The sequence below is a fragment of the Ylistrum balloti genome, unplaced genomic scaffold, assembly GCF_031769215.1.
Source record: "Ylistrum balloti isolate Yb309-2 unplaced genomic scaffold, AGI_CSIRO_Ybal_v1 Utg369624, whole genome shotgun sequence".
Classification (NCBI taxonomy): Eukaryota; Metazoa; Mollusca; class Bivalvia; order Pectinida; family Pectinidae; genus Ylistrum; species Ylistrum balloti.
In genome coordinates this window covers 101,423-243,071 of record NW_026781893.1, presented here as the reverse complement: position 1 = coordinate 243,071, position 141,649 = coordinate 101,423, and the positions used below count along the sequence as shown (strand labels likewise).

The following is a 141,649-nucleotide window of genomic DNA, read 5'->3' as shown; positions in this document are numbered from 1 at the left end:
ATAGAATGAAACGATATCTCAAATTTCGGGTGTAACTTTTATTTCTTGGCTTGACCTATTCGGTTTCTTGTTCAGCTGCTAGTTTACACTTTCAACAAGTACTCTCTGCTAGCGTGCACGTTGTGAGATTCTCACTGGACGTGTGACACGTCTTTGTCATAAGGCTACAACTGATACAATAACAACAATAGTTACAACCGAAAGCGGAAATCACACAGGCAATAGGATCTTTGGAAACCTGTACCACATAATAGCATTAAGTATTATTACGTAAGTCAAGAAAACTAATATCCGAGACGTCTGGAATCATCAAAACTAAGACTTACCTGGAGTCACCAAAACTGAGACATATCGGGGATCGCTTAAAACGGAGAAATACCAGAAGTCAACAAAATTGAGACATACCCAGAAATGCCGAAATCTGGAATATACTTGGAGTCGCAAAAACTGAGACATACGTGGAGTCAGGAAACCCGAGTCACAAAAACCGAGATCCTGAATAACCAAAACCGTAGACATACCTGGAATAAACAAAACTGATATATATCCGGAATCGTCAAAAAATTGAAACAAGCTTAAAAATCACGTCCTGTTCAGCCTGTTTTATCTGGCCGTGCATGTAAATGCATTCTTTCTTTATTTTGTTACTTATAAGCCCACCCACCTTCGTATACATTCTTGTTAAACACGATAGGCACTCCGTCTTACATATTTTCGATATAAAACAGGATGCTTACCAACTAATAAATTAAAATTATGCATCATTCTTTCTGTTACGAAGCATACACCACCTAAACATGTTATATGCAAATGAATATAGCATAGTCATTAATTCTTATGTAGATAACGTTACTTTTCTGCTACAAACAACATGTCGACATCAACTTAACACAAAATACTTTTTTCGTTTTTCATAAACGACCTGTCATTGGTTTGTTACAAAAGATGTATTGTCATAAGGTTTTTACTTAAAATACATTCTCATTAATTTGTTACTAATATACATCGTCATTAATTTGTTACTAATATACATTCTCATTAATTTGTTACTAATATACATCGTCATTAATTTGTTACTAATATACATCGTCATTAATTTGTTACTAATATACATTCTCATTAATTTGTTACTAATATACATCGTCATTAATTTGTTACTACTATACATTCTCATTAATTTGTTACTAATATACATTCTCATTAATTTGTTACTAATATACATCGTCATTAATTTGTTACTAATATACATCGTCATTACATCGTCATTAATTTGTTACAAACGACGTATTGTCATTAACTTATTATCAATAACACACTGTCATTAAGTTGTTACACATTCGGTTTCTCCATTTATTAGTTACGAACAACCTGTAAAAATAACATAACATTTTTGCGAAGTACAAAACGTCACTTTTAATCAGAAATGATATGTTTACAAATTATATTTCGGTAGTTCTATCTAAACTTATATTGCCTAATATGATTTAACAAGCTATCGCCTTTGACAGATTTGAGAACACCATGTTTTCACGGGTGACTGCAGGCCAACTAATCCGTCTCAGCAATGGCGTAACATGAACATGGTCGCTGTACCGACTCCGGGCCAATTGTTATACACGCCATGCAGGTGGGGTGTCAATTTATTCATCGATTTAAAACCATTAAAACGAAAAGTAAGGCAAATCCCACTTAAGCGTCCTCCATATTGAATTACTTTGCGTATTTTGTTTGTCTCTTCCTATGTGTAAATGGAACTGTAAAAGCGATTTGTGTCGGGTCGTTTCCTCCAATCCTCGAGGAACACACCTGGACAGGTAGGTATAAATCCTACATATCACCATTTACTGTATACAGTAATTAAAATGCCTTGTTTGCTTTAATACTTATGATATAATTAGTTCGTGTATTGCTTTCTTGCATGTTACAAGATCGAGAATCTTGCATATAACAAGCAATTAGTCTCATTTGACGCTCGTTTAGATATTGATGTAAAAGACGTGTTCAGTCCTGCGTGACAGGGAGCATTCCCGACTTCCGCAACAGCAAGAGTTTGCGTCATTTAAACATCCTTAACAAAGAACAATTAATTCCTTTGAATCACCATCCAACATCCAAATATAAGAAAGTTTGCTATATTTCTTCAGTGACGAGTAGTCTTTAATTCGTCATGTCCATTACTCCATCATGTGACATGGTCAATCAATGGGGTAATATCATCATCAACACCAGATGAAGTCTTATCGACCCTTTCAAATGTATATCGTTTTGCAGGGGATGTTCAGTACACCGAAACAAGAAGCACCAACAGCCAGTACTTAGTCCTTTAAAACAAACGCCACCACCACGTTGTGTTTAGTCCTTGAAAACAAACGCCACCACCACGTTGTGTTTAGGCCTTCAAAACAAACGCCACCACGACGTTGTGTTTAGGCCTTCAAAACAAAAAGCACCACAAAGCGGTGTTAAGTCCTCCAAAAAAGCACCACAAAGCGGTGTTTAGTCCTCCAAAACAAAAAAAGCACCAAAAAGCGGTGTTTAGTCCTCCAAAAAAAAACACCACAAAACGGTGTTTAAGCCTCCGAAACAAAAAATTACCACAAAGCGGATTTAAGTCCTCCGAAACAAAAACCACCACCACGTTGTGTTTAGGCCTTCAAAACAAAAAGCACTATAAAGAGGAGCTAAGTCTTCCGAAACAAAGAGCACCACAAAGCGGTGTTTAATCCTCCGAAACAAAGAGCACCACAAAGCGGTGTTTAATCCTCCGAAACAAAGAGCACCACAAAGCGGTGTTTAATCCTCCAAAAAAACCAAACACCACCACCACGTTGTGTTTAGGCCTTCAAGACAAAAAGCACCACAAAGCCATGTTTAGTCCTCCGAAACAAAGAGCACCACAAAGCCATGTTTAGTCCTCCGAAACAAAGAGCACCTCAAAGCCATGTTTAGTCCTCCGAAACAAAGAGCACCACAAAGCGGTGTTTAGTCCTCCGAAACAAAGAGCACCACAAAGCCATGTTTAGTCCTCCGAAACAAAGAGCACCACAAAGCCATGTTTAGTCCTCCGAAACAAAGAGCACCATAAAGCCATGTTTAGTCCTCCGAAACAAAGAGCACCACAAAGCCATGTTTAGTCCTCCGGAACAAAGAGCACCACAAAATGATGTTTAGTCCTCCGAAACAAAAGCACCACAAAGCGGCGTTTTAGTCGTTTGTTACAGGGAGCACTGCCAGACGTTAATTCGCGCTCTGCTATAAACTTTACAGATATTTAATCAATATTTAACAACTTATAAACATATAACTACGGCTACAAGTGCATCATCAATTAACAATTCAATACTAGTACTCCATTATCAGTGAATTCGTGATAAATTCATTTTTGTACGTGTAAAGGAACACACTAAATAAATATTGTCTATGCTCTTGGGCATTTTACATGCATCACTAATAGGTACATCTAGCCGACAGTGTTTCTGTTTCTGGTCTTTCCCGATTGTACCCGACATGTCTAGTGTACCTAGCTGTAGTTTGATTTGATTAGATGTATCAGCGTTTATGTCCTTCCTGACGTGTTTATGATATTAATGTAAGTATGGTATCGTGTCTTAAATCTGCACCGCCTCAAATTGCACTGTTTATAAAGGAGTTATCATAACACGACTCTGATGAGTTGCGCACTCTAAATTTAACTCATTAATATATGTATGTAAAATAAATTCAGGTTCTCTTCAAAAGTGTTTTTTATATTCTGTTCTTAATTATCAGTACCATTTTTCAAGACGAATATAACACACTGTTGTTGAAGTACTTAGGATAGTGTGTGTACATCAACAAATAGTTTTAAAGGAATATAATGTGTTTTTTCAGGACATCGGCTGCTTTGGAATTTCTGTAATACATATTGTTTTAACTTTATCTATCGTCATTCGTACCTGAATAATTCCTTGTCACTTATACATGGAATGTGTATATTTTAGAAGTACCTAATACATGAAACAATCCTCAGTTTTATTTTGATAGTCATTAATTCATATGTCTGAGAATATAATCATACAGTTGTTCCCTACAAGTTTGTCGTGTAGTTCAGGTCTTATCTTTCAGTGTGTGTATGGTAACATTCATTGATATAGAAACAGCTTCAATACCAGACGGTGGGTTGTTTGTTTTAACAAAGATGAATTAAAAAAACGAAAATAAGTAAAACACTTTACATCCTGAAATGCAATATTTTCGAGTAAGAAATGAAAACAAAATTTAATGAGAAATTTCTCTGATGTATGTTGTGGCCTCTGGCACAAGGCATCCTAATATACGGGGCCATATTGTATTCTGACAGATTTTTTTAAAGATGTGTTCCGAGTCTCCGCGGACGACGTGGGAGAAACATGGTCCGGAATTAAGGGACGGTTTGTTGTAGCAGGTGTACACTCCGGTTCTGCAACATTTTTTTCTTATATCATATATCCATTTGGATTTACATTTTCTTCTAGCTGTTCACGTGATACCTCATTAGTCTAGATATAAATCATCCTGATATCCACAACACCCCTGAACAAACAGAAGGAACCACGACGCACCTGTCAAAATATGCGCCGTGGTTTTCTTTGAAACTAATATACAATGAAATTAAAGTGTTCCAAGCTGACAGCATTGTCTACGCTCAAGGCATCTGACATCATATGTACTTTGGCACTTCTTCCTTCTTTTGCTCCAATTCAAACCAGCTGACCCGTGTTTACTTGCCAAATTGTGAGGACTTATATAATATATGATATAATTACAATTTGAGTGTTCTTATGCGATGATCTGCAGATGTTGGACACTTGAAACAAAGAAAAATAAACACTGCACGCAGTTCTCGCCGCCTTTTCACTAACTGTTTACTCCGCGTACAAAATGGCGTCGCAGATCCACCTTCACTCCAGTTCCGTTTTCTGTGAATACTTCCAGATTGTAAAATGGTGAATTATAATCCCTTTAACATTTTCTTTTGCCTGTCAGAGAGTGAGATATCCATGCTTGTTAAAATACCGGAGAGTAGGTTGATAGCTATCACGGGGGTAGGTGAGACCCCGGAAACACGTGACATAACAACGCGTCCTGAGTGTGAAACTCACTTGTGTCACGTCCACATATATACTTCTTATCTATTTTCATCGTTTACAAATTTTGAGAAAGAACTTGTAAAAGATTTTTAGTTAGCCTTATTTTGAATGTTGCTTCATCTATAGGTCTTTGAATAATGCGGGTTCTTACTTCTACGTTCAAAACGTCGCCGGAATGCCATATTAACTTGGTGTTTTTATTGAGTTGGAAAAATGCGCACCATAAAGCTTATATTGGTATATTTCATAAAGATATTTGTTAAATATCGATGTTTACACAATATACAGTGAACACGGGTTAGTCGAAGTCGACGTGATCATATCATACTTTTTTTTCGCTCTTTAAAATGAGAAAATGAAATCTTAAAATTCATTTTTGTCGGTTTCATTGGTTCAAAACATAACCGGTCTGTTTCAGCTTTTTTTTATTTGTTGATAGGATGTTTATTATAAGTCTCATCATTAGATTAAGATGTCGGATTTGTATGGTTTGGTAAGAGGACGATTTTAAGCGAGGTATCTGTTACTTGGAAAGCGTGTTTGGATGTTTTTAATTTATCTACTGGGTTGCGATTTTTTATTTATCGACTTGAATGTTTATCGGGGTCAAGTGTTTAATTTATCTATCGTGTTTCGATGTTTAATTTATCGGCTTAGATGTTTATCGTGTTTCGTTGTTTAATTTATAGCCTTGGATGTTTATCGGGTTTCAATGTTTAATTTATCAGCTTGGATGTTTATCGTGTTTCGATGTTTAATTTATCTATCGTGTTTCGATGTTTAGTATAGTATTGCCTTGGATGTTTATCGGGTATCGATGTTTAATTTATCAGCTTGGATTTGATTTATCTATTAGTTTTGGTTTTTTAATGTATCTCTCGGATGTTTCAGTAAAATCTATGTGTTGAATGTCACTCAATATGCTGAATTTGTAAAGTTAAATGACTTGTTGACTTTTTTCCTATTTAGAGTTTAAGTAAGTTGGAGATCTGATGATTACAAGTTTACTTTTACTATGAACAACCAGACAAGAGGAAAACGTCCCCATTAAAATGTAATCCTTTGATGTACAAAAACATATCATTGATATAAAGAACGAAAGAGAAATTGGCGAAAGAACAAGAGTGGGAAGGAAATGAGAGAATTATTAATAGGCACCGAATGAAATGTCGATTTAAATGAAGAGATGGAAAGGACAAAAATATTTCTTCTCGCAAAAAGGTAGAAATCACTGCTAAAAATTATTCTGAAAATGTGACTAAATACCACAGAAAGCATTATCATATTGAAAACGAATCAACAGAACTAGTTATTGTTATACTTCCATTCAGATGTAAGTCTAGTTGTTTGTTTGGACGGTCACAACTGCACATGCCATAATGAGCAAACATGTTGATTCCAGTTTCATGCATAAAATTAAATTGAAATTTCTGTTGTGCGTGGTAGAGCGATCTCCGAACTCTCGCTGACGAGAGCCATATGCCGGAGGTTCTGTCAGTCTCCCAAGAAACATCGAGATTCCGGTAAAAGTCGGTTCCTAAACGATTAATCCAGACGCCAACCGTTGGATACTACACAAACACAGAGAAAAGTATGTTGACATATGGAAAAAAAAATACTTAAAATATAGATATATTATAATATTTATCTAGCGTGGTGGTCAGCCGGTAGTGACCAGTGCAACAGCCGTTCTAGAATTTCTCTCCCTTCAAATCTCGTTTCCCATAGGAATAGCTGTATTTAGACGGTAACTATATGATTCTATATTTGTTAAACGGTGAGAAATCTGCTCCACGATCTGGTAAAATATATCAGTTATTCATACATGACATACCACTTAGATGTGAAACATTGGAGTACTCAGAGACTTCTGACAACTCCAATGAAATATCTCTTGAAGCGATGTCCTAGCTACGTATTCGGTATACGTTGAACGAAAATATAATTTTAGATAAGATATTTATCAACGTGAATCCATTTTTCAATTTTCCCGAATATATCACTTATATTTGTTCAGAACATTTCAATATTTGCTGTTCATTGTAAACCGTTAATACTAAAACATGTCGAACACCGATTTTCATTTCGGAGATTGGTCTTTTGTATATGCTTATTTTTTTTAGAAAGCCTATATAGTTTGTAACGACCTGTGCAGAGAGCACCTGTTTCAGTGTGCATGTGTACACGTGACGTGTCATGTGACGTCAATCAGTTTGTCATTAAACAGCTATAACATCCATTTGACCAGAAATTTATTTTCATTAATTATCCGGCTTCCCCGCCGGTATTCCAAACATAGGTTCCTGTCCCCCATGTGGTTCTCTAAAAAGTTTCGAATAAATTGGGATGTTTTTCATCAGTTTTTCAGAAAACACAGATGTCGTGTACATGTGATTTCCAGTTTATTTTGACGTCTTTATACACTAACGATTTCTTGATTTCTGTGAGAAAAAACAGACGACTAGGCGAATCACTTATAAGTTGTGAAATGATCCGGCCACAAGTATCAAGTAATTGTCTGATGTTTCTGTTTACACAGGCATCAAAAAGAATTGAAGGAATTAATTTTGGTAAAGTAAAGTATCTCTCGCGCAAGTACATCTATAAAAAAAGCCTATTCATATACCATTTTTTATGTCAGTTGTCACAAACAACCAGGTAAATATAAGCAAGTTAGCCAGTCAAACTCAGCCATATCAGTCAGAATACTATTGGATGACAAGAGGGTATTCCACAACAAATTAGCCAATCAAGCGGAAGGATATTCCTAAGTACCATAAGTATTGATGCATAGAGGGTATTCCCCAACAGATTAGCCAATCAAGCTGTCAGCGAAGGGAAATCCCTCGAACTCATCAGCCTGTCAGCGAAGGGAAATCCCTCGAACTCATCAGCCTGTTAGCGAAGAGAAATCCCATTGCTACCTCGATTTCGGGTATACTTTAGCGCGCTACCGGCGGAAGATGGCCCCGTTACTAGGATTCCTGGTAGCACAGGAGCCTACCCCTAACGAGCTTTGCTTGTGCTAGCGAAGAAAAAATCAGTTACGCCAGCAGTCTGTCAGTAAATGACATTTTCATAGATGTCTGTCAGCGAAAGAAGTTTCTTTTTACATCAAAACAGAAGAGTTTATTCGAATAGCTGAAGCAGATTTTCTAATCTTCTGGTGACTTCCATTTCAAACACAAAGGTTGGGCATTTCATGACTTTCACTGCATAACTTACTTGCGCCACGAGGAAACCAATAACATGAGAGCGACCGATTTAAAAAATATGATGTTCTAGTGTGTTTCTGAAATGGAACGACCATCAAAGGAGTGGATATAATGGGGAAATGTTTATCATTGAGATTAGTAACAAAATTAAAACACTTCTCATAAAAAAATCACTGATTTGTTTCTAAATAGACAGCAAAAATTGTATATCTCTATGAAATATAAGACAAAAGAAAAATTTGTATGAACAACAAAATAACATAAAGTAAGAATATCAACATTTTGGCGTGGACGAATACTTGTCCATTAGTATTAGAACGATGTACCAGAGTCATGTGTACTGTTACACTATGTACCGTCACACATACCTGACTGTAATCAACTACAGGTGTGCATCACACTAACTAGCCCCTTCTGTCGACATTCGTCATATGTTTTATCCATCTTCAAACAACTTGACTGTCAACACTTGACATTTACGATACATTTTGACTGTAATTCACATGTTTGTGTAATTTTTGCCATCTCATCGTACTTACAGAACACAACACATGGCCGTAGTACAAATACTAGTAGTTATTCACATCTTTTCGCATTTTAACAGATATTTGTATTGCTGGTTTTCAGTTCTATTCACATAAAATACATTATTTCCATGAATAACTTTCTTACATAAATTTTTCTTAAGTAGCATTGAATCATGTGATAACTTATACTTTTGTTGAAAGAGATTTGGCTGTTGGCCTGATACCAAAACCTGACATTACAATTTGGCATTAAAGCTAACAAAAATATTATGTTTTTTGTGATAACTACAAATAGGGCCCCTACGTTCTGTGTATAGAACTGCTGTTTGGAAATGTACTTGTTGAAAAGAAAAACAATAAATTAGATTGAAGTGTTGAGATAAATGTCTGAAAACTCTTTCATCGCGGAAGAACACAGCTAGTTTGACGTAATTAGCCCCGAAATATATCAAACGCCGTGTCCCTTTCAAACACCAAGACGACGTAGAGTTGACGGGGCGCGTTCGTCCGACATCCCGATTAACGCTCCTCGTGCATAGCGCGAGAAAGCGTGAGGCATGAATTGGAAAATACAATGGAGAAAACAGAATGAACATGAACGAAGTCTACGATTCTGTGTAGCGATGTTTCGAAATCTGTGTTGGATATCAGCGATCCACGATGATGGCCAATACGTTTGGAGAGTATTAACTATCATGTACCGGCTTTTCTCGCGGTACCCTATCCCAGTATCGTATGGTATTCGCATCTCGGGGCTGGGACACCATGCGTACCGGACGTTTCAAGTAGAGGAACTGCCAATGTCTTATAGAGTTTTGAGTGTGAGAAAGCAATTCGATGTGGCTACCTGGCGAAATCGTTTGGTAAACTTGTCTGCAATCTAAACATCTCGCGCACGTAAGACACCTGCAAAATGGATTCGGTGGGCACGTAACAACACCGAGTGTGCAACGAGGCGTGGCGAGTTAGTAAGTGGAATGACAGAGAAGTAGTTTTTTCCATGTGTAGGTAAAAAAGAACGAAGCTGTGTTAGTTTGGCTTGTTACCACCTCACACAAAGTGCCCTTTGATAACACGGACGTGTAACGTTTCCTGAAGAGGGCGTTGGAATTTGTTTTCACAATACGTCAAATCGATTGCGTGTATTGCTTACCTTTGGCCTTTAGCAATCAGCAGCACGCAGCAGAGGTACAGGTCAACCTGCATTTCCACTGATATGATTTTTTTAAAATTATCACCAAGATGCTATTTATCAAGTTCGATAAGTTACTCATCTTAGACTTTGTGCCAGAATACCGTACTGCGTTGGCACACACTACTTTCTCTGCATACTTCTTATGACAACAAAAACTAAAGTAGAGAACATTATTGCAGACAGATATGATGTGCCATCCTCCCCTCCTACCAGATATTCCTTTAACTATATGATTTGATATACTGTTCCAATAATACCCGTGAATTTCCGCATCAAAATGACGAACCGTATCCAATAGAACATGAATGTATATTTTCATAGCGACAGAAACACAGCATGGAAGGCTGAAATTATATCACTGATAAAGTACTCGAGTAGTGTATATCGTATTGTGTATACTGTGTGTATATAGTGTATGTTGTCAATGTAGAGTGTATGTTACTAGGTGTATGTTGTGTGTATGTTGTGTATTCTGTGTGAATGAAGTGTATATTGTGTGAATGAAGTGTATATTGTGTGAATGAAGTGTATATTGTGTGTATGAAGCGTATATTGTGTGAATGAAGTGTGTGTTGTGTGAATGAAGTGTATATTGTGTGAATGAAGTGTATGTTGTGTGAATGAAGTGTATATTGTATGAATGAAGTGTATGTTGTATGAATGAAGTGTATAATGTATGAATATAACGTATATAGTGTATGTTGTGTAATTAGGTGTAAACTGTGTGTATATAGTGTATACTGTGTGTATGTAGAACATATCGTGTGAAAGTGTACATTGTGTGAATGAAATGTATATTGTACGTATAAAGTGGATATTGTAGATTTTGGAGTGTATATATGCTGTGTATAATGACGATTTCAAATTTAAGTGCGTAATCATATTCAGGTAAATAAGAATATGTAGTGGGTTTGCTTTAGTGTTTTGCCAATAATGAAGATTTGAAGTACACAATCATACGTGTAACAAAACGTACCCAAAAGTTGGAATCAGAACATTGTTATTTAATTCTTTATTTTTTTATTTATTTTTCAAATATTTTTTCATATTTATAGCACAATGCAATTTACAAACAATTACTTATTGAAAAGTGAAAGATATTTCCCCTTAGTTAGTCGGTATGGAACTGCCATTCTACTTATTTTCTCCGCATCTTTTTTATCAGAAAATGAGTTATACATCTTTGACACGTTCATCAGCGACATCTGGTGGACTCGTTTGGTCGACTGACATGTGATCTGGCGGGATTTCCCAACACCCAATGTATGTGTACCGCTCGCCTGACATCCGTATTGAATGATGGATTGCCCTGAACGATGCTGCCATTTTTCTGATTGATATTGTTCGTTTTCTCGTACATTTTGATTTCCATACTCTACATGTGCTATTGTATTTTGCCTGCACTAATGTCAAAGAAGAACTTTTAGAAAAATGACCTATGCCTATCAGCCTATAAATCAATAAAAAAAAATCGGACACATTAAATTTCAGAATTTCAGAAAGTCGGTGAGTTTTATACCCAGTGGAATATTTCTGGCAAATTGACGTCCGATAGAAAGTATCTTTCTAAACGTGAGTTACAAGACATGATGTATCGGGTTTAATCGGATGTTTAGTTTGCTGAAAGACAATGTATAAATATATAACGCATAGTACAATGAAGATATAATCCATTATTTCCTAATAACATATGAAGAAATTTAGTTGTGCATGTCGCATGTCCATTGAATTTGGCGGGGGTGGGGGTTCCAGAATACCATGTTGAGAAATATCAATTAGGTTAATTAGAAATGTTTCCTCGATGAAAATAACCATTTTGAAACTCAGTTAAATTCTTTTTAAAAATGCTTTTGGTTGATATTCTATTGATTTATCTGCCAGGATAAACATTAATTGATAAGGGAAAGAATAAAGAATCACAAAGATCCAGCGATGTGGGTACCAGGATCCCTCTTGGTTCTCTCCATTATCTCTTGATCTGTTTAATTTTCCGTCCAATCATAAATTCGTTCCAAGATACATGAAACGTTTAGTTCAGTTTCAACATAAAAGTTAAGTCTGTATTTTAATTTCGAACTAACGGCAAAATGGACGAGGCAGCCGAAAGTTACACTGCAAAGAAAACATCTCCGTATATAACCGAATTTTATCAAAAACACAAGGTTGTATTTTTTTAGTTATCGTTATGTACATGTATGTATTTGTGAGATACGTCCTCTCGTGCGACAAGGTCGTGATACTTTGGTCTGCCATTCCTTATACGGACATGTACCTCGTACCGTTGGGCGACAGCGACCGTTGGTAATATATCTGTTTCCAGTTTGAAGTAAAAAGGAACCTAACCGAGGCCGAGACGTATTAGGATGAATAAGATGTACTGAATTGACTAATTTAAAATTCACCTGGTCCAAATCTGATCAACAATGGCGCAGGTGCGAAAAGGGTGTTACCAATTAATGGAGAGTTGTATCACCAAGCCAAATAGTGGAGAAGAGGATTCTCCTGTCTGAGTTAGAAAATTAACCCAAAAATTGGACTTAACAAATGTTTACATGTAATTCAAATGATAATGATAAGCAAAGCTTGTTATGTATCAAATCTCGGTTTAAATTGGGATGAATGGATGGTCGTTCTAACTGGAATGTTAACGGTTTTAGCAAGAGGACTGTCCGCGGCCACTTAACCATGTATCCAAGCTGCCCTTACAGTACTAGCCAGGAAGTCCTCCACAAGTCTCAATATCCACTAGTTTGCTATGTAAACATATCCTCCCTTCGTTTCCAGTCCCCTATAGACATACCGTCAATGCTAGTAACACACTGCCATTATTCGCCAATGAATCTAATTGTAAAATTTTGTTTACATATCGTTTGCTGACTGAAACTTGTTAAGGGTTTAAAAATTGTATCATTGAGTAAATAAGCGGTCTCCTTTAGAAATGAAAACCTTCTTAAGAAATGTGTTGAAGACGTTGTCGATTTCAAAATTGCCATTTAATACGAGACGAATGGAATTGAGTGAAATACACATTTATATGTACATATATTAGTATGTGTAAACTGTCTTGATTTCATCTACCGACTGAAGGACAAACGTGAATGGTACAGCACCAAACCCTTGATTTCGATAGGATATCAAATGTATACTTTATCTAAACTTATAATACAATTATGTCAATTTGTCAAATTTAAACACGTGAAGTTTCTGTATGATAGTGTGGAAGAGTGTGCCTTCTGTCCAATCATCCGTATATCAGTATAAAATATATTCCAGTGATGCTATTTGAAGTGTGTTTAGTCAAGCTATCCATACTGTAGTGTAACGTGTTCTGTCCAGTTACTTGTATTGTAGTATGGTGAGTGGTCTGTCCAGTTATCCGTATTGTAGTATGGTGTGTGTTCTCTCCAGTGATCCATATTGTAGTATGGCGTGAGTTCTGTCCAGTTATCCATATTGTAGTATGGCGTGTGTTCTGTCCAGTTATCCATATTGTAGTATGGTGAGTGTACTGTCCAGTTATCCGTATTGTAGTATGGTGTATTTTCTGTCCAGTTATCCGTATTGTAGTATGGTGTGTTCTGTCCAGTTATCCGTATTGTAGTATGATGGGTGTTCCAGTTATCCGTATTGTAGTATGGTGTGTTTTCTGTCCAGTTATCCATATTGTAGTATGGTGTGTGTTCTGTCCAGTTATCCATATTGTAGTATGGTGAGTGTACTGTCCAGTTATCCGTATTGTAGTATGGTGTGTTCTGTCCAGTTATCCGTATTGTAGTATGGTGTGTGTTCTGTCCAGTTATCCATATTGTAGTATGGTGTGTTTTCTGTCCAGTTATCAATATTATAGTATGGTGTGAGTTCTGTCCAGTTATCCATATTGTAGTATGGTGTGTTCTGTCCAGTTATCCATATTGTAGTATGGTGTGTGTACTGTTCAGTTATCCGTATTGTAGTATGGTGTGTTTTCTGTCCAGTTATCCATATTGTAGTATGGTGTGTTTTCTGTCCAGTTATCCATATTGTAGTATGGTGTGTGTTCTGTCCAGTTATCCATATTGTAGTATGGTGTATTTTCTGTCCAGTTATCCATATTGTAGTATGGTGTGTGTTCTGTCCAGTTATCCGTATTGTAGTATGGTGTGTGTTCTGTCCAGTTATCCATATTGTAATATGGTGTGTGTCCTGTCCAGTTATCCACGTTGTAGCATGAAATGTGGCGTCTAAGATACATGTATGCGTATAATAGTTGATGCGTTTTATGTGCAGTTTTTCCTTAATATCAGAATAACTTATAAAGCCAAAATTTATTCTAATTGTTAGATCATCTTGAATTATCACCCAACATTCAAGCGAAATGGAAGCGACGCAAAGTGGTTGTGAATTTCCTCTCTGTATCGTTTTTCAGAGTGGTAATGTCAAAGCATGATTTAGAATTACAAACATCTTTATATGTGTAGTTCAAAATTACGCAATGCTTTCTAATCCCATGGAATACCCTTTGCTACTCCTCGCCCTTGTCTCTTATCTAACAGGAAGTCTTTGTCGAGCGACCCGGAAGTCGCTTTGTCGTTTTTAAACCACGAAAATATTGGCACACTGGAATATAATTTGCTCTAGTTCTTTGCCGCTTTCTCTTATCCTGTTAAAACAGCCTACTAACCACACCATGGAAATAAAGATTTCTGTCATGTAATAACTTGAATGGACTAGAAATACCGTCCAACCATTGGCACCCGTTTTATGTCGCACGAGTTCATTATTAGAGAAAAACGAAAATTAATTATGGCTATCTGTCGATACCAACATGGCTGTCGAGGAGCCATGTGTACCGTAAAGTCAACTGCAGTACCTGACCGGTATTTGAATACGAAATTTGCTATCTTCTACTATCTCTTAATCTATGTATTTCTGATGGCTGTTGAGCAGAAACACCGTCTGAGACCCAGACCTGCCATTGGAACACGAATGAGGTTACTCGGAAATACATTCACTCGAAATATTTTTAATTGAAATAATACTGAATAAATCGTTTGTTGTCCTTGAAGCTGACACTGAAGAAAGAGATGTCATTTCATGTCAATACACTATACATGTATTCCGGCTATGGTGTTTAATAAACAGAAGCGTTACACGTTTGTGTGAATTCGTTCCATGAAGGTCTTCTATCACAACAACAATGTAACTTTTTTGGATCGTTTGCTAGCTGAAACCGGTTGTACCCCTGACATAAAACTATAATGCTCTATGTACGGAACGTGTATTTCTTCAGGTATGGAGAGTTGATCTTACATACGGTAATAACAACGACGAGTATGACCTATGATCGCTCGCTCCTTATCATTGTTTATAAAAATCGAAAAATTCTGGAAGGATATGTGCAGTCCGCTACCAACCCCTCCAAAACTGGCAGTTCCAGCGAAAAAACCCACGTGGTCGGGCTGCTGGCTCCATACCTTTTCACGTCCGATTTGGGAATCGAACCACGTTCACCAAAAGTTATCTACCGATATGACAATGATCTATGTTAACGAATGGCGAGCAATCGGTCGAAATTACCCAATTTTCGACAGAGAATTAATAGTTTATGAGTATATGAGTATGATGCTGTTGTTTTAACTCATTTTCACTGCTAACATGATATACATGCTTCTTGTGTCTAGCTTTGTGTCGGGCGCAATGCACCTGCCACATGTATATTTTTGCTGTATTCCGGCAGTAACGGAAAACAGATGTACTTTAACACGTGCATCATTTCAGCAATTCGTTACTTAAACTGAAATTTTAAAATGAGTTATTTTGGCTATTGTATTTATCAAGTTTACATTTTTAAAATGTAACAAAATTGTCAATTCAGTATAATTTTAGAACTAGATTTACGTACGAAGCAATTAATAAATATGGCCATGTTTGTCTTCCCATAGCTTTGCCGACGCCTACAAGGACACTAAATCATTGTATTTCTTTATAATGCACTCCATCGAAAACCTGGCATTCCGTCGATTTCCGAAAGTATTCCATTTGTCATTTGACTTATCTCTCGGTGCCTTCGATTGCTCCTTGAATTCTGAAGTCATGTCCGGTTTTCAGCATTAGTCTAAAATCTACAACTCGTAACATTTCAATACAATATTTCAACGTGTTATTTCATAAAATCCGTCCGTTGATAAATAAACTGTATTAAATTGTTCTCGGATGTTGCCAATTCACACTTTCTCTGGAAGACTCTTTTGCACCAGAAGAAATATGTCGCTTGAATAGCGATTTCGCCGCCATTACCAGAGGTTGGCATCGAAAGGAATTTGCCCACAATGAAACAAAACTACCACAGTTATAATGGTTAAGATTTATGATAATGGGTTTCAAAAATAACTTAATCCATTTATACTTGGCAATGAATCCGAACAGGTGCCATTCCAAACAACATTATACAGCTTGTTGGAAAAGGGTAATATTTGTACAAGGTACTTCACTGACAAAATCCGTCTATGGTTCATGTTTAAGTATCGCTCGGTTCCTAGCTACCCAGGCCGTGCTCGGCTCGAGAGATTTGACCAGGTGTCTAAATTAGCTTTCTTATCTACTAAAAGTACGGGGGAAACAGGTAGATGTGCACGTTTTGTGGGGGCAAAATAAGTTTTACAGTATGTTTTGATTTATCGCTTATTTCTTAACCACGACAAGCGATTGGTCAAGATGACATCACGTGACGTTAAATCTGACTGGAGAGCATTTGTTTAGTTTTGTGATTAATTTCCTCAATCGAGATACATGGATATATATGTGATGCTCACTACCACATGTCAGGACCAAGTTCAGCATAACACCAAGACTATCAAACAAATTCACAGGTCACTGTGCTCATACGTTATACATCAGAACGAGTCCAAATCACCGATTCTGAAACAAATTCGCAGGTCCCTGTGACCTTACGTATATCTCAATATTTCCTTGCTTTCACTATATTTTCTTTTTCTTTCAGTCACGTGACGCTGATAACACACTGATGAAAAACCATTTAATATCTTGGGGATCTCCACATGACGTAACATCTGACCACGATCTGCTCATGACCTGTGATTATGTGCTGTTACATGCCAATATGGTACAACGCTGTCAACCGATTAAGCTCAAACGTTAAATTCTTGTCAGTTTTGTTTAATATGTATTTGTAACATCACATGGACCACTGACATGAAAGGGACAAATAAGTGCATTAGAGCATATAATTTGTCCCTTGCCGTTTACCCTCATTCCTTCCAATATCATTTACAATTTGCCCTTGTAAAGCGTTTTATTTAACTATTATTGGCAACTGACGTTGTGGAAACTGGTCATTCAGTTTTGGTCATGTTTGTTCTCGCTTGAAATTTTAGAATTTATCCTCTAAAGACTTCCAAATTACTTCGAGGAGTGGGTCGTTCAGGCTAGTGTCTTGTGACAATTATGTTTCCCTTGCCGCGATATAGAGTTCAATCTCCAGGTTCCCTAAGGAATAGTCGTTTCATGTATCACACATTTTTACTTGGTATTCTGTTAAATCAGTGAAGAAAATTTAAGTCACTGACATTGTACGAAATAGAACGATTACATTTGTTACTAATATATAAACTAGAGCTTTACATGTAGAAATGACATACCTCTTCAAGGTAAACTAAAAATATATCGGTAATCGAGTAGAGAGCTCAGATTGTGTTGTTTACCGGTCATCACGTAGAGAGCTCAGACTGTGTTATTTACCGGTCATCCTGTAGAGAGCTCAGATTGTGTCGTTTACCAGTCATCACGTAGAGAGCTCAGACTGTGCCGTTTACCGCACATCCCGTAGAGAGCTCAGATTGTGTCGTTTATCGGTCATCCCGTAGAGAGCTCAGATTGTGTCGTTTACCGGTCATCACGTAGAGAGCTCAGATTGTGTCGTTTACCGGTCATCACGTAGAGAGCTCAGATTGTGTCGTTTACCGGTCATCCCGTAGGGAGTTCAGATTGTATCGTTTACCGGTCATCATGTAGAGAGCTCCTATTGTGTCGTTTACCGGTCATCCCGTAAACAGCTGTGATACCAAAACGTTATCGTTAATATCATATGATTTAAAGAAAAGGGTCAGTCTAGAGAAAAACAAGGTAAAAGCAATTATATCAAAATGGAGCTGGTTGCATGTAACAAGTGTACAAGATACGTAATGACATAATTAAATGTTCAGGAACACACAGCTCTTATACCTGTACCTGAAGTGCGATATGATTTACATGTTTTAACGATTTAGTCACACTCGGTATGTCAACGCCGGTGCGGCCGGACTGCATACCATTCCACCACAAAGACAAATTTTACAAAGAGTAATTTTTCATCCAAACCAAATCGAACTTAAAACGATTTCTGATGATCAACACAATGGAGGAATGATGCTATTTAAAAATACATCTTTATTTTTATTCCGCATACAGATAAATTTCTGTTTACTTTTCCCAAATGATCATCCTTTCAGTATTCAGTTACTCCGTTTGAAGCGCATTCCGTGTGTATCAGCATATTGTTTGAAAACTTGGTGCTCTGAGGGTCAAAGTTTGTGACACGGACTCAATGTAACAACCCCACCTGGTCGATCTGGACCCTCACACAAAGGTTGGGATATGAAGGGGTCGAGAATGTCCCCTTACACGGATGTCGGACTTTAAGTAATGCATAAGCACGTTCCTACATCTGACCCGCAGGACTGCCATGAAAAAGGCTTCAAATAAACGAATGCCAACTGATTACCTGGTGTTGAGCATGTCATGGGATTTTAAACACCAGGTGTGTCTGTGTTAGCTGTGGGAGAAACACTTGTGTCATATCAATTAACTTCATACATTTTCTCAGAAGACATCCGTTTCTTTAATTATTCAAATTTCGTGGCATTTTATAACCATTTCGCTCATATTAGCGTTATATTTATACTACAAAGTGTAAAAAAAATGTAATAATTTCAAATTTCTCTTTGACAAATTTAGTTAGATTTTCGTATGACAATGAGCTGTTGGCTTTCCACCAAAGCTGTTGCACTGACACATGTCTGGATTAGATTTTTTTTAAAAGTTCACTAACATTGGTTTCCTCACAGATTTCTTTCTGGCAGTTTTATCCCCGGGGAATTACTTCTGCACAAATTTATTTTGAATTCTATCAGCGCGGATCAGACACGTCTCTGAAATAGGTTTAGTTAATATCTGTACATGGACGTAGCTTTCTTATTTCTTACTAAAGTGGTCCTACTGTCCTCATCAGATGTCCTCAATTCTATATTTTACTGTTAAAATTCATTTGATACTTGGTATGGAATTGTTTGAGATCTTGTCCGAATTTCCGCCCTGACTTCGGCTTATCTATACTTAATACTAACAATCATGATGTCCATGGACTCGTCAAAATTAAAAAGTTTTACTCTCCTTTTCCTGTCCCATCTGATCCTGGTGAATTTTTACACGTTCAAGCAGTCATCTTGCCCTCTAAGTTGGTTCAACGCTTGGTACATTCGACCTCCTTACCACTCAGTAATATTGTTGTGTCCCGACTACACGCCCAGATTTACACAACATCCTTTCTTCTGGTGAGAAATATGATTATATATCTTAATTAAACTTTTCACCAACAACCTATGAAAAATGTAATAAAACATATTGAGATTTACTCATTAAATTATACAAATAAATACATTAATTGAGTAGCTGTTTATTCCATTTAATGTCTAGATGCTTGAGAAAGTCATCGTTACGATTTCTGGTGAAAGTAGTTATTTATAAAGAAAGACGAAAATTATGAGACCTTCTTAAGTCTGTGTCATCCGTCGGTCATTACGGTGAGGGCAGACTTCCCTCTGTACAGGTATAACGCTATTCTAATTTTTAAAGATTTTCTTTAATTTAATTTCGATGATATGTATGCTTAGTACATTAACTAGTTCTCAGCATTAACACTGTTATCATGGTCACAGTAATGCTTGTCTTGGTCACACTGATGCTTTAAACATTACAGTGATTGGCATAACGGTCGAAACTGACGTGAAACCATTGTTTAAAATAATCAAGATAGTTTTTTTTTCACATTTACGATGTTTAACGTTAAGTAATGTAATAAACCCCGGCACCAGGAATGTTCTGTTATGATTCTAAATTACATTGTCAGTTTTTTTACACGGTCCCTAATGCTATTTTCTCTCGCGCGTTTTTTTTTTAACTATTCTAGCGATAAAGCCTTAATACAGCCAGACTGTTTTTTGTTTTAACTATTAGATATTAAACGTCTCGGGTGTCTGTGATATCTGGAAGGGCTTATGACAAACAGCTCGTATGTCACGTCTTTACATTATAAATGACATCTCCTGTAATACGTTGGGTCGATACGATGTTTGTCGACACCGTTACCTGTCGAGAGCACAGGTAAGGGCAAGGGTGGTGGGTCAGGGCTCAACACCCGGGTATTGATTGCCCGATAAGGCATGTTAAGGTTCAATACAGGTGAGAGATAAACCAAACTCTCACACATTTACACCATACATCGCCGTTCTACAGGATAGTATGACGTGTAAATGTCAATAAAACATATCCTCTCGTCCTGTCAAATGTTTAAAGTGATATGTTCCCGGATACACATACTTCTGATCAATTTATTCACGAGAAACCTATTTTCACGTAAGGCATTGATATATTCGCAAATTTAGACACCCCGAGAATAAAACACTACAGGGTATTTATAAACCACTTACCATCACATTATATTCTATTTATTCTGCAACTGACGCTAGCTTTGTCGGAATACACCTGTCACATTTTTCGTTGTTTTTGGAAGTGTCCCTTTTTTTTTAATTTTAAAGCACGTGCATCGGTTCGCCGGAATTGCTGTCCGATTTACTTCAATATTTTGGTTAATATCTCAATACCAATTTAAATGAACAATTATTATTGTTTTGAACAGGTTTGTTTAGGGACAGTCCTGTGTAACTATATTTCCACGCGGAGCCATTATTGGGGTAATGTAATCCAGTCTTGACGCAAATTGTCAAAGTTTCGATGTAGCCTTAATTTTCCATAAATGTTTCAACAGAACAATGGAAAACATGGCCAGTGTCTTATAAGCTAAATTTAGGCCCTAGACAGATGGCAAAAGAAATATATACGGAGATCTTGGTCAATCAGAGTAAGTTAAATAACATTCTCAAATGAGAACATTGTATACAATAACGGAACAAACAAGCAAACTAACATATCGCACAAAGAAAGCATTTCTCACTAAGACAACCGTAAAACTTCAACATATTTCTCACTAAGACAACCGTAAAACTTCAACACATTTCTCACTAAGACAACCGTAAAACTTCAACACATTTCTCACTAAGACAACCGTAAAACTTCAACATATTTTTCATCAACCTGTATCTTTTGAAACCCCGTGTCATGTTTCTGTCCGTCAGTTGACATATATTATTCGAAAAAAAAAAACAAAAACAAAACAAAAAAAAAACAAAAAAAAGGAAAAAAACCGCCTGACAAATAGAAACTGTAAAGTACAGCCTTATGCAGTTATTAATGAACTGAATTATAAGGTAAATGCGAAGTAACGTCCAATAGGTATCTCTTACAAAACTTTGAAAACGAAAACGATGATCTAATCTTTAACAAGACATCAAAAACTACGTTTTGGTATGTAGCGTTTGGGAATTTGTTTCTTTACAATTAGATAATGTCAATAATTCGTCACCGCTGTATGATACTGGTACTTATAGAAAAACTATTAAGACATTCCTCAGTGGGAGACATGCTGGTTATTCCGTGAAAAAAATTGTCAGGAGCGGCGGACAAACGACACCGCATCTTCTATCTGATTGAATTAGCTTCAAAATATCGGAATTAAATCGCGTAGCCATTGTCAAATCCGGTTTATCGTAATTACATTAGACACGTAACACTCCAGACTGATGATTCTACAACGCCGTCCGTCCCGTCCCCCGGGACCGCCACTCCTGGTAATCGCCCCTGTGCGATGTCAGTAGCAATTTTATCAAATTAAAACCACCCGTCACCAAAGTGAACCATTTTTTGACATTGTAGAAAAAAAAATTAACGGAGATTTTCTTTTATAATCGGACATTTTTATACCATTAGTTTTTTTTTGAAGGGTCATTAGTGTTAGGGTCACGTGCGCGGAGGGATATTTATGAGCGAGTGGTGAACTCGCCGGCTGGGACCTGTGAGTCAGTCCAGCGTGATAGGGGGGTTAACGTAGGGATACAGAACCCGTGAAAAAGTTAATGAGGTGATTAGGACCTGTCATCTCCCCAAATCGGGGCACTCCATCTGGCAGTTTTGTCAAATGCAATAACACACTTAGTTCTACTTTAAGCAGAAAATATAAAATTGAAACCGATGAGAGGAATACGGAAAATAACAGGATAAGCGTCCATCAAAGAGATGATACCGTTCGATAAGAAATAACCATTAAAATGATACCTATAGACATATTATGATTTTTTTTCACTGTAACTAGCTACTCTGAAGGGTTTCCTGAGTCACTTTACAAGCTTTAATTAACTTACATAGTGTCCAGTATACGAGATGATTAGTTAAGGCACTTGTCCAGACACGTGAAAACCTTAACCATGCAGCAATATATTAACTCAGGGCCGGAACAACGTCAAAGAAATTGTACATAAATAAACATGATGTGTTTACGAAACACTATGCCCCCGGTTGCAACAAAAATTCTGAATGGGACATTAAAACTGTACTGTGTACGGCACATGCTAATTGCGTGCATACATTGTGAAACACTTATGTCTTCATTGTGGTGGTGATTTTTACAAAGTCACATGGTCAAACTTATGTTTCCACCAAAAAGGTCTTGTCACAAGAAACACACAACCCAGATATGAAAGCATTTTATCTTGCGGTGCAATAGTTATGGACATGGTTAACGTAGTCAACAGACAAACAAACGAACAGACAGACAAAAAGACAACCCCCGATATTTCTATCCTGGGGCATAAAAGCAAAAGAACTTTCAATTTAACGAGAAGGATTTACTGTCACGGGCAGATTAAAGTGTTCGGCGGATTTGAGGGCTATTCTGCATCATGATGAATCTCTTGGGAGCTATGGAAAAATTAGATTATCGATAAATAACGCAATTAAGCAACAGGACTCATTAGTTTTGGTTTTATATATATTACAAGCTACAAAAGACGAAAAAATATAGCAATAGTGTTCCTTTTCCTCAACTTTATATTTGTTATTTGTAACCAAGAAATATTAAGTAGAATTACAAGTCATTAGGAGATTTATTAAGAAGCAATGCTCCTTTTTCGAGAAAGGTTTGAAAGAAGTTACTAAGTGTGTATAAAGCAGTTATGCACCATTTTTAATGTTATAAGTTATTAAGAGACTAAAAGACGCATGGCAGTTTTCTGTTGAAGTAAGTGAAAGACGTAGAATTAAATAGTTTCTTACACGTAATTCTACCAACGCCATAATGATATCACGTGTCCGCAACCGGAAGTTGATGTTCAAATGGCATAAAAAGTTTACACGTGCAATAGCTACAGATGTAATTCATCGTTTGAAACTTGGCTTGAAAAACTTACAAAGAAATGTGTTTGGTATTAATTTGGGGCAGTATGCACACTCGTTTTTCCCAAAGAGCAATGTTTCAGTTGTTCGTGAGGTGTTTTAGCACATGGCTCCGCTCAGCACTGCACACGTGCGCTTATCATCAAAGGCGGTGGTAGCCACTGGCCCCTCCCGATAAAGCCGGTACGTAAACCTGACCCCACATGCCGACTGTACCTGAGGCTTGAAATGCACACCAAGTTTCTGTTACTAAATCTTGTGCACCCTGATAAAGCCCGGTAGAGACTACAATGATACTTATGTAACGGTACTTAAAATAACTAGACCTAACACTGCCGGAATGACGTCATTGAACTAGAGAATTGTCTGACATTGTCTCTCTTGTTACATTAATGGAACAGTCTACATGTAACTTAAAGCACTTGTTACGGCACTGAGCTCGAAGTCGAAACGTTACTGAAAACACTCCCATCCATCTGAAAGCTAAATAACAAACTGAAACGGCTCCATTCATCAAATGAAATCAAATTTTGCCATTTATTGTGGCATTTGTAGATAGGGATATGCCTTATTAATCTGACGCTAGAAAGGGTCACATCTTACTAACCGCCTTCGGTGACGTGACTATTAACAGGTGACGGTAAGTAGAAATTGTCACATCTTACTAACCGCCTTCGTGACGTGACTATTAACAGGTTACGGTAAGTAGAAAGGGCACATCTTACTAACCGCCTTCGTGACGTGACTATTAACAGGTGACGGTAAGTAGAAATGGTCACATCTTACTAACCGCCTTCGTGACGTGATTATAAACAGGTGACGGTAAGTAGAAATGGTCACATCTTACTAACCGCCTTCGTGACGTGATTATAAACAGGTGACGGTAAGTAGAAAGGGTCACATCTTACTAACCGCCTTCGTGACGTGACTATAAACAGGTGACGGTAAGTAGAAAGGGTCACATCTTACTAACCGCCTTCGTGACGTGACTATAAACAGGTGACGGTAGGTAGAAATGGCTACATTTTACTTATCATCCTGGTGACGTCACTGGAGATAGGTACCATTAAGGGCTACATTTTACTTACCGTCCTCATGACGTCACTAAATACGGTTTGATTAACGTCCTGATGGCTTTACCAGAAACGGACGACGGTACTAGCAAAGTCTATATTTTACTAAACGCCCTCATGACGACGCTATAGATAGGATACGGTACTAGAAAGGGCTACATTATACTTCCATCGTCGTTACGTTATCGGAAAGATGCTAAAATGTGAAACATTTTTAAAATGTCTTCATGACGTCACCGGAAACAGGTGACGGTACTAGAAAGGGCTGCATTTTACTAACTCACCAAACGGAAATATTATAGAGATTTGAAGTGTCCTTATGTGGAAAATTGGTAGTATCTGAGTTATATATGTGAACTGTAATGTGCGAAACACGTGGTAATATTTCAGTTGCGAACACATGGTAATATTTGAGAAGTTAATATGTGTATCTATTTGAAACATATGATAATGATAGGGCGCAAGTACATTTATGCGTTGTTACTAAATAGAAGGTAGTACTACATGTCGGCTGTGTAGACACGGTAAACAGGCGTGTATATTACACAATGTTTGACAAGCGTAAACTACTTCAGGTGTGGAGGCAATGTTCATTCCTTTCTTTAAAATAAAAAAAAACAAATCTGAGAAAGGGATTGGTATGTGTGCCTATGTTTATTTCTTAGCGCTGTAATACGATCGGATACATAACCTCGGTACGAAAATATACTTTTATCAAATCGTGCAGGTGTCCACACAGCAAGGAAGGCGGGCGGACGTTCAACAAGTCAGACAGGCACGCAAAATCAGCGCACACTTCAACCAACCAAACAGCCACACACAACCGGCACACACGGTAACCAACAACACGGACACGGCGCATACTTCAACCACAGACGGACGCAACCAGTACGCACTTCAACCAACCAAACAGCCACACACAACCGGCACACACGGTAACCAGCAACACGGACACGGCGCATACTTCAACCACAGACAGACGCAACCAGTACACACTTCAACCAACCAAACAGCCACACACAATCGGCACACACGGTAAACAACAACATGGACAGGGCGCATACTTCAACCACAGACAGACGCAACCAGTACACACTTCAACAAAAAAATGCACTCTTCAACCATCCAGTTAGCCACACAAACAATGCACATTACAACTAACAAGACAGCCAAACACGACCAATACATATTCCAACCAACCAGATGGACACACAAAGCAGTGCACAATTCAGTGCAATATTCTACCAACCAGACTGCCACACAATGAGCATACACTTCAACCAACAAGACAGTCACAAAAAGCAGTGCACACTTCAACCAACCAGACAGTCAGACACAACCGGTACACATTCCAACCAACAAAGACTGCCACACAATGAGCACACACTTCAACCAACAAGACAGCCACACAAAGCAGTGCACACTTCAACCAACCAGACAGTCACACCACCAGTACACAACCAGTGTACACCTCACGACCAGACCAGAATTATTTGTACTTGTACAATGCCGGTAAATATGTATCTACTTATATAAAACAGTGTGATTTTGATCCAAGGAGCGGTAAATAGAATTATCAGTACCTAGATTTCACTTTTTTTTAACTGGAATTGTAAATAATATGGTGACCCTCGCGTGACACGTTCGATGGGACGTATGTTTGTGAGGATTAGAGTAGTGTGAGGGAGATGGACGACAGTGAATTCGAGATTGAAATCTTCAAGTAGTCAATTTTTAATTCGAATTCGAACGTATATTTCTACAAAACAAGTTTGATTTTATGGTACAATTACTAAATTGTTGAATTCGGCAAATAAACATATTTTTTTATTGAAAATAAAAGTATATATTATCATCAGCAAACAGTTTTATCAAACAGATTTTATTTCGTTGTCCGAGCCTAAAAATGGTATAACTGGCCATACTAGTATTTAAGCATATGCAGGTAGATAAGTATACCAAATTAGAAATATATAGTCTAAAATTCTGAACAGTGTCCAATTTGATTGTTGAAAATCTGTAGGACGTTTAACAATATCATGTATTGATGGACTTGGATCTAATTCCGTAAATGATGATAAAAGAACAAAGAAAAATATATGAGGAAATATTAAAACATGTATTCATAAAAATGATCAAAATTAATTTGCATCACATTAAATGTTCCGTATCAGTTTTTTTTTTATTTCTGCGGAAATCCGGGCCGAATATGGGTCCCATTCCCTATGTCAAAATCTCTTTATTTTCATAAACGCAATTTATTTTTTCCGAAATAATGAGCTATAGATATAGCTAGCTGTCCAATACTGCAGATGGTTGTTAGCTAGCTTCATAATAAACCTATAAATCATGATTAAATTTGAATATGTTTTGCTATTTTTTTCCAGTTTGGAAGATTTTGTCACACTTAGTTTCTAAGTTCAAAGCCATTCCCCGTGTATCGAGAAAGTCATGTGTTTTCAGTGAAGTGTTTGATCTAATGTACTGTACTGATGACTGAGATATAAGTAAACGTTTAAATGGTGTAAACACCTGTTTATCTATCGAAAATGTGTTTGTTACCTCTAGGAGTGAGATTAATCTTCGTCACAGGTATATTTCAAAAGAACCAGACTCGTATGATTTTTGTCAGAAAAGGGGAAGATAACCCAATACAAAAGAAAATGTCCATCTGTGGCTGCTTCAAATTTCTCTCTGCATAAAACAGCAGGTCAACAGACTGACGCGAAGACTGACAAAAATGTCGCCCGACCGTTCCGTCCCAAAGCGGTTATAAACAAAGATATTATCCAAAACAGATGGTTGTAGCTGTAGCCGCGAGATCGGCATCAAGACAAGTTTGTGTCTACGAGAGATAAGGCAATGTACCTGGAATAACGTACAGTGTCTGGAGGTCAAAACAAAAAAGTCACCAACATCCACAGCGAGGCTCTGACCATACATGTTATCTAACGTATCCCTTCTGTTACATCGTCAAATAGGTCACTGGTACCCTGATTGGAGTTTTCTCTTCCCACTATATAAAGTACATTGTTTAGGGTTTAGGTTCACAAATAGTTCAGCGACATTCAGATTTCACAACTCACTTAACATAGTTCATTGATAGCCAGTATAAGACTTTCGCGTCCAACTTTATGCACTGTGAAACCCCTCCACGCGACCGCCTTAACATTGCGACCACCCTGTGCCATCGTCCTCAATATTCCAAGGGATACGCTATCACTCTATTCATTTCTGTGGCAAAATTGAAGGTTCCGTGTGCGACACTTTGTGAACAAATTGAAAGGACTAGTTTGATCCTTTGATACAAATCAAACAAATCTTGAGGTCGCATAATGGTATATTGTAATGACTTTGAAGTTGTAATCTTCAAAAGCAACGTATCCTGAAACCAACCAAATTACTTCGTCTGTGCCTTCAATTTTGTCATGACATGTTCTTGGGATGCAGAGAGAGAACGTGATCGCAATCTCTGAAGTATCGAGGATGCCTCGCCATTGAGACAATCATTTTCATTCCAGTTTTGTTCTAATGTATATCTTTGTATTTGTCGTTTTAGTTGTACGGCAATTCCACTTTCCCGTATAACGACCATTTATTGACTCTGCTATTGCGACCTAGCTTTGACCAGTGGTCGATTCAAGTTTACCTTGTGTCCGTTAAACTGCGAACGACCAGTCTCGCCGAGACCACATCAAACTTTTACTGCCAACTACGACCTTTGTCACCTCAGGCCGAAAAAAATAAGTCACAGACACCCAGAATAGTCCCCCATGAACAGCTTTTAACACTCCGTACTCTTCATGATATTTTCTTTCTACACATTTCCCTATAGTTTCTCGTCCGCTGAAAAGCCGAAAGGTCGTAATTTTTCATGTTAAAATGTAAAATAAATAAAGCAGGAAAGAAGCATAAAAAATAATGACAAAAAAAAATAATGAAATAAAACTACAGTTAAGTTGTACATTTTGACGACACTTTTACACTCTATGAGATGTCTCTACAATTGTTATCAGGCTCGCTCTTGCCAAGCTTTTAAGTTCCGTCATTCTCATGAGCTTGGAAAGTACGATTGTACCGATGGAGTGAAAATCTTCTCAAGTCACAATCACATCATTGACCAGATATATGCGGTACTATTTTACGACGAGTTAGATGTTCTATTTATCATATATTTACAAAGGGAGCCGTCTAGTGGAAATAATAGCCAGGAAGCGTTGTCAGGGAGGGACAATTTGTTCTACCCCATCACGCCGATTGTCATGGCACTAGAAATTAAAAGGATCCGGATCAACTGACACCGCTAGAAGACAGACGATCTGCCTCCCGAGGGTAAGCGTGGTCATAAATCCATACCCATCCGTGTAAAAATCACCAGCATCACTTGGTCGGGTAGCTATCATTATGCATGAGAGAAACATTGGTGTACGAGGTAGCAGGGTATAGAATTCGTCTTGTTTCTATACAAAAGTATCCGATAACCAGTAAGGTACACCTGGATGTGAAGGTAATTACAGGTGTGCACGCAATACCTGTGTCCTACCTAACTTCATCTTCAGGACCCATTATCTCAGAGTTTAATATCACATTGATATCACAACCAACCTTACTATCAGACAACATTACTCAAGATTTAAAAAAAATCCTACTGACGTCTTGTTATCGTTGTTAACCACGAATAAAGCGACCGAACATTAACCGGGACTATCTGCCTTGTCCTGATGCACACATCGTTTACATCCCCCTTTGTACAACCTCTAAAGCTCACAATCGGAGCTGTTCATGTCTTTCCATCAAACTTGTGTTCACATTTTAACAGAAATATTCCTGAATATTTCCAAATTTTGCTTTCATTCTCTCCGGGTGGAAAACGATCCCGATCGTACCCGAGAAAAAAATGCCGTCGTTTTGTAATGATATAGACTTATATCGGATATGTAAGGAAAGCGTGTCCTAACCTTCACGACAGCAGGAAGTCCATGGGTCTCGATAGGTCAGTTTGACAACAGACTGTCTGTCTTTCCTTCTTTCTCGTTAGCAAGATTAGTTGTCTATTGTGTGAGCAGATTTTACAGATGCAGATATATGCAGATAAAATGTAAACACGCGAGCTTGCCAGGATTCGAACCTGGAATCTTCTGATCCGTAGTCAGACGCGTTATCCATTGCGCCACAAGCCCCCTACATGTACTCCTTAAAAAGACAATGAATTTATCATGTAATGATAGTATATATCAATACAATTTAGATACAATAGGACCAAATATTGCACTTTGCTATCTCCGGTGAACCGGCATGTGAAAAAAACCTGCACGTTTAAAGAGTATCAAGTTAAGATTTTTTTAAACTAACCAGGCGCGGGTACAGGATTTCGGGTCAGAGAGGGGCGCACAATTTAACTTAAAAAATAATTTCTTTTGTATTGTCGGGCTAATCCTTTAAAACCAACTAAAATATAAGGTATAGTAATATTAAGGTAAATTTATTAATAAGTTTCAATATTAAGGGGTCTGCGCTGCATATGAATAATACGGTACCTCTTACCCTCGGGACCCGTTCTTACCGTACTAGATGGCATGCTTAATTATTACAAGTCAACGATAGAATGAAAACTAAGTAAACGATGTTAGATCAAGGTAATATACTGGTCAATGGAATAAATTTGTCATCGTCTGACTTGGGGCGTAGACCCGATATTTTTTTTTATTCATAAGTGATATGAAGTGCCGTATTCGGTAGGCCTATACATGGTGTTATGATGAAATTTAATAGTTTGATATGCTTTCAAATAATGGTCACTTGCGCCCCGCTCCTCACCATTCTGGAACCGCCTATAGATGCTTTTAAGTTCACCAGCCCATCATGCCTCTAAGTAATGGTAACATACAATATACTGATTTCAGAATGGAATGTAACGTTCTGAGTATAGGGATTTAAAAAATTGGCTTGAACAACCATTTAAAACATTTTGTTTCAGGGTTTATACAAGTTTTTTTTTTTTTAAATAATATGCAAATAGGTGTCAGCTATCATTCTTTAAATATTTTGAATTTATGAAAATAGGAGTCAACGTTAACATTCTTTAGATATTTTGAGTTTCCGTTCAAATGTCCCTTCTATTAAAAATCACTTTAAATCAAGAACCATAATATCGATTTCTATTGAATAGATATTTTGCTAAATATATCTAGCATTGGATGGCCACGCCGTAGTAACACATTAACTTTTTACCTAGACGTCCGGGGTTCGATCCCCTCAGGACGGACGTGAAAAGGTGTGGGGTCACCTACCCAACTACGTGGGTCCCCGCGTAGTCCGGCCAGACCTCTCTAGCGCTCCTATCCAGACTGACAAGAGTGAATAATAAGAAATTGGAATAGCTTCTTTCTGAATTTTTTCAACTTCTTAATCCATTCGAAATATGGCACACTTCAGAATATACACATCTACTTGACATAGTTCTAAAATTAACAGAATGTGAAAATTAGGAAATTTATTGAATTTTTGGGCTTGTTCACCTTGACTTTCACTTACATAACGATGATATTACATTGTCCTTAGTCGCCTTGGCTTCAACATTTAGACCCTTAGCATCACTGACGAGTTCTAGAAGAACGAAACAGCTTTATGATGCGGTTTAATTCCATTGTTTAGCTCCACTGTATCTAACTTTCAACTTGTATTGAAAGTCGCCATGCACTTGTGTGACTTTCGTACAATCTTTGTATTCAAAGGTGTCATTCACTGGTGTGTCTTTTGTACAATCTTTGTATTGAAAGGTGTCATTCACTTGTGTGTCTTTTGTACAATCTATGTATTGAAAGGTGTCATTCACTGGTGTGTCTGTTGTACAATCTATGTATTGAAAGGTGTCATTCACTTGTGTGTCTTTTGTACAATCTGTGTATTCAAAGGTGTCATTCACTGGTGTGTCTTTTGTACAATCTGTGTATTCAAAGGTGTCATCTACTGGTGTGTCTTTTGTACAATCTGTGTATTGAAAGGTGACATTCACTGGTGTGTCTTTTGTACAATCTGTGTATTCAAAGGTGTCATTCACTTGTGTGACTGTCGTACAATCTATGTATTGAAAGGTGTCATTCACTGGTGTGTCTTTTGTACAATCTGTGTATTCAAAGGTGTCATTCACTTCTGTGTCTGTTGTACAATCTGTGTATTCAAAGGTGTCATTCACTGGTGTGTCTTTTGTACAATCTGTGTATTCAAAGGTGGCATTCACTTCTGTGTCTGTTGTACAATCTATGTATTCAAGGGTGTCATTTAATTGTGTGAGTTTTGTACAATCTTTGTATTGTTAAGATGCAGTTGTTAGTATGATATGTGTACAACACAGGCACAAGAAAGCAAGCAGAAAATGGAAATCATCAGCATCCAATCCGTTTCCAATTTACTATCACCAGTTTCGAATTGATATTTAACCAGCTTCGATGTTCATTTTAATTTTACATAGATGAACTTCGACATTTCTATCATGTCACTCATATATGGGATTATCAGCATTGGGCCGGAATGTCAGTTCTACCGTACACAATGTACATTGTCGTCGCCATCTTGACATGTCCCCTCCGGACCACGAACATGACAGTAATAATATATATGAAGTAGTGTGATGAACATTTGTTTACTACTTCCGATGATCTGTGACATGTAAATAAGGATTATAGCAAAGCAAATATTCTTGCATGAGTCGGTGACTTTTGTGGATGTTTTCTCAAATTATTATGATTGATAATTTTATTGTTTTATCAAGATTGACAGAGCCTTTGTTGATTGGCTGCTCTAGATGAAGATTTATGGTAATTTTGGGCAGATAGCTTCCAATGTAGTAGTCTTTCTCTACACAATATATTCATACGCTTTCAAACGTTAACAAATCATGATAGATTCCGACTCTTCCAAGCGAACACAAATCATAACGAATTTAGACACTTTCGGTAGTGTATATCCAGATGTACACGTCAACATCAATTTACTTGTAGTTGTCATTTAAAATGAGATTTTATGAAATAAGTCGTGGATGTTTTTTTTTTTAAGAGACTTGGCGAACAAAAATATAAACTTCGAGACGAGCTTCATATGATCTCATATAAAATGAAAACAAACGTAAAATTATTTTTATCTCATAATTCAGAAACGTTACATTTTAACATGTTTTAATATAAGTTTTTGGAGAAGAAAATCAAACAGGGGCAGCCGTTTTCATACGCCATTGTCATTCATGACGTAACGTCATTGTACATATTCTAACACCACAGTCGATTCTGTCAATGAAAAACACCTAAGGACATATTACACTAGTGATATATGCAAATTAGATGACATGGGCATTTTCAGTGGATAACAGGTCGATTATGAGACAAACAATGTACCGGACTGAAAAATGTCAACGTATGTCTCGTTTCACCAGGAATATAACGATGACGTCAACATCATATGCTTTATTTCGTATGTGATATCATTTTGTTCTTATCACTTATCCAAACAAGCGGTTTCGATAATGTCAATCTTTAAAGGCATCACTTATCTAAACTATCGTGATAATTTCACTAATTTGACACATAGCATCAATATTTCATTTAAAGGTCAAAGGGTTATAATATTAGTTTTATCAATATATGAAATACAAAATAAATTAATTCCTGATATTGTGATCGAACGTGTGATAAAATATTCAATGTTTCCACCTACATTAGCAACAATATTTATTTATTTATTTATTTATTTGTCTCATTTTATCTTTGTATTCATTTTATCTATTTTTATTTAATTCAACTTGATTTCATTTCATTATATATATCATATGAATGTGGAATTTCAGATAGCTAGAAATTTTATCTCTTATTTATTTTCGTATCTTTTATTGACTGACTCATTTTGAAAGATATATTTTATTTTTCCTAAGAAATCTCAAGATAGCTGGCCAATATAATGGGCGTGCCTTAACTCCAACACCAGTAAACGAGTCTTGTTAAAAACATCTTACATTCAACGACCCAATATTGACTTAAAACGTTTGGTTTGTAAGGGAGTCGTGAGGTAATTAATTCAGGCTTTGTGTGTCAATGTTTGCTAATGTTTGCAGATAGTTCTTCTCATGCACCTTTACAAATTACCTGCCTCTGTAAGGCTTGTTGGTCTAAGAGAATAGGGGCGACATCAAATTCTTACTCTTCGTGTTACCGGTTCCCATGGAAACCTTTTCAAAATGTGAATGAGAACAAAGAATACCTTAACCTCAATGCTCTGTACAGAGAGAGGGGATGTTTTAATGGACGTTGTGTAGTGTCTTTTTATCTCCCTTCCATAGCTGTGAAAAGAACACGGAAACACACGCGGAATAAATTAGCAATGTTTGACGAACAGCGCGGAGTTCGGATTCTGTGTTTCTGTATCACATGTCTTCTACTTCCAAATGTACTGGCGCCACACTACACTATATTTCTGGTCAGTAATAGTTACAAAGTTTATTTGGTTAAGAATATGTAACGTTATGATGTCAGTGTCACCAAAAGTCAAACAAAACGAATTAATTTATTCTCTTAATGCAACTTTGATTAGTGGGTGTTCCGTGACAAATTTGAATATTATTTTTAAAAATACTGTATAATGAAGACATTTCTTTGTAAACAAACTTTGTAACATGTCGTTGTGAAAGAGTTTCTATTGAAAAACTTGCACCCAGATCCTACTTTGTTGTCCGTGATTAAAGATAAATCAACAGTCACTAGTATAATATACCCTTGGGTGTATTTTATTGGTTGCCCAAATCAAAAATCGATTGTGATGTCATATCACGGACATGACATTACGTCATGAATTATAGATGACACAACAAATTGACTGCCTCCGTTTGATTTTGTCCTCCACATTTTTACTTTAAACTTTTTAATCTAGAACAAAGCCTAGATACAAGATATAAAAAATTATCTTAATTTGTTTTTATTTCATACGAGATTTGATGAAACTCGTCTCAAAGTTTAAATTTTGCTCGCCAATGTTGGCAATAAAGAAAACTTCGAAGACTCATTCCATAAAATATCTTATGAAATATAAACTCGATTAATATCTTATATATATAAATGTATATCTGCTTATATATATTTACAAATTGATTTCAATTAGAACTTTTGTCACCAGTAGAACAAGGATGAGGTACGAGTTATTGCCACTTAATTACGTCTTCTCCCAATATACGTTTACATGGAAAACATTTACTATCAACGAACATGTATAAATTATCTACAATAAGTATTGCTATTCGAATATCTATAACTAGACTAAATGAAGGATTGCATGTCTGAAGATATCTGAATTAAGGTGTACGTTAGGAAGGGGATATATTTACTAATGGGTTACATGGCGAATATGTGTGATTTAAGAATATTTATTGTAAAAATCTACAAAACAGATTTGATAACACAATAGAAAATTTTTTGGACATATTTTAAATAACATCAATATTACATATATTATATGCTAGAAAAATAACGAAAACAAATAAGTAAGTAAATTCGTTAATTAAAAATGATCGTAAATTTCTATTAAGATTTGATAAGGTGAAAAAACCGAGAAATACAGCATTAGTTCACCAATTGTTATATATTTATATAATGTATAATTTTCATACAACACATGCGTATATAAAACACATTACAGACAAAACAGATTCACATTGAAATGATAAAAACTAACAGTTCTTATATTTGAAAAAATAGTATGAAAATTACTCATTCAGACAAACTCGGCACCAGAGCGATTTTTCACACCATATTTTTTATGTTTTCGTCATTATAAAATGTTGTAGATAACTGGACATGTATCTCTAGGCTGGACAACAGTGGTCATAAAATCAATCTAACATTCCCTAAGAAAATTGAAGAGATGGTAAAAATTGAGTGATACATGCGCTAGAAGATGTTCGATTGAGATAAATTGATTTGGTTATCAAAAGGATGATAGTAAAATTTGTATTTTCAATTTAGCCTGCTTATTCATTCACAAGAATAAGTTGATTTGCTCAATGCTGCAAGAATTATTTGTCATCCTTTTTCTCAAACTCCGTTCATTCAAGCATGTCTTATCGCTAATACATCAGAGGAATTGGGAAAAGTCCATTAAGGAAATCACGTGAAAATCAAAGTTACCACGTGTATATAGATTTGGGACTATATATAGAATGTTTGAGTCTATAATTTATCCAAGGAGTTATTATTAATGTATGGAAAACAAACCTGATGTAATGTTGTCACCTGTTACAACTTTTCATACACATAACCACGCTGTCCGTGTCCGGTGACAATGGCTAAAAAAGTGTTTGTATGTCACCTGTCTGTCACTCAGTACTCAGGCTGTCATCAAGTCACATTAGTGAAGAGTAACTTAGACTCTGTCAAATCACTGTCCTAGACACCAACATATTTGTGTGAACAAAAGTTTAATATTGATCAAGACTTTAAAACAATCGATTTTTGAAGTGATACACACTGCAGTTTATTCAACATACACGTTTATGGACTACATGTTATGGCTAATATGCTATATGTGGGTTAATATAATTTATTAGCGTTAAGCCTAATTAATGCATGTCACGCGCAACATGAATGCAAAATGTTATTTACACTAGAAACTTAACGGAACTGCAGTGTGTATGACATAAAAAAATATTGCAAATATATTATATATTTCATTGCATCACAAAATTCAGATTCATTTTAAATACCTTTAAGATATCGATTCCAGTTTTACCACTAACTCGCTATCGATACCGAGTCGAGTTGAATTTTGATACATAGGAGTTGTAAATTTTGTGCCAAAGCATTGGTGTCAAAATGTATTAGGCACATGACACCGATTGACCAATCAACGGCGGGCTTTTCTTTCGGGAATGTATTAGCTCTCGAAACGTGGGAGGCGAGTTTATATTACACTGTAGTAAGAAAGCGGGTGTATGGCCCGCAAGAAAATTACAAGTTTATGTGGTGAATTCGCAAAGTTTACAGCTATGTAGCAAAGGATTACATGAACGAAGATGTCGATATTTCATCCATGTGAACCTGTGGACCGGTGACCTCCTCAAATCGGCTGCAAAAGGCAGATTTTTTGTGTGTTGGGCTTATGCCCAAAACCAATATGGCGGCCGTGTTGTTGTATTTTGCCTTCACAGCGTTTGTTTTGGAAGGTCTACTCCTTCACAATGTGTCAGGGGAAAATCACATGTGTGCTTCGGCATGTTCATGTCTTCTTAATCTTGTTGATTGTTCTAAGTTGGGACTGATCGAAGTTCCCCGGGATCTACCCGTCTTCGTCACTCGATTGTAAGTATAACAACTCCTTTTCAATAACTTTTCCTAAAGCCAACAACACTGACAAACCATCCGTATGACTATTGTTATACTCTTGTATCATCACCATCATCGTCTTTATATCTCAAATGATGTTTGATATAGATTTACATTGTCTGTTGAGCTATTTGTTTCTTTGGGTATCCATAAGGTAGGTAGAAGCATACCTGTTATTTGTGTATTTGAGTTACGGGCCCTGTCGAATTCGAAATCCTACCTCGACCGTGGTATGTACACAAACTGACTACTGTTTACTTATGCCAACACAAAGTAACCGCCTCAAAAGAACTCTTTTATGTATTTTGAGTAGAAATTTTACCTGAAATTAATGTTTGTTTGGTATTGAATTACGATTTTCGTTTTGTTGAATCAAATTCCGCGTCAGATGAAGCCATGAAATCAGAAATATCGGCCTTCCTTATAGTTAACCCTATTACTGGTGGAAATGAACTTGATGTTGGCAATGGGATTGTTTCTCGTTTATTTCTTCATTTGATTATACTGTGCTTATGATCAGTGTCATATCGATTCACATTTTTCAGATGGCACTTTCATTGAAGTTTACAAATAAAATGTTAAAGCAAATTTTTGCAGCACTTGTTACAAGGAAAAGTTTGAAACATGAAAGTCTGTTATAATTTATGTGCTATTAAATTTCATTTCAAATAGACAAGGGAAAATGTTCTGCCAGTAATATAGTTAGCTATTTAGTTATATTAATGATAATGATTAACTATGTCTTTCTTGTGTGATCAGTTTTTCAATAAATTTTGACAAACTAATGGCAGCTCATTAAAGTAAATCAACTTTATTCGCTGGTTTATTTATCCTGGTTTGTTCTTGCAGAGAACTTCAGTTTAATGGAATTTCATCAATATCAACTGAAGACTTCAGAGGATTGAACAATCTGACACAACTGTAAGTTCTGAAGTTATTTTGATTCAAGAAATCACATTTATATAATTATAAGTACCATGAAAAAAATCATAATTCATCATTCCTTGTCTATTCAATTTATTTTTTTCACAAACAGCTAAAAATTGGAATAATTCATAGGTAGCATTTATGTTTATTCCAGAGTAATTTGCATGCAACTTCAATGTGCATATTTTTCTTGTTACAGAATTTGTATTTACCTGTATGTCAAATCTCAATTTATTTATTAATTACATATTGTGTTGTATTGTTTTACACCCTGCCCTATTCCTACTGTGCTCCTATCCAATGAAAGAACAAATTAAATCGGGTATCATTGTCTTAGATGACATCTTGTATCATGATTTGTTTTAACTTTGGTATGAGCAACACTAAATGATTATGTATGTTTATGTACTATAAGAGACATGTCTTTTAGATAAATTAAAATTTCAACACATGAAGTCACCTATTCAAGAGGGATGGGTGGGGGAATCATTACAGGATTATGCCACATGCTTGATGCAAAGATTTCTCTAATAAAAGTGTGAAATTTTCCTTTACTGGTTGCTAAAATATGAGACAATATTTTAAACAAATCAGAATAAAACTGAATGCATTTCCTCTAAAGAATTGTATTATACATATTTGTAAGAATCTTCTGAGGTCCTGTGTGCGTTGCAGAACGATGGATAGTTTATGTTGTTTGAACATTTTAACAATTTTATGTATTCATACACTCCACATTCATGTGGCAACTGATCATGTGGTGATTCTTAACTGGACTTGCTTTACATACCTGGAAAGAAGACAAGACAGATGGATCTGGAGATGTAACATTAGCCACGTGGTTATAACCAGCATCTCGGAGGAAATGGAGTGATGTAAAGGGAAAAAAAGTCAAGTGGAAATGTTTGGCTATTGATTCTAGTCATTGGCTGCTGGTTTATATAATGAGTGTGACAGAGGGTTTTGATAAGTGTTGTAAATGCTGTAGGAATGTAGGTACATGTATTTATACATGATACAGCTGTCAAGTTAGTTGTTAGAGAGAGAGATGAACTCTGTGATAACAGAGAGATGGTGTTTAGGAGGGGGATGAGACACACACAGGAGGGGGAGTAAACATATAGGCCACCCCACTCTGAAGAATAAACCTTCAGCTGTTTACATGCAGTCAAGAAAGATTCTTATCAAATTATTGCGAATCATAACAGTTATTGTGATGACATCCTGCGATTGTGTTACCATCTTTGTAATACAGATATTAATCAGCTGATGTTATATGTAGTACATGGTTTTTTTTTTACCCACTGTCTACTTTCTGTAGTAGTACACTACTAGATTTTTTTATTTTCGTTGTTATTTGAACTTGTTTTTTCGTCTCTGTATACTTTCATTGGGTGCTCTTTTTGTTGCCCTATTGAAACACCCATAAACATATTTGCTACAGTAAAAAGGAAAAATGATAATCGCCTAGCATAAAAGATTTCGCCTATAAACTGTCACCCAGTGCTTTTGTAGAATGAAGCGAGCTTTATGTGTGTATGTCTGTGGAGGCAGCTACAGGTTATGGTCGTAAATAACACATGCATGACTTAAAACTCCACCAAAATACCACTTGGTAGCCATTTACAGTAACATATAAAGCAGAACTAACTGGAGCAAGTGAACCTGATGAATCTATTAGAAGCACATGTAGAATCTCTCTATACCACATAGACCTGTCTGATTACTCTTGTCATATTTAATGGAAAGGTTATATATATATCAGAAACATTACCTTTTGAGTATTCATGTGTTCCAATTAAGTTGTAGTTTGTTCAGGATTTATTTTTTTTTTGTAATTGACAATCATTAACATCTGATTTTTGCTTTACACTGAGAAAATGAAATTGCAAAACGTGCAATGAAAGATTATCAGATTTATTAGCATAAAGTTACTATTAAAATAGATGGGCATTTGTGATAATTTACTGTGTTTAAATCACTGTCATACACATTGAATTGGCAGTTTGTGAAGTTTATCATTGCACGTGTGCATACATTATCTTGACTTTTTGTTAAACCATTAATATGATAAAATTACAAAGGATAAGTCGTAGATCAAACTAAATTGCCAATTATCAGAGAGCCGTATTCTGTTACTGTAAAAATATATAATGTTTGTGTCAGTTGTGAGCTATTTTACATTTTCTGTGTTATTGGAGATAGCACAGCCTTTGCCCTTTTACTACCATTTTGGGCTGGTGTTGTCAGTGCACTTTTTGTGCCCTTATATATATTCATTTGTGAGTAACAGAACTGGGAGTTATCATATTGCCACATTTTACAGAGTCAAGATATACCATATTGTGATATTGTTATTTATGTCTTGGTTTCTGTGTGTGCTTCCACCATATATTAACTTTTGAGAAGTATTCACATGCAAACACGTGAAATAATTTATGTTTATCTTCTGCATATTAATGTATATGTCCTTTCTTCCTTCTCATTTGTGCATGACTTTCTTTTAGCCATGCCATCAGTGACATATTGCACACCTGTGCTGTGACAGGGTATATAAAGCCCATTTAATAAAATCTAGGTTATCATACATTATGTAGTACATAATAATACATAGAACTACATTTCTTTCTTAGTTAATGACAATCTCTTCCGAAAAAGAAATGTTTATTTTAATATTTATTTTTAATATGCAGCGTCATGGAGCATAAAGAAATTTGTTCATTTATATATTATTAGACTCAAGATTTCATAGATTTAACGAATGCATGAGAATACTGAAAGTTTTTGATATTTTAAGTCTTTTGAGTTTCCAACATCTCATTTTTTTCACATTTTCATTTAAGGCAACAGCCTTCTTGCTAAGGAAATTAATTTTGGATAGGATAATCTTTAACTGACATCAAATGTTTGAAAATGGAAAGCATATATGTAATAACATTATGGTGACAAAATTAGAGAAAGAATTAATTAAGATAGAACCTCCAAGATTTGTCTACATAAAAAATATGAATGCTTCAGAGGTCCATGATTTTGATGGCAATTGAAGTATTTCAACTCAAGTTCTTTGGATCATCTTAAGTTTGTGGCCAGACTCTGTTACATTAATTTAGAAAAAAAACCCATGTCAAATTGAATAGTTACAAACAGTGTAAAGTTCTCAAAAACAGTTGATTCCTAATAATTGTGTCAATATTCGTAAACATTTTCATGAGATCGGTACAACATGAAGTTCAATATTCAAAATGAAAAAAAAAGAAATAGATTTCCATTGGCCAACTATACCAGAGCATAATTGGGGATCATGGTATTATACAACAGAAAAAATGTTAAATTCCTCGCTGTTGATGACCGTCCTTCCTTATCACAGTCTGTCAACTGCCTGTTAACAAGTTACATTCTTGTAAAAATACAAGTAAAAACTCATGTCAGATCTAAATTAAAATCTAGTAAATATTCTGTTAAATTCTACCCATGACTTTTGTTTGTTGATACAGGAAAATAATGATACAAGAAGTCTGATCTGTACACTATAATGTAATAAATGCTTTCATCATGATTATGTCTCAAGAATTCTGCTTCATGGTTTCATTATTTCTTCGTTTTAACAAGAAAGGAGTCATGATTTTTTTTGGTAAGTTCATAGGTGTATGGTTCAAGTAAATTGTATTTGTTAAGGTCTGTGAGATGACTCAAAAACATTAAACTTATTTGTGATTGAATACTTAATTACTTCACTTTCATGTTTATAATTTACCATTAGTATGATAAAACTTAGCATATAGATTTTGAAGGACATTGCTGTTAGCGTGTGTGAAATGCAAATATTTTGAAGATTATTTTTCAAAGTATAGATTTAAGTTGGGACTAGATGTGTGTAAGCTGGTAGCATGTGGTGTTGGGAGGTATATATATGTATACAATGTAGGTAGATTTATATAGGTCACACTATCCATATCACCAGGTGCGCGTTATCAGCCCTACAACTCACACCAAATCTTGTTTCATCTGTTTCCTTTTCCCAACAGGAAACGTGTAGAAACTGCTGTAAACTGGAATCATGTTCAACTTTCAAATTTTGATATACTGCTGTGTTATATACGCCCAAAAAGAACTTATTTACGTCAATGTTAAAAAAATTATAGTCATTTTTTTTTATATAGTACACATGTATAATAATGTAGAAAATTAAATTTGATGTGTTAAGCTGCCACAAAAAGTGGATGAAAATTTATTTGATCTGTAACATAATTATGTTATGTGCTAATTGAATTGATGTATGCATGTTAAATATGATAAATTTACAAGTGTACTGTGTTCAAATTAAACTACATCATGTTAATGTTTTTATAAAACACATTTTAACACGTTCACAGAAATGAAGCTTACATGTACACCATACTTAATTATCTAATCATTTACTTGGCTATAAAGCAGATTTTGAAAAATTTTACCGTCCCGGTCTTTGTTTTCATATTTTAAACTAGGTTTTCTTGAGCTCTCACAAAAATGTACGTGTTATTTAGTTCTTTTAGCTTTCTAGATTTATGTGCACTCTTGTTGTATATGGTCACAGAAGTATAGTATCTAATTATTGTAAGAAAATTGAGTGACACTGTCAGATTTTATTATTGGCGTACCTGGTTAACACCTGTGAAGTTTTTTGTCACTTTTTAGGTTGAGTGTGTTTCAAGACCTTGGCGTCACACCAACAGATCTCCTAATGATAACTGTTTTTATGATTACTATCAATTTTGGATACTTATCTATGTGTGAGATAATCATGGGACAAAGCCTTGTGGCCCTCCTAGGCCTGTCATGGCGTGATTAGGACACCAGTCGTGAGGTGACAACTAGATACAAAAATATCAATTGTAATTTATTTCATTTATAGAATTAATAACTGTAGTAACCTTGTAAAGAAATCCAAAATAGAAATTCCTAAATCAGTACTCACTGTATTCAGAAGCGTTGTTTATTGTTTATATGAAATTATTGGTGTGGTCAGCAAGTTGATGAAAAATCAGTTAAATTTGATAACAAAAAATTTTCGTCATACCACCAAAGTTATTCGACTTCTTACCAAACCATTCTATAATTATATAATCTTTTAATTTGTTATTTTGATTATTTCATGAATCATTCAACCATTGATGAATGGATAATCATACATTCCTAGGTTACAATGAAGGAGAACGTTAATTAACAATAGGCTGCTATTTTGGTGTTTTGCATTAGATTTTTGGAAAGATTTTCAGGCAGACAGATTAGTTTTGATAATGTGAACTGATTCTACCAAGTACTCATTGTTACAGTGTGTGTGTATATATATACTGGCACAAGCATAAAAAATGGGAGAAAAAAGTGGTAGTCTTATTGGTGTAAATACATGTTTAACACACATGTTGCATAACAGAAATGGCACAGCATACCAAGGGAATGATGCTGAGGAGGGAGCAGACTGGATCTGGTATAGCAGGGAAAGCCTACTCAGGCCAAGTCCCTACAACACATGGGCTACACATGGTGTTGGACCTAGGCCCTCTATGGTAGCTATCCTGGCAATTTTATGGTACAAATTGTATAAGAGACACTGGTGTCCTGTTGTAGATATTATTTTGCAATTTTAGTTGAAAAAGTTCTCGAAAATGTTATTCAACTTCTCAGACTGAGTCAAAAAGTATTTTTATAGGAATCCTAAACATAATTCTGTGTATAGTGACTGCTTATTGAAGGTATATTTTACCCTGTATACCCTGTATGCTGTCAATGAGCTACTAGATATCAAAAGCTGTTAATAGTACCAAACAGGTATTTTGGACTTATTAATACAGAATAAATGATATCAAGATTTCTAAGTACATACCAGGAACAGAATAGCTGTTCAATGTCACTACAGCTCGGTGGTCAAGGGTAGTTATATCTGATTCAGGTTTTCATTGATAGTGTGATGGTTATGTTGGGATGGACATTAAAAAAAAGAAATTCTTTCCATGACTTTCAACATTTATTTCAGTTTTTAATGATCTTAACCTTCATACCTGTTAAAATACATGTTATCTGTGAACAGTATTCTCATACTTTTGATACAACTAAACTTGTTGGTGTATTTTGTTTTCAAGTTCTAAGAATGTTTACCATAGATCCAGTACTTCACTGGTATTGAAAACCTTACAAGTCGAAGCCACCACATTTTGAATACAATGTGTACAGAAAATCAATACAGAGATGGGGAGGCTCAGTGAAATAACTATGCATGCTTAGCTATCGTATGGAAAACTGAGGCACACATTACCAGGCAAAATCACATTTCCCAATATGTATGCTGTGAAATAAATAATTGTTAAAAATTAAGTGACTTGTAGAAATTTCTATGTAATGGCAAATTATTTTGGCTGAAAAATGGATGAAAAAATTTCCTTATTGTTTTGTAGTAAAAACAAGGTTTTGAGTTATGTTCTGTTTAAATTAATGAGAGGTAATAAAAATTTCTGTGGTGAAATGTGATTCGTCATTTGTGTGTAAATAAGTAAAACTATCTTGGTACCAGCTGCAAATTTACATACCTATGTTAGTTTAAATGTTTATTGTACAAAAATGTAGCTTAAATTGCCTGTTTTTTTGTTATTGAAGGCCTTTTCAGTGTTGTATTAGGTAAAATTTTCCACCATCACCTGTGAAATTTTGAATTAAAGATTTTGAGTTTGCTTCTCATGATGTTGGTTGGGCTTTGTCCATAATGATATAGGTTAAGATATATGAAACAGACTATACTGGCCCAGGCCAGGTGTTGTCGACAATCCCTGGTCATTCAACATGCCAATATCAGATTACTTCTTCCTCTCACCTTCAATTATGACCCAACAGTTCTAGTTCACTACGGAACAAAGCCCCAATACTGATATTTTCTTTAAGGTTTTAATTGTAAAATTTGTGTATTGCTAAATTTAATCCAAATATATCCACTTCACACCTTGAGTATTGTGTTGGGAGATTTGGTATAGCCACATAATAACCCCACATTTAGTACCAGACAAAAGTAGTTTTCTTTCTTCACCTATTTAAACACAGTATTGTTTACTGCTACTCACCTACTAATAACTAGAAACGGAGAAAAATCCTTTCGGAAAGGAAGATTTTCACAGCTGTGCTAGTTCATGAACACTCAGGAGAGGGGTTTACCTTGTCAGTTGCTATAGTAACCCCTAGTGCTAGGAGGCTATTTCAAACCTTTTCTTTGGCAGAACTAGTTACATAGAAAAGAATGGAAGTAAAATAAATACAAGTGTGTGTGCAAGATTTAAGTTCGGCCAACTGGGTTTACTTGAGGGAAAGTCAACATGCCATATTGGCAGTTTAATTTAAGAGGACTTATTTGAACACTTGAATGTCATTGTACGTATATAGGGGTATTTTAACTAGAGGTCAACATCGCATCTGACCTGTAAGGCTGGTGAACAAACTTACCTAGATATGTACAACAAAGTTTGGCATTAATGTTTTTATTTTAAAGGTTTCATCAGGATGTGAAGTTCTTAATAAATTCCATTGTTATGATACACCTGATGTAATTTGTGATGAAATGTTTTAAACACATGTGTGGGTACATGTGTCCAATAGTAGCAGAGTAGTATTATAGAAGACTGGTAAGATAAGATCTATGTCAGTAAAGTAAAACAAATAGAAATACATAAACATACCGAGTTAAATTTTAGAAATTTTAATTAATATTTGTCTTAAGATGTTTAAAAATATTTCCACAACTTGTGTTTAAGCTTCTGGTTTAAAGATTAAAAACCTTTTTTTTTTAGTATAATGTATATTGTGGTAGTTGATTGATATTGTAATACATAAATTAGACAAAAATTATTGACACCATGACCTCCATTATATATCCCGGCATTGTGAGTCTTTGATCCTGGCCAGCGTAAGGTGTTGTAGTGGTGGAAAGCGTTAATAATACTGATTATGGTCCTTTGATCCCAACACGTCCTTTGTAAACAACCCTGACACCTGGGTCATTCAGGTGTACATTGACATATATTGTGATTTTCAAAAATAAATTTTGAAAACATTTTAATGAAAAAAAAATTGTTTATGTAGCTTAGTAAAGCATGAAATGCTCCACTGGATCCAAATGTTTTATTCATTTTTCATTTGTACAATTGACGGTTTTCTACAGATATGGCCATTTTAAACTTGTGCGAGATTGACGGGACTACAACTTGTGTATAACCAGCTCTGTGTTGAACATGAGATGAAGTGAACGATACATTCTATTTGATGTACATTGCAAGATATATATGAAAGGGCTCAAAGTCTGCTACTGCCTCGATGGAGGCACAATCCCAGTGTAATGAAAAACCAATCGACTGCACATGACTAAGACCCTTATTGATACCGAGATTGAGATTTAATGAAATTCCAAAGATTCATCGTGATGCCGTTTCTGTTGTCATGGTTACTGAGATATATATTTCCCAGATGAGCAGTAGAGTTTCATGCTAATTTAAGTGTTTATATGTCGTTTGAAAATTCATACCAATGTTTGTCTTTTATTGTTATCTGGTCTGTAGTTATTTATTTATTGCATGTATTTTTTTCTGCTAATGCGAGCATCATTTTATCATTTAGGAAGGGAAATGTATATGCATTGGTAGTGGTTTAAGATTGATATATGATTGTATATCGTTTGATAATATTGTTAATATTTTATAAAGGTATATATTCTGCGTTATGTTTGGAGTCTTAAGTGAGACCACAGATAGTCTATATGATCGTATTTTAGATAACTGATGTGTACAATTGTTCATGTATACTTTTTGTGTAACTCGGTAAATTAACCATTTAAAATTAGGGTTTGTTTCCATCATAATCTCAATATCACAGCAAAATAATCTATCAATGTCAAAAATATTTTCTCCTTTTTGTCATTGTTTCAATAGAAACAAGATGATTGCATCATCATTGTACTGTATGTACATGTAACAAGATATCGCCAAGTGCTTTTGTTATATCCATTGAAAATATATTTATTAAAAAAATATATAAATGAAATCTTTTAAGAACCAAAATGAGAGTCCTGGTAAGCTGACAATGATACATACCTGTTTGTATGTGGTAGCCAAGCAGACATGAGTTTGGGTACAAACACATACTGGAGACTTAATGTCACCTGTCTATCTATTAGAACAATGACACTAGTACATACTTTCTTTCTTTTGTTCTTTATGTTTTGTTGGAAGCCAAGAAAATGTTGATCTGATCCAGATCTAGACATCACTGTAGTTCTGTGTGTGGCTTGGATAGCAACATACCAATATATATATGTATCACAAACTACTTTAGGCTTGTAGATGAGAGAAGGGTAATGTAGGGTGTGATTTGCTTTACAAAAATAGATGATTTCAATGAAGTTTTCCTTTTTTTAGAAAAAAAACTTGGCAAATTTACCATTGTTTAAAGATATTGAAAGAGATCAATTTTTTACTCTGTATTTTATAACTGTTCTTAAAATTTTATTTGACTGGTGGTTGTAATTGTTGATAATGAAGTTTTATCAAAATTGTAACGATTTATCTCATTGTACAAACCTTATTTCTCACTCTTGGCTCTTGTCATTTTATGCTGCGGCAAGTTGAATTGATGAGGTTGCTATAGTTGATCAGCATCAAGATGCATCAAGACGTTTTGCCTTAAAGGATTACAGGACATATTCTGGCTTTTCAACCTTAAGATAAATTACGAAATGAATTTAAAAGTAATTAAGTTATCAGTGATCAATCTACAAGTAATCTGGAGTCCTGTGCTCATGGAAGTTTGATGGAACTCATAGAATTGTTGAAAATATTAAATTATACATTGTAGGACCCATTTTTTTAGCAATAAAGTTGAAAAAGACCCATGAAAATAAGTTATAGTTTGATTGTTTTATTATTGAAATGAGTGGTTTTGTCATCTGTGTGAATTTCAGGCCAAGGGAGCCTTTGGGGTGGGGTATTGATGTTAGGTTCAGATCAAAGGCTAAGGGTGTATGAAATGTGCAGGATGGTCAAGTCTAAGCCTAGTCACAGGTTGTACATGGACTTTAGTTATAAAGAGTGCTTAACAGAGCGGCTCCTGTCGGTAGTGGGCTGTTACTACATATTATGTATGGTCAGTGACTACCTTAGCATTGATGGTTGTTTAAAAACCTTCAGTTGCAAGCAAATGTTGATAAATTTTTTTAATTCTAGATTACGATGTTGATCGAATTACAATTTCTCTGTACCCGAGAGGCTACAAAAAAAGCTATTACAAGGCAGGGCTTTGTAAATGTTACCAGTAGAATAGTTAGTAGGTAACCTTACCCATGTAACAGCCCAGTACTGGCATCTGTGGGACAGGGCTTACCTTGTCCTCAGTCTGGTTAACTTTGGGTCAGGTGTTCACCTGTTTTTTACTTGTAGTTTTTTTCTAAATGTGTAATGAATTCTGAATTTTCCTCATTTTGAATTTGAATGTTAATATTATATTTATGTATGTTTTGTAAATAGAGGTTTTCTGTTTTAAATTTCTTCCTAACAATTTCTGAGTGTATGCTTTTGTGGAATTTTACAAGCTGCTAGGGCATTGCCTGCTCTAGGTAAGGAGGTTTTACCTGGGACACAGGTGATTGTTACCTCTTCAATTTATGGCCCTCACAGCTTAATGTTAGCTTTTATGTACTTTAATCCAACATGGCGTCGAAGCCCAATACCTACCTGATCCTCACGATTCATTTCAAATTGTAGGGTGTTGTATGGGCCAGTGTCCTGGATGAAAGAGTGCTGTAGATTTATGGATAAATCTGATATCTCTACTAAAGGGAATTAATCTTTTTAACTTTCTGAAGAAAAAAAAAGTACACTGGTTAGAATGATCCATTGGATAAGTTCTCATATCCATGCAAGATGGAAAATTTTTGATGTAGAAACCAGAGAGGTACTACATGAATGAGAATTAAAGATGACATTGTTGCTACAGCACAGCAACTCATGCTAATGTGATATATTATAGAAAATTCTATTGAAATTTATGTCTATTACTTAATAAGTTAGTTTTGTGTTGGCATGTATTGTGCGAGTTTATAGCTTTTTGTCACAATTTTTGATACGTTGGCACCTGTAGTGACTTATAAATGCCATTGATACAACCTAAATTAAATAATTTTGCATAAAATGGCAGAACCAAATTGAATTGTGGTTCTAATTGTTTTATTAAATGTAATAAAACAATTCCACCGAATAACAATAAACTTAGATGAGAATACATTTATGAATGTATTGAACAAACATGTTTTTTGTAGTTTTTAAAATACTTTGACTAGAGCTATTCTCATCAATTCAAAACTTTAGTTTGTAATAAGTTTTGAAAAAAAATGATAGTAACAAAGAAATTGTATGTATGGCATATTAACAGATGTTGTCATGCTTTTTTAGTGTGTCTGGAATATATGTACATTGAAGGATGAAGCTGTTTTTAATAAAAAATTGGTTTACAACATGTTTGAGGTAATTTTTTTACATACATGTGCAAATTGGTAGTTATCACTGATATCTAAACTAATATGAATATTTTAAGTTTTCCCTCACAGAAGAACATCAAAGTTTTAAAATTTAAACTTCTGTGTCATCACAGCCAACGTAATTGCATTCTTGTTCATAATATGTACAGCTGGCATCAACTGGTGAATGGGATTAGACGTGTGGAAATGACACTCATCCTGTTACACTGATAGCCTTAACTTACAGCAAAAAATTACCTGTATAATATATTAACACATTTTTTAAACCTAATTTTGATAAGGAGCAATGTTTAGAAAAAAATAGAAAGTCGGCAACCAAGAGAAGACCGTAGAATACATTATTGGCTTACCTGGCTTCAGCAGTTTGTGATCTTCTATTATTTTTTAGCTATTTATTGAATATGTTGGTAAATCTATAACAACTTGAAATACAGATTATTTTGTTCGAAATTTAGACACGGTAGATAAAAGATTGTGAAATATCTTGACATTGATACTTCTTGATTTATTTTGTTCAAATTGGCATATATGAGCACAACCCTTTCATTATTGTTATACCAAAAATCTGCAATTTGTAATCTTAAACACATTTAGAAGTATTATTTAATAGCTTATTGATTTAAAATTATTTTTAACATATTGTATGTGCTATGTTAATAAATTCATGTTTTTATCTTTTCAGAGACTTGAGTAACAACGAAATACGATTTTTAAATGAATCAGTTTTTCTACACCTTCCGGCTTTAAAACAACTGTAAGTTATATAAATGGTTGAATGCTATTGAGATCAGTTGAATTATGGGCATGTAGAAGAATAGCCTTCATACAGACTGTGTACAAAAAAGTTTATAAATATAGATTCTTTTGTTACTGTGTTGAAACTTGGAAGGTTTGTGAAAGGAGGTATTCAGTGTTTTTGATTGATCCCATGACAAGAACATGCAGTTGGTTTGAATGCTATGTAATATTAGATATTGTTTGCCCATATGTCCATATCACAGTGGTAGTTAACTGCTAATTGAAGTGTCAGAATGTCCCACCTGGTATGTGCTGTACAGTAAACAGGTAGATACTGGTGGTGACAAGCTTGTTGCGCCAAGATGACAGATTTATGTTTATCTAGATAAAAGCATCATGTATATATATATATATGCACCGTCCTGTAAATATTTCTGTACAGTTGCAAATATTGAGACAAATTTTATGTTGATAGAAATAAGATATTCAACTTTGTAAACAATTGTTAAGTCTCCATGGATTTAATATGATCCTTTTATGGTAAAATTTTTGAACATGATTAGCAATTAATATGTTCCTAAAATTTTGATGTGGTTTGCTTGTGTTCTCTTCTGTTTATTTATCCAGTTAAAGCACAATTACAATTGAAAATATAATTTCTTCTTTTGCAGAAAAATTAACCACAACAAACTGACAGAAGTCCCCATGTTGAAAGGCCTTTATTCCTTAACCACTCTGGAACTGTAAGTAGAAGTCCTTTGGTTTGAAATGATGAAATGCATATTTTTGCAGAATTTCTATGCTAATTAAGTTGTACTTCTTTGACTCTTGAATTTAAAATGTGTGCACAGCAGGGTTTGAATGTCTCTGAGTCTTGTTTGAAATGTATGAGTTTAATGATTAACATCAAAATGCAGGATTACTTGGATGGTAGTCGCAATCCATCAATTTCAAGTTTTCACTCTCTTCCCCAGAGGGTCAGGACAAGTTATAATAACCTTCTTACCATATTACTAGGGGAGATAACCACATGCCGACGGTTTAGTATAGGCTATGGCTGTCCTACATTGGATATGCTCTCAGTAAAACCTGCACTTAGATTAAAAATGAAATATTTAATTTGTGATATTCAAAGATTACCTGGTAATTTGAAATTGCTGAAAGGTTATCTTGTTATGTATGACTATGTTAAAAATAATGGTTTTAACCTGACTGATATATCAAGACTTCATGTGTGCATTTCATTCACTTTTCAAGAAAGGCTTGATTACAGTTATTTGTGTCTGATATCATGCTAAGATATTGTATTGTAAGAAGGAAGGATTTTTGTATACATATTTATATATATATTTTGTGTTCTTATTGACAGAAATCATAACCGTATTCATACTCTGGCCATGGAGTTTACCACTCATATGTCTCAGCTCAAAGTTCTGGAGCTTAGCCACAATCAGATCATGGACATTGTTCCGGGCGTTTTCCCTGTCAATAACACCTTACAAAAACTGTAAGTATCACCCACAAAAATGAAAATAAGATGAATGTTTATATATTTGTTATTGTTTCGAAAAGACTGAAGAAAAGCATTTAGCATTGAAGTTGTCTGAGCAGTAAGGAATGACATTAGATGTAGTACTTAGAACATTGGAGCACAAGGATGGATTTTAGCACCAGGAGTGGGTGGGGCATTGGGATGGATGGAGCACAAGGATGGATTTTAGCACCAGGATTGGGTGGGGCATAGGGATGGATGGAGCACAAGGTTGGATTTTAGCACCGGGATTTGGTGGGGCATTGGATAGATGAGGCAGTAAATAACAAACAGCATAATAGGTGCACTAGATAACCGATTCTAATTAAAATGCATTTGTCCCAATGAACTCCACATCATAAGTGAAAGTGCATGTTGTCATCGGCTTCATTTGTCACTGGATTAAAATATCATTTAATTTGTGTTGCACCATGAAGAAAACAACATAATTTGTTGTTAGTACCCCTAGCAAAACCATCCATCACACTGTAAACGAAAATATAGACCAGTCCAAGTGGAGCCATGGACCACCTAAAATTAATTGCCGACCTCTACATTAACTTTTTCTTGATTTGAAAAAAGTACAGTGATTATCATCACGTAAAACTTATGTTAGGGAAAGATGTGCCATATAAATATTCATTATTCATTCGATTTGCATGAAAGAGGTTCCCTGTATTCAAATTTTGTGTAATAATTGTTTCTGGTGTCATCCTGATAATATGGAACAAGTTATCACTTGAACTAGTCCATCACAGGACTCAGTATTGGAACATTTATGTTTCCGGTGGTGAGGTGATTGCCTCTTACACTTAAAATGTTGACATTGACTTCAGAATTTGATGTTGCTTTTAATTGTCTCGCCACTGAAATGTTGACAATAATATTAATGAAAGAGATCTGGTTTCAGAATTTTGTATACTGTTTACAAAATTTAAAGATCATATGTTAAAAAAAAGGCCTGGATTGTAATGAATGTTGTGACTTAACGGGTAGGGTACTATCGTGGCTTTGTAATACATATGTACAAAACAGGTCTCATTAGTTTGTGTTAACAAAGGCAACCATGTGCCAGCCGCGGCCAAAGTTGCACATTTTTGGAACAATTACAAGTACTCCACGACCAGGTGCATGTGTTTTTGTTACCATCCTTTAATGATACATACACACTGGAAATGATACTTACGGAAGGTACAACTAGCTAGGAGTGTTTCAACACTGGGGGGATAATAGAGGAATAATGTGTTCCGCCCAGGACTCGAACAGGTGTACACATGTAGTTGTGTTTTAGCTGGATGCTTTGAATCTCTAATCAGATCCTTGATGACTCTGATATCCTGGCTTATCCAACAGAACACAGTGGTCTCATTAAGATGTACCAAACCTGTACATTTTCATTTTCTGTCTTATTTGGTATTATGTTTTAGTGTTCCATATGGCACGTGATAAATGTATACATTTGATAAAAAATAACATCCTTTTAATATGATAGAGATTTTGAAATGTAGTTTACAATATCTTGACATGTATGGCTTCTTTATTTTGGTTTTGAGGTAGAGGAGTGGAGGTTGTCTTTTATTGAGCCTGAACACATACGTTTATGTTTTTTTGTAGACCAGAGCCCACCACAAATCTGTTAACAATTATATAGATCCTTTCGCCATATTTTATCAATTATTCACATATAGCCCTTTTCCCATTCCCTGCAGTCCTGTCTAAAATAATGCTCAAATAAACAATAGTCTCCTAACTCTTCAACTTTGTATTAACTTCTGCTGGAATAAAATTTAATTTCTGCTGAAATGTTTTTTTTTCCTAGAATTAATCATTTTTTTCAACGTATGATGCCCTATATCTGATCTTGTCCTATGGACCTGTTTCTGCTGTAAGAGTTTGTGATTTCCCACCAAATAGTAATGTGCATACATCTATTTGTAAACTTAGTACTTTATAGTTGAAAAATACACAATATGCTATCGCTACCTCAGCTGGTTAGGGTCGATATGAGAACAGATTTTAAATGCCTTTTGACATGGATGGATGGTTTTGATATGAAAAGTTAAACGATTGTTCAAAATCTTTTTTAAAAAGAAATGTTATCTGTAGTTTGATCCCTGAAATTTGTGGGGTCGCAGCTTTCCTTGTATTCCATTCGTGTCAGAACAATACAGAAGCATGTATCCAGAAAATCATGGCTTATTGTGTAGTGAGGTATCTGGTAGGACAGCTTGGTAGAGAGACACCAGGTAGGCACTTTAGTGCGTGTCTCACATATAGGTAACAGGATCACTCGGGACACAACTGTTTTGCCAGGCCATGGAGTCAAACGCTAGCTCAAATTAAGAAACCTGATATACACTATCTGCTAAAAGAAACATTTTCTTTCTCCACCGGTCCTGCCTGACTGCACGCGGCCCCCAGATACATAACAGTATCTTGTTCTTGAGAGTCAAAAGTTGCAAACCTCGTCTGAAAACAATTATTAAATGTGTTGCCAATATGTTGTTTTTGGTATCGAGGCCCGATAAAGTACCAAGTCATTGTGGGATCACTTTTAGCTTAAGTGAAAAAATGCAGAAATTTCCGCCTGTTCTAAAAAAATGAGGCTTGAATTGCCCATCGCTTTTATATCAGGGTAATAATAGACTTCTAGTATAGAACTTATATATGTAGGTCTTGATTCAGCAAAAAACAAAACAACTCATTTCTCTATTAATTGAAATATTTTAGATATGTCATTTAAGATAGAATTAACTTGTACCATGTTTTGAAATTGACTTAGTTGTATCAATTTTCCGACACTCAGCATACCTTTTTATGGGATATTAGACTGGCTGTGTGTTATAGGAGGGAGCTGATTGCTAAGAGTTAACCATTATCTTTTAGATAGAAGTAATTTTATCTTATAGTGGCCCAAGATGTTTGAAGAAGGAGCTTTATGTTTCATATAGCCATAGAAAATGATGGAGCTGTGTGTGTTGGTTGTGTATGGAGGGAACTTTAAATATTTTTGTTCTATGTATAGGAAGGGACTTTGGTATTTTGATTGTCCTGTAATTATTATTATTATGTAAAGAGCTGGCTGTGGACGTTAAGTGGTAACAACATGCACATGGTACAATTTCCCAAGTTGATGAGGATAGATGTAGGTGATGTAATGGTGGTGATTCGTGTTAGTGTGTGATGTTCCGTGCTAGCATTCCCAATAAAATGCACATAATGAAATTAACAAGATCAATTGTTGTATTTGGCAGTTTGAGATGTCTAGGAATGGGCACATTTTTCTCAATTTGGGTACTACATTAACTAGTTTCTATACCAAACTTCATCGTACAGAATTTTCTGCATGTAGTTATAATGATATGCTAGTATGAATTATGATATATTAAGAATTTGTGGGGAAAAAAATTGGGGCATTTGTAATAATCTTGGTGTGAGATGTAAGTTATCATGTAACATGCATATTTTCTTTTGTAAATGCCGCCAACACTTTGTGGCGCGTGTCTGAGGCTGGGAGCCTTATGTAATAAATTAGCCCGGGTTCTATGGAATGATTGTTAGATAATTATGCTTGTTTGATGTAGGTGTTTTTGATGGGTGTATATGTAACACATTTATGTTTTTGTGTTTTACAGAACACTCAATGGAAACGGTCTGGAAACATTTGAACCAGGATGTTTTGACAACTTAACATCATTAGAAGTGCTGAAGATGAATAAAAATAGAATCCGCATCCTGCCCAAGAATTTATTCAGTAAAATGATTAAACTGAAAACATTGTAAGTATTACCTTAAGAGCAAAAGATAAAGACAGATTTTAAGCTCATTTTAGAATTTAATCTAATTTTCAGTTTTGATAATTTATTTAGGAGAGGATGAAGGTGCTGATTTTAATCACTTGAATTTACAATTACTTAATTAATCAGTGGAATTGATTGATAGAAATTTTAAAGCTAGTTTTTTAAAATTTGTATAAATAAATAAAAAAAAAAAGTTCTGAACAGGAAAAATCTTGTTGGATATAACATACAGTACCTTATATCTGGTTATTTTTCTGTAAACCATTATTTTAACATGACTGAACAGTTGTGGCAAAATGTCCTAGCAGTTTAAAGTATATAGGACTGAACAGTTGTAGCAAAATATCCTAGCAGTTTAAAGTATATAGGACTGAACAGTTGTAGCAAAATGTCCTAGCAGTTTAAAGTATATAGGACTGAACAGTTGTAGCAAAATGTCCTAGCAGTGTCAAGTATATAGGACTGAACAGTTGTAGCAAAATGTCCTAGCGGTGTAAAGTATAGGACTGAACAGTTGTAGCAAAATATCCTAGCAGTGTAAAGTATATAGGACTGAACAGTTGTAGCAAAATGTCCTAGCGGTGTAAAGTATATAGGACTGAACAGTTGTAGCAAAATATCCTAGCAGTGTCAAGTATATAGGACTGAACAGTTGTAGCAAAATGTCCTAGCGGTGTAAAGTATATAGGACTGAACAGTTGTGGCAAAATATGCTAGCAGTTTATAGATTTCTACCAATTTGCCTGTGATTGTCTAATAAGAAATTATCGGTGTTCTAATAAGAAATTATCGGTGTCTCTAGAACCAGATTTGTAGATGTTAGAAATGCTCATGTTAGCAGTTATCATAAAACAAGAAAAAATCTTGTAAAAAATTTTACAGATGTGATCTCCATTAAAATTTTATTTATGGCTATTATGCTTTTGCATTTACATATGATATGAGTTAGAAGAAAAAGCACTAGGCGTATGACTGTCGCCAGCCATGAAGATATAATAGCTGTATGAAATAAGATTTCCGTTGGTCGTTTGATATAAAATATGTAAAGAAAGTTTCATATTTTGACACGCTGTTGCCTTGTTAGTATTCATTTGTATGAATATTTAAAACTTTTTGAAAATTCAAGCACTCTTCTTGTATATGTTTACTATTTAACAAATGGAACACTTATTCAAGTAATTTTCTTAAGTAGAATAATTGTTTGCAAATTTAATGTGTCTGTCAAACCAACTGTGGGTGATGAAAAGACTTGCTCATTCTAAAATGGTTTTAATATAGATTTTTGAAAATTTACATTTTATCTTATGTTAATTGGCTGCATTGTTTGTTGAAATTTATTAAGTACATGAGTGAAATCTTTAAAAAATGGTATCAAACCTGGTATAGGATAGATATTGCTGAAGTTGATAATATTTGATAAAAGAGTCTTAAAGTTTTAGTGTTTGTCGTATTGCAGGCCTTTGAGAATGACTCAAATTTATAATGACACAACTGGTAACAGATCATAAGGAGATTAATGTGAAATTCTTCATGTAACTTTAATCATCATAATTGAAATTATACAGATGCCTTGAGAAGCTGTAGCTGCAGCACATCTGACATAAAGCACATGTTGCTTAAGTTGGTAGTATAATTAGTACCTTGCCAGCACAGTCCCCCATGCATCATAAACACATTTCTATGAAATGAAATGTTTGTGCTAGCCCAAGATGGAAGGCCTAGATGGTGGGAGAAGTGGGCTATAGACAATGCTGATAAATCACAAGTAGTGGCTTGTCTGGCAAGCTCACTTTATTCCTATCTCTAGCTTTTCTTGGAAAATAGGTTTCACACAACAAATATCAGTCTTTAAACAACCATCTCACACAAAGTTCTGGTGATTTCTGCCTTTTTTCTGTGTAATTGCTGTAAGAAATATTCAATCCTGATACATACACCATGTCAGAATGTGGAGTCTGCAGATTCTGTGACAGTGTTTCTTCGATGGCGATCGAGCTAACCAGACTAGTGGCTCCCTCTGTTGCTGCAGCTTCCTATGCTGCACGATTGTCATTACAGCATTGTTACAAGACTGGAGAGGCTACCGGTTTTTTCTCCACAGCATTTTATTTAAACTTGTACCATGGAAAACACATTTAACTTAGATGACAGATAGCAATCAGTTCGGGATTTATGGCCCAGAGTTGTGTTTTTACATGCGATTAGGTTTTGAGATGCACAGGATTTTTCGATGATTTGAGGGAAATGACACATTTTGTTTGGATAATTATGAGTCTGGTGTATCGATTGCTTGCTCTGTGCCAACTGTAAATCGTTTTTTGAATGTGCACCAAATATCTTCATGGGAATATTATTTTCATATAATAGAGTTAATAAAAAGAAAGGATTTGTCGCTATGACTTATCTACACTTCATCTTTATGGAGAAATAACATACTAGTGTTGATGATTAATCACATCTCATTACTTTAAAACCATTTATACTTTGGTTAGGACATAGCCATCAGGATGAAGGGAAATCGCTGGGGAAAAATGTAGGGAATCGTTTTGGTCAGGAATGACAAGAGATTGTCATGGGATCATGTGATCATAAAAACATACAAGCACTTGTTGCATGGTCATGAGTACAAATTTGAGGGTTTGTTACATGATCTTGAGATCAAATTTAATGGCTTGTCCATGATTATGTTATGAAACAAATACAAGAGCTTGCCACATGAATATGTTATCATGAAACAAATACATGGACTTGTCACATGATTATGTTATCATGAAACAAATACAAGAGCTTGCCACATGATTATGTTATCATGAAACAAATACATGGACTTGTCACATGATTATGTTATCATGAAACAAATACAAGGACTTGTCACATGATTATGTTATCATGAAACAAATACAAGGACTTGTCACATGATTATGTTATCATGAAACAAATACATGGACTTGTCACATGATTATGTTATCATGAAACAAATACAAGGACTTGTCACATGATTATGTTATGAAACAAATACAAGGACTTGTCACATGATTATGTTATCATGAAACAAATACAAAGACTTGTCACATGATTATGTTATCATGAAACAAATACAAGGACTTGTCACATGAATATGTTATGAAACAAATACAAGGGCTTGTCACATGAATATGTTATGAAACAAATACAAGGGCTTGTCACATGAATATGTTATGAAACAAATACAAGGGCTTGTCACATGAATATGTTATGAAACAAATACAAGGACTTGTCACATGATTATGTTATCATGAAACAAATACAAGGACTTGTCACATGATTATGTTATCATGAAACAAATACAAAGACTTGTCACATGATGTCACAAATACAAGGACTTGTCACATGAATATGTTATGAAACAAATACAAGGGCTTGTCACATGAATATGTTATGAAACAAATACAAGGGCTTGTCACATGAATATGTTTTCATGAAACAAATACAAGGGCTTGTCACATTGTCATTGGTTCCATTGTAACATACAGTTGTATTAACCAAAATGTTTGATGTTTGGAGATATATAAAGATATTAATATTCTATTACGAATCTAAGTGGTAATTTTTTAATTGTATTTTTATCTTGTTTCACAGAGAAATTACCAAGAACCAGCTGCGGCAAATTGAAGGTCTTTTATTCCAACAGTTATCCAATTTACAAATTTTGAAGCTTCGAAAAAATCAGATATCTGTATTGATGGATGGAGCGTTTTATGGTCTTAAAAAGATACAGAGCTTGTAAGTATATCAACTCTTGTCAGCTTTTTTAGGTCATTCTTTTATATACAGTAATGAATATGTAATTAGCACAGTACATACTCATTTATTATTGTAAACATGTTCATTTGAGAAGCGAGAGAGTCCCTGAAAAAAAAAAAAGCGTTATAGTATTGATGTTGTGTATCAGATATGTTTTGATTTTAAAATCAGCAGCTGAAAAAATTCCAAAATCTTTTTACAGACAACTGGATCACAACAACATTTCTAATGTGACACAGAGCTGGCTTTATAGAATGGTATCTCTCAAACAACTGTAAGTATCTCTCACTGTATTGTTTTCCTTACTCTTCAGGCATGCCTTGATATTTTGGACCTTTAGTATCCTAGGTATAATACTCTGAGCAGACTTACAGAATTTACAGAACAGACTTATTTGGAACAGTAAATGCCCTTAGATATTAACAAGTTGTCATGATTACCCAAAACTGCACGAAAGTGTTAGGCTAGATAGAAATCTAGGTTGGAAAATGTGTACCCGGGTACCATCAATTCAGGTAAGCTGATGTTCATGCATTTTTCTCAGGTTTGATATTTCAATTACAACCAAAAGACAACAAATACTATACCCATACCCAACATTTCAAATTCAAACACGACTACACGAATGATTACATATTATATGGAAATATTTTCCGGAGCATTTTTACTCTTGTGAAGCTTGCAAATTTGTCATGGGTAGTGGCTTCTGGTTTCATGGAGACATTGAATGTAAAGAAAAGTATATAATATTGTCATTGGCAAAGCATAGCTCAATCTTGGATAATTTTACACCTCTCTTCTAATAAATTTTCCTCATTGTTTCAAGCCCTGTGTATTTTGAAATGTATTTGGAGTACTTAAGTACAGATTGAGTTTGAAATTTTGAGTACCAAGCACAGAAGTTGTGTAAAAATAGTAACTCTATTACATTTGATGTATATATAAAAAAGTGAAGATGTATGTCAACATTTCACCTAGACATTTCTTTGAATTCACTAGATATTTCCTCTCTTTGTACTTTTGGTTATATAAATGTTCTGGATTTGCATCAAATGAATTTTATAGAAAAAAGTCAGGATAGAAAAGAAATGCTGTGTAATGTGTGTTTTGTTAACGAAATTACATTAGAATCTTTTGCTTCTCTGTGGAGTCTGCAACCATCCACTAGGAAGAAATTCATAAACAGATAGAGTTTTCCTCTAGGCAGGTGTCCCTGTGATTCATGCTCATACATACATAATTTATTAAGTAATGCTTGTATGTAATTTATGGGCAAGTAAAAGACTGCGATACGCATTAAATTTCTTGAAAGAAAAAAAAATGTAAATGAGAAGGGAAATAATTAGTATTTACATGATACATTACAGGAGCAGTATCGCTGTTTTTGTGTCTGTTTAAATTGCTCAGCCTTAGAAAAATAAATTAACAATTGCAGTTCATTTGTTATAAGAGATTTTACGGCAGGTAAAAAAGGAAATGAAATGGTACTTTATATGTCTTATAAAGTAAGATCACCAGGCTCCCCACATGCATATACATGAATCGTCTACCCGGTGTAGGCTCCTTAGAAAACATTGGTGTTGTATTGTTGGGTAATAAGTAGATAGCCAAGTAGGTAATCTGGGAGACAGCAGGAGGCCCATCTGACCTAAACAGGGCAAGTAGAACTGACTCCACGGGACCTGGCATAAGTGTTTCCTACTTCTCGCCTCCGCTGATACTGGCATACTCCACAGAATTAATTTCTCGGCTCAAGTGTTATGCTGCAGAATTTTGTGTGAATAACTAGACTTAACACGTTATATAGATGGTTCTTATAGATTAAAAACTGGTGAGAAGAGTTCATTTCCAAACTACATGTATTTGAATTCAAGTTCTTTTTTATTTGGCCTTGAGGTGATGATGTTATATAACTATTTAGCCTCATGTCTTAGAAATTGATTTGAGAAATTGTTTGCGTTTTATTTTTGAAATACTTGTCAGTTATGAGATGTTGTGATATTATAAGTGTAAACACCTTTTACGAAAGGTATGGTGATTACTTTTTTTCAACACCGAGGAAATTAAGAAGAAAAAAAATCTTCTCATCTCGTTAAGATAATGCAGTGGGATAATTAATTTATGTCTAATGTCATGTTTAATTACATTTGGTTGCATCACATCCTGATAGGTTCAGTTCAAATATATATTTCATGAATAATTTTCAAATATTGGAAAGATCAATGTGGCTGCTGGTAAGGTTGAGTTCTTGACTTCCATTGAAAAGTAGTGATTGGTGATCATGTTAACTAAAATATGGTGATATCAGTTAAAAATCATAAATGAAGTTTGTCAAAGAGAAGGATCGCTTCTTTAAGGAATGAGATAGATGTAATAATGGAAACGATTCTTGGGAATCAAGGACAGTTTGGTCCAGTTTGCTAAGTTGTAATAAATCAAATAAATCTCAAGAAGATGGAATGTGTACTTGTAGGGCTAACAAGAGAATTGGAATATGATGAATGAGTGTAATCACTCATGTATAAACCCTTCAGTGATTCTCTCCTCCTCCTGATCGTGTTTTTGTACCATTTGATTGGCTACCAGTTGATACAATAGCTAGGATAGCCATGTTTACCAAGAATCTCCACAAAGTGGCATGTCATATATCTCAATCTGTCTCTCTACATCAGTTGCAGGCAGTCTTATTTGATTGGTGAAAATATCATTATTTCTTAGGGTCAAAACAGATGGATGAAAAAATGCAACTGTTCAAGATTCTGTTGAATATAGAAAAGCAACTCCAACCCCCTCTACCCCCCTATCTCCACCCCCACCCACACCCACCCACACCCACCCTCACCCCTTTTAAAAAAGAAAGATGAAATTAGAGAACAACTTTTCTGAAGAAACTTTTCCTCAAGCTTATGTTTATACAGGTTTTTTTTTGCTTTTTTTGTATGGTCTTCGTTACACATACATTTAATTTTATAAACTGGGCCAGGTATCTTATATATAGATTCTAATTATAGATAGATAAATAGATAACATGCAAACACCCTTTCTTATTCACATTTTAAAGGAGCAGTGTTTTTTCATTATTGGTCAGAGGTCTTTGTGGAAATACTGACACCAACGAACCAAAACAACTAACACCAGGAGTCCACCAAAACTTTAAATTTTCGATCAATATTTCATAAATATTCGTGTGAGCACTTGCTAATGATTTGCTGTCTAATAGGCTGTCCCAGCATGCAAACACTCTTCTTCATGAAGTCATGCGAGTGTAGAGAGAGAGTTTTCCATGTGCGGGTGAGGTAGCAAGCATGTATTTACCAAGCTGAAGCCTGTCTGTAAGCTGGCCTGTAGTCTGATGTATAAACACCACATACATCTCTCCATCCTATAGCTTTATGGCTCATTGTTGTCACAAGGAAAATACCATGTAGCTCACACCTCATGATCATGCACTGTTTCAAACAGCCGATTTTATTTTTTGTCAAACCAGTAAGAAGATTCATTGAATACAAATCAGTTGTACAAATTACCTTTTTAGAGGTACTACATTAAAACAGCTTCCTTTTTTGACAACCAACTTTCACTTGAATTTCAATTTTATTTTTAATAAATCCCATGAATTTCTCTCCACATATTGATTTGAAACAACATTAAGATATATGTGTTAGGAACAACATGTATGTGCATACAGAATTGACACTGCAACTGCCAAGTAATTCATATTCCACCTTATAACCCAGACTGGCTACAGTTCTAATGCTCAAGCCATTGATTATCTCCCCTGATAATAAAACATCTCTACTCTGCCCACTTGAGAGACTATTTAGCTTTACAACAGAATGATATAAAATCAAATTAATGAATGTTACAACTAATAAATTTATATTTCACCATATATTGCCACTTATTTTACAAATTCATTACTTCTTGCGCCAAGGTAAAAGTCCATTCCATCATGTATTATTTGATTACAAACCAAAAAGCACACAGAAATTCTATTCCATGTACAGATAACATGTAACAACATACAACATACTTATCAAAATGATTTCTCAGAAAATATGTTCCACTTCATAGGTTTAGAAAATGGAGTAGTAATTAGTACATTTCAATCCAAAGTACACAGAAAATTTATTCCACGGGGTAAGTCTAGAAAACAGAAATCCCATTACAAGCAACAGTAAACATCCTGCAGATATAGAAAATGAAAAATACATCCTATTTCACTCTATGTAAGAAAATGTTGTAACATACTATGTCTTGTAAGAGAACAGAAATATTATGCTATCTTACACATACTCGATCATTCCTTACATGTCTAGAAAAACACCAATTTTATTCAACAGTTCCTCCCTCCATAATATTGAAAATGTATTCCATTTTGCATCATATTGAGAAGTTCTATTCCACCCTGAAAATCTGAACAAGAAGTTATGTTCTACTAGTCAATATATATACTTAATATGATATTCACAAAGTTTTTAAATGTGTTCTGAACAGGGCTTGCTATACATTACCTATAAATAAGACAAATATGCATTCGAAATTTGATCTAGTCTTTTAAGTACATTCTAAATGTCAGCAGAATAGAGTTACATTTAAATGTAAATTGTAGGAAAGTTGAGAAGAATTTGTTTAGCTGTAAAGGTCTCTGGAACAGAGTAACATTAGAATTGCTGACATTTTTACAGGTCAGAGAGTCAGCCCATCTGCATTGCCTTGTGTACAGATTTAGTACCAAATTATAATATTATTGTTAGCTATTAAGTGAAGTTGTTAGCCAAAACAAGTTGTTCCGTCTTATTTTTCACCAACAGGAATTTAGACTTCTGTTAAAGTAAACAGTTTACTAAATAGGCTCTTGCTGTATGCTAAGGTGAGGGAAATATGTGTTCAAGTAAGGAATGATTGAATTTTTTTGTAGAAAAAACATCAATTTCATATAAAATATAATCAGATCAGTTTGTTTTCCCAGTCTGAAAGTTGATAAAATCTGGCTTGTAACTATCTGCATTGAATTTCACTTAATATTGTGATTTTTTTATCTAGAACATTCCAATTGTTTATAATATGGTATAGATGCATACCATAAATTGCTGATTTGGCAAAATTGGACTCTCTAAAATGCCATCTGTATATCACATTGGCTTGTGTCCTGATAAGTCCATCATCACAATCACATATAGTCTTCAAATAGTTTTAGCATCTGCCTTTTCAATTTTGTAAAATGGTGTTGGACATGATTGGAATCAACTTTGTTATGATAATGGAAATATCAATGTGAAAAAAGTTTGAAAAGTTGTTACCTGGAGAAAAGAGTTGGAATTGATAAGGAAAAAGGGTTGGAATTGAAAGGAAAATGAGTTTGAATTGATAAGGAAAATGTGATTATTACAACACAATAGTTTCAATATTTCAGCAATTGTTTTCCCACTCTACGCATTTTAGAATTACTTAAACCAGGAAATTGTGTTTAGATTTTAATAATGGGTTCTCTTTCTACCTATCGGTAAATGAAATCATACACAATGTACATGAATGTGTTGCAATTATTTTTGGTGTTTTCTCAGTTTTCTTCTATGAAATACTTGCTGAAAAACATCTGGTAGTGAAAGTAGAACAAGCGGCCATTAATTGTTGAAGCTTTCAGTGACAGCTGTATCAGAGTAGTACAAATGCTTATAATTGGCCAAAGTGTGAGTCAGAATTCTTGTATGACTATCCAAGAAAGTTGGTGGTGGGGCTGGGGATGGGGGCGAGGTGGAGGGAGGGGGACTCTAATTGTCTTCAACTTTATGTAAAATGTGATGTAAAACCACTCTATAGCACAATTGGTGTGTTTTTGAAATATATTGTGTAATTATTTTACCTGAAGCAGCTTCACACCTACTCAACAATATTAATCATATTATAATTCAGGAGTGGGGAGAAGTTTGAAAATCCTTTAGTGTCTGATACATTAGTTTGATCTTATTGTTTCTCTTTTTATTTCAGGTCCTTGACTAACAACAGAATTCAGACCATTGATCCAGAGAGTTTGGAGGTCTGCAAAAATTTACAGCTTCTGTAAGTATTAACTCCTATTGTACAAGATAACTTTCATTCCTGGTCATCCTGGGTAGATATGTTCGTTTTCATCTTGCTAATATTCCAAATTATATATATTTAAGTATTTAACAAACTCAGAAAGAGAAAAGTGGACCTCTAGAAAGTTGGTTTTCAGAGAATTGCCCCGAACTGGATTTTTTTTCTCATCTTGATTTACATATACAACCACTGATATGCTTTCAGCTGGCATTTACGGGGATATGAATGCCAGCAGGATATGCCAACTAAAAACAGTTTAATTCTTGGATTTATCTTTTTTTAATAATGATCTCATTATATGGGCAGCCAACCTCAATTTGTTTACATTACTTACAATATTCCTATGCCATTGGCAGTTCATTAAATGGTAATACTTACTCGACATAGGTCATGTTAGACTGTAGAAGTGCTGATGGAATTTGACTAGAACTGCTTATGCTACATGTTGATCAAATGTAGCGAGCTTATAACTTAGAAAGAGATGTCAGTAATTGCTTTCAAATTAGAATTTTCACAATGTCATATTTTGAAAAGAAGAGTTTTAATAAAAAAAAATGTGTTAGGCAGTGATTGTGTTAGAAGTGTTAACAATAGCCTGTGTTTGTCATGTTAATTTGGACAGAGAAAGGCCGTTCATGTTTGTATGTGTGAATGGTGAGGAATCTGTGCTTTAAGGCTAGTGGACCACACTGGCACCAGCTTGGGTAGAAGTGATCCAAGCCACTTCATACTCGCATATAAGACGTCCTGCCCTTTCTCACCTCTCCATAACGAGCTCATCTTTTCACTGCTGTAGAGCCCTATTCAGTGGCCCTGATATCTCCCAACCACATAGCCCAGCTCTATTCAAAGGGAAAATATTGGCAAGTGATCATCCGCCTTCAATTATACAGCAGAAATAGAGATTTGAATTGTAAAGCTTCTCGCTAGTTCTTTTCACCTGTACAGTTTTGTTCTGATACAAGAAATCTTGTATTCACATGCTGTATCTGTCATATCCTCAGTGAACAGTGTAAAAGTTGACAGACAATGTCAATACATAGAAAAATGTCCGAATATTGAACTTTTAGTATTACTAAGTCAGTTGTTCCCCATTAGAATGAGGATACATAACTTCACAAACTGGTGAATTCAAGACTAAGGCCATCCCCGTACACAGTTTCAAAATAAAAGGATGCACTGTTTTCATTTATCAAACATTTCCTAGTGAAGATAGTTCTTTAAAAAACTCCAATGAGAATAACTTTAATTGATCAATGAGATCAGCAAGAGGAGTTAGGTATAAATTCATCATTTTTTCCAATTCACTTTGATACCTTGTTTTTTTTTGTTTTTTGTTTTAGATAAGAGATGGCTTTTTTAACTGTCTATAGATACCCTATCCTCAATTCATTTATTATAGTTACTGCTTAGTATAATGAGTAGGATTAACATATTAGATAGCTGTCAACATTACTTTTTTTAAAACCTTTTTTCCCCCTCCCCCTCCTCCTGGTAATATATTTCCTGAATTTATTTCACTTCATTGAAGTGGACAGGATTACAAATTATTTTTAATGATCGGATGTCATTATTATTATGTGTTTGTGATGTAAAGAACCAGATAAAGTATTGAAGTTTTATAAAATATTGTAGAGTGTAAATTCTAATTTGATTCTAGAGTGAATGGCACCATCAGTTTCTGATAGAGGACAGGTGTAAGTTTTGGGGCTCACCAGAGGAGTGGGGCAATATATAGGCCAAGGAGGTTTCCAAAGTGTAGACAGGAAGGGATTTTATGATGGAATTTTTAAAAATGGTCCAATGACAGTGAAAGACTTCTTAAGGGTTGAGAAAAAAGTTTTAGGAAACATGGATTGGGACGGGGATGGGAATTAAATGAAATCACTATAACATGTTGTCAGCGATCCCTTCTTGCCTGTCTATGATTCCTAAACCATTAGAAATCGTAAGCAGGTGTGGTGGTGTAACCAGGCTCATGCCACAATTAGGAGAATCCAAGCTTTTACAGGTTTTATGTGTATTTGGAAGGAAAAAAAAGCTCTCTCCATCTTTCTACTGTGGTAATAAAATTCAGAAATTCTGCATGAATTTTGGCAGTAAGGAAATGGTACATGTGTATGCAGTCTGGATGGACGAGAGGAGGCATGCTGTAAGCTAGGAGCACATGTTTATTTGTGCTGTTTGCTACAGATGAGATTGGCATTATGGCAAGATAGAACTAGATTTGGATACTAAATGAATTGGGGATTTTAAACTGACAAATTTGTTTTCTTTGCCCCCCCCCCCCCTCCCCACTGGAGCTACTGGGGAGGGTTTCACTGCAGTCTGGTGGTTTAGTAGCAAACAGCTATCTAATTTTCCTATGTACCAAATGAATTGGGGATTTTTAACTGACAAATTTGTTTTCTTACTGGAGCAGGGTTTCACTTGTGTGAGGTTTTATATAGTACAAGGCTATCTTATGTAGTTGGCAGTGACTTGACTTTCTACAGCTGTGTGTCCATAGCCTACAAGACCTGATAAACTACACATTACTGTTTTTCTTCTTTATCATTACACATGACAAATTGTTGAACATAAAAATTCATTAAGAACTTTAAATGTCACAATAAAGACAATAATTACATGGAAGAATTTTTTTTGTAATTTATTGTTTAATTTACAAAAATTATTAAAATGAACCTGAATTCCTTGGAAATTTAGTGATAAGTCATCATATATACTTAACATTCATATGGCTTACATGGCAGAGCCGTGTACAGGATCCTACATTTACATAAACAAGCCATATAGAGTTGTCTTATAGAACACCTCTTCATCACTATCTCCTAACAATACTCATAAAACAGCTCTGTTAATTTTAATATACAATACCATCCTCATAAGCTTTCTCAGCAGTATTCCCTAGTACACAATATCACATTGATAGTGAGTGCCATCTAATTATAGTGGAACAATGCATAAATGCCTCTTTCTATGCAAGACACAATTTGAATGAAAAGGGCAAATGCGTTGTTAATCGGGTAAGAGTATGGGGCTAGTTGATAGAAGATGGGTTAAACAACTTGATGTATTATTCTAACACTAACGCTGTACCTGAGGTCTCAGGTCTTCAGTTATATCATGTAATGCCGTAATCCCGATGGAAATGGAAAACTGCAAATCAATACATTCACAACACAGATCAGAAATGGTATTCTGCAGACTGTAAAACGTTAACCACTACGCTGGCTGTAGTTATTTCAGCTCAAACTCGGTTAGCTTAACTGTGCCTCTGATTTCGCTACAAATGTATTTTGTTCTTTGCTGAAATTCATCGTATTAATTGTTAACATTTCCTTGATAGAAAAATAATGAATGAAAACATAAAACTACGTAAAATATCATAAATCGCAAGATCATCTAGATTATTTAAAACATGAAACTATCACTGCGTATTTTAACCTAATGGTTGTTGAAGGAGACTAGCATAGGCTACTATGTTGTCCTGTACCAGGGAGGGAAGGGAATTTGCCCAGGATTGATGGGCTCACGGGCGGGCAAGCGGGATCGGGATAAAGAGAGAGGCACACAAGTTTAGGGACACTCGGGATGATGTATATGTTGCGGTAACACATTACATACAGTAGGGAGGCCTAAGCACTTCTCCTAACTATGTATTACTCAATCTTATATAGCATTTTAACGTGTATGGATGTAATCTGGTCGATCATAAATACTTTGTCTGCTTATTGCATGGATGAAATTGCATCGACCACTGCTGTTGGATTTGGTTGTAAGGCTAGATATAAGAGATGATACACAAGCTAATTGGCTGGTGCTACAAAACACAACTATCTGCCTGGCTTCTCAAGTATGTGTGAATGTTATGTACACTACTGCACCATGTTTATGTCTATCTGGCGCTCTTTGTAAGAAGCAGACAATGGTATTCATTAATATAAAAGGCATAGGTTTTGTCTGATAAGCGGTACTTAGGCCAAGGTGTTTTGTAATAGGGCATCAAACACCTTATTTTCTCTCCTATAGGAAAATTAATAAATTATTTGCTGTCATTAATTAATCTAAGATAAATCATTCAGTGTTTGTGACTAATGGAAAATAAAATTTCAGTAAAGTGAAGTAGAAAATCTGCAGCAGTGTATATCTCAAGTTGGTATAAAACTTAAAATTTAGTTGGAATGTAGTAACTTTATTGATGAAATTGAAAAAAAAAATCAAAATTTGTAAGAAATGTTACATGTGGAAAAAAATACAAGAGAAATGTATCTAAACAGCAGGAAACAATTAAAATAAGGTAAGTTTTAAAGTTTTAATCTTAGCCAACAGCTACACCAATGGAGAGGTGATCTGTGGAGATATATATATACACATAGAAAAAGGGAGGAATGAAAATGATGGGTTAAATTATACTGTATAAAAACATTACAAATGTGAGGAACAGCTGAATGGCTGTATATAACCCAGCTGAGGGTTGTGAGAGCAGTGTGGAGCCCATCAAAACAGCTGCAGAGTTACACAATTTCATCTTATCAGACTAGGATAGGGTAGCAGACTTGTGTTTGGGTGGAATTTTATTTGTGGAGAGGAATTAGATACTGTAACATTTATGGAAATCTGGTAAATTTGTCGGGCTTGTTAGGCGGAATAGGTGTAGAATACACTGCCTTAATGAAATGATCTGTTTTTCATATCAAACAGTGTAGATAGGGGTGGTGATACAGAGGGGACCATCTGTTCAGGGTAATGAGGAGGTATCCGTAGGGAGGGAGGGGAAGCATTGGACCTCGTCCAGGAAGTGGGACTGGAGATACATCCAGAGGTGTTTCATACCTATATACAGAGTATGCACTATCAGATGCAGGCAATCTTGTAAATAATTGAATTCGTGATCTTACACTCCATCTTGTATACCTTGGCTGATGTTATGGGGCATAACTCTTGGTCTACTAATAGTTAAATTATTACAAGTATTAAATGATTTTGATAAGGGCTTGAATCATGGGGGAATGAAAAGGGCTAGGTGTTTTTAGGCCTGAGGATTCTGATATATGTTACTGGAGAGAGATGACTGCTGTACCAGTACTAATGTAATGTTTAAATGTAGTGTTGTAAAGCTGACAAAACAGAGGAAATCATTGTATCATTGATACTGACCCGTCCTCCAGTGTATAAACATTTATTCCCTGCAGTAGATGTTTATTGGAGTTAACAGTGTTTAAAATCATATTATAATCAAATACTTCTATTAGGCAAAGTATTTTATGAGGGCAAACATGTTTGGAGGAAGTCAGAGAATGAAACAAAAAATGAGAGAGATAAATGTGTTGGGTAATTTGTATGCTTGTAAACGGTCCGGTATGGAAATGTATTGACAAACATCAGATCGTTGTATGAAGTGAATAAGAAGAATGTGTATGTATTTACTACATGGTAATTTATATTCAGGGTGTATTTAGTAAGGCTATAGAAGGCCTCGATGCGTGACCACAGAAACAATTGATAGATATAATCAGCCCCACACCTGGGCAGTAATGACACGGACCAGGTACACCTTAGTCTGTTACAATAGGGCACTGTTCCTGCTGTATAGGTGTACAGGTAAAGGGATCCTACCCTGTCTCTGCTGACAAACTCTGTAGAAATGTACACCCCTCAATATGTACCTGTAAAGATTTGCTCCAGGCCTGTAATGGCTAATGTGTGTTTACCAAGATTTAAACTAATGTTTTACCTGGTTCTATGCTTGTGTCAGGAATTCCCACAACTCTTGATCTGTAGGCCTTGTACATGTTGTTACACATTTGGTTTTTATTGACATTTTGATCAAATTTTGATTTTCTCATTCCCCTCTTAGGTTTCAATATTTAAGCACTCAGCATCTCTAACAAGTCCTAAAAGGACAAAACAGAATTTTGTTAGAATTTTAATCATTATTTGGCTCTACTCTGTCTAATTCCAAACTTGTGTTGAAAGATACTATTCACATGTATAAGGGACTATTCACTTGTATAAGGGACTATTCACTTGTATAAGGGACTATTCACTTGTATAGGGTACTTATATAAGGGACTATTCACTTGTATAAGGGACTATTCACTTGTGTAAGGTACTATTCACTTGTATAAGGGACTATTCACTTGTGTAAGGGACTATTCACTTGTATAAGGGACTATTCACTTGTATAGGGGACTATTCACTTGTATAAGGGACTATTCACTTGTGTAAGGTACTATTCACTTGTGTAAGGTACTATTCACTTGTATAAGATACTATTCACTTGTATAAGGTACTATTCACTTGTATAAGGTACTATTCACTTGTATAAGGGACTATTCACTTGTGTAAGGTACTATTCACTTGTATAAGGTACTATTCACTTGTATAAGGGACTATTCACTTGTGTAAGGGACTATTCACTTGTGTAAGGTACTATTCACTTGTGTAAGGTACTATTCACTTGTGTAAGGTTCTATGCACTTGTGTGTATTTTGTACAACTTTATAGACTTTCACTTGAATATTTAAACTTTTCTTTCAAAGCTCTTGTAATTTCTCTCTGAAAGTAAATAGAAATTTATTGAAAGTAAGTTGGTAACACACTGTTGAATAGATATTTAAAAATAGATACTAAGTAAATGTTGAAGGCAACTAGGAATTCTGAATCATGTCCTGATGTAATCTGCAAGATAAAAACAAATGTTTTCTGTTTTTTGTAGGGACCTAACCAATAACCGTCTGACCTCCATAACCAGAGGGTCATTCGCTGAGCTCAATAATCTGCGCTCTCTCTACCTCAGTGACAATCACATCTCAAATATTGAGGATGGAGCTTTCCGTGACCTGGAAAGCCTAGAACTTTTGTAAGTATGCAATAGTTAATAAGACTAAGCTGTATGTATGCGATTTTCTGTCATTACATTAGATAAAGGCCATATTGGACAGATAATGTACCTGATCATTGTATCCTGATAAAATGTTTTGAGATCTGAATTAATTTTGTGATCAAAAGTCATAATGGTTTATCTAATTGATAAAAATGGAATAACATGTATTATATATATATAATCGTATAAAAGTATATAGACAACATGTATATACAGAAAACTTTATGGATGTAACATAATGTTGAAAATGTTTACGTTATCTTTGTGACAGGGAGTTAAATAATAACGCCATTTCCTGGACTATAGAGGATATGAACGGAGCATTTACTGGTCTCAATGCTCTCACCAAGCTAGGCCTCGAGAACAATAAGATCAAGTCCATAGCCCAGAATGCCTTTAGCGGCCTCAGCCAAGTTGTCAGACTCAACCTACAGAACAACCCCATCACTTCCATCCAGCGTGACGCACTCAGGGTCATGACTCAGCTCAACCAATTGTAAGACTCCACACACCACAGCGCTAACATTGTCTCTCTACAGGAATTTATCAACCAAATCATTTTCCATCAAATTTTTTTCCCATTTTCTTGGTTGATAAAGCATTGTTATGCTTTTAAATCTACAGAAGGGTTTCATGTACATCGTTCAAGCTAGATGTTTTTTTTCTATGTTACACTAAGTCTGATAGACTGATGATTTTAGTGCCCTCATGCAAATAAATGCCATTATCTCTTGGTTTTTGTATGCAAGAAAATTCTCATTGTGCCAGATAATTGAGCACATGTGTACTTGTGATTAAACAAGCATTTTCTGTTTTAAAATTAAATGCTATTATGTTTTTTTAATTACATTTATAATGAATATCAGAGGAACATTTCTGGCTTTCTGCGATCATGGGTTCCAGATTTCTTTTGCTAAAAAGCCTGTACGATTTGTCAAGATTCAAAGGAACAATTTAAATGTTTTTTTTTTGCCTCATGTTTTGGGGAGAAATACAATTGATCTTTGAGATAAGGATGATGTATGGAGTGAAGAGGATGTAATTCACGGGTTCTGTGCTTGTTCTCTATCATTAACCACTTTTAATAGTATTTGCTTCTTATTGAAATGCATGAAAGACAAAACAATGAGTGGTTTATTACAACTCGTTAAATTGTTAGCCATATAATTCTAGAAATGCTTGTGCAATCTATCTGCCTTAAGACCCAAAAATACGCAGCCTGGTGGCAAAATGATGGAGAGTGGTAGATTTTAATGTGATTAAAAACATGTTAATCGCCAGGCATAGGAAGAGAAAACCTTTGAGTTGATTAAGTTTGCCGGTGCTGTTGTTAATTCGGCTGGGGTGTAATGCCATGGTAATTGGTACATGCAGCAGCATAAGAATGTGACTCGGTGATTGATATGTATTGACTAGAGTGCTTAATGACCGATTAACCTTTGATGGGACTGCCACCATTTTACAATTAATACCAACACATTTCCAAAACTCTCAATTTCCTAACTTAATTTTTTTCTCTCATTTGTAGATCTTTTAATTCCTGCAGTATACATTGCCCCCTTGGGCTCTATGTGATCTGAAATTTGGTTTTGTTGTTTTTTTCTTGACTCATTTGTTGTTCAGTTGATTCCTCTAGGTTACCATTAAGTTACTCCTCCAATACTCTTTAACTGCAGCCAATTGTTTGATTCTGTAATGTTTTTTCTTCGATTGTTAACAGATTGTTATTTGATTGTTAATTGTGTCAGAAAATCCCATATGGTTTTGATAGTTTGAATTTCCGTGTGGGGGCTATTTTTTATGTTGTTAAGGCTACTCATCTGCATGTATTTCCCTTGGGTGGACCAAAGTTATGACTTGTATATTTTTGTGTACTTTCAGATCATTTAATTCATCAAGCCTGCTGTGTGATTGTCAACTGTCATGGCTGCCTCAGTGGCTTGAGGAAAAAGGTTTCCAGAGCACAGTTACAGCTGTATGTGCACATCCTGCCAAATTAAGGGGCAGAAATATTTATACTATTGACCCACAGGAGTTCAAGTGTGGTAAGTATAAAGTCAAGGTCATCCCAGCTTATAGGGTCAAAGGTCAAACCAATTAAAACCCACAGTTTATAGTAAGACATTGCAAAATGTTGAATATTATAATTAATTTACTAGAGTAAAAGATTTCTTGTCAGCTGATTGTATCAAATTATGTCTATACCAATAAGAACATTTGAACTGAAGAAAAAGATGAGTTTTGTGAGTTATTTGAGATATTGGTAAATATATTGCAAAGCATTTTTCACTTTTAATTCAATATATGATGTCATTTCTGGCAAGGAATGATTCCAGAAATGGAAAGTGCAGAATCAAACTATTTGTAGCAGACTATGCTGTTATTATTGAAAATTAAGAAACAAATTTGATATGATTTTTGTTTCTTGCATACAGAGGGAGATTTCCTGCAGCCAGTGATTACCGTGAGTCCTGTCTCACAGATCGCACTGAAGGGACAAAACATCACTCTCAACTGTAGTGCTAATAGTACCATGCAATCACACACCCAGTTCAGTTGGAAGAAAAACAACATGGTAGGCTATGGTTTCTTAATTGTTGGCAAATAGAAACAGATTAGGGCTGTTCTATAGAAAAATACTCCACCTGCATGAAAATAATTTAGTTTTTCAGTAACAACACAGAAATTTATTGATACAGATTTTGTCACTTACCATATAGATATTAAGGCTGTAAAAGGCATCTAATATTTGTACCTGGAAAAAGACCTTTCAATACTTCCTTCATGTTTCCTTCCTTTATAACAAACTAATATGATACATACCATTCACCTGTCTAATGTACTATGTTGTCTTTACAGTTACTGATGGACAAAGATATTGAGAACTTTGTTCGTGCTGATGGAGATATCTACAACTATACCTCCCGTCTCCATCTTACTCGCATACAGGACTCGGACATGGGGCTCTACCAGTGCATCATATCCAATGAGTTCGGCTCGGCCTACTCCAATAAATCAGACATCCGTGTCCATGGTACAATTTTTCTCCTTGGTCAAGTTATTCTTGTGTAGACTATGAAGTGTAGATATGAAACCAATGTCAAACGAGTTAAATATTGTATTTCATACAAGAGTATACAAATGTTGTAATACACACTTGGCGATTTTACATAATATAATAGCTGGACTTTTTTATGTAAATTCTGTGTTAAAAATGGTATGTTAATACATTTACAGTTGTGCTTTTGTAGCAGAAGAATAAGGAAATTGAAATAAAATAGATGTATTTTGAATTATGATTTGTCTTCATCCTCAATTCTCTGCTTGTTAAATTATGTGTGGTATTGTAGACCTATGTATTTCTTTTTGGCAGTATTCCCCAAGTTTGTGAAGACTCCATTAGATGTAACAGTAAAGGCTGGACACACAGCCCGTCTCCAGTGTGCAGCTACAGGTCAGCCCAACCCTATAATTAAATGGAACAAGGATGGGGATGATTTTCCTGCAGCAAGGGAAAGGAGAGTACATGTGATGACTGCCGATGATGTTTTCTTCATTGTGGAGGTGAACAGGAAGGATGAAGGTGTATACAGCTGTACAGCCAAAAATGATGCTGGCATGATAAGCGCTAATGCAACCCTGAGGGTGTTAGGTAAGCATTTTATTGCCTGTAAATATTCTAATGGAAATAACATAATTTATCATATATCTCGATGATTGTTATAGCAGATACAATCAAAGATTTCTTATCAATGCAAAGTTTTGCTCGCTTTTCCTTGCTAGCCAATGTAAGACAATTTACTTGCAAATCACCTCATGGGAGATGCTGAAGGAAGATTCCTTCTTGTATTTTAGAATCACCAACTTTTGTGAAGCCTATGGAGACTGTGAAAGTGACTTCAGTAGGAGATACAGCTGTATTGGAGTGTATGGCTGCAGGAAGCCCACCACCAAGTCTCTCTTGGCTTAAAAATGACAAGCCTTTAAAGGAAAGTCAGCGTTATTTCTTCACAGCGGGTAACCAGCTGCTAATCATTGTACAGACGGAGATAAGTGATCACGGACGTTACACTTGTGTCATGTCTAATACACTCGGGAAGGAGACAGGATCCACCAATCTCCGAGTTATGCCTAAGAACCGTGGTGTTGTCAAGGAAGTGAATGGAAGTCAGCAGGGAAACAACGGTCCCAGTGATGAATCAACAACCACAGGAATCATCATCATTGCTGTTGTCTGCTGTGTTGTCGGTACATCATTAGTGTGGGTAATCATTATCTATCAGACAAGGAAGCGTCATGAAATGTACAGTGCTACCCCAACAGATGAAACCACCCTCCCAGGTGAAATACCCAGCTCAGGCTACACATCGTCTGACAAAGAGGGAAGTTTTACACAGCCTGTACCTATGACTACACCAAACTTTCAGTACCATGACTACCAGATGAAGGAATCTGGTTATGAGTCGTCATCGGGACGTTTTCGGGCTGCAAGAGCAGCCATATTTCCCAGTGATGTTGATGAGGAGGATCATCAACAGTCTGTGCCTCTCACCCTTGGGGAACATCAGCTGGGGTCCGACTCACCAGGTACATATTTGTGACAAAAATGATTGAACTTGCATGTAGTTTTTGTTTACTTATAATTTGGTCTTCTATCTTAAGTTCAGTGAAAATAATAAAATAGAGATTAAATGAAATTTTGGGATTTGAAATAACTGTCACATGTACTTAAAAGGTTTTCATTTTTTGTCAATCTGAATTTATGTCGGAAGTAAGCAGATTTACTAAAATTGAATCTTTTTTTCTTTTCAACAGAAAATAGTGTGTCAAGTTTACATTATCCAAACAGTGATGAAACAGACTCTTTAAAAAGTTCACACAGTACAAACAGTACACGTGCTAGTGAACAGCACACTCTGCGGACATTCCACCCTGTACCCACTAACCATGACACACTGTCACGGGTGTCGACCACACCAGATGTGGGTGGGGGTGGCCATTGTGAAGGATGTGATCAGTGTCAGGGACTTACGAGTGGTGAAAGACAGAATTGTCACAGTGCTAATTACAGACACTCTTTATATAATAGTCCACAGCAGAGTGGGATGCCGATTCATCATGGATCCCAGCCCCAGCCTCCAGGTGCCCCACACCCTGGCATAGGTAAGTTTCAGCCCTTTCCATCATCTGCTACAGCAAATTCCCATTTGTGCTAAATCTGAAAAACAGGACAGTAGTGCTTAGTATCTTACATGGAAAGAGCAAGAAAGAAGACATAATTCTAATACACAAACTTTTGCCCCATAGATTGAAGTATAAGTGAATCATATTTTTATTATATTTATTTGTACATTGAGGTAGGAAAATTTTCAACAAGGAACCCTGTTGTAGATGAAGTATAAGACCAACCAAGCTGTCTAAACTGCTAATCATGATGTACTAGCTTCCACAGACCTGAAAAATTCCAGGTCACACTTTTACTTAATTAAATTACTAGATGACCAGATTTGGTGTCAGTGATCAAAAGATATGTGGTATACAGATATGCTGTGGTGTTTCAAACTAATGTTGTATAGTACAACACTGAATATCAGATATCGGTGTTTTGTAGATCCTCAGGTGTCATGTACTGTGTATTACATATCTAGTATCGCGGTATACATTATTGATGTCTGCAGTAGAGAGAAGTTGGTTGTTGATATGCAGAATCAGTAATAGAGCAGAGTGCTTCAGAAGTATTTCCTTGTTGGGGAGAAAGTGATGTTGTAAATATTACAGTATACTGGTGATGTACTAATCATGTCTGTTTTACAATATTTCAGATTACCAAGTTGAAGATGCTGTTTGTGATAGTCAACACAATGTTTGTAATTGTCGCTGTACGTCCCCTGTACATAATTCTCCCATCCCAGTACCAAGCAATTCTACAGGTAAGCATATAGATACTCCCTAAAGTATCTTTACTGAAATAAGGTGACCCAATGATTGTTTACCTTTATGTTTAGAATTTTTGGAAAAGGATATTTACAATAGAGAATATATTATCAGTCAGTATCTGAAGGCTTCCTTTGAATAAAACTTTTACTTTATTTTAGTCAAAGAGCATTTGTCTTGTTTTCTAACTTTATTTTCTTTTCTTTGTAGTATGTCATCATGTTATGAAATCACCATCACCAACCCCACCACATTTGGTATCAGGCATACCTCCACATGTGGTGCCAAATATACCCAATCCATATAGTCACCACCCCCCATCTCTACTCAATACTCATGACTGTCAGGTGTGTGCTAATAATAAACTGCCACGAAATGTGGCCATGGATTGTAATCATCATAACAATTATAGAGAAGTGTTAGTCGTTGGTGGTACACATCGGACAAGCAACGGAGCCATCGACAAAATCCCCCCTGTCATTCCACCAAAGCACAGACGTTCACATTCGTCATCGCATTCAAAAGCGAATGGCGTAACACAAAATGGCACTTTAAAATCCTTAGATGGGAAGACAGTGGATGTGTAGTTGTTGATTTGTTGACAAGAATGTAATCCTCAGCATAATAGTGACATCAGAATTATGATGATCAGCTGTGTGAAAGATTTGGAAAGCTGATGTCAATAGCCTGAAGGATTTGGAACGCTTTAACCAACAGTGTGAAGGATTCAGTATTTGAAATGCTGATGTTCAACAGTGCGAAGGATTCAGTATTTGAAATGCTGATGTTCAACAGTGCGAAGGATTCAGTATTTGAAATGCTGATATTCAACAGTGTGAAGGAATCGGATCGCTGTATTCAAGTTTCTGTGATTTGTGTAACAAGCCAAAGCTTTATACCTTTCGACCCACCCAGGAGGGGCAGGGACTGTTGTGTTGTGACCTCAATGGGTCACACAAACATTAATTATTATAATTATTATTATTATTTGTATACATTGATATGTTTTTGTGTACATTGATGGACAAAGAAATTGGAGAATGAAATGAAACGGGTAAATTATTGAGTTTGATGCTGCTACCTATCCTATACACATATGTCAGGAAATGGATTTACAGAAATCGCAATGGTTGTAGAATTCTTTCAGTTTTAACAGAAATAAAGAATAGAAATAAGTGAAAGCTCAAAGGAATTACAGATCCATATCCTGACAGTTGACTGCCTCTTTTCTCTCTCTAACCAAAAATTTGGTTGATTTAAAATTTTGATTTCGATGTGTAATTATGAAGGATATTTGATCTTTGGATGCATTTGCCAAAATGATTTGCTACAAACATAACCGTGTAAACCATTCTCTTATCAACAATGCTATACATAAATGGTTTTATTTATTCAGTATATGATACAGGTGCTGTGTGTAATGCATCTAATTTTAAAATGGCATTGTTATGGAAACCTATATGTGTAAGACAAAGCCACTGGCTTTTAAACTAATTTCCCATCTCCTGTCTTGTGTACCGAATTGTATCATACAATTTTGTATAGCCAATAATGTTTTAATGCTTGCAATGTGTACAAATCTTGTTCTCATTGTAAATAATCAGACGGAACATACCTCATGCAAATCCATAGGTTCCATGTGTCAAGGTTTCTGTTTTGTAGACTTATTACTATGTATAAAGTGGGTATGCTAGAGGATTGTAAGAGAATGTCCTGAACCATAGTATATCATGAAGGATCGTAACAGGTATATGTGTGTTAACGTCAGATCCATGTTGTCTAATATAATTTCATCACAAGTTCATTGACTGCTGATATTTTTACAGTTAAGACACCTAAAAACTAGTTGTGACTATATCTAATGCCAAATTTAACCTCCTTTAGTTTCCAAAAACTTTTATGAAAGTAATTTTGACTTTGTTGAGAACGAAAAGTGATGGTAGTAGAACCCACCTGCATTTGAACCAGAAATTACGGAAATATTCTGAAAAATTTCTACATATTTTCTTCATGTTTTGTTTTAAACAAATTTTACTGTCAAAAAATAAATTGATGATAAACAAGTTTCTGCAACTTATATATTGACTCTGTATTATCATAGTCATAACTCTAACACATGTAAAATGTAGTTTTGAATTTCAAAAATCTGTATTTAAATAGTTACAAAATACCAGTCAAGTATTCTAAGGTATGGTTAAGTGTTTTCTGCCTGCAAATTCCATGCTTTTAGGATATTAATTATGTCTATAATTTCTTTCATGTTAACTTGCAGAAAAATGGTCTAAAAAGTTATTTCAAAACTAGCCAATTTTTTCGATAAAATTTTTCGTTTTCAAACTAAGTACAATCTTTTACTGAAATTTAAGTAACGGTGTAAGTGTGTGCACGAAGGGTATTTGTGTGTGTGTGTGGTGTATATTCCCCATAGGCCAAGTTTGTTTTGGCCACTCCTTGTTGATAGGCCAGTCATTTTGTGGTAACTCCTCGTCTAGGTGCTGTTTAGATGAGGGTTAGACAACTTACACAAAAATATTATTATTGTAGTTTTTACGATATATTATGTATGCCCAAGAAATCCATTTTGTGTCACAAAGTATCGCAGTTGTAACATATGGTTATTAATCTTTGCAAATTATCACAATCGTTTTACAAGTGATATTGCTCTTTGATTTGGTCTATTTAAAAATATATTCGTATTGATTGAACTGAAGCCATATTTAATGTAGTATTTTATTCTGGGTCATCCACAGAAGCCATAAACTAAGTAAATCTGCTACTGAAAGTGGAATAGTATATATGAATCATGGTCAACCTCCAGTTTTGCATTCGTTATATTATTCAAAAGAATGCTGTTAGTTTTTTGCCTTTCAGAAATTCATCAAACTTTTTTTGTATATTCATAAGAATAGGTATATTTACATAGTACCTATATATGAAGGCTGTAATCATTTCAAAGGCAAAAAATGGCAAGAGTAATATTTTAAATATTTGACACACAATACCTCTATATGTTAGCAATAACTTTTCCTAATTAAAGGATGTATTGTGTATCGTTTGTCTCAAAAATCATAAAACGAGAAAACTCCACTGTTTTTACCTAGTATAAACAGGAATGATATTTTTGCTTAGAAATGACTTTTTTTTTTTTTTTAAACTTCAATCCAAGTGTCTTCATAAACACAATTCTAACAAGTTTCAAAACTGCTGCCACAATATTTCCAGTCTTATGTGGGTACATTTATTGTTGTATTGAAAAAATACAATATTTCACGAGAAATTAGTTTTTATTGTTGTTAGATACTCAATACTCAGTGATGTTTGTCACAAAGAATGCCATTTTAACATAAGCATTCATTATCACACTATTTTTTTAGATAATGCATTAATACAATTTTTTATATAAAAATTTAGAAATCTTACTGCTTCTTTTCCATACTTTAGAAATTTCTTTTAAAATTGCATACCTGTGCATTTTACAGAAAATTGTAGAAAAATTGGCATTGTTGGATTTTTTTTGCAATTATTAAACATAGTGTGATTGAATATTCATTAAAGCCATGATATTTAAATCTCTGAAGGAATTTAAATGTTTATGAAATGCCCACATCCCACCTTGTCAGCCAGAATATCATGGCCGAGCATTTTAATCACATTCAGCAGTATGTATATGTATACAAGGTATAAACTCCAATCATCCTAAAAGCAAAGAAATTTTATTTAGTGTTATGTAGAGTATTTATAAGTATTATCATGAAATTCACTTGCATGCAAGATAATTTTCAAAACCATCTTTTATTAAAAACTATTATCAGTTGTTTTAATATTAAAAAAACAATAATTATTCATTTTTGATTATGTAAAACAGAAACAGTTAATTGTAAGAAAACTTTTATTCAAGTTTATTTTACTATAAAAGACTCTTTCCAGACAGATTTTTATTACACCTGATTGATTTAATTGTCCTTGCACCTTAGTCACATTAATGTGACCATTTTATCTGTTGTCGCCCTGGACTATCACTCTTTTGGTTTGAATTATGTTTTTTTAAAATGAGATACTCTCAGTTTACAACTGTGTTGTGATTTTAAATGGCCAAGTTTTTTATTTCAAAACTGCTGGATTGGCAAGCAACTTTTATGAACCTCTGAATAGTTCAAAAATCAAGTGATAATTTAAATAGGTCACAAATTGACAGATAGTTTAGGATTTGGTATTGATGTCCCATGTCTGTTATTTGTGTGTTTCTGTTACCATTTAATCCATCACTCGTTGACATGTTAAACATGTATAGTTGAGGTGTGTTTTCTCCTGTATATGGCCAAGTTTTACTGTGTAGTGGAGACACGCTAGTAGTAATTCAAACTGTTGCATGGAAGTTGAACCTTTTTAATTTATTAAAGATGTAAACATGTTATCAATGTCGGTTGTGTGCGAGTCAGAATGAAGCATTATATTTGTACAGAATATTGGAGAAAATGATAAAATAAAATACCAGAATATGAAATCTTACAAATTTGTTGGCTTGTTTTTAACTTGTAGAGCACATAGTACTTTTCACTTCCTGTTATCTATCAATTGATCAAAAAGGACACACAAAGTATTATTTTCGGTTTGCTTCAAATATTTTTCAATGGAGCAATTGGCAGTTATGAAAGTTGTGCAGTAGGGTAGCAAGCAGTACACAATTTCTCTGTGTGGCCATGGGTGATAATTTTGTTCATTAGACTACCCCATTATAAAAGTTTTAATTAAAGTTTAAAAAAATAAATCCTCGCTAAAATTGGTGTTGTCTTGTTGAGTTGGACAATGTGAGGTTTCATTTTTACCCCACAGCCCGAAAGGGTGTGGGGTATTGCGATCACGCACGACGTCCGTCCGTCTGTCTGTCCGTCCACAATTGTATGCCGCTTATTATCTCAAAAAACTACATTACCGGTCATCACCATTTTCACTGGGGATGTTGGGTCTATGGATCTACACAACCCTATTGTTTTTCGTCGCCGCCCGATATCCAATATGGCGGTTACGGCCGCCATCTTGAATCAGCATTCCACTCATTATCTCAAGAACGATATCACCGGTGACCACCATTTTCACTGAGGATGTTGGGCCTATTGACCTACACAACCCTATTGTTTCTCGTCGTCGCTCGATATCCAATATGGCGGTTACGGCCGCCATCTTGAATTTGCATTCCGCTCATTATCTCAAGAATGTCGGATGAGAACAAGAACTGAAACTTCCGTAGGTCCATAGGCCCAACATCTCCAGTGAAAATGGAGATTTGCAGTGTTTTGACATAATGAGCGGAATGCAAATGCAAACAAAAATCTACAGGCTTATTTACGTCCATAGAGCCAAAATGCTCAGTGAAAATGGTGATCTCCGGTGATCTCATTCTTGAGATAACTTTCCACTCACCCCAACCACACATTTCCAACTTTATAATAAAGCTGTTGGGTAATGCCAGCGTTTGTGGAGCTATTTTTTCCAGATTGATATTTTAGCTTTGTGTTGGAGATGACTATTTGGCAAGTCTTGAATCTGTGTCTACACACCTAAAGCTAGCTTTACAAGAAGTGAAATTTTCTGTGTTTACACATGGTCATGTTGTGAAGGATTTCTGAGTTGGAACTTGTTGAAATAGAAGTAGTTTGTTACCATGACAGTGTCGTTGATTTTAAGAGAAGTGTTCAGAAATCAATTTCTTCTATAAAGTTGTAGTGTTAGGTTGGAATTAGCATTTTTTTTGCATTTTTAGATTTTTATGAGTTGGTAACCATAGCAATCGCATGTCAGAAATCAGAGGAAATTTTTGATTTACACAAAATTTATTTATTTTGTAATTGGTATGTAGTTTATACATATCTACATGTAAGGATGTAATTTCATAACCAAACTGCTATAGCTGTACATCTCAAACATGACCAATAATTTCAGAAAAAATGCAAATTATCTGTTTCCTGCTACCTAGGCATTTCATATAATTTACTGAAAATTTATCATTAAGCATTCACAAATCGCACTGCATTTTTCATGGCTTTCCTTAACTAATTTGACTTGGGAGATATTCTGACTATTCCTGGACTGTACCATATATACTGCTTTGTTAGAAAAAAAACCTATAGTCTACACATGTTGTTATGGTGGCTGACGACTGACTTTGGTTATCAGTGCGATACTAAGTTTTAACTTTCGAAAGCACAAAATAGAAATACAACGAAGTTGCATCGAAAAGAAGGCGACAAGCACGGAAATACATCAAACATCTACAGTAATGATTGAGGGGAAGCAACTCTTACAAGATCGACTCCATTGAAGTTGTTTACCGCGCTAGGTATTCCCGCGATTTCCTCATCCATACATGCAGTCTACGTAAACAAGATGGCCGCCAGGACATGTTGGGTGAGCAATGTGCTGATGATTTTAGTACTTTTTACCTGTTTTAGCGGGGTTTTAAATCAATACTAACTTGCTGATATCTCAACAATGGTGCCAGGGAACCATTTTCCAATTTTTGATAAAACTATGAAGTGTTATGGAGCTAAAATAGTTAGTAGAACATTTTTGAATTGTCTTTCTAATAAAAAAGTAAATAACACAGGTAGGAATGTGAACACTGTTAAGTTCCTACTTATACTATATATAGTCATATCTAATGATGTGAATATGAACCCTGGCCCTGTAGAGCCCAGCACTACTGAGTGTGGTATATGTGATATGACTGTCCACTCAACCGTGACGGCATTTACCTGTATAGGATGTAAAGACTTATTCCACAGTCCCTGTATTAACAATCTTAACTGTGTGGAAATAAACACTACTCTCGATTGGATTTGTGACAATGTGTTGAACACATTTCTCGTTATTATGACTTCCATGTATCTTCTGACAAACTCATCAAGAAATTACTGAAGGGATTGAAATTTGCTCATCTAAATGCTTGAAGCCTTTTAAATAAACTGGACCAAATCAAGATTTTACTGAGAAAAAGGTCATTTGATGTCTTTGCAATAACTGAAAGTAAACATGGTAGTTCTGTGGATCAACAGGATGTTTCCATATATGGATACACTACACACCGTCGAGACAGAAACCGACATGGTGGAGAAGTCATTGTCTATGTGAAAGATTCACTGTCTGCTGATGATGAAAGTTCCAGTATTCCAAATAATATGGAGGTGCTAGTTTTGAACATCAAACTCACTAACTCTTCGTGCATTCGGTGTGTTTCCGTATACCGACCACCAAGTGAAAAAGTTTACTGGTTTCCCCGATTTGATCAGTTAATTGAATCTGTATCAGCACCCGACCAAACTTTAATTGTTATGGGTGACTTCAACATAGATGAACTGACAAACAATAAACTGAAAACTCAAATGAATATTTACGGCTTACAACAAAAGATTGTATTTCCTACTAGAGACTACTACACATTCAGCCACTCTTATTGATCATATTTATACTTCTGATTCATTCTGTTGTAGAAATACTGGGGTCATTCCTTTAGGAGTGAGTGATCATCACTTAGTGTATGCTATTAGAAAACTAAACAAAGTTGATACTTGGATGTTGAGAATCCTTTATTTACACATTATGTTACCCTCATTGCAGGATCCCTAGTGAATACCATTGGGTATCCATCCAGGAACATTACCGCTTTCAACAACTTTAAGAGTGTTGGTTCTCTCTATTCTTTATTTTATTTTTTGGATTTCAAAGTTGTTACTAATAATGAACATGTATATATCAAATTTAGACATTTCAAAAAAGTTAATGTGGATAAACTCAAAGCTGACGTGGAAAAAGTACCATGGTCAGTCAAAGAGGTTTTTGATAACATAGATGATGCTTGGGATTCATTTAAGCAGTTATTTTTCAGTGTCATTGACAATCATCTTCCCTTAAATGAAAAACGTGTCAGTGCTAAAACTTAATTATGGATAAATGATTATTTACTCAGTGAAATGCACACACGTGATTATCTACATGATAAAGCAAGATCATCTCGATCTAGTTCTGACTGGAATTTATATACCTTGGGTAAAGCTTCTTGAAACAGAGTTTTAACAAAAATTAAAAAGGCAAAACGTGATTACTTAGATGAAGCTTTGCTTCAATGTCCAAACAATTCCAAGGATATGTGGAAAAAAATCAAAGACTTTTTGCCATCCTCCAAAGCGAATGGTGCTTCAAGTCTTAATATAGATGGTGAGAGCATAACAGAGGAAGTAGATATATCAAATGCTTTCAGTGATTATTTTTGTAATATTGGCGTTGAAATTGGGAAAAACCTTGACTCAAATTTACCAAATTTAGATAACTCTAGTTCTAATGAAAATAAGTTTTTATCCCCTTAATAACACAAGACTTTGTAAGAAAACAGATCAAAGAGTTACGTGACGGCAAAGCTACTGGTATTGACCAAATGTCCGTGAGATTGCTTAAATTAGCAAGTGAAACAATTGTCGAACCTCTAACATATATTTTTAATAAAGCAATAAACTCGGGATCATTTCCTACAGAGTGGAAAAAGGTGAAGGTGACACCAATATTCAAATCTGGTGATAGGACCTGTGTAAATAACTATAGACCTGTATCTGTTCTCTCTGTTAGTAAAATTTTAGAGAGATGTGGTCATAACTCATTCTATAATTATTTGTCGTCTAATGATTTACTTCAGTGATTCAGCTAGAAAAATGTTGGAATAGATCAATTGTCCGAACCCCATAAAAATGTTTAGGACAAAGATCTGCTGCCGAAGACAGCAGGTGAGGAGCAAAGCGACGAAAGGTGGGTAGGTGTGGGAGGGGTGATATTCCCCCCTCCCGCAGGGGTGGGGTGGGTGGGTGGGTCCGGGGAGCCTCCCCCGGAAAAAAATTCAAATCTAGAAGCTTAAATATGCATTTTCCTGAAGTCTCGGTGTAAAATTAGGGAGAGTAAAAAGACTTCACGGTTCACATTAAAAAAAAAAATTTGTGGCAAATTCAAAAATGCAAGAAGAGTTTCAATTCATTCTTTTAATGATAATTTTTTCTGTAGAGCATTTACGATATATATCTATTTGCTACACTGAATTAAACAAAACCATTTGTATTCGGTTTTGCTATGGTGGACTAAACAAAACCAGTTGTATTCTGTTTCACAATATTTATTTTGCGTCTGAAAAGATCACTCTTTTCTTTGCTTTCTTAAAATTTTCCAACGCAGACTTGAAATTAAAGCTGTCCACGTCCTCCCCCTCGATGCACACCCTGAGGATCATGTCTTTGTGTCTTGGGAAGCAAACAATTTCTCAGGGCAGTAGCTATGATGATCTGAGTGATAAACCCATGTTCACAACCGGAAATTAAAGCGAACTCTGCCAGTTTCATCAGATTTGGACATTCGTCCTTGTGATATTTTGAAATCAGGTTCCACAGTTGATTCATGTTGTCTCGTGATACATTTGAGTCACAACTCTTGCAAAGGCCAAGGATATAATCTGTACCATTTTTCTTAGAAGGTTCATATGAATGATTATCCTTAAAGTTTATGGCACTCATCAGTTAAAATGTATGCTGATGATACGTCACAAAGTGTGAAAGGTTCATCTATTGATGAAGTTGAATGTAAACTAAGTAAGGATCTGGAATTATCATGTAAATGGATGGCAGAAAATAAGATGAGTTTAAACTTAATAAAAACTCAATGTATGCTAATTGGTTCCTCAGAGGCTGTCAAACTTCGACCATTATGTATTAAAGTAGACAATGTTGTCATTGGAACTGTCTGATGCGCTAAACTGCTTGGAGTTTATATTGATAATTGTTGATCATGGAATGACCATATTGATTATTTATGTAAGAAACTGTCAAAAAAGATTGGTTTTCTAAAACGTGTTAGAAAATTTATGTCAATTGAAATGTCCAAAAAAGTGTATACAACTATTGTCTTACAACACTTTATGTATTGTTCTTCTGTTTCGAGTACCCCTTCAAATACATCACTTACAGAGCTTTTTAAGCTCCAAAAAAGAGCAGTAAGAATTATTTCAAACATAATAGAAATCATTACTCCAACCTCGCTGCTTTTAAAGAATTTGAACTGGATGCCTATACTTGATTTTTATATTTTTAGAAAATGTGGTCTTACCTATAAGATCCACAATGATGAGGCTCCTGGATATTTGAAGCAAAATTTATTTACCTATGTTAGCCAAATTTCAAGCAGGACAACCCGTTCTCTTAGTTCAAACAAATTATATATTTCTAAGTACAAAACTATTTTTTACAAACGTTCTTTTAAATATTCATGCACGTCCCTATGGAATAATCTTAGTGAAGAGATTAGGAATGCAACAAATGTTTTGTCTTTTAAAAAACTGTACCTGAAAAACTATTTTAATCCAACTTTATGAAATGTATTTGTCAATTCTAGCCTCATCTGTGATAGTACTGTATTAATTTTGTAATGTGTATTTAATTATTTCATAAATTATATCTATTATACACAGAAAACTTTTGATATTTAATTTGATATTTATTTATGTAACCGAATGATGAACTGTTCTTATCCATACTTACTGAGGTATCTTTTTTTCTAATATTAAATATATAAAATTAATACATTATGTATATCACGTATTGTCATGTCAACGTGTTAATGTTTTGTATTCGTCTGTAATGTGCTGATGTAAATATGTGTTTAACAGGGCCATATTGTAAACTAGACGCAAGTCTAAATATGCTACCCAGTTTAAATAAAAGAATTTATTATTTTTATTATACAAGGACTCAAAAATATATCTTTGTTAGGATCTTTATATTTACCATGATATATACTTATTTTCATTATCCAATCAATGACACTGTTTTTTTTTTTATAGAAAATAAATAAACAAACAAACATAAATGAATAAATAAACCAAGACAAAATGTTTCCAATTCATTATGATGGATTTTTATCAGTATGAATGACGGAAACGAAAACAGATTTTAGTAATGAGCTTTTCACACAACATAAAAATTGAATTAACACCAAACATGTATCGAAATCTGCTTAAACAGTCGCAGAAGCGATTGCAAGGCATTTCAAACAACAAGAACATCAACAACAATAACAACAACATGAAGAAGAACAACAACAAGAAGGGAGATAACCAAGATAAAGCGCCCTCAGAAATTATATTCATTATAGGAGTTAGTCACAAAAATGTTGAAAACATACATAGATATATCACTATAGGTAATGATATGGATTTATAATTACCGATGGATTTTTTTCAGCAGTAAATAAACATTTGAAAAATTGTTAGCTGATACGGCCCTGGTGAAACAGTAAGTGCTCGGGAATTACCTAAATGATAACATCATCACCAAGAATGTTAACCGCAATAAGTCTTTGTGTAATTACCATTATTTCAGGGACGGGAAGATTTCTAAATTGCTCCTACTTGAAATGATCATAATTGTTATAGTGACTTTGTGCTGAATTTCGGATAGATGATCGAGGGAAGGCTTGTAAAAATATGATTATTCTGGAAATCATATTTTGTACGAATCCAAAGATGATCTGATCAATCGTTTTTTAATGTGATATCATTACTATATATGGCTCTCTTGGCCTACATCGTCAGTGACCTGATTCCAAACTGCGACGTCTGTCATCATCTTGCCCTTGACGCTTTAGAACTACTAAGAATTTTTAGAATATGGTAGAGGGCATTCACATGTTACAAATAGTTTAAATGCTAAATATCGAAAATAGGAAGGGCTGTGCTACAATGAAGAGTACAAACCACAGAATGAGTACAGATATTGGAAATTGGATGAAGAAGATGGGCGTTCACATATTGGAAAATGAAGAGAGAACACGTCAAAAATACGTATCATTGTAGGAGATGAGGGATACAAATACCGGAAATAGCTACTAATTATTGAAATAAGGAGTACATTGGTAATAAAGAAAACCAATAATATTCAGAAAATGGGTAAATCCCTCCTTGGGTCAAGATAAATTAATGTCGTTTCAATAATATGGTATATTATGTTGTTGTAACTCTTGGTATAGAATAATTGACTCCTGGTCAGTGAAATGGAAGCGATTTTGTTACAATATGCAAAATTAATTTTTTAAGCAGTATAAAGTATTATTTTCGTAACTAAAGTTTGGGAATTCTAAATATCGGAACGTAATCGTTCGTACACTCTTCAAGGTGCTGGTAACCGTCAGTTATCAACAGAAGAAAGACAACTCTGTCTATTATCGTTGAATCATGCACAGTTATCGCCCTTTGATTGCTATTTCCCTTGGATTGTTATACATACAATTTCTGATCGAATATAAATATGTTGTGACTGTGTGATCCTATTGTAAAGTACAAATGTATACCAATGGTTTTATCACATTATACATATTGTGTTGTTGTATTTATACATCGTTATAATGCATTTTTACCGTTTGTTCATTGTGTTATATTAATTTAATATTGCATACGTGTTGACGGTATCCTCGTTATTGTGATAAATTAATCGGCTTTTTGGTTGATGTTGCTAACAGATTTGCATAATGAAAATACGTCATTGTGACCACTACTTGACCCTTTTATAGTAATGACACTACTTACTTGAGTACGGGTAATAGGGAAAGTATGTATGTCTAAATTTTGGGCAGTACTCTAAATATATTTCAGTGTTCCCGATTTCTCTTTATTTACTTACTTAATTGTAGTTATTTACCTACTCTATTGTCTTCATACCCAAAGTGCATGGCAAAATGTGTTAAACGTTTTAATTGTTTAATTGACCTCTTCTCCATAACAAGGAATTTCGGGGTCAGAGGCGAAAGGTTACGACGTCAGTTCAATGGATGTGACATAGACCAACTTTCAAGGACGCAGGTGTCAAATCTTTCAGACGAATTCTCAATAACAATGAGGCCTAGAAGGCTCGGGATACTTGGTCTGTAACATGCTTGGATGAAGAGGCTTCGAATATGTTCAATTGAATGACCTTCATCACTTTTAATGGTCAATGGGATCAATGTGTTAAACAGTCTCTGTTTAATTACTAAGAGGCCATGAGCGCCATTATTTCACACATATCACATTGTTAGGAAGGAGTAAGTTGAACTCAATTATTACCAAAGTTAATTCTGTAAACAATGCACTTTAATGTCTCTTTATGAACAGCAAAGCAGATGAGCAATGCAGGATCAGGTATTTTTTCTCAAAGAATTGATAATGTTGTTTCAGTGTGCGAACATCCACGCATGCACATTATGTTCTGCAATATAAAATGATTCTTTTTAACATCTACTAAATTGATGAAAGTAAAAATAATTATATATGACTTTTCTCGGGCAGTCTATGAGAGAATAAATATTTTGGTCGTTTTATTGTCATTTTGTCTTCCCTTCCCTTCCCAAGTGCCGTCCCATCCGAACATGGGCAAATTAATTCCCTCTTGGACGCCTCCAATGGGTGACATTTCAGATGATAGCAAGAGCGAAACTTTGAAACCTCTAGCACTTAATATGACCTTTAGCCTTCATGTTTCATCCATCATCGTCCGCAGTGCGTAAACTTTCCATATTTCAATGTTGTCAAGTTTCCGACAGTGGGAGGTAGCCTGGTATGTTTATTTTTTTGGTCAGTTCATGACTGCCATCTTGAAATCACAAATTAGCTTCGTCTCCTGTTTAAATGGTGCTGATGAGCTGAAACTTGTGTGAATATTCATGTAGTTCAAACTTGTATGGAATGACCTTAAAGTGGTCCTGATCAAGCATTGCTATTTTTAGATCAGTTTGAAACTCAACATGGCCACCATCAACTGTGAAAAATAATAACAACATTTACCTTGTTTCACAGATATTATTGGGCTGGAGACAAGTGTTAAGGAAAGGCAGTTGACAAAGAGGGTTTTTTTTTAAACTTGATTGTACAATGATAGCTTTCCAGTTGAACATCACACCTGTTAATATTCTTCTCAAGCTCCAATGATTGAATTTAGGTGAAACTTTCTGGCAAGGATCGTGAGACTCTCCTGGCCAAGTACTGTATTTTTTGACCAGAAAGTTTGAGCTAAATTCCATCGATGGAACTTGGGAAAAATATTAAGATACATCTCGAAATTCTTTTCAATTTCCACTTGAAGGATTTAGATCAAAACGGCATGGACAGATCCCGAGAGTCTTGCACATGCTATTTTTCAGGTTTGTCCGAAATCCAATATGACCACCATCTTGGTACTTCTACAGTTGCACTGGTGCCATGAATGTTGATAAATAGGATGCCAACAGACTGCCTTGTCATGGTTTCACATCGATAATTGTACAATCCGCCATCATGAAAGTTTCGATGGTGCTACTGGGATGCCGACAAAATGTTGATATGGCACCAGCGACGAAGCAACAGTTATACGTTTGAAGTTTTTTTTATGAAATTTTCATCAGTGGTATCTATATGAAAAATTCCCTGGAGTAATTCTGAAATAGTCTCTACTAAAAGCCGTTATTTTTGCAAGTGAGTCAAAATCCGAGACAGAAGCACAATTTAAACGTCTTAACAGGTTCCTTTGATGGAGTTGAGTTATTTTTATGCGGATTTTCTGACATACCAAAGGATTCTAGTCGCTATAGTTTGATTGGTTTCAAGAATGTAAGGCTATAATGTCTATAGCAAGTCATTCTGTTATTTACCCACTCAACAATGTTAATCCAGTACTTGACGAAAACTAAAAATATATAGAAGTTAGTAAGCTCACATAGCGGAAGTAACACTTTGATGTCACGCACCACGTGACTGCGTTCCGCACTCAAAATATGCATATTCTAAGACTACGCTATCTAAGGTGTCCCGCGAGACACGCTTTCGCGGCCGCTACCACACATTCAGAAAAAGAAGATTTATACGATAGAACTTAGCACATCACTCATACGAAACGTGGTTTTGTGTGTATTTTACAGCTACGTCGCCTCGCCAGGTGTACTTATTTACCATGTTAAGTGAAGACCTGTTAAATAACAACAGCCCCCTCCCCCACACTTCAGATAAGAATTACGACTTATAGACATTATAGGATCTAGGAATGGCAAGGCCCCCTCCCAACCCCGAAAATATAACCCCTATCCCATCTATATCCCCCACCTATTACCTGTCGGTCCCCCGCTTCTACTCCACCTTTCTTCCTTTACTATCACCCCTGCCCCTTACTACTCAATATTAAAATTATCCTAAAGCACTCCTCATCAAGGTCGGTCTATAGACAACCCCCTAACATGTATATTTTCATTAATCACTCGGTAACCCCTACTACCTCGAAATCACAATGACATAAATGTGCAATACTTACCTCACAATCACAAATATACAATGTGGAAATGTGAACAGTTACGTGATACAAAAAAAAACGGTATGCAGTTACAGAAAGTACATTGTTACAGTGAACAGATTACAGAGTGGTAGAGAGAAATGAAAAGAAGACTTAAATATGGACACAAAAAACATCATCACGAGTATATCTTGTTAAGAATTAACCACTAACACCCAGTCGGGCGGATGGGACTTAAAATGGTAGCCCTTGTGAAAATGTCTAACTCGCACGATAAAGATCTTTATGTGATTTTATTGTATACAACTGCAGCAGTGACAACGTCGGCCCAATAGTCAGCGGTGGATTAGCAATAGGGATTTCTCATTAAGTACTTTTGACGGACTTCCAAAATTATGATAAACACGTAAAAATTGGTATGGTATAGAATCCCCTGTCTCTTCATCTCTGTCCTAAACCGTCCTCTTGTTGTAACGTGCCTAGTTGGTGTTAGCTATGAGCCCCTTTACCACATCTCTGAATCCCATTCTCTCCCATCTTTTCATACTGTTTCCTCTCTACTAGTTTTCCTGTCTTTTCTTGTCCGCTGGCAGGCCGAAATGCTGTAAGAGAGGAAGTAAAACCCGTGAAATAAATAAATAAATAAATAAATAGATAAATAAATAAATTTCACAGTCGTCTGTGTACCGAAAAACAGATCGCGGACTACATTCATTATTGTATTTTAGATAGAAATCTAGAATTATGAAAAAATCTTGGTCAAAAATCTTTTTACCAAATTACGTAAGACATTTAATATATCAAATAAGATATCTAATTTAGAAAATTAAAAAAAAACTTTATGTAATATATTAGTCATTTTCCTAATTTAGTAAATGAGTTAAATGTATCAGTAAATAACGTATTTCATAAAGAAAATTTGATAAGATAAACTATTTATTAAATTATACATGTACATCATTTTTTAAGTAGATCAGTAAATAAGATATACACTTTATTAGTTTTATCTCATTTGAAAAATCAAATATCTATTATTTATCACGGAAGTTATATATCAATTACATGTTCGAATCCTAAAGGAGGCATAAAAATAAATAGTGACCTCTCTTAAATAATTATCGTACTTTTACTTTCGTTTTGATTTGGTAACATTTCGTAACATTTCGCGTAGTATGTGTTTAATACTAACAAATATTAATGCATACAGAGACTTAATTCACTTAATGGCAGCCGAATTATATCCATTGTTTGTTCTTCATCGAAGGTGTATTATTATTTTATGTAAAACTGTACATAATAACCTTTGACCTGTAAACACTGATGAGTTGTGATTATAAATGTCCTTGTAGCGTAAATCAGACATGTTAAGTATTGTTACTTTATCTCTCGGAACAAAATCACGATTCTATGACGTTCGGACATTCGATACACCTGTGTTTTAACGGTATTCTAAATTTACATTATACCGACAAACAGGAACACAAAAGATACAAGTCACGTGATCAGAAATTACTTCCTGATAGAAAGTAATGTCGTGAGGTTTTGTGGTTTGTGTTACACGATGGAGGAGAGAGTGATACAACTGCAGACAAACTTATTAAAGTTTATCAGACATGTGGACGATCTCACAGACGAGGATGACCCAGCGGGGAATGGCTTCCATCGGGAGTACAGGGTAAGTGGAAGTGTTGAATTAAGACAAGGTAAGAGTAGGCCAGTGTTTGTATACACCACAGTTAACGGTCAGTGGTCTGGACAATACCAGTGTGACCATACACTAATACAACGAAAACATACACGTAAACACACATTATTATCGATCCGGGAAACATGTGACACCACAGTTTGTTTTATAATAAGAATTATTTAGTAGGATTGTAGGTCTACTAACATAGCATCCTGTTCTATTTATAGCATCAGACATGAACAGGTGACATGAAACCCCCGTTCCATATAAACAAACACCTTAAATACCAAGTTACACGTAACAGAATACCAAGTTACATGTAATAGATTACTAAGTTACACGTATTAGATTACCAAGTTACATGTAATAGATTACCAAGTTACACGTAACAGAATACCAAGTTACATGTAATAGATTACCAAGTTACACGTAACAGAATACCAAGTTACATGTAATAGATTACCAAGTTACATGTAACAGAATACCAAGTTACATGTCACAGAATACCAAGTTACATGTAATAGATTACCAAGTTACACGTATTAGATTACCAAGTTACATGTAATAGATTACCAAGTTACACGTAACAGAATACCAAGTTACATGTAATAGATTACCAAGTTACATGTAACAGAATACCAATTTACATGTCACAGAATACCAAGTTACATGTATTACATTACCAAGTTACATGTAACAGAATACCAAGTTACATGTAACAGAATACCAAGTTACATGTCACAGTATACCAAGTTACATGTAACAGAATACCAATTTACATGTAACAAAATACCAAGTTACATGTAACAGAATACCAAGTTACATATCACAGAATACTGTGATGGTCCGCGCTTCTGTATGCTTTGTTACCGGTGTTGTATCAGTGTTAGGTGTACTGTTAGAGTTATCTCTCTTAGGTGTTTCCGTTTTTTTTATTGTTTAATTAGGTGTTTCTTAATTATTATGTAGTATAGGGTACTAGTGATAAGTTAATAATTAGTCGGCGTTATGCAGTGATTTATTTAGTGTAATTATTGTAGCCTAGGTTGTGTAATTATTGTAGCCTAGGTTGTGTCGTTTATTTGTACCATGCTATGGAAGTTTAATAATGCTGAAAAGCTATCTCTACTTGTTGTTATATTGCTCCGGGCATATCGTTGTGTTAGCGATCACATAGCTGGCAGTACCTTGTAGCGACATAGGTGGCCAGCCCTACTGTTACATTGGTACCAGCATATGCCTACTAACAACATGCCAGAGCCAGCCTGTCAGGGACAAGGAGAACCGAATACTCAGTAGAACCATTAGGTCTTTACACACGCCAAACCCTTCCATAGCCTGACCTGTTACCACCGGCTGGGGATGTTGTACTGGGGATTTTGTTATAAATAAACCATCAACTGTGACCAGCGACTCCTAGTTTTCCTTTGGCTGGCCTGCCATTCGAACCTACTAACCACTCTTACTGGGTGGTAAACGCTGTGGCGTGCTGGGACACGGACCGGTCAATTGCTACCATAGTTGAGCCGGTCCCAGACACGTTACAATACCAAGTTAAATGTAACAGAATATCAAGTTACATGTAACAGAATACCATGTAACAGAATATCAAGTTACATGTAACAGAATACCAAGTTACATGTAACAGAATACCAAGTTACATGTAACAGAATATCATGTAACAGAATACCAAGTTACATGTAACAGAATACCATGTAACAGAATACCAAGTTACATGTAACAGAATACCATGTAACAGAATATCAAGTTACATGTAACAGAATACCATGTAACAGAATACCAAGTTACATGTAACAGAATACCAAGTTACATGTAACAGAATACCAAGTTACATGTAACAGAATACCAAGTAACATGTAACAGAATACCAAGTTACATGTAACAGAATATCAAGTTACATGTAACAGAATATCAAGTTACATGTAACAGAATACCAAGTTACATGTAACAGAATACCAAGTTACATGTAACAGAATATCAAGTTACATGTAACAGAATACCAAGTTACATGTAACAGAATATCAAGTTACATGTAACAGAATATCAAGTTACATGTAACAGAATACCAAGTTACATGTAACAGAATATCAAGTTACATGTAACAGAATACCATGTAACAGAATATCAAGTTACATGTAACAGAATACCATGTAACAGAATACCAAGTTACATGTAACAGAATACCAAGTTTCATGTTGAAGTGTAAAACAAGTCCATACCATGTTTTTAACTCTGGATATAGTGTACTTGAAAAGATCTAACATAGCAAGGAAAAATGCCAAGGTATAAAATTGAACACTGTTTGGCACAAATACAATACACTTATCAATGCAAAAGTGTGAAAATGATTGTGTTATACTGTTTTATCAGAGCACATCAGTATAAAAGATATGTCTTCAATCAGAACATAATACATGATATCATCATACACAGATATCACACACAGGTATAACATGAAACCTGACATCACCACACACAGGTATAACATGAAACCTGACATCACCACACACAGGTATCACATGAAACCTGGCATCACAACACACAGGTATAACATGAAACCTGGCATCACAACACACAGGTATAACATGAAACCTGACATCACCACACACAGGTGTAACATAATACCTGACATTACCACACACAGGTATAACATGAAACCTGACATCACCACACACAGGTGTAACATGCAACCTGACATCACCACACACAGGTATAACATGAAACCTGACATTAACACACACAGGTGTAACATAATACCTGACATTACCACACACAGGTATAACATGAAACCTGACATCACCACACACAGGTGTAACATGCAACCTGACATCACCACACACAGGTATAACATGAAACCTGACATCACCACACACAGGTGTAACATGCAACCTGACATCACCACACACAGGTATAACATGAAACCTGACATCACCACACACAGGTACAACATGAAACCTGACATCACCACACACGGGTGTAAGATGATACCTGACATCACCATACACAGGTATAACATGAAACCTGACATCACCACACACAGGTATAACATGATATCATAAATCACAACACTGGCCTGCTCTGATATAGGGACTGATCAGATAAACAAAATGGCTGACGGTTTGCCTTCTGGAGTTGTGACTATGAAAGTGTGTTTTTTGTCATTTCTTGAGATGCATTGTATGAAGCTTTCTCAAATTTTTAGATGTTGTTTTCCCCTACACCCTGGTTGTGCCCTTTTCATTTTGGGACTAAAATGAAATGGTTGACAGATGGGCATCTTTGATTTGACAGTTAAAGTTTATTTAAGATTATTACCAAATCTCGAAAGGAATTTTCAATTTCATAAAATTGTAGAAAGGAAGGCAAAAGATCGACCTTTGAATGGGCGCCAACACAGGGACTTGACACAGATTACCAACCATCAATCTCTATATATGTATTATTGTCATCATTGTAACATCCTTAACCTTAGTACACACATACTTACACACCCATTCATTTATATGTAACATGTATTCACATATACACCCAAAAACCAACATAAACTCGCATATAGAGAGAGAGAGCAGGGGGGGAGAGAGAGAGAGAGAGAGAGAAGGGGGGAGAGAGAGAGAGAAAGAGAGAGAGAGAGAGAGAGAGCAGGAGAGAAAGAGAAAGAGAGAGAGGGATAGAGAGACAGAGAGAGAGAAGGTGAGGGAAGGAGAGAGGGGGAGGAAGAGAGAGAGAGCGACAGATGGATGGACAGACAGACAGATTGACGGACAGACAGACAGACAGACATCAGACTTTCAGATCAATAAATTATTAAGTAAATAAACTAGATGGTACAAGTGACATAAGCATGTGTATATACTAAGTAAGTATACAAACGATAAGTGTAACTTGGAAGGAAGTAATAATCATGCATGCTCAATATGTCTCATCCATTTCTTCCACTCCTTAGTTTTTAAAATACTGATAAAATGTATAGTACCCTTGAATCAAATTAACAATAACATTAGACATTTAATGAGCTAACATCTGGTTATATATATATAGAACTTACAAGTCCATGATAAGAGAAAAAGTGATGTTTCACAATGAAAGCTTGATGATGATATTCTTATAACATCTAAAGATATCAAAATATCTGTTATACATATTTCATGATTCATTTTAGGACCTACGTGAAAAGGCTGCTCAAAACAAAGAAGATAACACTTTCCCTGCCACCACAGGAAGGGAGCCATACAACATGAAAAAAAATAGATATAAAGATATCATTGCCTGTAAGTGTGAATCATCCTCTGAATAATCTCCTGAGTGTTGTTTTCTCAGCTGTCTCATAAGACAATCTTACTGTTACCTCAGCTGTCTAATGAGACAACTTTATTGATACTGCATCTACATCCATAGACAACTTAACCATTGTCTCAGCTATGTAATGAGACAACTTTGCTGCCACCTCAGCTCTCTGACCAGACACTATTGTCATCTCATGCTGTCTTGTGAAATATCTTTACTGTTCCCTCATTTGTCTCCTCAGATAACCATTCCATCAACTGTCTCCTGACTTAACTCTTCCCTCAGCTGTCATCTGAGATAACTGTTCCCTCAGCTGTTGTCTGAGATAACTGTTCCCTCAGCTGTCCTCTGAGATAACTGTTCCTTCAGCTGTCTCCTGTGATAACTGTTCCCTCAGCTGTCTCCTGTGATAACTGTTCCCTCAGCTGTTGTCTGAGATAACTGTTCCCTCAGCTGTTGTCTGAGATAACTGTTCCCTCAGCTGTTGTCTGAGATAACTGTTCCCTCAGCTGTTGTCTGGGATAACTGTTCCCTCAGCTGTCTCCTGTGATAACTGTTCCCTCAGCTGTCTCCTGTGATAACTGTTCCCTCAGCTGTCTCCTATGATAACTGTTCCCTCAGCTGTCTTCAGAGACAACAGTTTCCTCAGTTGTCCCTTTAGATAACTTTACTGCTATCTCAATTATCTCTTGAGATAACTTTCCTGTTACACCAGCTATGATTTCTCTTGTTTGTTTTAGCTTTCTCTTGAAGCAACATTCTGTTAACTCCACTGTCTCTTCTGTTACCTCTGGTGTCTTTTGAGACAACTTTACTGTTACCTCAGCTATTATCTCTCTTATTTATTTGAAACTTTGAAGCTGATAAATAATGTATGTTATATGTTAAGCTTTTTTTTCAACATCAGGATACTAGCTCATGATATTATTGATAATATCATGCTTTATTAGAGTTATTGCCCTTTGTTTAATTATTTTGGTTTGCCCCTAATGTTCTCAGTTTTTATTAGAATAACATTATCAACCTGAAGAAAATGTTTTAAAATATCCTGAGTTCTTGACTTACAATGATGATACTAATGACACACCACTACATTTTGGGAAGGAGGAGTATTTACAATTATTCCCCCTCCTACTTGTTGTCTTTTCTGGTCTGTTATAACATATTCATTAGCATTCTTTGTCTTTTGTGCACATTTCAGAATAGGAGGTGTCTGAGATGATATAAGTTAATTATATATATGTATTAATGAGTGTTTGTGTACCTCTAGGATCCTCTTGGAATGTTGTTTATTAAAAGTATGTGGTATTAAAATTCTGTCTTAACTCTAATTGACAGATGACTACTCACGAGTAACTCTACAACACACAGGTGTGGAAGGATCAGATTACATCAACGCCAACCTCATCCAGGTAGATGACTTTGAAACACAATGAATATATCACGATAAGTTCACAAAATATCTAAAACATCTTCTGATTGGTTTTGCATATTGTTATTTGTGTAAAAATGTGAGAATATTTCTTTAAAGAATTGTATACTTTATTATTGATAGTGAGTGCTCTATGGTATTGTGTGTAGAAAAGTTGTTAAAACTAGAACCCAACAAAATCCAACAAAGCATGTTTTTGCTGTAAGTGTGAATTTGACTTACAGCTATTCATGTTTATTCTGATACTCAGACTAGCATCTCTCAACAAATTGTGGTGTCTTTTCTTTCCATCAAAATTCCGGCAAAATATGTTGACATAATTTCTAAATCATAAACTTTATCTACTTTACAACCATTGCAAAACAAGATAATAGCTTAAATCAATCACCCTTGTTGGCATGGATGGACATACACTCATGGTTTTACTGTGAGAGGAAATTGAGTACCGCAGGAAAAAGGGAGTAGTTAAGGAAAAACCCACATGGTCCGAGTAGGTCAATCATTGGTGGAAAAAGGGAGTAGTTAAGGAAAAACCCACATGGTCCTAGTAGGTCAATCATCGGTGGAAAAAGGGAGTAGTTAAGGAAAAACCCACATGGTCCGAGTAGGTCAATCATCGGAGGAAAAAGGGAGTAGTTAAGGAAAAACCCACATGGTCCGAGTAGGTCAATCATCGGAGGAAAAAGGGAGTAGTTAAGGAAAAACCCACATGGTCCGAGTAGGTCAATCATCGGAGGAAAAAGGGAGTAGTTAAGGAAAAACCCACATGGTCCTAGTAGGTCAATCATCGGAGGAAAAAGGGAGTAGTTAACGGAAAAACCCACATGGTCCGAGTAGGTCAATCATCGGAGGAAAAAGGGAGTAGTTAAGGAAAAACCCACATGGTCCGAGTAGGTCAATCATCGGAGGAAAAAGGGAGTAGTTAAGGAAAAACCCACATGGTCCAAGTGGGTCAATCATTCCCATTAACATTCAATTGGAAAATCAAACCCTGGTTGCTAAGATGAAATGGGAGATTGTATGAAATATAAGTGTGGACCACTGTGTCTTCTGACCACCTATGCTATATATTTATACAATGAAGAATGACCCTTTTTATGGTGGGTGATGGACAACCCATGAAGTTTTTGGTAAAGATACTGAATCACCGATTGGTATCTGTGTATAGTCAAAATAATTCCTCATCTTGATTTTGGACATTTGAATGATAAGAATTAGGGACTTGTATAAACAGGTTGTTTTAGAAACATTTTACTTTCAAATAACTAGAGCAAATCCAGTTCAGAGGAGATAGAATCAAGAGCAGACTGATTTTCACCTACAAGTGCCATACCAGATATCAAGGTTGGTACTATTTATAGACAGGGAAAGGGATAAGAGAGAGTCAGCTTCAGCAATAGAGATCTACTGCTTGAGAAAAAATCTGTCATTGCAAAAAGTTCGAAGGAATTATGAAGGCCATCACGAATATCTTATGAAAATTTGTTTTCTCGCTAAATTAGAGCCATTTTACTGACTGAAGACTCTTTATCTGAGTTTTGGGAACGTGACAAAGGGTCGTGAGCCCTAATAACAGGAAGTAAAATCTATTAATACAATAACAATACAGTATACATCTGTGGTACATATGAATGTTTATTGTCGATTTCCTGGTGAAAGTGTGATGAATGCACTACCTAAGTGGATAAAATTTCCTGGTATACTAACTTGTTGCTGTGTAGATGAGGAAACATAATCAGTCATTTAATGTAAGGGCGAAATATTTCCTGATGGTTGTCCAGGACAAATGTCCGTAGTTATGTACTGTATTTAAGTTCTAACTTCCTTTCAGGAAATCTCTAATGGGACATATTTTGTCATTTTACAGGAGTTTAGGTGAGAGTACATTGTTTTTCTGTTCCTGTCTAACTGTCCATCTCTCATAAGCTTTTTTCTTTGGAGATATCTCCCTCAGTAGTCAGTTTCAGATGACTTTTTAGGTCATCTGACCAAAGGGTCTGATGACCTATTGTGATCGCCTGTTGTCCGGTGTTGTCCGTTGTAAACATTTTCAACTTCTTCTCAAGTTCTACATGTCTCATTGAGCTGAAACTTACCTGAAATGATTGTGACATGATCCTGACCAAAGTTTGTTAATTTCGGGTTGGTCTGAAATCCAACATGGCCGCCATCTTGAAAACACATTTTCGACTTCTTCTCAAGTTCAAAATTTGAAATCTTGTATTTTATATCAGATGACCGTTAAGGCCCATGGGCCTCTTGTTTTGTCATAATGTACTTTTCTCCTCACCAAGGACAGTAAGTGTTGGGTTTGTTGCCTTAGTGTCATTTTGAGGCGGGGTCTTTATGTAGTCGCTGATGGCTTCCATCCAAAACAAGTAAGGTAAAGTGTCTTGTACAAGGACACAACCAAAACAACTGACTGATCCATGTCTCAGTTTCCTGAGAAACACAAACTGCCATGGGTAGGAAGCATCAGACCAAAAACATAGGTTACGTAGGGCAACACATCCACCCCCTCCTCCGGCCCCTCCCAGGGACAGTATTAGTGTCTATGTCTTATTAGTAACAGTATTGTTTTATATGTTTGACTTGTGTACATGTTTACCATGTGAACTTAGATAGGTTGCTGGTTTTACTTGTTATATTGAATTAATTACCCTGATCCATGGCTGCTGTTTGTGTGTGTGACATTGTGTGAGGTTATAGTTTATTACCACTCAAGTGGTATTAGTTGCCTTTTACTAAATTCAAGGCCTATTGATGTAACACCGCTGTGAGAGGTCTTTATGGTGTCCCTATCTATATCACATATGGTCACTTGATGTTTCACCACTTTTGGGGGCTTTACGGTGTCCCTATCTATATCACAAATGGTCACTTGATGTTTCACCACTGTGGGGGGTCTTTATGGTGTCCCTATCTATATCACATATGGTCACTTGATGTTTCACCACTGTGGGGGGTCTTTATGGTGTCCTTATCTATATCACATACGGTCACTTGATGTTTCATCACTGTGGGGGGGGGGGTCTTTATGGTGTCCCTATTTATATCACATACGGTCACTTGATGTTTCACCACTGTGAGAGGTCTTTATGGTGTCCCTATCTATATCACATATGGTCACTTGATGTTTCACCACTGTGGGGGGGGGTCTTTATGGTGTCCTTATCTATATCACATACGGTCACTTGATGTTTCACCACTGTGAGAGGTCTTTATGGTGTCCCTATCTACATCACATACAATCACTTGATGTTACACTGCTGTAGGGGGCTTTACGGTGTCCCTATCTACATCACATACGGTCACTTGATGTTTCATCACTGTGGGGGGGGGTCTTTATGGTGTCCCTATCTACATCACATACAATCATTTGATATTACACTGCTGTAGGGGGCTTTACGGTGTCCCTATCTACATCACATACGGTCACTTGATGTTTCACCACTGTGGGGGGGCTTTACGGTGTCTCTATCTACATCACATACGGTCACTTAATGTTATACCACAGTGAGGGGGTCTTTACGGTCTGGTCTTTAAGAAGTGATATTAATAATTGCATGATGATGAGGAGGACATGATGTTGATGATTCATATGTGTGAATTTGGTGTATTTGTCTTGTTATTTTTCTGTATCATATAGAATTTAGAAAAATAAAAAATACAGAAAAAGGATATGTAAGAAAGTGATCAGGCAAAGTTTGTCTGAATGGGGTTAGTATAAAATCAAAGTGCTGAAAGTACTGAGAGGCGAAATGTATTGAAAACTGTTCACAAATAACCGCTAAGCTATATTACTTTCCCCATACTCCTACACTTTGGAATGCAAAAATTACTAAAATAAGAGAACCAGAGGCTATTTTTCTTAATTTTAAGCGATTTTATATCTTCTTTAATTCTGATTTCAAATTTGATGACAATAATGTAAGTAAATCAAAATAGGTAAAAAAAAAATATCAAAATACACACAACCATATATTTATCGCCAACACACCAAATGATAAATAGCTCTATGATGAAGTTGACTAAATAAAACTTTAAGATACCCAAGATGTTGCAATTACTATCCTATCAATATGAGGATTTAAACAAATCGGAAGGACTTTATACCTACTTCTTTATTTTGAATGTATTGCAAAGTAATAGTCCTTACTTATTATAATCATATTTGTAGTAGAGGAAAGTAGATAAGGTATACACAGCATTTCAGATATATAAAAGTGTAAGTAATTACATTAAATGTATTTACATGCCTATCTTCCTTGAAGTATCATGGTTAGACTTTTCTTCCAGTAATTATGTCTACAAAGGCATAGTTCTGTGAGATTAAACCAGACTTCCATATATATACAAAATTTACAATATTTTCACTATAGCTTCTACTATTTCTGATCTCCAATGCATTAGATAATGTCATCATGACACGCTAAATGAATAAATCTGTTACGGAAATATTTCGTTCTAGTTAATTGATGCTAATAAACATGAATATTTTGGGTTTTTTTTATACGCGCTTTGTTTGAAGGAATATTTTCATTTCAAGGAACTTTGATACACATTAACAAACATTGAGAAATCAGCACAATCAACCTTCATCAAATAAAACTAAAAGACAAAAAATATAAGTTATAACAAAGTCAGCATCATGATCAGTACAGTATTAAAAATATATCATTCATAAATCATGAGCACCAAATGTACCTTGCCTACGAAGCGCAAACTTTTTATCTTCAAAAACTTGAAAAAAGTGTCATGGCGGTGGGTGTGAAATCCTGAAAAATCCTGTCATATCGGCGCGGTGGGCGTAGGACGAACAGTCCAATTTTGTGACGTCTAATGAGGTCAAGTGATGTTATATATTAAAACGATCTTGCCACAACAACAAGGATTAAAGCAAAATTGATGTTCTGTTTGTAAGTTTTGTTTGTTTATAAGTGCTGTTAGTTGATAATTCAAACCAAGCCCCCAGACTAGCTTCTTATCATGGCGCCAACTCGCACGTACAGTGTTCTGTACGCTTACGTCGTGTCGAGAATTCCGTAAAATATATTGTTCAAAATTTATCAATAGTTCAACCACACTGTACTTCTTTTTTGAAATATATAGTAATCGTATTGTTATTAAAAAAATAAACTGATTTTGGATGCTTTTAAAATAGCGATTTGAAAAATCACGGCATTATTTACGCAGAAAATTGCCGCTAGAGGGCTCTAACTCTTTTCGATATTTCAGCCAATGAGAAGGCCAGGATCGGTAAATTTTGTCTGAAAGGCTGTCGCAATAGGCTATGCGTACTGAGTACAATTAGCCTAAATAGCGTTAGAGTTAAGTTCAGAGAGTTCAATTCTGAGGTGCCAAGGTTTTGCTTTGTTTGATTGGACTACGTCAAAGAGCAGGATTTTTTACCCTATATCGGTGATAGTGATGGTGTTTGCTGTTCATCCGAATAAAAGTAAATATTGGTGTTGAATTGTTTTTCTTGACGACCCACAAGAACTTTTATCTAAGCTTGATTATTGTGTCGGATGCCTGTTGCTACCTTGTAGGTCACTTACAGAGGGAATCAGCACAGCATTGTATATTATATATTTTACTCGGTGAGGATGTTCAATGCTACAATTAGATTCAGTTGTGGAATTTTACACTACGATGTATATAGACAAAAGAAATCTGTATCCTTGGTTAAGTCAAAAAGTTGAATGACAACCTCACTTTGAAATAATTTCAGTATGAGTATTTACTAAACTTTAAATACGTGAACTGTATCAATTTTGAACAAATATATCAGTGATGAAGGAAAAATTGGATTAGCGAAATCTTATACTGGTACAGCATCTTTAAAGCAAAAATCACTGAAATGAGATTACTGCTGAAGTAATTAATCAACATTAATCAAGTGGTCGATATATTACACTGAATCACAGAGGATCAGACAATGGATGGCACTAAGATCTCAATGTAGATAATTTCCTGAGATTTATTGGTAGGTAGAGTTGGTTATGTTGACATTTGTCTATGTGACAGGATCCCTATAATAATGATGGCTACATCCCCTCCCAGGGACCTCGGTAGAGTTGGTTATGTTGAGATTTGTGTTGTTCTATGTGACAGGATCCCTATAATAATGATGGCTACATCGCCTCCCAGGGACCTCGGTACAGTTGGTTATGTTGACATTTGTCTATGTGACAGGATCCCTATAATAATGATGGTTACATCGCCTCCCAGGGACCTCGGTAGAGTTGGTTATGTTGACATTTGTGTTGTTCTATGTGACAGGATCCCTATAATAATGATGGTTACATCGCCTCCCAGGGACCTCAGTAGAGTTGGTTATGTTGACATTTGTCTATTTGACAGGATCCCTATAATAATGATGGCTACATCGCCTCCCAGGGATCTCGGTAGAGTTGGTTATATTGAGATTTGTGTTGTTCTATGTGACAGGATCCCTATAATAATGATGGCTACATCGCCTCCCAGGGACCTCTACCCCATACGGTGGATGACTTCTGGAGAATGATCATGGAGTACAGGGTCAAAGTGGTCATTATGGCCTGTAAACTCATAGAGGGAAACAAGGTAAAATCACAACATATATGATATACAAATAAAATTTTTGTTCTTTGATTTTTTTATCTACAAGTTATATTTCTTTAAAGTAGCTATAAACTATTACCTGTTATTTTGTGAGGTTAAAGATTTCATTTTTGTGCAGTGTACTCAATACACAGTTGAGTATCAAATGAAACATTGATTATTTTCAGAAAAAATGTGCAATGTATTGGCCCAAGTCAGTTGGTGAGGAGGAAAACTATGGATATGTCAATGTCAAACTGGTAAGACAAATTATACCTATCAAAATGTTAGGACAGAGATCTGTGAAAATGTCAGACAAATTCATACCTATCAAAATGTTAGGACAGAGATCTGTGAAAATGTAAGACAAATTCATACCTATCAAAATGTTAGGACAGAGATCTGTGAAAATGTAAGACAAATTCATACCTATCAAAATGTTAGGACAGAGATCTGTGAAAATGTAAGACAAATTCATACCTATCAAAATGTTAGGACAGAGATCTGTGAAAATGTAAGACAAATTCATACCTATCAAAATGTTAGGACAGAGATCTGTGAAAATGTAAGACAAATTCATACCTATCAAAATGTTAGGACAGAGATCTGTGAAAATGTCAGACAAATTCATGCCTATCAAAATGTTAGGACAGACATCTGTGAAAATGTAAGACAAATTCATACCTATCAAAATGTTAGGACAGAGATCTGTGAAAATGTAAGACAAATTCATACCTATCAAAATGTTAGGACAGACATCTGTGAAAATGTAAGACAAATTCATAATATAATTGTCAAAAATTTTAAGTCAAATTCAAATTTTCAAAATTTTGAGGCAAATTTTTACCTTTTCAAAAAGGTAAGACAAATTCATACCTGTCAAAATGTTAAAACAAACTTGACAGACTTTTAATACTCTGAGCCTATACATATATTACACAAGGAAAGCTGAATTAAAGTTAATATCAGTTTGAAATGAATCATGAACAATTATAAAACCTGATATTCCGTGACCTTGATACAAAGGTGGAAACGCTGACCTTGTATGACCTTATTGTGTGATTTATACAGATGACCAGTTGTTCACTGTGTTTTGATGACTCTGGTATATGTGACCTTGACCTTTGTAGACAAAAGAGAATGTTATGAAGGAGGACTGTACAGTGCGTGTGTTGGAAGTATGGTATGGTGACGAGTGTCAAACAGTTACGCAGTATCACTACACAGGCTGGCCAGACCATGGTATTCCTGAAGATCGCGAAGTTATCCTGGCCATGGTCGCCAAAATGAGAGACATTCGTAAAAATGACTCAGAAAAGGCACCAATATTAATCCACTGCAGGTAGGGAATCATCACATGAAGATTTACTTTAATTCTTTTATATATTATTGGCTCTTAGCTTGAACTGCAATAGCTAACCTATATAATTTTATCACAGATTGCGATGTTTTTGACATCATAAGGGACTTTTTTTCTTTTATAATATATCTGGTACTGCTATATTGGCCAGTCCATTTTGACATTACATTTTTTATGCTCCCCAAAAAGCAAAGTGTAGTGGAGCAAAGAATGGGTCCATGACATCAAGTGCAGAGTTGTTACCCTTTGTTTAAAATTGCTTGGCTGAACCATAACTTTGTCCACAGTTAAGCAAGGATCATGAAAGTTAGTGTATACATTGATCATAATAAGACAATGTGCTGTGTACCATATTCAGGGCACTCGAGTCTACAATTACAGAGTTATTTCCCTTTGTTAAAATTTTGTATTTGGAGCTTTACTTTGCCTGGATATTGAAACATAATGTATACATCAGTTATACAAATTCATTCATCACTTTAACTTTCTTGTTTTATATTATGGGGTGATAACATAAAAAAAATGGCCAATGAAAATGTTTGTTTTATAGAGCATAAATTATGCTATTATCAGCTGCATTTTCAGATTGTAGGCATGATTGACATTTTTTATTTAAATTCAGTTTCAGTAACATAACAGGAAAATTTTGACTCTTTGTGTATCTTGTCATTTTCTTTTGTTTTAAATGACATCAATTCCTCTCCTGACAGCGCTGGCTGTGGACGAACTGGAACTGTCTGTGCCATTGATTATGCGTGGGAGATTCTCAAAGGTGGGGTAAGTATACTGTATAGTATATGCCTGCAAGATTCTGAAGTTAGAGTAAGTACACTGGGTAGTGTATGTTTTAGAGATTCTCAAGCATTGTGCTGATATATAGGATAATGTATGCTTAGGAGATTATCAAGGCTTGGGTACGTATACTGGGTATTGTATGCTTAGGAGATTATCAAGGCTTGGGTACGTTTACTGGGTATTGTATGCTTAGGAGATTATCAAGGCTTGGGTACGTTTACTGGGTATTGTATGCTTAGGGGATTATCAAGGCTTGGGTATGTATACTGGGTATTGTATGCTTAGGAGATTATCAAGGCTTGGGTACGTTTACTGGGTATTGTATGCTTAGGAGATTATCAAGGTTTGGGAATGTATACTGGGTATTGTATGCTTAGGAGATTATCAAGGTTTGGGTATGTATACTGGGTATTTATGCTTAGGAGATTATCAAGGCTTGGGTATGTATACTGGGTATTATATGCTTAGGAGATTATCAAGGTTTGGGTATGTATACTGGGTATTTATGCTTAGGAGATTATCAAGGCTTGGGTATGTATACTGGGTATTTATGCTTAGGAGATTATCAAGGCTTGGGTATGTATACTGGGTATTTATGCTGAGGAGATTATCAAGGCTTGGGTATGTATACTGGGTATTGTATGCTTAGGAGATTATCAAGGCTTGGGTACGTTTACTGGGTATTGTATGCTTAGGAGATTATCAAGGTTTGGGTATGTATACTGGGTATTGTATGCTTAGGAGATTATCAAGGCTTGGGTACGTTTAGTGGGTATTGTATGCTTAGGAGATTATCAAGGTTTGGGTATGTATACTGGGTATTGTATGCTTAGGAGATTATCAAGGCTTGGGTATGTATACTGGGTATTGTATGCTTAGGAGATTATCAAGACTGGGTTAAACGTACTTGGGAGAGACAACAGGAATAAATCTATACTGCTATGAATGGATTGAAAGTTTTCATAATGGAAACATTCTTGATAATTATGATAAAGTGAGGTACATTGAAAGATAGCTGGGATTGGAACGGGTGTTCATTTCATTTGTGACATAACTAGTGTTTAAAATGGTATACAGGAGAAAATTGCTTTCTGCAGAGACTGACAAGAGACTTCAACTTAAAGAACATAGTGGAGATTATGAGAGAGCAACGTCAGTCCATGATTCAAACTCCGGTTTGTATAACACTATTTAGTTTTTATTTGTATACTAAAATTAAGATTCCAAAGTTTCCAATGTAAAAAGGCTATGAAGTTATCAAATAAAGCTGTGTAGTTATCAGATAAAGCTGTGCAGTTATCTGATAAAGCTGTGTAGTTATCAAATAAAGCTGTGCAGTTATCTGATAAAGCTGTGTAGTTATCAGATAAAGCTGTGCAGTTATCAGATAAAGCTGTGTAGTTATCTGATAAAGCTGTGTAGTTATCAGATAAAGCTGTGTAGTTATCAGATGAATGTTATGGTAATATCAGGGCAGGTTAACCATCTACGTGAATGTATTCTGTTATTTACTGAGTAAACAAGTATTGGTTTGAAGTCAAGGATATGATGCTTTGGTCCTTGGTTTACCTGAGATTGACCTGTTGACCCGTGGTTTACCTGAGATTGTCATCTTGGCCCTTGGTTTACCTGAGATTGTCCTGTTGGTCCTGGATTTACCTGAGATTGTCCTGTTGGCCCTTGGTTTACCTGAGATTGACCTGTTGGCCCTTGGTTTACCTGAGATTGTCCTGTTGGCCCTTGATTTACCTGAGATTGTCCTGTTGGCTTTTGATTGACCTGTTGGCCCTTTTGTTTACCTGAGATTAACCTGTTGAAGCAGGTGTTTGACCCCTTGATTTGTTTAAGATTTACATGTTTATATGCATCATTGATTAACCTATGATTTACCTTTATGATATCCTGTTTGGTTTATTGATTTACTCAACATTTACCTGTATGACCAAATGTGTGCTTCCTTGACTGATCTGTATAAGATTCTTGCATCCTTGATTTACTTGAGATTTAGCTGTATAGTAACTTGTTTGACTCAATTGTCTAACCAGTATTTACCAGTATGTTAATATATTTGTCTCTGTGATTTACATTATTTAAGATTTACCTGTATGATCAGATGTTTGTCTTCTTAATTTAACCAAAATTTACCTGTATGATAAGATGTTTGTCTACTTAATTTAACCAAAATTTACCTGTATGATAAGATGTTTGTCTTCTTAACTTAAGCAAGATTTACCTGTATGATAAGATGTTTGTCTTCTTAACTTAAGCAAAATTTACCTGTATGATAAGATGTTTGTCTTCTTAACTTAAGCAAAATTTACCTGTATGATAAGATATACCTGTATGATAAGATGTTTGTCTTCTTTACTTAAGCAAAATTTACCTGTATGATAAGATGTTTGTCTTCATGCTTTAACCAAGATTTACCTGTATGATAAGATGTACCAGTACGATAAGATGTTTGTCTTCTTAACTTAAGCAAAATTTACCTGTATGATAAGATGTTTGTCTTCATGCTTTAACCAAGATTTACCTGTATGATAAGATGTTTGTCTTCATGCTTTAACCAAGATTTACCTGTATGATAAGATGTTTGTCTTCAGGCTTTCACCAAGATTTACCTGTATGATAAGATGTTTGTCTTCTTAACTTAACCAAGGTTTACCTTATGATAAGATGTTTCCTTAATTTACCTAACAATGTGTGTTCTGTTGACAGGACCAGTATGAGATGGCACATCTTGCTGTGAGAGATTTATTCCAGAAACATTTGGAAATCATGGAAGAAAACATCTACATGAACTATGGGGGTAATGATGAAGAGGTGAGTTATTTCTCCAATATTGCTCTTACAATCCCTCTCTTTCTATCCAGGGTAGTTCTTGACATTTCATCATCATCATCATCATCATCATCATCATCATCATCATCATCATCATCATCATCATCATCATCATCATCATCATCATCATCATCATCATCATCATCAAAGGTCAAAGGGTATATAGTGATAGCTGTGTTCAAGTATGTTTCATTTAAAGTTTAAATTGACTTAAAATTCATTTATATGATACAGGGTTTATCTCAAATGCCCCTCAACAGATTGAGATCATATACTTCCTTCATACTATGAGAAAATGAAATTCTGCACCTGATTACATTTTGTTGGACTTTAGTCAGGGTTAAAGGTCACACTTGACCACTTTTGAAATTCAAAGTTTGATACATATGAAATATGTAATGAACCTTAGAGTGGAATTAGTTCATATTTACACCATAATATTGTAAACTTCATTGTCATAGGTCAAGGTTTTAAGGTTAAAGGTCAAAATTGCACCATTGGTAGTCTTCAAAGTGTTTGTTTAAATGTTCATTTTGAATGATTTTTATGAGTGGATTATTTACATTGATTTCAGGGGTACTTTTTATGCACAAATTCATATTCCATGATCTAATAAAGTAAATAAAAGCAGATTCATTCAATTATATGTTCACAAAATGGGTATTTTTGGAAAAAACCATGAAAATTGAGTCCCATAAAATGAAGGGATTTTACAGTATTGAAATAATGTACCGTCAATATTTACTGATCACATACCACCAGTGATGATGCCTTCTGTGTGTCAATATCACATCTCTTACTTAGATTGTGTCAGTATTTTATCATGATTTTGAATTCTTGTTTTTGAAATATTTAATGGTTCATGTGTTACTTTGCTTCTCAACTTTCAGCAAGATGCACTGGATAGCCTAAGTAAGTTTTTCAACTTATATTTTTTATTTTAAGCATTTGCTTGGTGATGTTAAACCACTTTAAAACATTATTAAAATCAAAGCATCATTTTAATATAAATCTTAAAGTTAAGAGAATTTCGAGAAGTTTCTCAAAAGCTGCTGGAGAGATTTTATCATATTTGATCCAAATACTGGTCACTGTGCCCAGAGAAAAGTACAACATCACTCTCATTTAGAACAGTTTTGTTGACATGGTGACCGGTCAGCATACACATGTTCTTGTTTTTTTTGAAAATGTCTCTTGACTTTTGAACTCCTTGTTATATTTTATTCAAACTTGGATCATAGATTTTACGAATCATGTCTTATGTTTTCTTATGTAAAAAACAGTTAAGGCCATAGTAATGTAACTGATGCCAAATCTAGAAAATATTTAGCTATTTTAGCAATTTTCAAGCTTTGTATGGCTATCTTCAAGTAATTACTTTTATTGTCTATATTACATCATTATGACATACACATAAGATAGTATGAATTAATATCTCATGTTTCTGTATTACAGACATGGTGACTGATTCTGCGAGCACTATTTCTGGTTCTACACCCAAAGATGATGATGTTGATATTTACAGTTACTTGTCAGCAACTAAAGTTTTATATAACAGTGTTCGGGACACTGTTGACAGATGTACCAACGAAGAAGGAGAAAAACTTGATAGTGACATTCGACATGATGATAAACATCCATCAAGACCTTCAGTTCCATCTGCAGCTAAACCTGCTCTTCCCATCCATGAGCCAACACCACCTCAAGGTGATGTTAATAAGGACACTAAACCAGTTGTGAAAAACAAGTATCAAAATGTGGCTGTGGCAAGTACTTCCTATGAAAATATGGATCTGGTGGTGATAGAGCAAAACCAGGGAAGCTCCAATATATCAAAATCAACTCCACCCCAGGAAAGGAGATTCTCACCACAGCTCCCAAAAAAACAAACTCCACCTTCTCCTTCAGCCAAAAGCCAGCCAAGTGGCCCTGTATTTGTAGGGAAATCAGCAGAAAGTTCTGTACATACAGGGAAAAAAGCTGACAGTCCTGTGTTAGCACAGAAAAAGATGAACAGTCCTGTGTTAGCACAGAAAAAGATGAACAGTCCTGTGTTAGCACAGAAAAAGATGAACAGTCCTGTGGTGACGGATGCTTCTGATAGCTTTGTTTATGCGGTCGCCAGTAAAACACATTTAAAACCTGCGGTCACAACACCACCTTCCTCTGGTCCAAAGTTTGTTAGTTCTGGACCTAAATGGTCCTCTGCACCATCCAAACCAGAGACCAAGCCTGATAGCAAAGAGCCACTTGCAGCAAAACTACCAAAGGATTCCATGTTGACTCCTCAACCTGTTCAAGTGAAAGCGACAAGTAAGCCACCAGCAGCAACTCAAGGCCCTGCAACCAGCAATGGTAAACATGTAACAAAGATTATGGTTAGTGGGGAACGGACACCTGTTTCAAATACTAAAACAGTATCAGAACCTAACAATAACTTATATTCTATAGCATCACACACAAAAGAGCAAAAGACAAGTGGGCCCGTTTCCTCAGCCAGTACGGGAGGGGACATTTACACTTTTGTTCAGAAAGACGGAAAAAGGTCCTCTGTCACCAAGAAAGATAAAGGAGGGTCCTCTCCTCTGAGGTCAAGCCAAGGTCAACCAAAACCAGTTCTTGCCCCACAACAGGATATCTACTCCCAAGCTCGTAATGCCCCTGAAACCGGTTTTCAAAGTCACATACTTGGCGGAGATGGATCCTATTCTGAGGTGGTGATTGGGGAGGCTCCGAAGACTGATGACAATTTATATTCCTGTAAGTATCTCAGAGATTCTCAAATTTCTTATCATCAATCATTTCACTTATTTAAGGATGTCTTTGAGAAGCTAAAAACCTCCAGTAATAAACTTTTGTTCTGATGACGAATTTTGAATGTTTTTTATTTGATAGGTTACAAAACTTCCTTTTCCCTGCAATTATCTGAATATATGTTACAGAAATAATTCATTTTCACTGCCAGAGCAAACCAAAAAATAAAAGAATTTAAAAAAAAAAAAAAAAACTCCAATTGTGTAAGGATATTTTTCTTAATAAAAAAAATCACATATGAAATTGAAATGAAGTTCAGGTCATCTTTATTACGTGACTGATAATTCAGGCAAATATCTCCTTTAACACCTATGGCACCTGTATCCAATTTACTGGCAGTGACTCCATTAACTCCTACTGCTGCAGTACTGAAAACGGATCCTGTGACACCTTGTATTTCGTGAAATGGACATTTCCACATCAGACATTATTTTGTGTCAGTCTCTTGAGAAAATCTCCATTGTTACATGACAATACAAAATCTATTTATTTATGAATTTTAATTTTACAGGTGTAGATGTGGCTCCTGCCTCCTCACCTGTAAGTATTCAACTGTCTTTATACATACTATAATGTAAGAGTATCGGAATTAACATACTAAGGTCAAGGTCATCAATCACCACAGCCACTGTAGGCCCTCGTCATCAACAAGAGTTACTGTACATTTGTAGGCCCCCGTCATCAATGACAGTTACTGTACATTTGTAGGTCCTTGCCATCATTGACAGTTACTGTACATTTGTAGGCCCCCGTCATCAATGACAGTTACTGTACATTTGTAGGTCCTTGTCATCAATGACAGTTACTGTACATTTGTAGGCTCTTGTCATCAATGACAGTTACTGTACATTTGTAAGTCCTTGTCATCAACAACAGTTACTGTACATTTGTAGGCCCCCGTCATCAATGACCGTTACTGTACATTTGTAGAGCCTTGTCATCAATGACAGTTACTGTACATTTGTAGGCCCTCGACATCAGTAACAGTTATTATACATTTGTAGGGCCTTGTCATCAATGACAGTTACTGTACATTTGTAGGCCCTCGACATCAGTAACAGTTATTATACATTTGTAGGGCCTTGTCATCAATGACAGTTACTGTACATTTGTACGCCCTTGTCATCAATGACAGTTACTGTACATTTGTAGGTCCTTGTCATCAATGACCGTTACTGTACATTTGTAGGTCCTTGTCATCAATGACCGTTACTGTACTTTTGTAGGACCTTGTCATCAATGACCGTTACTGTACATTTGTAGGCCCTCGACATCAGTAACAGTTATTACACATTTGCAGGTCCTTGTCATCAATGAAATTTACTGTACATTTGTAGGTCCTTGTCATAAACAACAGTTACTATACATTTGTAGGCCCTCGACATCAGTAACAGTTATTAAACATTTGTAGGGCCTTGTCCTCAATGACCGTTACTGTACATTTGTAGGCCCTTGTCATCAATGACAGTTACTGTACATTTGTAGGTCCTTGTCATCAATGACAGTTACTGTACATTTGTAGGTCCTTGTCATCAATGACCGTTACTGTACATTTGTAGGCCCTCAACATCAGTAACAGTTACTACACATTTGTAGGTCCTTGTCATCAATGAAATTTACTGTACATTTGTAGGTCCTTGTCATCAATGACAGTTACTATACATTTGTAGGGCCTTGTCATCAACAACAGTTACTATACATTTGTAGGCCCCTGCCATCAATGACAGTTTCTGTACATTTGTAGATCCTTGTCATCAATGACAGTTACTATACATTTGTAGCCCCCCGTCATCAATGACAGTTACTGTACATTTGTAGGTCCTTGTCATCAATGAAATTTACTGTACATTTGTAGGTCCTTGTCATCAACAACAGTTACTATACATTTATAGGCCCCTGCCATCAATGACAGTTACTGTACATTTGTAGATCCTTGTCATCAATGATAGTTACTATACATTTGTAGCCCCCCGTCATCAATGACAGTTACTGTACATTTGTAGGCCCCCGTCATCAATGACAGTTACTGTACATTTGTAGGTCCTTGTCACCAATGACCGTTACTGTACATTTGTAGGTCCTCGACATCAATGACAGTTACTGTACATTTGTAGGCCCCCGTCATCAATGACAGTTACTGTACATTTGTAGGTCCTTGTCATCAATGACCGTTACTGTAAATTTGTAGGTCCTTGTCATCAACAACAGTTACTATACATTTGTAGGCCCCTGTCATCAATGACAGTTACTGTACATTTGTAGGCCCCCATCATGAATGACAGTTACTGTACATTTGTAGGTCCTTGTCATCAATGAGAGTTACTATACATTTGTAGGCCCCCGTCATCAATGACAGTTATCATACATTTGTAGGCCCTTGTCATCAATGACAGTTATTATACATTTGTAGGCCCTCAACATCAGTGACAGTTATTATACATTTTGGGCCCTTGTCATCAATGACAGTTACTGTACATTTGTAGGCCCCAGTCATCAATGACAGTTACTGTACATTTGTAGGTCCTTGTCATCAATGAGAGTTACTATACATTTGTAGGCCCCCGTCATCAATGACAGTTATTATACATTTGTAGGTCCTTGTCATCAATGACAGTTACTGTACATTTGTAGGCCCCAGTCATCAATGACCGTTACTGTACATTTGTAGAGCCTTGTCATCAATGACAGTTACTGTACATTTGTAGGCCCTCGACATCAGTAACAGTTATTATACATTTGTAGGGCCTTGTCATCAATGATCGTTACTGTACATTTGTAGGCCCTCGACATCAGTAACAGTTATTATACATTTGTAGGGCCTTGTCATCAATGACAGTTACTGTACATTTGTACGCCCTTGTCATCAATGACAGTTACTGTACATTTGTAGGTCCTTGTCATCAATGACCGTTACTGTACATTTGTAGGTCCTTGTCATCAATGACCGTTACTGTACTTTTGTAGGTCCTTGTCATCAATGACCGTTACTGTACATTTGTAGGCCGCGACATCAGTAACAGTTATTACACATTTGTAGGTCCTTGTCATCAATGAAATTTACTGTACATTTGTAGGTCCTTGTCATAAACAACAGTTACTATACATTTGTAGGCCCTCGACATCAGTAACAGTTATTATACATTTGTAGGGCCTTGTCATCAATCACAGTTACTGTACATTTGTAGGCCCCCGTCATCAATGACTGTTACTGTACATTTGTAGGTCCTTGTCATCAATGACCGTTACTGTACATTTGTAGGTCCTTGTCATCAACAACAGTTACTATACATTTGTAGGCCCCCGTCATCAATGACAGTTACTGTACATTTGTAGGCCCCCGTCATCAATGACAGTTACTGTACATTTGTAGGTCCTTGTCATCAATGACAGTTACTATACATTTGTAGGCCCTCGACATCAATGACAGTTACTGTACATTTGTAGGTCCCCTTCATCAATGACAGTTACTTTACATTTGTAGGTCCTTGTCATCAATGACCGTTACTGTAAATTTGTAGGTCCTTGTCATCAACAACAGTTACTATACATTTGTAGGCCCCCGTCATCAATGACAGTTACTGTACATTTGTAGGCCCCCGTCATCAATGACAGTTACTGTACATTTGTAGGTCCTTGTCATCAATGAGAGTTACTATACATTTGTAGGCCCAAGTCATCAATGACAGTTATCATACATTTGTAGGCCCTTGTCATCAATGACAGTTTCTGTACATTTGTAGCCCTTGTCATCAATGACAGTTATTATACATTTGTAGGCCCTCAACATCAGTGACAGTTATTATACATTTGTAGGCCCTCAACATCAATGACAGTTACTGTACATTTGTAGGTCCTTGTCATCAATGACAGTTATTATACATTTGTAGGCCCTTGTCATCAATGACAGTTACTGTACATTTGTAGGCCCCCCGTCATCAATGACAGTTACTGTACATTTGTAGGCCCCCGTCATCAATGACAGTTACTGAACATTTGTAGGTCCTTGTCATCAATGAGAGTTACTATACCCCCGTCATCAGTGACAGTTATTATACATTTGTAGGCCCTTGTCATCAATGACAGTTACTGTACATTTGTAGGACCCAGTCATCAATGACAGTTACCGTACATTTGTAGGTCCATGTCATCAATGACAGTTACTATACATTTGTAGGCCCCCGTCATCAATGACAGTTACTGTACATTTGTAGGCCCCCGTCATCAATGACAGTTACTGTACATTTGTAGGTCCTTGTCATCAATGAAATTTACTATACATTTGTAGGCCCCCCGTCATCAATGACAGTTACTGTACATTTGTAGGTCCTTGTCATCAATGACAGTTATTATACATTTGTAGGCCCTCAACATCAATGACAGTTACTGTACATTTGTAGGCCCCCGTCATCAATGACAGTTACTGTACATTTGTAGGTCCTTGTCATCATTGACAGTTACTCTGCATTTGTAGGTCCTTGTCATCAGTAACAGTTATTATACATTTGTAGGGCCTTGTCATCAATGACCGTTACTGTACATTTGTAGGCCCTCGACATCAGTAACAGTTATTACACATTTGTAGGCCCTTGTTATCAACGACAGTTGTATGTTTTTAGGTCCTCAATTAAACAAAGTGCTTATAATATGAATCTGATCATTGATCACAGGGTACTGCCCCTCCAGAAATTCCATATCGAGGCTATAATGATTCACCACATGAACCCCCACCTAGAGGACCAGGAACAGGGCAAACAGACACTTTCCATTCAACACTGAATAAAGGTATGTGACTCTGTCATTTTCATACCATAGATATGTTGATTGCTAAAGAATGTTTTGTCAATGTCAGCTTCCATAGATATGTTGATTGCTAAAGAACGTTTTGTCAACGTCAGCTTCCATAGATATGTTGATTGCTAAAGAATGTTTTGTCAACGTCAGCTTCCATAGATATGTTGATTGCTAAAGAACGTTTTGTCAACGTCATCTTCCATAGATATGTTGATTGAAATTTATCAAATTTTTACAAGGGTACAATTTTTTGAAACAAGAATGAGTTTTGGGTTTCCAGGGTTAAAAGCACTGTTACTATATATAGAAATTTGTCAGATAATGAGTCTTTTTATTTCTACTGTAACATTACTTACATTAATTTTCCATCGGGAAAAACAACCTTAAAAATCAGTAACAATTGTTTCGTTGAAATTTTTGGTCTGTAGGCCAGTGTAAAGTATCCTAGGACTTAGGGGGAAAGGAATTTTTAGGTGAGGTAATTGAATTGATGGATCTATTTCCTATTTTCATTCTGTTAATGTTATTTCTATTTTGTTGGCTTAGGTTCAACAACTGATCAGAAGCCATTTAAAGGTTTATTCACCAAGGTATGTGTTTATGTATATATAGATAAGTAACACCACCCACTTTAACACTGCATGTAACCAGTAACATTTCACCTGAGAACACTAACTTTGCACATGTATATGGAGGATTTTTAGGTCATAAAGACAGGTGTCTGTAAAAAGCTCAAGACAAATAGTGATATATACCAGTTTTATTTAAGTCTATGTATGTAATCAAATCTTCCTTACAGAGTGAAAACTTGAAGTGTATTTGAGATTTTTAACATTTTTTTTTTCAATATATGAAGAAATTTACACTCATATTGAATAGTGTGGGATTTGTTTATTATTTATTCGTTAGTGAAAACATGTTGGTTAATCCTCGATACTTCAGGGATTATGCTCGCTATAGCTCTCTCAACCCCTGGAACATGTTATGGTAAAATTGAAGGCACAGAAAAGGTTCCAGGAGATCAAAAACAAGGAGGGACACCCAACTTTAAAGCTAGTAAAACAAACTGTTATATGACCTTGAGATTTTTTGATGTACAGCAAAGGATCAAACTACATGTAGTTTTTTCCAAAAGGTTTCTCACAAGGAGCCTTTGATTTTGCTGTGAAATGTCCCAAGGGTGCGATGGGCAAAAGTGATCGTAGCCCCTGGAGTATCGAGGATGACCTTTTGATAAATAAGTAACTTTCTCTAACTTATCAATTTAGCAATTGGACTATTTTAACAACTTGGTGAGGACAACATTTTATCGCAGCATTACAATGACTATGCTTGTAGCTTTCTTGTATGACCATTTCATAGTCAAGCATGGTTACACAAAACAACAACATAAAACTGTCCATGTCACAGACAGTCCATTAATGTATACTTGTTATAGTATATAGTATTTAATTACAGTATAGATAATTAGTCAGTATTTCAGGAATGGCATTCTCATGTAAACACTAGGTAGATATAACAATATTTTGACCACAATACATTTATTACTAAAACCAGTAAAAATGAACTCATTTGAAAATATCATTTATCGAAGAAGTAATAAGCATTTGATATACAAAATCCCAAGGAACTAAAAGCTTATGGCTGACTGAAGCATGATTAAGATGATATTCCTTGTGTGCATGCATGAATACGTTGCTAGATACCAGTATACACTACAATACCAACAGAAACCCTGGTATACTAGTATAGCCACATAAACCCTGTTTACACTAGAATACCCACAGAAACCCTGTTTATACTACAATACACACAGAAACCCAGATATATACTACAATACCCACTGAAACCCTGTTTACACTAGAATACCCACAGAAACCCTGTTTACACTACAATACACACAGAAACCCAGATATATACTACAATACCCACTGAAACCCTGTTTACACTAGAATACCCACAGAAACCCTGTTTACACTACAATACACACAGAAACCCAGATATATACTACAATACCCACTGAAACCCTGTTTACACTAGAATACCCACAGAAACCCTGTTTACACTACAATACACACAGAAACCCAGATATATACTACAATACCCACTGAAACTCTGTTTACACTAGAATACCCACAGAAACCCTGTTTACACTACAATACACACAGAAACCCAGATATATACTACAATACCCACTGAAACCATGTTTACACTAGAATACCCATAGAAACCCAGATATATACTAGAATACCCACAGAAACCCTGTTTACACTAGAATACCCACAGAAACCCAGATATATACTACAATTCCCACAGAAACCCTGTTTACACTAGAATACCCACAGAAACCCTGTTTTCACTAGAATACCCAAAGAAACCCTGTTTACACAAGAATACCCACAGAAACCCTGTTTACACTACAATACCCACAGAAACCCTGTTTACACTACAATACCCACAGAAACCCTGTTTACACAAGAATACCCACAGAAAACCTGTTTACACTAGAATACCCACAGAAACCCTGGCATATACTACAATACCCACAGAAACCCTGTTTACACTAGAATACCCACAGAAAACCTGTTTAGAAACCCAGGTCTAAACTAGAACATCCTTAAAAACCTAGGTATATAAATGAATAGCCTCAGAAACTGTGGTATACACCTGGATACCTTCAGAAACTCTGGTTTACACTAGAATACCCATAGGAACCCTGTTTAGACTAGAATACCCTAAGAAACCCAGGTATATTATATCCCCAGAAGGTCTGGTCTTCTAGAAATTTATAATAATAATGTTAAAAAAGTTACAGAAAATCAATAATAAATCTTGGGTCTGAATGGAAGAGGCAGGGTTTTGTTGGGATAGGAAACTGTGGAGTCTCTGAAAAACCCTTGTGGTTGGGCACTTTAATGGTGACCTTTCTCTGGAACCAAGGTATATAAATAGTACTGTGGTTACTGTAGTTCTCTGGGATACCCTGGTATATAAATAGTACTGTGGGTTACTGTAGTTCTCTGGGATACTCTGGTATATAAATAGTATTGTGGGTTACTATAGTTCTCTGGGATACCCTGATATATAAATACTACTGTGGGTTACTGTAGCGCTCCGGGATATCCTGGTATATAAATAGTACTGTGGGTTACTATAGTTCTCTGGGATACCCTGGTATATAAATAGTACTGTGTAGTGTAGCTCTCTGGGATACCCTGGTATATAAATACTACTGTGGGTTACTGTAGCGCTCCGGGATACCCTGGTATATAAATAGTACTGTGGGTTACTGTTGTTCTCTGGGATACCCTGGTATATAAATAGTACTGTGGGTTACTGTAATTCTCCGGGATAAACTGGTAGATAAATAGTACTGTGGGTTAATGTAGTTCTCTGGGATACTCTGATATATAAATAGTACTGTGGGTTACTATAGTTCTCTGGGATACCCTGGTATATAAATAGTACTGTGTAGTGTAGTTCTCTGGGATACCCTGGTATATAAATAGTACTGTGGGTTACTGTAATTCTCCGGGATACCCTGGTATATAAATAGTACTGTGGGTTACTGTAATTCTCCGGGATACCCTGGTATATAAATAGTATTGTGGGTTACTGTAGTTCTCTGGGATACCCTGGTATATAAATAGTACTGTGGGTTACTGTAGTTCTCTGGGATACCCTGGTATATAAATACTACTGTGGGTTACTGTTGTTCTTTGGGATACCCTGGTATATAAATAGTACTGTGGGTTACTGTAGTTCTCTGGGATACCCTGGTATATAAATAGTACTGTGGGTTACTGTAGTTCTCTGGGATACCCTGGTATATAAATAGTACTGTGGGTTACTGTAGTTCTCTGGGATACCCTGGTATATAGATAGTACTGTGGGTTACTGTAGTTCTCTGGGATACCCTGGTATATAAATAGTACTGTGGGTTACTGTAGTTCTCTGGGATACCCTGGTATATAAATAGTACTGTGGGTTACTGTAGTTCTCTGGGATACCCTGGTATATAAATAGTATTGTGGGTTACTGTAGTTCTCTGGGATACCCTGGTATATAAATAGTATTGTGGGTTACTGTAGTTCTCTGGGATACCCTGGTATATAAATAGTATTGTGGGTTACTGTAGTTCTCTGGGATACCCTGGTATATAAATAGTACTGTGGGTTACTGTAGTTCTCTGGGATACCCTGGTATATAAATAGTATTGTGGGTTACTGTAGTTCTCTGGGATACCCTGGTATATAAATAGTATTGTGGGTTACTGTAGTTCTCTGGGATACCCTGGTATATAAATAGTACTGTGGGTTACTGTAGTTCTCTGGGATACCCTGGTATATAAATAGTAATGTGGGTTACTGTAGTTCTCTGGGATACCCTGGTATATAAATAGTATTGTGGGTTACTGTAGTTCTCTGGGATACCCTGGTATATAAATAGTATTGTGGGTTACTATAGTTCTCTGGGATACTCAGTTAAATAATCATCTAGTTTAAGATTCCATGGTTGATAAAACCATTAAGCTTTACCATTGTTGATTTAGAGATGATGCATAACACTGCTTAAACATAGTGTATGTTTGGCCTTATTAGGTAATCATTTTTATAACATCTAATTGCATTTTCTTCAGGCATGTCTTGTCTACTGACTTTTAGTATACAAGGTGTGAGAGCCAGTTAATGTACCACAAACTATTTTTCATTTTTCCTTTAAAGTATCATATTTTGAAAACACAATTAGGCAGTAATCTTCTATGTATAATCACGTCATACCAATACAAATTTTAAAATTACAGTAAAATTATCCCTAGTCTAATTAATATGAATTTAAATAAAAACATGACAGTACTATGTTAATTAATGTTCCTTTACTCATAATTCACTATGTCAGTAACATTCAATATCTGGGTCACAATAATGTTCCTAATGTCATTTTCATGACAAATTATGGTCAATCTGGATGATCAGGGTCATGCTTTCTAAAGGGACATTAAAACATGTACTGTATTTTCTGGGCTATAAACCTCACCCGAGTATAAGCCGCAGGGTTGGTTTGTAGAGATTTTTTTTCAATTTGATCTTGAATATAAGGAGCACCTTTTCTCTCGATGTGGTAACTGTTCGTGACAAAAAATTGTATATATAGCAGACAACAGAGGGCAATTTATCAAGATTGTCAGTGAAAAATTTAATCTAAGTTTGCAAATGAATTATACACAGATAGTCCTTTATTTTATGGTGTTTTTAAAAAACGTAAAATAGCAATTATCACACTTGTTTGGCTTTTAAGTCTTCAAAGATTGTCTATGCGCAGATGTAGGGCCTGACATTACGTATGGTTTACTTAACAATATCTCCATCTATGTCTGTTGTTAAAAATTAGCGAAGGCCCTTACATGCTGACAAAATTCTTATAGTCCCATATTATTTCTTGTAAGTTACACGAAGCCATTCTTATCATAAACAAGTATGGCTATCGTTCTAGAATTTCACCTGATGACCTATCAATCCCAGGATGCAACAGGCTATTTTTAACTCCTGCTATGTCTTCTGAAGCAATCATGAAAGTTTAAAAGTATTATTGTGACTCACATTAAATGGGACATCACAGTAAAAACACATACCCGGGGTATATCAGTACCCAAAGTCCATCCTCATTGTCCAGTTTGAACACTTAAATTGTTCAGAAATATTACATATTTGTGACATGAGAAGAAATTTGCATCAACAGTAGGGATAAAGACAGTAAAGATGTGTTCGCTGGAGAACAGTGTAATTTTCCAAAGAACAGTATAATTTTCTGAACAACATTGCACAATTCTTATATCAGACTAAACTTTATTTAGAAGTCCATCTATAAAATAACTGTAATTTCACCATAGTAATTTCTCCGTTTGGGATATCCTTTCAACACAAACTTGTCTACTTAGATTGAGTTGTGGGTGTTTTCCTCATTCCGACAGCAGTTGTTTCACTGTCTCAAATCTAGTTATCTACTTTATACTTTAACTCCCTATCCCAATCCTCAAATTATCGGAGCACTATTATATTTTGTTGTTGTCTACAAGGTGTTTTGATGCATCAGTTTGTTCTCTTTGGTAACAGGAAGTCCTGCTCTAATCATTGATTGACAAACAATAATTCACATGTTATTTCATCTGTTGTTTAGTTTTTGGTGTCTCAAAAAATTCCAACCATATATACACATCATGCTACATCTGTTTCTGTACAATTTGGGAAAAAGAAAGAGTGAAAAAATTTAATGCATTGTAATGTCCTTTTTACATTGGGCTAGATGTGTAAAGGAGAAATTCGCAGACTGTATATCATGGTTAAAATGTTGGGAATTATTTTCATTGATTATTGAAATATCGTGTTACTTATCAAATGGATTTGAATTCTGTTTAACAAAAGTATATCAGTCATGAAAAAAAAAAAAAAATATGATGTATAAAAAATAATGATTCATAATTTCAGAATTTCATTGGTGACAAATTTAGGTACCTAGTATTAATGTTTTCTAGGTAAATCACAAATGAGTTACCGATTTTTTCTTATTTCATTAAGTGTTCACTTCAGCTGAAAAGCACGTTAAACTGCCAAGTATCCCTATTCTTTACTAGTTTCTTTCTGTATTTGTGCACAGCACCACTGACCACTAATTATATTTGTTGATAAATTCTGCTTTGTTTTATTTTTTGATGACAATATATATATTCTATGTTCTGATCTTCCATGTAACACTCAGTATAAAAATCAAACAAATATCATTTTTATAAATGTAGATTAAACAGCCGTGGGCTTTCTTAGAAAAGAAAGCAATCTGGTCAACTTATTTCAGAACATTTTCTTTAGGTTGAATGTCAATTGAACAGAAGTTCTGATTAACACAACCGATATAAAGATTCTAGTATGACGTTTAGATGACGACACTGCCTCCGTCAATACTCTCCGTCATCAGACAGATAAACAGCATGTACATAGAATTATAGAACACTTTAAAAAGTTTTGTTGATTCCATACCACCTTCTACATGTCATACCTTAGACCTGATACGTTTCGCACAGGTTTTTTTTCTGATGAAAGTAACATGGTGTTGTCATGGAAACATCTCATTAAAAATCTTTATACTGGTTGTAACACACTGGTCTTTTATCTGATGAAAATGTATTGAGCTGAAAGAGTTCTTTTAAATTAAACATTTAGATTATTTTTTTGTATATTGTTCCTCACTTAGGACATGAGATAATTATACCCTCTCTGAGTAAAATTTAAGGTGTGGAAATTTTTGTTTTTATGTAGATTATCATTGGTGGCAACAAGTCCGTGCTTACTCTGTCCAAACCGCACAAAGATGCTGAGTAAAAAAGTTGTGTATGTTTATAGGACATAGCAGGATCTTTCATTAGCTTTTTGAAAATGCATGTTGGTAGCTTAAACTGAGAGCTTAAGCACATGCTTCTTAATCACATTGTATAGATTTTGTCAACGTTTGCAAATGAATATATGTTTACTTTTGGATGTAGGTCACTATCTGATATACATGTATTTCTGCTGTGCTGAATTCTAATTGGCTAAATCTCTATCACATTTTATTGTTGCCTTGCTCTTTTCTACAAAGGATTTTAGTTTTTAAGCAAGTGAAATGAAAAAAATAATTAGCAATAAGAATATTTTTATTTAAGGAAAGTAGAATAAAAGAGAATGTGGTTGTGGTTAAAGGGCAATGTGTTGGGATTTCCTCTGTTGAATTTTTGTTATCTCTGTAATATATATGTTCTTGTTGGGACTGTTAAAGATTATTAATTACTTGTAATAACAACATAAGTGTTTCAGTTTCCTTATTTCCTGTCCATTTTCCTCCTTCATTACAAATTTTTCCAGGTCCATTTGATGGTCCATGAAACATATTTCACTCCCCCTAGCCCACTCCAAATCTATTGTCTGCTCTTTATTTAAATATATACCCCCTCTCACTCTCTAGGAGTTATAATTTGCTCTTTTCATGAAATACAATTCTGCTTCACCCACAGGAACTGCTGTATTTTTTTTTTTTTTTTTTTTTTTTATAAAATATGTTTCCCCCCTCCTACCCCCTGGGATTTATAATCTGCTTACCTACCCTGAGGATTTATAATCTGCTCCCTAACCCCCTGGGATTTATAGTCTGCTCGCCACCACCTGGGATTTATAGTCTGCTCCCCAACCCCTTGGGATTTATTGTCTGCTCCCCCAACCCCTGGGATTTATAGTCTGCTCCCCACCACCTGGGATTTATAGTCTGCTCCCCACCACCTGGGATTTATAGTCTTCTCCCCAACCCCCTGGGATTTATAATCTGCTCCCCACCCCCTGGATTTATAGTCTGCTCCTCCAACCCCTGGGATTTATAATCTGCTCCCCCACTCCTTGGGGTCTACTGTTTATTTTTTTGTCAGCACTTTCCTATGGTTCTGTGAAGTTCATACAAGTACATATCTTTATCAAAACCAGATGTTTAATTACTTATGATATGAACTCAATATGTATAAAAAAAACCATGGATGTTTGATATAAGTGATTGTCTATACTGGTAATCTGATGGGCACTGATTTATGTGAAATATCAATTTTTCTTTTGGAAATTAAACATCATGTTCAAATGTTAAGTACAGGACAAATGGACCAGGATGTAGAGTTGGAGAGTGAACAGATCTGCCATGAAACTGCTTGTATTAATATTTCTGTTTGAAGTAGCTACTAACTTTAGCTTAAAAGCATTTAGTCAAGTAGATGTTTGTCAGCATTTGTAACAAAAAATTCCCTATAAAAATGTAAAGTTGAATTCATAAGGCAGATTCATAATACCATGTATAATTAGGACATATGTAAGGTCCTAAAAATAGCAATATACCAATGGTAGGTACATACTAAGGAATTACTGATCCAGACTTTGACAGTTTTGAGGAATTAAACATTTTGTTCAATTAATTCCTTAATATAACATCATAAATATCTACATATCACATAAATATAATTGAAATATATAATATAAAGCCTAACTGTCCCCAAATTTTATATGTTTTGTTAATTAAAAGATAATTGTCCATTTTGCTATCAAATCTGGTCTCTTTTTCTGTCAAAATTGCCATCAAAACCCATGTTGTTCCTTCATTTTTCAGTTTTTTTTATTGATAATTATCTATTTTTCCAATTTATTTTGATAACTTTAAATATTAAAATAAACAAACAAAAAGTAGGACTCACCAAACTTGTTTTGAAGTTATGATAGATAATACTGCTGGTAGTGTTATGAAATGGCATTGTAGTTTACCTACAGTCCAGAGGATTCCAGGTAACTACATTCGGAAGGCCTGGTACCTCTACATTACCTATGTTCAGCTCTTGGGTATGGTACAACTTCAGAGTAAAACGGACATTTTTACCTGTCAGTGTGTCAGTCTTACAGTATTGTAATATAATAATGACTAGTCACTCATTTATGCCACCCAATTTTACAATAGTACACATTATTTTTGCTTAAAAAAGTACAAACATGGACTAATCTCATGCCGTTTTATCAACGTTTCGTTACCAATACTTCCATCTGTTTCACAACTTTTATAAAGAATAAATATGTTATTAAAGTAAAACAAAAAAAATGCTGCTTATCTTTTTTCAGTTATGACTGTTTACGTTCTGCATAATTGCTGATAATTATGACCGTACTAGAAGTGGCACTGTCAACAACAGTATCCATGTTTATACCGCTGCTGAGTGGCCATCTTGTGTTTCTACATTTATTTTATATACCGATCTTATATTAGATTTGTTTTGTTTTCAAAATTTCAAAATCTTAACCCAAGGCTTTGTCTTGTGATCAACAAACACATTCCAAAACGCCAAGATGCAATATTAAGTCCAAAACCAGATACAGACAGCATGTTACATGAAAACAAACAGGTGACCGGGCTCTGGAAGGAGTGAGTCACAGAGGGGTTGATCACCCTGAAGTGAATTTTTTTCACTGAACCAATTTAAATATCTTCAAGTAAACACATCGCTGGAACCACTCATGGACACTGTGAAATTTAGGAAATAATCAACGCCTTTGTATGTATTTTTATAGAATAAGTGAAAAGGCAATGACTTTGACTTCAGGTGCATGAAGTTGCTTTCCCATCTGTTTCTTAAACCTTATTCACATTTTGTATAAACTTTGATATATGAAAATACCAAAGAAAATTTTACTGATTAAAGTGGTGCTGAACAATAAATTAACTGATGTTACATAAAATCCTGGGAATTTTTCTTCAAAACTGATTATGAGCTTTTGAACAATCATTTGTTCTCACTCATACAAAGTAAATTAATTGCAATGATTAACACATACAAAAAATGAAAGCAAATCTACAAGGGTAATGAGATCCAGGATGAGTGAGTGCTCATACTCCAAGGGAGATAACTCAATCTGGTTTGTTATGAGTGTAACAGTACATGGTATAACATTGGCAACACAAAACATGACTTTATATAACAGATGTACCATACCAGTGAGCTCTTGTTCTGAATACTGAAATGATGCTCTGTCATAATCTTATCGTTAACATATTAATTATAGCAAGTCTAGGTACATGTATATGTCTTCCAATGTTTATATATATATATATATACAGTACTATATATACATATGAGATAAAGCAATATGAGGTTTTCTATTCAATTGAATATATTACAGAATATATGCAGATATTTGATTCTTGAACATGCAACAAGGAAATCTCACATGCTGTCTGCTCTGATTTGTCTGGTACATTTATATATTATTTGGCACCAAATGATGCCATTTTTCTGAGGTACTATATTATTTGGCACCAAATGATGCCATTTTTCTGAGGTACAACCACAAAACAAGTCTATTCAAATCAAAGAATTTGGAAGTGAAACTGGCTGAACAAATTTTTTTTACAAATTCGAAACCATAACCTGTGATTTTGTAACAGAATGTCAGCCCTTGACAGAGATTGATCAGTCTTGAACACTTAAGGTAACCGATTCTATTATGGAATAGTAACGTAGTCAAAACTACTGTATATTAGAAGTTGTAGACGAATACTTAGATAACATCATATAATTGCAAACTCTACATTTTTTGTCATTCTTGTAAAGTAATATATTTTCGAGGTGCTCAATTTCATGGTTTTCCAAAAAATGATAATTGATCAGACTACTAAGGGTACTTATATGGTTAATTCCTTGATATGTAAACAAACAAATTGACCTCCTTCCTTCCCCACACACCCCTCACTAACCCACCCTCACTTACACACCCTCCCTAACACACCTTCCCTAACACACCTTCACAGACACACACTTTTGCAGCTGAGGCAAACTGACTGTTAATACACTCTCATATTATCTATGCATTGCACAAACCTTTAATTTGCGTAATTAAGTTTTGTAATTATTATATATATATATATATATATATATTTATATATCATATAAGTTCATGAAAAATACTATAGAACTCAGAAATGATGATTACAACATAAGTACATATGTTGTTTTTAGATCGAACTAAGTAGGAATTAATAATTTTGATAATTGTCATATTCCTTAGTTATTGATATATAACGTGTCCTTGTAAAATATGTTTAAGAAAAATTAACGCAATTTATGTTCATCTTTAGTAATCAGTTCAAATTTCTCTTACGACCTATTTTCACATACCTTTATATAACTTAATTACAAACTTGTGATTTTTTGTTTCTAGTCTAGATATTTTCTTATTGTGTTTCATTCAGTCAGAAACAAAAATTAAAAAGAAATATTTTGAATTTTATTGATGAATTTGTATCTTGATGTTAATTTCTAACTTGCATGTATAATACCTTCCTGTTTATAAGAAATTTGACTTTCTAACCTATTAACAGATATTAATGATTTAAATTGATGTTAATTTGTGTGTAAAATACCTTCCTGTTTGTCAGAAATTTGACTTTCCAACCTATTAACAGATGTTAATGTTTTTATCTTACAGATAAAAGGCAGTGCCACAGGTAAGATTTTTATATTTATTGAAAAACATAGATATATCACAGTTAACATAAACAGGGGATATTTATGTATAGCAAGTGTGACATCATATGCATAGTAGACATAGAGAACAGGTGTTAACATCACAGATCAATAGCATATCAGCTGACACAGCATTGAAAGATGATATCGCAGGTTACACTAAAAAGGATGAAATATCAGATTACAACATCAAAGATACCTGTCAACAGGGTGACACATCAGAGAAATCTGACAACTGACTGACACATCAGAGAAATCTGACAACTGGCTGATACATCAGAGAATCCTGACAACTGGCTGATACATCAGAGAAATCTGACAACTGACTGATACATCAGAGAAATCTGACAACTGGCTGATACATCAGAGAAATCTGACAACATGTGTCACATTCAAGTTACCTGACAACAGACTGATGTATCAAAGAAACTTGACAACAGGTTGACGCAATAAAGATATCTGACATCAGGTGACACATTAAAAATACCTGACAACAAACTGATGCATGAATGAAACCTGACAACAAACTGATGCATGAATGAAACCTGACAAAAAACTGATGCATGAATGAAACTTGACAACAAACTGATGCATGAATGAAACCTGACAACTGGTTGACTTATTTAAGAAACCTGAAAAAAAAAACTGATACTTCAGAGAAATCTGACAACTGGTTGAAATATCAAATAAACCTGACAACACCTGACACATGAAAGTAACCCGACAACAGATGGTGTAGCATGTAAATTACATATGACATATATGAGATATGGTGATACATCTAGGTAATACTTGTATATATCATGACAGTGGTCACACAGACCAATGATGGAAGGTTAATTTCTCAATATGTTTTAACAAAGGTAATTTAGGATACCATATCGTTCATATGTTTATTTACATTTTCATATTTCTGTCTGGTTTTGCCAGTCTTGTCCTAATTTATCTATGTCATTATGTAGGCTGGTTACCAATAGCATTCTTTGTGGTGTTGTTGTCACTATCCTGGTACTATCTTTGAGGACTTGACATTGTTTTGTATTAACCTAAATTTTCACTTCTGTTTTAGAACTTGTAGTTTTAATCTTTTTTTTAATTTTACAAGTGTCTTTTAGATATTCTAAAATTTATTGTTAAAGTGCCAACTTTGACTTAAGAAATCTTGTATACCTAAGTGTTCTTTGATTGTGGTGTCAATTTAAAAACAAAACTAATTATTAGTCACTTGTAAAAGTGTCTAGAATTTTAAGTGCTGTTTTTTTATATTTTACAGACCATCAGTACACAGATACTAGTTCTATCAAAGGTGAGTCATTATGACCAGTACATCTTATCTAATGACAATTTACTTCCTGGTAGAAATGCTATGATACTGTAAGTGATGATTTTGTTGTATTTCATTGCAGCATTATTCACTTTTCTATAGCTCTTCAGATTATCTAATTCAATGTCCGTCACAATAGTGTAATTTGTTAAATGCAGGGACCTGTCTTTATCTGATAGTGGTTCATGGCACAGTTTTGACATAATTTACAAACTGTATATATATTTTTGAGGGTTTGCCATGGGACATAACTCTCAGTAAACTCTGGGTGGTTGGATTTGTTTGGAGGGTTTATCACCCATGCAACAGCCAGGATCATATGAGGGTAGAACCTCCTAGTAGTAACTCATGACTTCCTCAACAATCAAAGTAAGGGAGACACATGCTATCCAGACCAACTGAGATAAAGTGTCTTGTCCATAGATGCAATCAAGACAACACAAACTGGTCAGTTAAAAAAAACTTCATGAGAAACACAGATCACAATGGATCGGGAGCATTGAACCACACACCTCGGATCTTCATGTGAGGTTGTGTGGGTCAGTGCTTTGCAAGTGATTGGAAATCGTAACAATCAAAAGGGAGTTTCATTAACCAATGTAAGTTTCTAACATGGTATTACTGTGAACATATGTGTATGTTTGCATTCTTGTTTGGACTCATTCTTGGTTAATTTCAGAAGTGTTTTTGTTGTGTTTATTTTTCATTATAATTTCAATAGATAGCAATAGCCTTTGTTTTTGAAGATAGAGTATAACATTTTAATATTTGAATTTTTTTTTCAGGATTCCATGAAAGAATAGGACAGAAACCAATGGGGAAAAGAGAAGAACCTTCACGTTGGAAGAAAATATTTAAAAAACAATAGAAATAATGTTAGTATTTCTTTGTATGATATTAAAAAGTCTTTCAAATCCACAAGTTATTTTATTATACCATGACGGATGACATTTGTAAAATAATTATATATTTATATATATGTTTGTGAATTATTTAACCAAATATACCTTGCTTTGCCTACATTGATATATTTTAGATTAAAAGGAAAAGGTAAAAAAAAGCAGTGTATTTTACATGTTCATTTTCATATTTATTATTGTTGTTTATCTGTTTATAAAACATACAACATACTACAGTAATATTAGTAAAAGTGCCCCTAATTCATTGATATCATACACACAACATACAGCAGTAATATCACTTAAGACATTTCCAGGTTTTTCTGACAATGAGGTCAGCATTTGTTCCTCATCTATACCAGAAAAAAAACCAGTCAGAATGCAGGACTATATATGGATCCACACAATGGAGAACTTTGTATAAAGTAATCGTCTGTCGTTCCATAAACTGATATGTTGCGTTACTTCTAAAATATAAACAACAAACATATATAGGGTATATTTTATGTAGGATAAACAAATAATATGTGAATGCAGTGTTTGTGTTAATACATATTATAAAAGTGTTAATTGACTTTAAATTTTGTGCAGACATTTGTGCTAAAGCATGTATTCTTGGCTGTATTGTTTTATTGAATATTAATGTACATTGAAATTGATATACAGAGTGGCATATATAATTGATAAAGACTCTGGTATGGCTTGGGGACAGAATCCAATGCCAGTTTCGCAGGAGAGAACACTTAACTAATGGCCAAATGTGAGACTGTGTCCAGGAAACAACTAGGATGAATACAGATCTTTAGAAGAGAGAAAATATTAAGATTTCAAGTTAAGTTGCCAAGTGCTATCATTTCATGGTACAATTTTACACCTACCCACAGAACAAAGTTTGTGATTCACATGTAGATACTTTCAATATCTTGTTTTTTGTGAAGAGAATGTTGGTATTGTATGATTAATTACTCTTTAATCATTATATTTTCATTGGGCCTTGGTGTGTAGGATGTGATGAGCCATTCATCGTTAAACGTTTTTTATTGGACTGCATTGACCTTCTGTCTACTAGAGAATGTTTTTATCGTAACATTACATGTCTAAAATCCCTTTTTGAAACAGTTGAGATTTGTAAAATTCTACATTACCTGAAAGATGTTGGTCTATATAATATACTATGACATATCATTTTAATCTTTTGTGTTAACATATTCATTTAAGATTTTTAACAATTGTCTTTTACCTTTTGGTTTGTTTAATGTTATTTCCTTTTGGATCGCTGTGTTTTACTGTTTGATGGCCCGAATGACCTTTTATGTGTTGACGGGCCGTGAAGAATGTAACAAAAAAAAGCAATAACGATTTTCATTGGGTCCAATTTTCGTGTTTTTTTAAAAACAGTATTTCATGGTGCTTAATTTAGGAGATAAATATGTCTGAGAAAATCAAAACAAAGTTTGAGAAAGCAAAAATTAAGATGGCACCTGTCAGCATAAGTTCCCTGGTTTTTTATATCACGCTTTAAAAATACATTCTAATTCTACACAGATTAACATATAATGTGTATGATGATTCTTAAATATAGGTCCCATATTATGTTTACCAAATGGACATAGTGTGTTAGATATTTTAGTATCTTCTGTGAGATATGCTGTGAATTGTATGTACCACTACGTCTATATAACAGCAGGGCTGTGTTTCAGTGTATTACATCTTCCTTATTCTTCACCACATTTTTCATAAAAAAATCAGTTTTGAGTATCTTTTGACTTCAAAAAGAAAATGTTTGAATTGAGTATATGTGCTATATGGATCCCTAGGTTTTTTCTGCTTTCTTGTATTATTTTCCCTTAAAGTGTATACAGGGTATACAGTAAAGAATGTGTATGATATTGTTATCTTGTTAAACATTCCTCAATTACAGCAGCTTTACTGGTATAGTTTTACATTAATATATGCAATATTAGCTTTACAAAATATTAAAACTATATTAAAGGTAAACTATGTTTTTATTTGTCTAAATGCTAAATGCTTACAAACTAACATAAAATAGTTTTCACATTCAATAGTGAAAATAATGTTACCATGTTACAAGCATTCCTCAATATTTTGCTTTTTTGGTGTCCAATGCAAAAAAGGCATGAATGATATTTATGTTTTACATAAAAGATATGATGTATTCAAATTGTACGATTATAAATCTTATTCTTATTCATTCAAGATGTAACTCAACATTTGATTCGACATTAAAAATAATTTGTGACAGTATAACCAAAGTATGACATTATTTTTAATGTAGCGGAAGAGAGTGTTTGTCTTTATAGTTGTGTAGATTGTCCTTCCATATTGTACTGGTCTCAACTCAGATGATAAAAAAGAAAACCAATGAATAAGTCCAATAATAAAGTTTATCTGAGAACAACTCTAATGATAAAGTTTATCTAAGAACAACTTTAATGATAAAGTTTATCTAAGAACAACTCCAATGATAAAGTTTATCTAAGTACAACTAATGATAAAGTTTATCTAAGAACAACTCCAATGATAAAGTTTATCTAAGTACAACTAATGATAAAGTTTATCTAAGAACAACTCCAATGATAAAGTTTATCTGAGAACAACTCCAATGATAAAGTTTATCTAAGTACAACTAACGATAAAGTTTATCTAAGAACAACTCCAATGATAAAGTTTATCTAAGAACAACTTTAATGATAAAGTTTATCTAAGAACAACTCCAATGATAAAGTTTATCTAAGAACAACTTTAATGATAAAGTTTATATAACAACAAATTTAATGATAAAGTTTATCTAAGAACAACTAATGATAAAGTTTATATAACAACAAATTTAATGATAAAGTTTATCTAAGAACAACTAATGATAAAGTTTATATAACAACAAATTTAATGATAAAGTTTATCTAAGAACAACTAATGATAAAGTTTATCTAAGATTAACTTCAATGATAAAGTTTATCTAACAACTAATGATAAAGTTTATCTAAGAACAACTTTAATGATAAAGTTTATATAACAACAAATTTAATGATAAAGTTTATCTAAGAACAACTAATGATAAAGTTTATATAACAACAAATTTAATGATAAAGTTTATCTAAGAACAACTAATGATAAAGTTTATCTAAGAACAACTTCAATGATAAAGTTTATCTAACAACTAATGATAAAGTTTATCTAAGAACAACTTCAATGATAAAGTTTATCTAACAACTAATGATAAAGTTTATCTAAGAACAATTCCAATGATAAAGTTTATCTAAGTACAACTAATGATAAAGTTTATCTAAGAACAACGCCAATGATAAAGTTTATCTAAGAACAACTCCAATGATAAAGTTTATCTAAGAACAACTTTAATGATAAAGTTTATCTAAGTACAACTAATGATAACATTTATTTAAGTACAAATTTAATGATAAAATTTATCTAAGAATAGGTCTAATGATAAAGTTTACATAAGTACAACAATAATGAGAAAAATTACCTAAGTACAGCTCTGATGATAAAGTTTACTGATGTGCTTGATGTATTGTCAATTCCTTATCAAGACATGAAGTTTGACCTAGTTGAAGCCTCTCGACTTGTGTGTAGATCTTAAAGGAAACTTCTACGCATAGTTTGTGTAGTCATTTGATTAAACCGTATATGCTGATTAAACAGGATGCTGATGTTGAGCCAGTAGCATGCTGGGATGAAGGTCTATTGTATTTGTTCAAATGAATGACCTTGACCTTTATTCAAGGTCATAGGAGTCAAATACGCTAAACTACATCAACAGAGAGTTTTATCAGGTCCGTTTGAAAATGAAACCTTCAAACTTAGAACAAAATAAAATCTAGTATGCATATATCAGTTCTGTTCTGCCTGCCCAAATGCTGGGACTTATGGACAAGTTCTAAAACTGTCCAAAGACCTTAAGATCTCAAGGTAACCGTTAAGGCCTCTGGGCCGCTTGTCACTAGTGAATGTATATCCTATAGTTGTTTTTTGAACTGTGAAAATAGAAAAGATTGCTTTATTTTGAAATATTTGAAAATGAATCCCAACCTGTGTAAAAACTAAACTTTGCTAAGATGATTTCTGTCAATACTTTAGGTCATTCTGTTCTACATGTAGTGATTTAAATATATTGTGTATACATATAATGAGTATATCTAAAACCAGGGAATAATATAAAAAGCATTATATATTTGTAATAAAATATATATTGAAAATAAACATGTTTACTGTGTTATAGTTTCATGTGTGCATTGTGATAAAAAGTGTGCCATATGTAGCATTTGTCTATTCTGTCTCACGAATGTTTCATCACATATGTCAATAAACATGTTTACTGTGTTATAGTGAAATGAACAACGACATATCATTAGAGAAATCGGGTTTGTTGATAACATTTGATGCTTTTTCTGGTATCAGGATTTGAATGAACACAGATATACAATCAGTCTGCTAATATTACGTAAATCAACATGGGATGGGAAAATGTTACTGGATAAATAGTGTGATTGTAATTTCATATTAAAAAGTAATTTATATATATTTCAAATTTTTTAGCATTACAATTTACCTTGACCTTCACAAAAAGAGATTCTCAGGATCAGAACAAGAGTCTACAGATGATTTTTTTAATTGAATGATGCTACAATGTGTAGGGTTTGTGAGATGTTGACAGTGACTATGTGATTCCAGGTGTAATGGTATACCATTATTCTGTTTCTGACGAGATTCCAGGTGTAATGGTATACCATTATTCTGTTTCTGATGAGATTCCAGGTGTAATGGTATACCATTATTCTGTTTCTGATGAGATTCCAGGTGTAATGGTATACCATGTTAAGGGTCAAATGTTTTCGTCATCGTATTAAAAAATATAGGCAATTTTCCAGGGATGTTGAAGATACTAATTTTAATGTTGTAAAATCAAAGTCGTTCTTTACACCTGTATTGCTTTTTTGTGAAATTTATTCCTTCCAATGTCTCAATGATATTTAACATTTCATTTGAAAAATAAAACATCGCTAATCCCAAGTACAGGTACCGGCCACGATATATTTCCAGTCATATTATCGTTATAGAAACTGTTTACAAGGCAATGTCTAGAAATATAAAAACGAGAACTATGACCGGTAAAGCGTTCCTCTGTCGTTCTGCTCGAGAACTGTGACTGGTAAAGCGTTCCTCAGACGTTCTGCTCGAGAACTGTGACCGGTAAAGCGTTCCTCGGACGTTCTGCTCGAGAACTGTGACCGGTAAAGCGTTCCTCGGACGTTCTGCTCGAGAACTGTGACCGGTAAAGCGTTCCTCGGACGTTCTGCTCGAGAACTGTGACCGGTAAAGCGTTCCTCAGACGTTCTGCTCGAGAACTGTGACCGGTAAAGCATTCCTCGGTCGTTCTGCTCGAGAACTGTGACTGGTAAAGCGTTCCGCGGTCGTTCTGCTCATAAGAGTTATCCTTCTTATAACTCTTGCGTACAGTTAGTGAGAGCTGATAGAATTAATTCTCGTTCCTATGAAATGGTTCTCTGAAATTGTTAAAAAAAGGACACGCAAGTGAATAACACCTTTCAAAACAAATTTAGAATTAGACACAGTAGAGCCAGTTATGAATAAAACTGCATCATACAACTGTTTCGTCCTTCAAGGATTTGTCAATGATGTACCTAGATTTTGAAGCTTTGGGGGCGATTCAGAAAAATCAAAATTGATCGAAAGCTAGATAGTGAGCTGCAGTAACCCAATAATTCAATAAATTTCGTATTTTATCATAAAGCTGGTAATTTCCTATGAACATCAAGCGCAAATGTAAATATACTGAAACGAGCCGCTATAAATATTGGAATCAAACGTGGCATGCAGCTACAGCAAATCTCGGGATACCGAAAGTCTACCAGTTATGTCGACCTCCTGCAATCTGAACATTGTTAAATAGGCACACAAGAGAATTGAAACAAGTTTTTGTCTCAAAAAGTCATACAAATATATCTGATGACCGGGTGTTACACATGCTTTTCGTGGGCATAAAAACGAACATTTCTCACGACGTCTTCTGACAGATAAGTGTGGATTTTGACAGACATGACCCCTGGGGACTAGCTTTTAAAGTGTAGCTCAAGCGGTAGTCAATCTATCTAAAAGACTTGATGTCCAAAGTTGAAATTTCGTTCGGACCTCTTCATTTCAATTGAGAGTTGATTGTGACATGTGCAGACTGATGATAATGTGATTACTGACCGTTTTTGGTGTATGCAATAATAACGTCATATATATGGATAGATGTGCACGTCAAATAATGGGCAAGTCTGCATCACATAATTGTTTCATCCTTCCGGAATGTTTCGGTGATAATGGGCACCAAACGTGTAAAAGGAAAATCCGGCCAAAATGTAGAAAGGGACAATTCGCATAATTTAAATCAAGATTACAAATTTACCCTGTGCTTCTTATTTATCAAGAGACTAAATAATCAGAGTTCGTCTATTTTTGTTGATTTTTGCCAAGAAATGTTTGCAAAGATTGTCAGCATCAGACTTCTGCTTATCAACAATCGATGTTGTTTGTGTTGACTTCAGTTGTTTTGATAGGAGAAACAGCCGACAACAATCTGTTTTCAATAAATAATCCGTGTTACCGATCACTTTCTTTGTTAGGTCTGAAAGTCTCGTATATCTGTTAACTTGATGGTTTGTTAAATGTGTTACTATCGTGTTTTCATAATTAATCGTAAATAAAAAATATCGATTTTGACATATATATATTATTATCAGTAGCAGATAAATGGATCAGAGACAAGGTCCAGCTACTTATGAACTCTTCTCCATAAATAAAATTAATATACTGCACGTGACATATATTTATACAATAAACATGGAAATATTTAATTCGTAGACGCACAATTGTAAGTTTAAATTATATTGTCAAAAAGAGGGAAGATGAGAGGTTAGAAAGAACGGAGAGAAAAATAGATTATATAGATCTATATCAATCCAGTGGCGACTACAAACAGTTCAGAATCAGGTAGTATTGACAAATGGTTCATAATCACGTAGTATTGACAAACAGTTGAGAATCACGTAGTATTGACAAACAGTTCAGAATCAGGTAGTATTGACA

General features: G+C 35.1%; 2 protein-coding genes and 1 non-coding gene across 4 annotated transcripts; 2 read left to right on the top strand and 1 right to left on the bottom strand.

Annotated features, from left to right (window-relative positions):
- Positions 1-29,824: 29,824 nt before the first annotated feature.
- On the bottom strand, positions 29,825-29,897 carry Trnar-acg (transfer RNA arginine (anticodon ACG)). The gene has a single exon. It is a non-coding gene; the product is annotated as a tRNA-Arg (tRNA).
- Positions 29,898-36,703: 6,806 nt separating this feature from the next.
- LOC132550325 (leucine-rich repeats and immunoglobulin-like domains protein 3) lies at positions 36,704-82,817 on the top strand. The gene is made up of 19 exons (XM_060214373.1): positions 36,704-37,052; positions 37,926-37,997; positions 50,228-50,299; positions 50,955-51,026; positions 51,653-51,790; positions 55,450-55,593; positions 59,233-59,376; positions 59,600-59,671; positions 65,389-65,460; positions 72,203-72,346; positions 72,642-72,866; positions 74,252-74,415; positions 74,806-74,945; positions 75,230-75,404; positions 75,744-76,022; positions 76,226-76,957; positions 77,186-77,533; positions 78,193-78,300; positions 78,515-82,817. Exons 1-19 carry the CDS (start codon positions 36,853-36,855, stop codon positions 78,889-78,891), a joined length of 3,678 nt encoding a protein of 1,225 aa, XP_060070356.1. The 5' UTR covers positions 36,704-36,852; the 3' UTR covers positions 78,892-82,817.
- A 12,362-nt stretch (positions 82,818-95,179) lies between these two features.
- On the top strand, positions 95,180-134,679 carry LOC132550471 (tyrosine-protein phosphatase non-receptor type 12-like). Of its 2 annotated transcripts, XM_060214543.1 has the most exons (18): positions 95,180-95,293; positions 99,486-99,594; positions 100,949-101,022; positions 107,496-107,630; positions 107,816-107,887; positions 108,758-108,969; positions 109,698-109,764; positions 110,880-110,957; positions 112,501-112,605; positions 113,514-113,535; positions 114,079-115,383; positions 115,949-115,977; positions 120,105-120,219; positions 120,775-120,818; positions 121,497-121,520; positions 132,258-132,276; positions 133,569-133,601; positions 134,405-134,679. In XM_060214543.1, the coding sequence occupies exons 1-18, from the start codon at positions 95,180-95,182 to the stop codon at positions 134,485-134,487; spliced, it is 2,640 nt and encodes an 879-aa protein (XP_060070526.1). In that variant the 3' UTR covers positions 134,488-134,679. The 2 variants fall into 2 exon arrangements, with proteins under 2 accessions (XP_060070526.1, XP_060070533.1); XM_060214550.1 differs by lacking the exon at positions 121,497-121,520.
- The last annotated feature ends 6,970 nt before the right edge of the window (positions 134,680-141,649 follow it).

What these genes read in the sequence shown, in the direction of transcription:
- LOC132550325 (XM_060214373.1), top strand. Translation starts at nt 36,853, where the DNA reads ATGCCCAAAACCAATATGGCGGCCGTGTTGTTGTATTTTGCCTTCACA. An exon ending in CCCGTCTTCGTCACTCGATT is followed by an intron (nt 37,053 to 37,925) that starts GTAAGTATAACA and finishes TTGTTCTTGCAG; the next exon opens with AGAACTTCAGTTTAATGGAA. An exon ending in AATAACACCTTACAAAAACT is followed by an intron (nt 51,791 to 55,449) that starts GTAAGTATCACC and finishes TGTGTTTTACAG; the next exon opens with AACACTCAATGGAAACGGTC.
- LOC132550471 (XM_060214543.1), top strand. Translation starts at nt 95,180, where the DNA reads ATGGAGGAGAGAGTGATACAACTGCAGACAAACTTATTAAAGTTTATC. An exon ending in TGATGACAATTTATATTCCT is followed by an intron (nt 115,384 to 115,948) that starts GTAAGTATCTCA and finishes TTAATTTTACAG; the next exon opens with GTGTAGATGTGGCTCCTGCC. An exon ending in CCATTCAACACTGAATAAAG is followed by an intron (nt 120,220 to 120,774) that starts GTATGTGACTCT and finishes TTGTTGGCTTAG; the next exon opens with GTTCAACAACTGATCAGAAG.